Source organism: Mesocricetus auratus, unplaced genomic scaffold (assembly GCF_017639785.1).
Source record: "Mesocricetus auratus isolate SY011 unplaced genomic scaffold, BCM_Maur_2.0 Super-Scaffold_100009, whole genome shotgun sequence".
In the NCBI taxonomy this organism is placed as follows: domain Eukaryota; kingdom Metazoa; phylum Chordata; class Mammalia; order Rodentia; family Cricetidae; genus Mesocricetus; species Mesocricetus auratus.
Window position 1 is genome coordinate 43783049 of NW_024429193.1, and position 144179 is coordinate 43927227.

At 37.6% G+C, this 144179-nt stretch overlaps 2 protein-coding genes, 1 non-coding gene and 1 pseudogene across 13 annotated transcripts; all 4 read left to right on the forward strand.

Annotated features, from left to right (window-relative positions):
* Window positions 1-30322: 30322 nt before the first annotated feature.
* Window positions 30323-32240, forward strand: LOC110339252 (annotated as a pseudogene).
* Window positions 32241-32345: 105 nt separating this feature from the next.
* Window positions 32346-104272, forward strand: Rnpc3 (RNA binding region (RNP1, RRM) containing 3). 10 transcript variants are annotated; one of them, XR_005879346.1, is made up of 18 exons: window positions 32346-32705; window positions 34175-34222; window positions 37868-37986; window positions 39346-39426; window positions 39807-39918; window positions 40750-40818; window positions 41802-41944; window positions 45503-45628; window positions 46875-47023; window positions 50606-50767; window positions 52085-52179; window positions 52286-52344; window positions 54206-54338; window positions 54959-55030; window positions 56054-56111; window positions 56446-56466; window positions 57846-57920; window positions 104231-104272. XR_005879346.1 is itself a non-coding variant. In XM_021222844.2 (15 exons), exons 1-14 carry the CDS (start codon window positions 32514-32516, stop codon window positions 55013-55015), a joined length of 1545 nt encoding a protein of 514 aa, XP_021078503.1. In that variant the 5' UTR covers window positions 32347-32513; the 3' UTR covers window positions 55016-55030; window positions 56054-58024. The 10 variants fall into 10 exon arrangements, 2 of the variants coding, with proteins under 2 accessions (XP_021078503.1, XP_021078504.1); XR_002381368.2 differs by lacking the exon at window positions 104231-104272 and having other exon boundaries at window positions 57846-58024; XR_002381369.2 differs by lacking the exon at window positions 104231-104272 and having other exon boundaries at window positions 56054-56096; window positions 57846-58024.
* LOC121142487 lies at window positions 43745-43847 on the forward strand. The gene has a single exon (XR_005879537.1). It is a non-coding gene; the product is annotated as a U6 spliceosomal RNA (small nuclear RNA).
* On the forward strand, window positions 95203-111453 carry LOC101834678 (alpha-amylase 1). 2 transcript variants are annotated; one of them, XM_040752010.1, is made up of 11 exons: window positions 95203-95318; window positions 104231-104444; window positions 104776-104922; window positions 105574-105771; window positions 106249-106479; window positions 107114-107247; window positions 108071-108193; window positions 108288-108387; window positions 109621-109739; window positions 109848-109973; window positions 111234-111453. In XM_040752010.1, exons 2-11 carry the CDS (start codon window positions 104277-104279, stop codon window positions 111421-111423), a joined length of 1536 nt encoding a protein of 511 aa, XP_040607944.1. In that variant the 5' UTR covers window positions 95203-95318; window positions 104231-104276; the 3' UTR covers window positions 111424-111453. The 2 variants fall into 2 exon arrangements, with proteins under 2 accessions (XP_040607944.1, XP_012980516.2); XM_013125062.3 differs by lacking the exon at window positions 95203-95318 and adding an exon at window positions 100346-100535.
* The last annotated feature ends 32726 nt before the right edge of the window (window positions 111454-144179 follow it).

Consider the following 144179-nt stretch of genomic DNA (forward strand, 5'->3'; position numbering starts at 1 on the left):
TATAACTATTCTCTGACTTAGTAAACTGGAATAAAAATGTCTAACTAATAACTTACAAAGCCTTCTACATAAAAGTAGCTAAAATTTTAAAGGGTTATAAATAGAAGCATTAATGATCTTTAAACACATCTCATTTTTATGAAGTAGAGGAAACATTATCTTAATAGATGTGCTGCTAGTTTTATGTCAAGTTGACACAGATAGTCATCAAAAAGGAGGGAGGGGACCTCAATTGAGAAAAAAAAAAAAAAACCTCTATAACATCAGGCTGTAGGCAAGCCAACAGGGCATTTTTTTAAATTACTGATTGATGTGGGGATGCCCAGCCCATCATAAGTGGGGCCTCCCTTGGGCTGGTGGTCCTTGGTGCTATAAGAAAGCAAGCTGAGCAAGCCATATGGAGCAAGCCAGTGAGTGGCACCTGTCCATGGACTCTCTATCAGCTCCTGAATACAGGCTCCCATCCTTCATGAGCTCCTGCCCTTACTGCTTTTCACGATAACTGTTATATGGAATTGTGAGTGAAATAAACCTTTTTTTCTTCTAGTTTTTATCACGGCCATTATAACCCTAACAGAGACAGCAGGACTTCTGTTATGAATAAGCAATGCAAAGATTCCATTTGGAATGAACAATTTGAGAAAAGGGCTTACCCGGCTTTAATAAACGTATACATACTTTCTTTGCCATTTATTTACCTTACAAAAACATTAACTCACTCAGGTTTAAATAAACATGATGTCTCTGAAAGTGGTTGTGGAACTGTGGGATATATCTCCCTATATTATTTAGTTCCTGACAATACGTAAGTCAGGACAAGATTACACTCAGAGGTGGGTGAGAAACTTAAAACTGAAGTTATGATGGTAGAGAAAATTCAACACAAATCTGAGATTAGTAGATTGCTTAACTATAATTCCCTCACTATTATTTTTTAACCTTGAGAAGTTTATTAAGAAATAATTTTCTCTACTCCTGGTGGGTAATTCTGCCAAATATTTTCTAGTGAATATTTCCTGCATATTAAGAGTGCTACATGTCAAGATTCATCAAGCTATTTTCAACAGGAGTCACCCTTCCAGCTGTCAGTCAGCTTAGAAGAAGATGCAGGATGAAAATAACTGCTTATTAGAATTAAGGCATGAGAATTTAGAAATGAAATTTCAAGGACATATTCATTTTTAAGGAATATATGACCTCTGTAAAAGAAGTTGAACAGACATATATCTAAGAATCCTACCCGATAAGCATTATTCTCCTAATTCCAAGTTCCAACCATTTTTTTTAAAAAATGTATTGGTACATTCTATCTTAAGTACTAAATATAACTCTTACCACACGCTGAGACATGAAGTTGCCACATTCACCTAAGACGGGTACAGGTGGAAATGTGACAAAATAGTAAGGGAAGTGAGATAACTGAGATAGCCAGTAACTGGTGACCCACAGGCACTTGTAGAACATGTAAACATTTATGGGTTACTCAGGGTCACATAGAATAAAGAAAAAACTTCTGAATACATTTTTTAGATTGGGTACCTCCTTGTATTCTCAGTACGGCAAAGGTTTAAAAAGAAGTATTATGAGTTTGAGGTCAGCGTAGGTCACCTATGTTGAGACCTTGTCTCAAAAAAATCTAAAGAAGCCGGGTGGTGGTGGTGCACGCCTTTAATCCCAGTACTCGGGAGGCAGAGGCAGGCAGATTTCTGTGAGTTCGAGGCCGGGCTGGACCGACAGCCTCCAAAACAATACAGAGAAACCCTGTCTCGAAAAAAACAAACAAACAAACAAAAAATCTTAAAAAATAAACCTTTTAAATCATATAGAGTAAAACTGCAAATAATTTTCTGGAGAAACATTAGCCCAGGGAAGATATGATTATACAAAGTAACTAGGGATTCAGACAAATAGATGATTTATAGTATTAGAATTGTATAAAACATTTATTACATGGTTAATTAATATATTTTTAAAACAGCACATAAAAAGTTGTATATATTTTTGGAATACTATGATATATATCATATACATCAATGTTAAATCAGTTTAAGCATATTTCTGCTTATTATTTCTTTTCTTATACTTAATCATTCAAAATCCTTTGTACTAAGTATTTTCAAAGATATAGTGCGTTCCTGTTATACTTTGTACATAAAATGACACATCAAAATATGTTACTTTTTGCAACCATAATATGATGCACTACTTTGTCCCCTGGTGACCTTTTCCAGACTCCAATATTCACCATGCTACTTTCAGTTTCTATGAAATCTCATTTTAGCAGGCACAGATGGATGAGATTGCTGCGTATTGTGTAACAGTTTCTTCAACAGTGGATTGAAATATTCCACTCTTAAGGGACACTCCTTAACCAGGATTGTAAACTACCCAAAATAGCCTCAGGAAGTTCCTGAAACTGAGCAGATTTTCTAGGCTCCTCCCTCCCAGCATGAACAAGACAAGCTGCAAAGACTCTCAGATAAATAAAACTGCAGAGAAAACTTTGAGATCAGACCCAAAGAGGTTTTTTTTCTTCAGTATATGATGGGGGAAGTCCTGTATATAAGTCAATAAAGCACTGTTGGCCAATAGGGAACGAAGATAGGTGGGACTAGGAGTCCATGAGGACTCTGGGAAGGAGAAACACAGGAAGTCCAGATGTAACCACCATGGGGTAGGAAGCCCGGAAATTTCTCTGGGAAGAGAAATATTTAGATTAACAATTATGGGGTAAATACTTAAGTCAGAGCTAGCCAGTAAGAAACAAGCAAGGCCAACAGCTTCATAATTAATATAGCCTCCTGTGTGTTCATTTGGGACTGATGCGGCTCTGGAACCAGGCTGGCAGGAAGGCTTCCCTTTACATAATGGTGATCAGAAGTGGGATCATAAATTTCCAAGTAAAATAACAAAAGCTTTAAATGAATTTTAGAAACAAAAGAACAGAGAGAAGCATGGCTTTTTGGTAGCAGCATTTTCTCAGGTGGGCTCTGTTTTGCTGTCGACAAGCAGAGACTCATGGCTCGCTTAAGGGAGTCTTCCTGACTCAGCATAAGCAAAAAATAATAATAATAATAAGGGTCTTTTAAGAGGTTCTGCTAACGATTGAAAGGTGTGTATGTACAGCTGTAAGTGGCAGTGACCACATCTCCAAGCCGGCAGCTTTTGCTGGATGTCAGCATAGACTAAGACTGTGAGCTGGAATCACGCTTACGCCCGCCATCTTGGAAAAACTGCAGTTTAAGCAGCCACAGTTTTAACTGATAAAACACATGGCCAGAAAAACATAAAGATTTACAGTAAAGTCAGACTTGGATAAAGAAAAACCTCTAAAAGTTTACAGTGTGTTTAAAAATATACGTAAGATTTAGAGAGAAAAAGAAATGGTATAGTGGTAAATAGAGAAGCTGGATGTGGTGGCACATGCAGGTAGGAATTGCTCCAGAGGCAGAGGCAGGCAAATTTCAAAAGAGAAACCCTGACTCAGAGAAATAAAGAAATACAGTACTAATATAGATAAATAAATAAGCCATGTAAAGATGGAAAATACACAGAGAGTCTGGATACTGTATGCTATTGTGTTTTTCAGTTTTTTGATTGCTCAGGAAGGAACAACTACTAAAGTACACTTGATTATAAATGCTGCTGAATTAATTCAACTTACATCTTTGGAAAATGCCTTGACTTCAAATTTTAAGTATAAGGATATGTTACTTGGGAAAGGAGTTTTTGTTTATGTTTCTACAGAAAATGAAAAGCTAAGGATTCCTTCCAGGCTTCTGTGGTTTGATGAACCAAGACCCCCGGAAGCAGTGGGCCAGGTGTTCCAACAATTGAAACAGCTAAGATGATGCAGTCTTACAGACCCTGAAACTAAGGACTTATACAGGTTTCTGAGTTTTGTCATGAGCCCCATGGTATGAACAGTGCCCCCTTCCAGCATGAAGCAGTTTGGAATGAGCTACGTCCTAATTCCCATCTTGTTTATAAATCTTTGTTTGCATTTAAATGGGGTTGTTTATAATTAACTAGTGATCACAGCCAATCTCTTTTTAATGGTAAAAAGAGGAATTATGGTATGGGTATGTTTTTTCATTTATTAAGACAAATTCAAGGTCAATTTTGTGATGCGTATATTTCTCCTCTTGATTAAGTATTGTGCTCATACTGTTCTTTTAAATTGTAATGCATAATACAATACAGACTACAGATAGTTACTTATAATAGTCAGAACTTAGGTAAGTTAGGTTTTCTAGATAAACGGAGATATATTTGAGGTAGATAGTCTTCAAACCTTTCAAAGACCTTCAGAAAATGGTATTTAAAATGGTTTAGGTTTTTTGTTGACAGTGAGAAGTGTCTGCTCCTGGCAACACCTATTACGTCTGAGGGGAAGATGGGCATTGAAGAGACTCGTTATGGAGTTTGCTTTCAACGTGGCAAGATTAGCCATTTGGGCAAGAAACTGCTCTGGCCTGGACTGCTTGACTGTTGCTGTATAAACTGGGCATGCAGGACACACAGGAGAGTGACTACTCTACTGAACTCAAACAGTCCTTCGAGGTTCCTGATTCATGGAAGAGTCTACGAGACTTTTTGCAGGACACAGAAAAATGTCTGACAGACTGTTGATGCAGATGGACAGTTTAAAATTTCCTTCTTTGCTGAGAAGTCTTCCAGACACATTGTGGCCTTATGGGATGAATATGGATGCCCCAACGTTACAGAAGAACTCCAGGTGACTGTCCAGGAAGCGAGATATCTCTGTCAGTTCTAGTGTTTACATATTATCCTTCTGTGGTCTTTGATAGAGTTGAAGACAGATAATTATAATTATAGTTTTCCTTAGTTATGATAAAAGATAAGCTACATATAGGAATTTGGACTCACAAGGATGGGATTGATATTTTCTTTAAATCTTGCTAAATGTTGATAGACAAAATGTTGTTACTCTGTTCTTACTTGATAAATGTTCTGTTATATATAATTTGACTATGTTAAAATTAAGACCTTTCTTTTTGTTTAGACAGAAAAGAGGAGATGATGGGAGAAGTCCTGTGTTTATGTCAATAAAGCACTGTTGACCAATAGGGAACCAAGATAGGTGGGACTAGGAGTCCATGAGGACTCTGGGAAGGAGAAACACAGGAAGTCCAGATGTAACCGCCATGGGGTAGGAAGCCTGGAAATTTCTCCGGGAAAAGAAATACTTAGATTAACAATTATGGGGTAAATACTTAAGTCAGAACTAGCCAGTAAGAAACAAGCAAGGCCAACAGCTTCATAATTAATATAGCCTCCTGTGTGTTCATTTGGGACTGATGCGGCTCTGGAACCAGGCTGGCAGGAAGGCTTCCCTTTACAAGTATATATTTTATTTAAATTAGAAACATGCATGCTTCATGTGTCAGTCCCAGCTCCCTCTCTCACCCCTGTTCCCTTGTCCTTCCACCAGCCACCCAGCCCCCCACCCAACCCCCACATCATTCCCCAGGGAGGGTGAGGCCCTCCATGGGTGGGTCTCCAGAGTCTGTCATTTCATCCAGGGCAGGACCTAGGCCCTTCCCCATGTGTCCAGGCTGAGAGAGCTACCCTCCATGTGGAATGGGTTCCCAAAGTTCATTCGTACACCATGGTTTTGGCCAGAGTAACTTGAAAAGGACACTCTTTAGCCTGTAGAGCTGCTTGTAGACTGTGCAGTCTGCTCTAGGTTTTCTAAGTTGTCACCCCTTCTGAGATGGGATTTGATGATGCAGCTGTCTTTGAGTCTTTTCAGCACCTATAAATAACCCCTCATGCATATTTCTGTAAGTACCAAACTCATTGGTTCACCAAACTGGGCTTTGGTGGTATCCTTACTTTGGTCTGTCATGGGCTCCCTAACTGGGGTCAATATGAAATGGTTAAAGTAATTCCATCTTGTCCTGTTTCTTATTTTATGTCTGCTTAACTACTTTCCAACCTTTCTTACCCTCAATGGCCACACTTGCCTTGGCAATGCTTTTGGGATTGCCTGTGACCCTGACCACAGTCCAGATGTATTAACCAGAATAACTGATTCTGTGCAATATGAAACCAAAAACTAATTATGAGAAAGTGTAAATCAGAAATAATTGTGGTGTCTGAAAAATGTTAAGCACTGCATAACCACAGATGTTGGTTCAACTCCCCCCCCCAAAAAAACCCACCGATGTAATTATAATTTTGTCTTTTGAAATGCTGTACCCCTGTGCTTCAAGTCCACAAGAGTTGGAGGCATGAGCTTGCTTTTGGTTGCTGGAAAATAAAAGGATTTATGTAACTTTAATTGGCTTAATTTGTGTGATTGTCAATAATCATCTGACACTGATCATTTCAAGGAGAATGTGTGTTGTATCTCCTGAGGAAAAGTCTTGTCATACAACATAAAGCACTTGTCTTTCTGTGACTGACTTAATTATAATGATTACCAGTTTCTTCCATGTATTTTTATCAGTGATAGGTACTTGTCTCCATTCTTGACCATTGTAAATGCTGCTACAGCAAACATGGGAGTGCAGATATTATCTTAATACATCAATTTAATTTCTTTTGATTAGACATCCTCTAGTGGAATTACTGGATCATTGGTAGTTCTTCTTATAACTATTTGAAAAATCATCATAACATGTTTTTGATAGGACTCTTAAATGAAATTTAAAATACAGTTCTATAATAAAATTTTCTTTAGTTTAATTCACATTTACTTAAAATGTATCATTGTACTACATTTTAAATGACTATGCTGTTGTGTTTACATGCAAAGATGACTTCTCAGCTTGGCATAGTGACTCATACCTATAAGCCCAGCATCCAGCACTTAGGAGGCAGAGACTGAGATAGGATGGTTTTGATGAGTTAAAAACTTACTTGGGTTATATAAAGAGTTCCCAACCATCCTGGACTACAGAGAGAGACCTGGTCTATAAATAAATAAATAAATAAATAAATAAATAAATAAATAAAGCCTTTTCTTCCCTTTGGGAAAAAATGACTATGCTGTATTCAGGGCATATGTATCAAATGGATGTGAAAGATTGCTGTCAGCTCCTCTCTGTCCTGCGCTACCGTCTCGCCAGCAAGAACGACACGGCACACTCAGGATCCTTCTACAGTAAAGCTTTAATGCGTCTGAGAGGGAGAGCATAAGCTTACAGAGCGGAGACCCCAAACACATAAAACACCTTCCTTATATAGGTGAGCAACCTTCGCCTGGGACGTGTCACCCCCTGACTGGCTGTTGCTCATCGGCCCATGTGACGCCACGGGAGAGGCAGGGACCCAGGGATGGAAAATTACCCAGCACGTGCATATTCTGTTCATTTACCAACGGTACCTGCCAGATGCAGGTGCCATCTTGTAATGGAGAATGCAGGAGTGGCTCCCTACACCTCTCTAATAGCAACCCCTAACTTGCAGTAAGATGAGGAGGGGCAGGACTCAGAGTCATGTCCCCATCCAAAACAGAACACTGATGCAGCTAATTGTGCATATGTCTCCTTTAGCTGATAACAGTCCCTGCGAGTTCAAGAGAACAATGGCTATATCATGTCTGGAGGACAGCATTCCATAGCAAGGATTTTCTTCTAACTTTCTGCAAATGTTGTCTATATTCACCAGAATACCTGAGTTGAAGAACAAAATCACATAAAAGGATGTTCACTGAATATTGCTAAAAGTTAAAAAGCAATGTTAATGGTAATATTAATGTTTTTACAAATACATATAAATAAGTAACAGAGTAGAAGGAATTATATTCAGTTGTTAAAAACACTGTCAGTACTTGGTAACGTTATACACACATACACATTTCATTTTGTTGGGGCCTATAGGGTTTCACAGTGGTTACAAATTACTTTTAGGAGAATTGTAAAGTATATTTTCAAGTAATACTTAGTTTTAGAATGCAAGTATTTAGGGTGACTTAGTACAGGATATTTCTGGGACAGAAATGTAGCTAGAAAATGTGTTTGGATGATTCCTTCGCATGGTAGTAGCTCATCTCACAAAGCTTCATTCTGTGAACCCAAGCAATATGAAAGCCAGTATGGAGATAGGCTAAGATAGAGCAGTTGAATAGTGGAAATGCATGGAAAATCTCAAATTCATATTATAAGCTTTCACAAGAAATCCCTACCAGTGTTTCTTCACTCTAATCACTGAACTTGAGAAAGATTTTTCCCCATGGTGGTTTTCCTTGTCAACATTGGAAATGACAGCAACTTAGCTCTTTTAAGAAAACTTGAAGAAAAATCATAAGAAATAAACAAAAATTTTACAGACACTCTATAGAACTAAGCAATCATGCTTCCTTCTAAGGAGAGACTGTATAATTTCAGTGTTTCTGTCACCCAACAACTAACATGATATAACCCTAACTCCCAAGGAGATGTCATTAAAATAGCCTATTCACTGGTGACTGAGTCAAAAGTTTACTAGTACCCTCATAAAACATGTCCCAGAAGCTTCTCTGCCCTTCTTCCTCATGGTAAGAAGACACTTGGATTAATAAGTATCTTAACATTAGACTTTCCAGACTCCAGAATTATAAGAAATAAATGCCTCTCATTTATAAGATATTTAGCTCATGGTATTTTCCTACAGAAGCCAGAATGGCTAAGACAGGATGAAAAGACAGGAAAATAATTTATTTTAGCTCATAATTATGTCATATCCAGTCATAAAAAGCATTCTTTAAATTAGTTTTATAAGTTTACATAATTCAAAGAGAATCTTAAAAGTAAATGTAGATATAGCTTTAAATATTACTATAATTGAAGCTTTGACCATTATCTTACAGTATAATTGTTTATTTTTATATGCCCACAATTTTAATGCATTTGATAAATTTGATTTGTCAAAGTACATCCAATCTTCTGCAACTGATATGTAAATTGATAATTTAAAAATTTACCAGTTAAATTATCATGCTATTTGTAGACTACTTTATAGTCTAGGCTATGCATATTATATATTATTATCATTATTATTATTACATGTGAGATTAGACATGAGTTATAACTTTAGGTTATTTGTGTCCCAGTCAAAATGAAAATGTATTTTGGACAGCTAGTAAAGATTTCGAATTTGACAGTATCCAGAAATATTGAATGTTCTTTCAAAACTTTTTTTTAATTAGATATAGGTGTTAATATAGGAGCAATCAGAGGTTAGTAGAGATGATTTAAAAAAAAACACATCATTACGCAAAAGATGAACTTGTCAGGAAGATACAGGAAAAATGGAATGAATAGGAATAAGTCATAAGCAATTTCTTTTGCATGATTAAACTACCCCTTCCTATGATTTTAGCAGTCTAAACAGCACATGTTCAACATTTACACCTAATGGAAGCCATGCTTAATTTACGATGGCTAAAGCAGGAATTTGTGTTGCCTGGACAAGACTGCCATCTAGTGTCAAACAATGAAAATACAGAATATGTCATTTTAAAAACGTCCCGAGTAAAATAATCATTTTACCTGAAAGAGTACAAACTAGGATGAATACAAACTAGGACCGGAATGGAAAGTATTCATGCACACTAAAAACTCAGCAAAGTCGATGGGATAGGTACCACAGATGAAAAAGTCAGGAAGATGGGAGAAAAACTCAAGGAAGAGACAGATTTTCTTTTTGGGGGGTGGGGATACAGAAGTATGTCGTGAGTGAAAAACTCAATCAAGTAAAAACAACATTGGAAATTATCACCAATAGACCCAACAAAAATAAGAGTAACACTAAGGATGTAGCACAAGGTTATGAAATACAATATTCAAATATCAGCTTTGGAGAGTGCGATGGCCAACATCCAGGGACCTTAATATATAATCAAGACACTAAACCTAGGCATCTACAGTAAGGGTGACCTGATATAAAACTAAATGCACAGAGAAACTAGTGAGTGAATTAGAGTGAAAAATTACCCGATTCTAGGATAAGACATGGATATCCAGGTTTGAGGCATTTGCATTAGAAACAAGCATGGCCAGGGGTTTAGATAGTTTCCTTTTTAATGTGATAGAATACCCTGGCTTAGCTTAATGGGACCTGGAGAGATGTGTTAGCAGTTAAGAGAACTAACTACTCTTTAAGACAATAGGGTTCAGTTCCCGGCTCCCATACTGGGTGGCTCACAACCGACAGTAACTTCAGTTCTACGGTTTCAAACTCCATCTTCTAACCTCCAAACACCCACATATGGAAACAAATACGAACTTCAAAAATAATAAATAAGCCATTTCTGGGCCGGTTGCCTGTGCTTGGGGTCGGCCACTTTGGCTTCCATCCCAGCAGCAGGGGCCACCACACCCAATCATCCTAGTCTCCTGCTCCACCTACGGGACTAGGTAAACTGGGCCCATTTCTGGCCTGGCTGCCTGTGCTTGGGGTCTACCACTGCTGCTTCATTTCCAGCAGCGGGAACCAATGAGCCCCAGCATCCCAATCTCCTTCTCCACCCAAGGAAGTAGGTAAACCGGGTCCCATTTCTGGGCCAGCTGCCTGTGCCTGGGGTCTATCACTTAGGCTTCCATCCCTGTGGCAGGAACCAACGTACCCAAGCATCATAGTCTCCTGCTCTACCCACGAGACTAGAACCTCACACACTTATGATGGGAGACTTCAACAATCCACTTTCACCACTAGACAGGACTGCCAGACAGAAACTTAACAAGGAAACAAAAGAACTAATAAAAGTTATGACTCAATTGGGTCTAACAGAAATGTTAAAAGAAATAAAAAAAGAAATTAAAGACTTCCTAGAATTCAATGAGAATGAAGACACAACATACCCAAACTTATGGGACACTTTGAAAGCAGTGCTAAGAGGAAACTTCATAGCACTAAGTGCCCACATGAAGAAACTTGAGAATATTCACACGAGAGAATTAACAGCAAAACTGAAAGCTCTAGAACAAAAAGAAGCAAAGTTAACCCATAGGAGCAGACTCCAGGAAATACTTAAATTGAGGGCTGAAATCAATAAAGTAGAAACTAGGAAAACAATACAAAGAATCACAAAACTTAAGTCCAAATGGATCAAAAGATGCCCATTCATTGTCTCTTTCACTGTGTTCATAGCAGCATTATTTGTAACCAGATCCTGGAAGCAAACTGGATGCCCCACAGTGAATAGTGGATAGAGAAAATGTTGTACATTTACACAATGGAGTACTACTCAGAGGAAAAAAACAATGGAATCTTGGAATCTTAAAATTTGCAGGCAAATGGATGACACTGGAAGAAACCATCATGAATGAGGTAACCTAGTCACAAAAAGACAAACATGGTATGTACTCACTCATATATGGATTTTAGACATGAATCAGGGGAGTGCGAGCCTACAATCCCATTGCCAGTGAGTCTGGGAAACAGGGAGATTCCCAAGTGAAATATGCCTAAAACCCCAGAGAAGGAAAATGAGGCAAGATCTCCTGAGCAGATTGGGAGCATGGGGGGAGGGGAGAGGGAACCGGAAAAAGGAGAGGGGGAGAAGAGGAGGGGAGAGTAAGACACGAGGAGCAGGAAGGTTAAGTAGGGGGGGGGGAGAATAGACGAGAGCAGGATGAGAGATACCATAAGAGGTAGTCATTATAGGCTTGAGGAGAGATCTGACACTAGTGAGATTTCCAGAGATCTACAAGGATGACACCCACTGGCAAACTAAGCAATAGTTAAGAGACCACATTAATAGCCCCTCCCTGATAATGAGATTGAGGACTACTTTATATGATATCCTAGAACCTTCATCTAATGACTGATGGAAGCAGAGGTCGATACCCACAGCTAAACTCTGAACTGAACTCCTGGAACCCAGTGACAAAGAGGAAGGAGTGATGAGCCAAGGGGTCAAGACCATCCTGGTGAAACCCACAGAGACAGCAGACCTGACAAGGGGAAGCTCTTGGACCCCAGACTGATGGTTGAGAGACCAGCAGGGGATTGATTGAGACCCCCTGAATGTAGTGTCAGTGAGGAGGTCTCAGCAATCTCTGAGGCCTTGGGTAGTAGACCAGTGTGTACCATGGCATACCAATGAACTTTGGGAGTCCATTCCACATAGAGGGATGCTCTCTCAGCCTGGACACATGGAGTAGGGCCCAGGTCCTGCCCCAGATGAAATGACAGTTTCTGGACATTTCCCATGGAGGGCCTCACCCTCCCTAAGGAATGGTGTGGGGATTGGGTGGGGGGCTGGGAGGGTCTGGTAGAGGGGCAAGAGAGGAGGAGGTATGGGAGAGGGAGCTGGGATTGACATGTGAAGCAAGTATGTTTCTAATTTAAATAAAAAATATAATGGAAAAATACTAATAAAATGCTACTTAGTAAAGCATTTGTTTAGGCTCAGTTTAAAGTTATACGTCATGGTGGGGAAGTCATGGCAGCAGAACATGAGGAAGCTGCATCTGCAGTCAAGAAATAGACTGCAAGGAATATTTGTGCTCAGTTCAAATTATGAAACAGTCCAGCATCCCATATAGGGGATGGTGTTACCCATAGTGGGTGGTTTTTCCCAAGTGAACTAGTCTAATCAAGAAATGCCTACAGGGTTACCCAGAAGCTAATTTAACCAAGGTAATCTGTCACAGGTATACCCAGAGAATGCTGTTCTAGCTTGTCCAGATCCTGTCAAGTTGACAGTTAACACTACCACATCCAGAGAATACTCTATGACATATATTAGTGAAATGTTATAAATATGCAGGGATAATATTAAAATCTATAATAAAGCACAAAATTAGACATCAGGTCTCTCATCTGGAAATTACAAAGGTAAGAAAGCAATGAGACAATACATTTTAAGCCTTGGCAGTAAATAATTACCAATAAATACTGCTGTTTTTATCAGAGCTATTTTTTAAAACTTGTGGAAATATAAGGCCATTTCAAGACAAGCACAAGCTTAGGTAGTTCATAGCTGCTATGCTAGCACTTCACAAGATAATATAAAGGGATATTCTACACAGAGAAGGAAAACAGTATAAAACATAGGAAGAATAAATTTGAAGAGAGGAATAAATGATGAAAGTTGAACTAGGGATACCCAACAAAATTACATCAATTAGTGAACATCTTTCAATAACAGCATTAAATATAAATAGCCTCAGTTCACCAGTAGAGAGACCCAGATGGAAAGACAGGATTAAAAAACCAAATCCAAGAATCTGTTATCTCCAGGAAACATGGCCCAATGGTAAAGACACCCACAGACTTACAGTTCATGGCTGTAAAACAGTCTATTACTCAAATGCAAGTTATTCTGATGTATATGGTAGCTTTGAAACCAAACATTAGTCAGTTTGAAGGGATTTGGTGTCATCTAAAAGAGAAGCCTTGGGGCATTCCTGCTAGGGATTATTTAGATTAAGTTAACTGAGATAAGAAGATTTAACCTAACAGTCAGACATATGCAAATGAGAAAGGAAGTTGGCTTAGTCAAGGTTTCTATTGAGTGAATACACACCACAACCACAGCAACTCTTATAAAGGACATTTAATTGGGACTGACTTACATATCAGCATTTAGTCCATTATTGTCATAGTGAGAATCATGGCGGCACGGCAGACGTGGCACTGGATAGATAGCTGTTAAGTTTTACATCTGGATCTGAAGGTAGCAGGAGGAGACAGTGAGCCAATAGGCCTGACTTGGGCTTCTGAAACTTAAAGCCCACCCTGCAGTGGCATACTTCTTCCATGCCTGCTCCAATAATGCCACTCTCTGTGAGTCTGTGGGGGCCATTTTCATTCAGACCATCACAGGAGCCTGGTGCTAGCATTCATCATTCTTTGCTACTTGACTGTGGATGCAGTGTCACCAGCTGCTTCCATCGACTCCAACTACGACTTTCCTCACATGATAGACTATACCCTAAGCAGTAAGTGGCAAGGCACAAGAAAGATCTTGGAAGAACTTAATGAAATAGCAAATGGAACATACAGCATCAATCAAAAGGTTGCCTCTTTGAAAAAATGAGCAATATTGATAAATGTTCTATATACATATGCTTATTTACTCAGAGTTAAAACATTCTTATCTAGAGGATGGCCAGTTATGATTCAAAAAACCAAAACAAAACTTAGTAAGGTCTTACACTTACAAGATCATTTAGGACTTTCTCAAGGTTACATAAGCAGTGACAATTGCTCATGAGAGGAGACTCTTGACCAATGAAACTGCTGTACAAGTCACAAAGGGAGCTCTGCGTATGTAGTTTGTGGGTTGCTCTGTTGTGTCCAAGTCTCAAAGACCCCTGGAGACTACCAAGGAGACAGACTCACCAAACTGCAAATGCAAGGCTTTATTGTTTAATCCCACCGGTAGGAGCTCCATTGAGCAAGCTGATGTAGCAGCTTCCAGAGGGAGCAAAGTCTTTTGTCTATTGTCAGAATTTAAAGAAAAAAAAATCACAGAATTATGTCAGTAGGGATGGGTCAGATCCTGATTGGTTGACATTTGGGTGACAATTAGGGGAATTTCCCAGAGTCCGGGCTACTGGTTGGTTAGTATCTTTGATTGGCTGGCTACTTTCAGGTAGCCTGTCCTCATTGGTTGGTGCTGGGAGGGAACATTCTGTGGTTTCTATGTCTTTGTCTGTCTCTTGGAGGTGGTTTGTTGCTAAACACAATGTCCAGGTACTTAGTAAGTCTAAGTAAGAGGAAGGTTGTCTTAGAGTTTTGTTCACATCACAAGAACGAGAGGCTAACGAACTGGATTTGTTTTGAAGGATTTTCCTACAGCCTTTACATTCATATAGTTTCTCTCTAGTATGAATAATATGAGTTGAGTGGGAATTTAAGGCTTTGCCACATTTATACAATTTCTCCCCAGTGCGATTTATTATAAGTGAAGCCTTTGAGTTTAGTTTATTTCTTTCAGCTCGCTACCATACTGAGATGGGCTCTTCATTGAGACAGTAATCTTTAAGTCACCTATTCAGCTGTAGCAATCCTCAACCAAGAAGCTGTAAGTAATTGCGGGATCCTAGTACTGGCTTACAAGTGTAAGAAGAAACCAAACTGAAACCATTTTGAATAAAATTTCCAACTTGAAAAAACAGTGAAACGAAGTTTAAGTTCCCAAGATCCCCCAGACCTTCCTGGGTAAATGACACAACTGACATCCTTGCTGGCAAGGTGAGAAATAAATGCTGGGCAAGTAAACCAACCACAGTTGAGTAAACCAACCAATGAACACAAGAAAAGTGTACCACAAGGAAATGTTCTTAAGAAAATCCCTAATTGCCAGGCGGTGGTGGCGCACGCCTTTAATCCCAGCACTCGGGAGGCAGAGGCAGGTGGATCTCTGTGAGTTCGAGGCCAGGCTGGACCAACAGCCTGCAAAACAATACAGAGAAACCCTGTCTCGTAAAACCAAAAAAAAAAAAAAAAAAGAAAGAAAAAAAGAAAAAGAAAAAAAAAAGAAAGTCCCTAATCTTTGATCTTAATTGGTGGAAAATGTAACTGTAACTTGGGAGTTTGTGGGTTTTGTGCTTTAATACTTGCAGAAATGAATGTTCAGGGATGCAGTCAGCTCCTAAGCCTGTACTGTTATCCCTGACTGGTCAATTTTTGCAGCTCACTTCAGTAAAGTGAATTCTTGGGCCTGCTTGGGTTGCTTTGGACTGTGACACAACAAGTAGTCAGAAGAAAAGGTAATTTGTCTCCCACGTAGCTATGGCCCTATTCTAGTATTCTCTCATTCACAAGATAAAGAAGCCCCTGCTTCAACAGAAAAAAAAATTTTAAGGTGCACTTAAATAAAATGTAAAACTATAAAGTTTTGCTTAAGTAACTCAAAGAACAGTGCTGAAAATATTTTCTAAAGTCATGGACTATCAGAAACCTTATTTCTGAGATAATTTGGTAAGTGTGATGGCTATTATGGGTTGCCAACTTGACTATATCTGGAATGAAATCCCCAAATGGATGGCACACTTGTGGAGAGTTTCTGCTTAATTTGAAGTGGGAAGATCCACTTCTAATCCAGATCTTTGAGATAAGCAGACACACTTTTAACCCAGACCTTTTGAAATAGGAAAATTCACCTCTAATCTGGGCCATGCCTTCTGCTGGAAGCCTGAATATTCTACAGTAAATAATACAGCCTGTAAGGACATGGAAGAAGGAAACTTTTGCCCTTTCCTGCTTGTTCACATCTCACTAGAAAGTTCATTCCTTCTGACATCAGGACCTCCTTCTCTGGGATTTCATCATATTCTGAAGACCAGTGGAGATGTCCAGCCTAGTAGATTGAACAAAACTGGATTTTTGAACCTTCCTTTTATAGGCAGCCACTGTTGGGTTGCTGGACCACAGCCTATAAGTCATCTAATAAATTCCCTTTATATATACAAGTTCTGTTACTCTACTGATTCCTGAGTTGTAATGTGTAATTTTTCCCCACCAGCCACCTAGGCCCTCCTACAGTTTCAGCCCCCAAATAACACACAGCACACTATGTTATTTATGAAGCTGTTGCTGTTTGCTTGGTTTCTTTTCTTTTTTCTTTCTTTTTTGGTCTTTCGAGACAGGGTTTCTCTGTATTGTTTTGGAGGCTGTTCTGGAACTGTTTCTGTAGACCAGGCTGGCCTCAAACTCACAGAGATCCTCCTGTCTATGCCTCCCAAGTGCTGGAACTAAAGGCGTGTGCTACCAACACCAGGCTTGCTTGGTTTCTTATTGGCTAGCTCTGACTTAAATATTTAACCCATAGTTGTTATTCTAAATATTTCTCTTAACAGAGAAAAGGGGCGTGTCTGCTTCTGCCTCTCTTTCCCAGAATCCTCCTTGACTCCTAGTCCCTCCTATCTTGCTTCCCTATAAGCCAACAGTGCTTTATTCAACAACCAATAAGAGAGACAGATTTACAGAATGACATGTCCCATCACTAAGTAATACAGATTTTGGTACCAGGAGTGATTTTATAACAACAGAAGTATAAAGACAAATATTTTAAGTATCAGGAATACAGTTTTCCAATTTGTCCACACCCAAAGTTACCCAAGCCTCTCTAGGAGGAGAGGAAGCCTGTCCTGGGAGCTTGTGGAATACTTAAAGGTGTGAACTGTTTCCTGAACTTAAAGATATACATGCATTTGATTATCCTGATTCAACAATTGTGTGAGGCAACAGATTTGGTGACAGTTTGTTGTAGGATGACTTCTAATAGGTCTTAATAATAAAATTCCAGAGATAGATATTGGAGTTAAAGGTGAAGATCAGGAAGCAAAGTGGCAGTCACTAGAGAGTTCTTACCTCTAACAGTGCTCAGACCCAAGGGGCAATCCTGTCCTCAGACTGCACTCTCACACTGCATCTGTCTCCATCAAACCTCCGACTGCATCTCTCTCCCTTGTCTCGTCCCATCTCACATTCCTTTCTCCACCCAGCCATGTCACTCCTGTGTCCACCTCCTTAGTGCTGGCATTAAAGGCATGTGATCCCAAATGCTGGGATCACCTTCGTGTGAGTTCTGTTTTTCTTTTGACTGGATTAATTTTGTGTAGTCCAGGGTGGCATTGAACTCACAGAGATCTGTCTGCCTGTTTCCTGATTGCTGGGATTAAAGGTGTGTACCACAACTGCCTGGCCTCTATGGCTAACTTGTGTGGCTAGCTTGGCACTCTGATCTTCAGGAAAGCTTTATTTGTTAGATCATGAACAAAATATCACCACAGTTTGTGGAAAAATAAGGAAAATGATGATGCTGGCTGGTTACTCATAGCATCTCTGAATAAGTTAACAAAGGAAATGAATGAGCTCATGATAGAATTTATCAACTTCTAGTATCTTAGAATATGGTGAAGGACAACAATGAACTTAGTGATAAAACTGAACAGTTCCAGATGTGCACAGTCTAAAGGTTTCAAAGTATGCTCTGGAAGAGATTTTCTTTCCAGCAACCGCAGAGACCAAGTTGTGGAAAATCAAACTGAAGCTCTCATGAGAAGCTGTCTAAAATACAATGGAGAATTCAAGTCTTACCCTTGGAAGGTGTTATCAATTAAAATAAGGGCATTAATTGGTATAGACTGGGATCTTGTAACTTGGAATGGTGATGTGTGGGAGGACAGTATTGAAACTGGGAACTTTGAACCCTCCAATACTCAAGGGTTTATATCTCTTAGAATGTAATCTCTCTATCCTCGCAGCAGATGTACTCACAGAGCCACCCCCGAAATACCACTTTTGTCCCCTGTGACTGACAAAACTAATCCTTCATTCTCTGCTATACCAGCAATGACTTTCTCTGAAGGAAATGCAAGGCAACATACTACTGATGTCCCCCAGGGCCTCCCACTAGTTGCCTCTAGATGTGTAATCATACTTAAGGCAAAGTAGGTTCCTAGAGGTTAGGAAGAAAGTATAGTCCAAGAGGTGTGCTACACTACAAAAGAGCTAAATGAGTTTACCAATTCATTTAAGGAGAAGTCTAAGGAATACATGTGGGAATGGATTTTAAGAGTGTGTGATAATGGGAGAAGGAACACAAAACTGGGTGAGGCTGAATTTTCCTACAGTAAGGACTTTGATAGTGTACCTAAAAGCTTTACTGTTAGTCTTTCCCCAGTCTTTCTGCAGAGAAACCAAAGACCTTTTATTCAGGTACATTGGACAAAAGGAAAGAATCAAGCTTTCTGAGGTCTATTGGATATTGGTTGTGAATCCTGGGAGATCCCAAAAAAATTATGACCTTCAAGCTAAAGTAGGGGCTTATGGAGGGCAGGTGATTAATCTAGTTTTGGTTAATGTCTGACTCATAGTAGGTACAGTGGGTCCCTGAACTCATTCTGTGGTTATTTTCCCAGTCCCAGAATGTGTAATTAGGATAGATATACTTAGAAGTTGGAAGAATTCTCACATTGGTTCTCTATTATGTTTGGAAAGGCTAAATGGAAACCTTTATAGTTGCTTCTGACAAGGAAATCAGTGAGTCAGAAACACTATAGAATCCCTGGAGGATTTGCAGAAATTGATGCCACCAAGGGCTTGAAAAATGCAGGAGTGTTGGTTTCTAATACATCTCCCTTTAACTCTCCTATCTGGTCAATGTAGAAGACAGACATAGTGGAGAATGACAAAAATACACCCAGGTAGTGATCCCAACTGTAGCTGCTGTATCAGATGTGGTGTCCTTACTTGAGGAGATGAATACATCTCCTGCTACATGATACACATTTATTGGTCCAATCAAATGCCTTTATTTTAGTATCTGTCAATTAGGACTACCAGAAGCAATTTGTTGTCAGTTGGCAAGGCCTGCATGATACCATTACAGTTTTACCTCAGGCATGTATTAACTCTCCAACCCTGTATCATAACTTAGAAGGAATCTTGATCATCTGTTTCTTCAGCAAAATATCTCATTGATGCATTCTACTGATGACATTATGCCAGTTGGATCAAGTGAGCAGTAGATAGCAATCAGTTTGTACTTGTTGGTAACACATATGTACATCAGAAGATGGGAAATAAATTCAAGGGCCTTCTACCTCAGTGAAACGCTTAAGAGTCTAGCAATATGGGGCATATAAAAGATAATCCTCCTGAAGTGATGGATGAATTATGGCACCTGACTCTTCCTACCACCAAGATAGAAGCACAATGTTTAGTGGGTCTATGTAGAATCTGGAGAAAGAACATTCCTCACTTGAGTGTGTTACTCCAGTATATATACCAAATTATCTGCAAAGTCACTAGCTTTGTGTGGTATCTGGAACAGGAGAAGACTCTTCAACAGGTCTAGGTTGCTGTGCAGGCAGCTCTACCACTTGGGCCATATGATCCAGCAGATCTGATGGTACTTGAGGTGTCAGTGGCAAATAAGGATGCTGTTTGGCAGGCCCCTATAGATGAATCACAGAATTTTGGAACGAAACCAGTCTAACTTCATCTGCAGACATGTATTGTTTGAAAGACACCTTTTGGGCCTATCCAGTGGAGACTGAGTGTTTGATGATGGGCTACCAAGTAACCATGCTACCTGAGATACCCATCATGAGCTGGTGTTATCTGACCCACCAAGGCATAAAGTAGAATAAGCCCTGCAGCAATTTATTATCCAAGGGAAGTGACATGTATAGTATATACATGACCAGGCCCAAGCAGGTCCCAAAGGCACAAGCAAGTTACATGAAAAAGTTGCCCAAACGCCTAGTCCACTTTAGTTACTGTGGTATTTTGAACACAATTGATCCCCATAATTTCATAAGGGGTGACACTATTAGGAAGTATGGCTTTGTTGGAGTAGTTAGGGCCTTACTGGAGGAAGTGTGTCACTGTGTGGTGGGCTTTGAAATTTTCTATGCAAAAGATACTGCCCTCTGTCTCAGTCAACTTTCTGTTGCCTGTAAGTTGTAGGACTCTTCAGCTGCTTCTCCAGCACCATGTCTGTATGCACACTGCCATGCTTCCTGCCATGATGATAATGGGCTCAACTGCAAGCTCCTTAATTAAATGTTTTCCCTTATAAGAGTTCCGATGGTCATGGTGTCTCCTCACAGCAATATAAACCTTAAGACAGTTACAACATAGTTGGCTGTCAAGCATGTACCTATTAGCCTCATTGGGTGTGCCTATGATCAGTTGACTGAGGAAGAGAAGACTAGGGAATGGTTTACTGATGGTTCTGCACGTTATGCAGGCACCACTGAGAAAGACATCTCATGGAAAAAGTATGGGGATAGATTTCTCCAAATAGGTGAAGGATGTGAAGATATCTGTGTTCCATGTAAAAGTGACTTCACTGAGGAAAAGTTCAATAATCAAGTAAATAGGATATCCTATTCTGTTAGATTAAAAAAGAATTTCTAGATCAAAACAGCACATGTGCCGCAACCACTGTGCAGCCTGTATCTGAGAATGTGGCGAGGGTGTCAGGATTGATGACACAGAGACCCAAAGGCTCCTCAAGAAGGCTCTCCCTTATTCCTACTCTGGCTGGTTATTATATACCCTGACACCAGAGGTGGAGGTGGGTGGGTCTGAAGAGGCGGTTAGTCTTTGGAAAAGGTTGAGGACAGGGCGGTTCCGGTGGGCAAGCCCTTTTCAGGAACTTACTGCCCCAGGCATTGTATTGTTTTTAGTAAACATGTTTTTAGTAAACATGTTTTTAGTAAACATTGTCTTACAGCTGCCTACTCCCAGGCCGATGGGGAAGTGGGTCTCTGCTCAAGGTCTGGTGTCCCCACAATTCCCCCTTTTTATTTTCTAATGAGGCACTCCTGGCTTAGGTCAAGTAGGGTCACCCTGCCCGTCTTCGGGGGACCTTGAACCCCTGTCTTAGGTGGGAGGGGTCTTCCCCACAGGTTATCTGTCAACGGAATAACCTCATCCTTAAATCATCTGTAACCAACCTTCATGGCTATCGGATTGCCATGGGCTAAGCTAAGCAATACTTGGTTACGGATCGCTTGCCTCTGGAACAAAGCACTTTTGAGCTCAGCATAAAGCCAGAATGCCTACTGCCACTGCCACCAATTCCAGGACCCCCATTGACATAGCGCCTCTCCATCACCGTACCCATCACCAGATCTGGGCCATAACATTCTACCAGCCTTCCTCTGCTACAAGCGTAACCCACATGTGATTTACATTTACAATTTGATGGTCAAAACAGCGACAAAGTTTACAATCGTTCTAAGATCTGCTCAGGAAAGCATTTAGAAAGTGCACTTGCACAGATACATTAGGTACAATCATTGATTTTACACATGTAGCATCATAAAAAATATGAACAAGAGGCTTGTTGCAGTATCCACAGAGCACCAATTTGTTCCTGTGGTGATGCTGTTTGTTGACTTAACATCACTAGCCTCAGCTGAATATGCGACTTGAGCCAAAGGTCTCCTTTTTGTCGAATTAGGACAAGTTGCATTTCTCCAGAAAAATACACTGGCATAGGCGCGATTCCAGAAACAGGAACCACCAAGTCTGATATTTCAAGTGACCATGTCCTGTTCAAATACTGAAAAGAGGCTTTTGCCACTCATCGCAGTCCATACCAATGTCCAAATGTTTTATTTATTTTTTTTTGGCTTCAAAAGACTTTTTATTGAATGATAGGGAAGTAGCTGTAGACAGCCATTATATCTGAGACGCCATGGTCTTGATGCTGCTGACTAACATTGCTGCTACTGTTTTCAATAACCTGTCCCCTAGATGTCTTGACAGTGCCTGAGTTTTTTCCTTCCTAAAATCTATGTTTGCCTTTAACTACCATCTGGGCGGTAGCCCTATAGCTGAAAGGGGAGCCTCTCTTTCCTCTCTCTAAAAAACTACACTGTGATCCTTTGCCATTTTCATTGCTAGCAAGGGACCTCACCATGGTAGAGGGAAGAAGAAGGCTATTCCAACCAACTTCTTTTTTTTTTCTGTTTTTTTTTCTTTTTTTTTTAAATTTTATTTTCCAGTTTAAATTTAGATAAGAAACAAGGTTGCTTCACAAGTCAGTTCCAGGCCCCTCTCCCATTCCCTCCCTTCCTCCCGTGCCCCCCCCCCGTTATCCCCTCATTTCTCCAGGGAGGGTGAGGCCCTCCATGGGGGTGTGCATAGTGTGTCATTTCATATAGGGCAGGGCCTAGACCCTTCCCCAAGAGTTCAGGTTGAGAGTGCACCTCACATTGTTCTATGGGAGTCCAAAGTCCGTGTGTATACTTGGGATGGGTACTGATCTGCTGCCCAATGCTCAATAGATTCCCTAGGCCTCTTCACTGACACCCAGATTCAGGGGGTCTTGATCAGTCCCATGCTGGCTTCCCAGGCTAATGCCTGGGATTCAAGAGTTAACCTTTGTCTGGTCAGCTGTTTCTGGGGGTTAAACCAGCCCAGTCTTAATCCCTTTGATCATCAGTCCTCCCTCTCTGTTACTGGCTTTCTTGAGTTCAGTTCAGTACTTAACCAAGGGAGTCTGCCTCTTCTTCGATCAGCCACTAAATAAAGTTTCTGTTTCCCAGACTCTCTGGCCATAGGATTATAGGCTGGCACTCCCCAGATCTATGTCTAAAATCCATATATGAGAGAGTACATGCCATGTTTCTCTTTTTGTGACTGGGTTACCTCACTCAGGATTGTTTCTTCTAGTGTCATCCATTTGCCTGCGAATCTCATGATTCCATTATTTTTTTCTGCTGAATAGTACTCCATTGTGTAGATGTACCACATTTTCTCTATCCACTCTTCAGGTGAGGGACATCTAGGCTGCTTCCACGTTCTGGCAATTACAAATAAAGCTGCTATGAACATAGTGGAACAGACATCTTTGTTGTATGAATGGGCATCTTTTGGATATATGCCTAAGAGTGGAGTTGCTGGGTCTTGTGGTAGGTTTATTCCCATTTTTCTGAGGAATCTCCACACTGATTTCCAAAGTGGCTGAACCAGTTGGCACTCCCACCAGCAATGGAGGAGTGTCCCCCTTTCACCACATCCTCTCCAGCATAAATTGTCATTGGTGTTTTTGATTTTAGCCATTCTGACAGGGGTGAGATGGTATCTCAGAGTTGTTTTGATTTGCATTTCCCGGATGGCTAAGGATGTTGAGCACTTTCTCAAGTGCCTCTCAGCCATTTTAGACTCCTCTATTGAAAACTCTCTATTTAGTTCTGCAGCCCACTTTTTAATAGGGTCCTTTGGTGTTTTGGAGACTTGCTTCTTGAGTTCTTTGTAAATTTTGGAGATCAACCCTCTGTCAGATGTGGAATTAGTGAATATTTTTTCCCATTCTGTGGGCTGCCCTTTTGTCTTGCTGACTGTGTCCTTTGCCTTACAGAAGCTTCTCATGCCAGAATTTGTCTGAAGCAGATTGCTCACTGGCATTCACATTTTAAAATTTTTAAATGAGGAGTGTATTATTTGATGAGTCATCTGGGGACTGGGGACATTACTCCCCCTTTTTTATTTTCTAAATTTTGTTTGAACTGTTGAAGCTGGACCATAACAGTAGAAGGATTTGTCTACCCTCCTTAGTTAACTATCTAGGTGAATTGGGATCACTATCTAGATTATTAGTAGATGCTCTTTAAAAGGGACATATCCATTAAGTATTTCCCAAAAACTTCTGAAAATCACTCAAAGATTGTAACCTATACTGTGTCCCAAATAACTTTTGAATATTATTTGAAGTCTGTGAGCAGCCTTTCCCAATCTAACCTGTAGAGCTCTCACTAGCTGACAAGGCCTCATTTGCATTTTAACTTTTCTGTTAAAACATTAATAGACTGGCTAGATGTTCCTTTTGGCTATATCTAAAGCAATCTAGGTAGCTTTTTAACTATTTTTTAAGGGATTTAAGTATCCTTTTAATCATATAAGCAGTTCACACTCACACATTCACAATCACATTTCATATATACCGGTGTGGCCACACCATACATTCAGAACATACATGCATTTTTCGGTCATCCTTTTTCCCTAGGTCATTGTGGGGACACCAGACCTTGAGCAGAAACCCACTTCCCCTTCAGCCTGGGAGCAGGCAGCTGTGAGATAATGTTTACTGAAAACAATTCAGTGCTATAAAGCTCTTGATAGGGCTCAGATAAGGGCTCACTCATTGAAACACTTGAAGGACATGGGACTACAGTAAAGTCTAAAACCTTGGAAGGCTTTTTAAAATGGATTGAATGTGCCAGTCCATGGTTCATTACTGGGGGAGGCTTAAATGTCCCAGATTGGAAGGATGTTCGCTATGATCTTTAGAGTCGTGTGTTGGTGGCATATGCCTTTAATCCCAACACTCAAGAGACAGAGGTAGGTAGGATGGAGGCTATCCTTGTCTATAGGGCAAGTTCCAGGACACCCTCCAAAAGGATAGAGAGAAACCCAGTCAAAAAAAAAAGGAGGGTAATATAAGAAATAAAATAAAAAATCTCCAAGAAAAACTCAGAGATCTAAAAGGATAGCCAACAAGTAAGGCTATAAGTATGTATTAAAAAGGGGGTACCAAGCTAGGGGTACCAGATTAAATGTCTAGGACCTTGCCTGACAAAGGTCAGGAAAGAAAGGGAACCTAAGAGATCACCCTCAGTTGAAGGGTGGATTGGATTAAATGTCTAGGCCCTCACCTAACAAAGGTCAAAAAAAAAAATAAAAGGGAACCTAAGATAAGAAGTTGCCCTCAGTTGGAGGGTAGATTGGAGGATCATCCTCAATGGGAGGATAGATTAAAGATGGGTAAATTAAAAAAAAATTGGTAACAGTTAATAAATGAGGTATTAGTATTCAGTAAAGAAAAAGACAAAGGTATATAAAATAAAAATGTTTGGTTACATTTATATGGGGTAGGTTATTGATACAAATTTAAGGTCAATTTTGTGAGTCATCTCTAAAAACTTTTGGCAAAAGCCTGGCCTTTCCACTTTGCATCTACAGAATTACAAGGAGTGGGTATGGCTATAGCCCCTGAGTGTAGCTCAAAACTTCTCTAATGAAGAAATGATGAGGGACATACAGGACTTTTTCAACCTTTTGTCTTAATTCAAAGATTGACTGGAGTTGTTCTGTTAAAGAAGTTTCAGTTCAACAAACTAATCATAACCTAGGCAAAAGGAGAGATATGTATGCATGGTCTGTGTGTATGGACGTGGCCATGTCAGTATGTATGAAGTGTGAAATGTAAATGCATGAATGTTGACAAAAGCAACTGTTCTAATTGCCTTGGATATGATTAAAGGGATACTCAAATCCCTTCAAACAGTTAAAAACTACCTAAATCGATTTATATATAGCCAAAAGAAACATCCAGTCAGTCGGTTAATATTTTAACAAAAAATTCAAGTTAAACCCTCAGAGCCAGTTGAGAGAGAGAGAGAGAGAGAGAGAGAGAGAGAGAGAGAGAGAGAGAGAGAGAGAGAGAGAGAGGTTTTTTCAGGGAACTGCCCTGCCGCTTTGGCAGGCCCCACCCCCAAGGGTGTCTGTGTAGATGCAAATTAGGCCTTGTCAACTCAGATGCAAATGAGGCCTTGTCAGCTAGTGAGAGCTACAGGTTAGAAAAAAAAAAGGGACTATTTGGGACATAGTATAGTTTACAATCCTTAAATGATTCTCAAAGGTACTTAATGGTTATGTCCCTTTTAAAGGACATCTACTAATAATTTAGTGATCCCAATTCACCTAGATAGTTCACTAAGGAGGGTAGACAAATCCTTCTACTGTTATGTTCCAACTTCAACAGTTAATACAAAATTTAAAAATAAAAAAGGGGGAGTAATGTCCCCAGTCCCCAGATGACTCATCAAATAATACACTCCTCATTTTAAAATTTTTAAAATGTAAACGCCAGTGAGCAATCTGCTTCAGACAGATTCGGGCATATGAAACTTGAGCAACTATTGCTCAGGTCAAATGGAAACATCCATGCACTAGACAGTGGAGAAGACCCTAATTTGGGGTCGAGGGCATGTTTGTGTTTTCTTGTAGGAAAAGAATAAAGCTTCAGTAGCTGTCACAACATTTGGTGAGATGCATGGAGCAGAGAAAAACTGGACCTGAGACCACCATGGGAGCCTGCCCAAGCCAGTTGGAGATCTCCTAAATCAGTGTTCCTGACCCTTGATGTCATCGAATCTAGAGCCCAAGAAAGAAAGAAAACAGTCGGTTCGAGATTTCCAGTTTCTCAACAGACCTGCTGCATCAACCTTCCGGACCCATGAGTTTTCATCGTGAAGCCAACAGAGAAAAAAGGACCCATTTAAAACATTTGGACATTGGTATGGACTGCGATGAGTGGCAAAAGCCTCTTTTCAGTATTTGAACAGGACATGGTCACTTGAAATATCAGACTTGGTGGTTCCTGTTTCTGGAATCACACCTATGCCAGTGCGTTTTTCTGGAGAAATGTGGTTTGTCCTGGTGCGACAAAAAGACTTTGACTCGGGTTACATGTTCGGCTGATACTACTGACATTAAATCAACAGACTACATCACCACAGGAACAAATTGGTACTCTGTAAAAAGTGCAACAAGCCTCTTGTTCATATTTTTTATAATGCTACATGTGTAACATCAATGATTGTACCTAATGTATCTGTGCAAGTGTACTATCTAATGCTTTCCTAAGTGCGACCCCCGGGAAGGGACCCCCGACCCTCGGGGATGAGGTGATGAGGGTCGCTACTAATTTGGTGGGCCTTCACGAGCAGATCCGATCTGGAAAGTGAACTTCAAGAGGTTAAGGGAAGCAGGCTCAAGACAACTTTTGCTGATCAAGAGCCTTTATTATTTGGGGCGTGCTGGAACTTATAGAGGAAGAACCTCAGGGGGTGGTACAAGCATGTCAATCAAGTCTCAACTCAAATATACACCAAATACGGTAAAGACAAAGCTGTAATTTTCCATCGGTCATCAGTTGCATTCCACAAATGCTTGTCAGCGTAAGTCAGGTGCAGGAATTAGGGAGGGGTAGGAAGTATTCAATGGAACACTTTAATCTTTTGTTAACAGACAATTACTCTGTAAAGGTACTTCCCTCTGGCTAGGCGGGTGGGCTGCCCTGAGTAAATTTAACTTTTATGGTTAGCCTTTTCCTTTGTCTCAAGGGCATGTGTGCTCGCAGTCACGTAGTCAGAAGGCCAAGAAATGATTGACAGACTCCATTTTGTTCAAGGTTCTAGCAGTCCCCAACACCTAAGTAGATCTTAAAATGATTGTAAACTTTATCACTGTTTTAACCGTCAAATTGTAACTATAAATCACCATTGTAGCAAAGAAAGACTGGTGGTAAAATGCTATGGCCCAGATCGGGGGATGGGCAGGTGACAGAGAGGCGCTATGTCAGTGGGGGTCCTAGGAATGGTAACAGTGTCAGTAGGCATTCTGACTTCATGCTGAGTTCAAAGTGCCTTAGCCCATGGCAATCCCGATAGCCATAAAGCATTATTACAGATGATTCTAAGGTTGGGGCACTTTGTTGACGGGCAACCTGTGGGGCAGACCCCTCCCACCTAAGACAGGGGTTCAAGGTCCCCCGAGGACGGGTAAGGGAGGGTGACCCCACTTGACCTAAGCCAGGAGTGCCTCATTTAAAAATAAAAAGGGGTGAATTGTGGGGACACCAGACCTTGAGCAGAAACCCACTTCCCCTTCGGCCTGGGAGCAGGCATCTATGTAATGTTTACTGAAAACAATTCAGTGCTTTAAAGCTCTTGATAGGGCTCAGATAAGGGCTCGCTCATTGAAACGCCATGACTTTGACACCCCCTACGGCTAGATGCTTCTTCCTGTCCCCTCTGCTGTTTCTCCCCGATTCTGGGGCCAGAGATTAAACCACCAGCCAGGAGGGTGAGAAGTCTGGGAGAGTTGTTGGAGAATTGTATGTAGATGGATGGCAGAAGTCCTTAAAAAGGGAAGCGTTTTTTCTTGGAGGGACTTCTCTTCTCCTAAGCCGACTTGGGAAGCATAAAGTTTTCTTAAAGCAGCCGACTGGTCTCTCTGTCATCTATCCCGACCACCTCGCTACATTCTTGGATGCAGGCTGCACAGCAGGTGCGACATGTCATGATTCGTCTGCTGAAATGAAACTTCCTTAATTGAAATCTCTGTAACAGAACAACTCCAGCCAATCCTTGAACTAAAAAGGTTAAAAAGTCCTGTATGCCCCTCATCATTCCTCCATTGGAGCTACAGTCATGGGGTATAGCCTATCTACTCCTTGTAACTTTGTAAATGCAAGGTGGAGAGGCCAGGGTTTTGGCCAAAAGTTTTAGAGATGACTCACAAAATAAAACTTAAATGTAAACAAAATTTTCTTTTCCATATACCTTTGCTTTTTCTTTTTCTTTAATACCAGTACCTCATTTACTGTTACCAATTTTTTTTGATTCATCCATTTGTTTTTTGTTTTTTTTTTCGAGACAGGGTTTCTCTGTATTGTTTGGAGGCTGTCCTGGAACTTGCTCTCTAGACCAGGCTGGCAAGAGATCTGCCTGTCTGTGTCTCCCGAGTACTGGGATTAAAGGCGTGTGCCACCAACGCCCGGCTATTCACTCATTTTCAATCCATCCTCCAATCCAGGATGTTCCCTCAGCCAAAAAGCCTTAAGATTTACACAATCCACTCTCAAACTGAGGGTAATCTCTCAGGTTCACCTCTTTCCTGACCTTGGTGTCAGGCTGAGGCCTAGAGATTTAATGTAATCCACCCTCCAACTGAGGGCAACCTCTCAATTTTACTTTCTTACTGGAGATTTAATCCAACTGAGGGCGATCTCTCAGGGTCCCCTTACTTTCCTGACCTTTGTCAGGCAAAGGCCTGGAGATTTAATCCAATCCACCCTCCAACTGAGGGAGATCTCTCAGGGTCCCCTTACTTTCCTGACCTTTGTTAGGCGAAGGCCTGGAGATTTAATCCGGTATCCCTAGCTTGGTACCCCCTTTTAACACATCCGCATAGCCTTACTGGCCAGCTTTTTTAGATCTCTCAGTTCCCCTTTACTTTCCTGACCTCAGTGGATCAGGTGAAGAAAGACTGGAGATTTTTTATTTTATTTCATTTTTTACCTTTTTTTCTTTTTTCTTTTTTGAGACTGGGTTTCTCTCTATCCTTTGGAGGCTGTCCTGGAACTCTATAGACAAGGATGGCCTCGATCCTACCTACCTCTGCCTCCGGAGTGTTGGGATTAAAGGTGTGTGCCACCAACACCTGGCTCTCTGAAAATCATGGCGAACATCCTCCCAATCTGGGACATTTAAGCCTCCCCCAATAATGAACCATGGACTCGCACGTTCAATCCATTTTAGAAAGCCTTCCATGGTTGTAGTCCCATTTTTCAAGTAACTTTTTTATGTGATACTGTAAACTTCCAGGGACTATTTCCCATCGTTTTTTTCCCTATTTTCCCCCATCTGTCCCTGGCTGGCAAAAGGGACTACCCCGTCCACTTACCTCGCTTTCACATCTCGGTGGGACCTAAAATTGCCGCACCCGCTGCACAGCCTGTATCTGAGAATGTGGTGAGGGTGTCAGGATTGATGACACAGAGACCTAAAGGCTCCTCAAGAAGGTTCTCCTTTATTCCTACTCTGGCTGGTTATTATATACCCTGACACCAGAAGTGCAGAAGTGGAGGTGGGTTGGTCTGAAGAGGCGGTTAGTCTTTGGAAAAGGTTGAGGACAGGGCAGTTCCCATGGGCAAGCCCTTTTCAGGAACTTACTGCCCCGGGCATTGTATTGTTTTTAGTAAACATGTTTTTAGTAAACATTGTCTTACAGCTGCCTACTCCCAGGCCGATGGGGAAGTGGGTCTCTGCTCAAGGTCTGCTGTCCCCACACACATGCACATTTTAACTAGTTTTAAAAATTTAAGATGACTGCAGGAGACTCCAGTCTTCTTCTTCCACTTCCCCATCCCAATATCATGGTACCATATCGGGAGGTCTTTTGGAGCCCAGATTATGAGTTTCTCTTCCTCAAGGTGGTGTTTCTGAAAGTTGTCAAAAGTAAGGTCTGCTTTAAAAGATGCTGAGTGAGATTCAGGAAGGTGGGAGAGGATGAAACTGACTAATATATCCCAAAATGATTGGTGATCCAGGACAAAAAAGCACAACTCATCCAAATACAGGATGATAGTTTGTATAACAGAGATACCATGTGCCAGATTGTGTATGCCTGTAAAAGGCAATATGCTAGTCTATGCAGCATATGCACATGAACTGTCGAAGTACGGCGTGAAGATTGGCTTGACAAATTACGCTGCAGCCTATTGTACTGTCCCAAAGGCTTCTCAATAGTTTGGCAATGGGCAAGATCTATGCAGGGCCAAATTGAGATGAACGCAATGTGGAAAGCATTGATGATCAGCCTGGTGCCTTCACTGCAACTGGCAATAAAGTTTTTGGGGTCCTGAAGGGAGATGCGGATGAAGGCTTATCTATTCCCCTCCTGAAAGCAGGTTTCATGTGGACGTACACCAAAAGTACAGCATGAGTCAAAATGTTGCAAACATGAAGAAACAGGTTTCTCAGTACAGAAAGAGCACCATAACTCCAAACAGGATGGAGGTAAGAAGACCGAGTTGCTCAAAAGAAGGCAAGCTCTCTTAGAGCTCAGGAATGTGCTGCTGAGAGCTAAAGCAATTTTTATGAAGATTTTTTTCCATAAAGACAATAAACTTAACTATCAAGCAGCCAATAAAGAAAATAAATATTAAGATGTACATTGCTAAGAGCTTATGACTGAAACTTGCCCCATAAACATTGTATTTGTGGGGAGGTAATATAAAATGTTTTCTGGTCTGATATTTGGGAACTAACAATTTCTTGTGACATATAACTATCTTTCCTCTCTTATTAGCATTTCCACTTTCTTTCTTACATTCTTTTCACTTATTATTTTGAGACAGGGTCTCTCTATATAGCTTTGGTCTTCCCAGAATTATCTGTGTAGATCATGCTGGCCTACATGGTCTACTGGCCTGTCTTCCTGCCGGAATTAATGGGCTGTGTCACCATGCCAGGCCTCTGCTTTATTTTCCACAGTGGTATCAAAGAGAAAATTTCAAACTTAATCAAATTTAATCAATTTCTCGATTTCTAGTCATACGACCAAGGTTCCTAACAAACCACTAAGGTGCACATGGCCTATCAATATTATTGTAATTTTCCTCCTCAACCAATGCATTCTCAACGCACAGCTCTGTTTACTAATTGGCTCACACCCACCAAGCCAATTAAGAGAGAAGTAAAAGATACTCGGGTTCTACGGGCTGCACATATGCACTTCGGATTAATGTGGCAAGGGATATTATTTCTGATCCTCGTGGCGTAATCTCAATTACAAGGGTGTAGATCCCAAATTAGGTGCAAGGGACCAGCTGTCACCTATTGCCTATCGACGTGACAATCTTAGTCTGTACTCTCTGTCCTGAGCTGGCTAGACACGCCCTTACATACAAGTATTCCAGACATTTTAGTACGCTTTTTCCTGGAGGTCACCAGCGCTGGGTAATAAATCAAGGCAAGGGCTCCTGGCTCTCAGTCTGTATATGCCTACACATGACGGTGTCTTCTCCTGCCGACGCGGTGGGCTACTTTCGTGTTTCACCACTCCCAGATTCTCGAACACTCTCTGCATTTCCAGAGAGCCCCCCTCAGCCAGCCAGATTCACTCCTGAAAACCCGGATTAGGTTCCCAGAGAGCGACAGCCCCTCCACGGCGCCCTCAGTACTCGGTCCTTGGGGCTGCAGCCTCTTTCTTTCACGGGACTGAGGTTCCGCCTTCGATGAGGCTTCTGGCCCCTAACAACGGCGTCTCTCTCGCCCCCGTTTTACCTCGAAACCGCGCTGACCGCCAGCCGCGGCTCTAACGGGCCCGGGCACCGCTCGCCGTCGGGGAAGGGAAGCGAAGCGCTCCGGCGGCCCAGTCTCGCGCGGAGACCAACTCTCGCGTTGTTTCCCAGGTCCCAGCATCCTCTGCGCGAGGCGGACCATCACTTCCCTCCGCCTCGGTGGGCGCCCCCGGCGAGCGTCCGCCCGTCTCTGGCTGCTTCTGCGTGGAAGATGGCGGCGCCCGAGCCGCCGCTGCCGCTGCCGCGGGGAGGCCCAGGCCCCGCTTCGCTCTCGCCGCCCCGGGGAGAGCGCACCCTCCTCGTCAGGCACCTGCCTGCCGAGCTGACGGCCGAGGAGAAGGAGGACTTGCTGAAATACTTCGGGGCGCAGTCGGTGCGCGTCCTGTCGGATAAGGGGCGCCTGGTAAGCGCGCACACTTCCCGGGGGTCGGGGGCGGGGCACCGGGCGGGCCGGGAAGGGGCAGGCGCTCTGCGCGTGCGCGGCGTGCCCCGATCACCGCCTGCGGCAAAGGAGAAGCCGGGCGGCTGAGTGACTCAGTGCTGCGTTCTGCGACTTTTGGGCACCCACCCCGGGAATGCAGAACTCGCTAGACATGGAAATATTTCTGCTGGATTGTTACAGGCCTATGAAAAAAGAACTTTCGTAACTGCGTTATTTCAGAAAACTAGACATGTTTTTGACAGTCATAAAACTTTTTCCCTATGGAATCTTTCAGGGAACGGGTATTTTTAGTTGAAAGCCTTGCGGGATGCTCAGTTTTGTTTTTTGTTTTTTCTTTTGCGCGAATGTTTGATTTTTCTAACTTTGTACAGTCTGTGATGGAGCCAGATACCAATGGTTCCAAAGTTTCAGGGGACTCTAAATATATAGACAAAATTGAGAATTGCTGATTTAGAAGACCAGTTTGGAGCACTCACAGTGTTATGTACTTCAACAAATGGAAATAAAAGATATTCTCTTGCTCAATCTAAATATGCTAAGATCATCTTGGGTCAGATTGGACAGTTTTATACTTCTAATAAAGCATTTAAACTTACCAAACTATAACTTACCAGTAATATAATTCCTCTCACCTTTGCAGGGTGGCTTTAAAAATACTCCTAATTTTAGTTAAAAACTAGACTCATACTGTTGAAACAAATTCTAAAAATAAAGAAGAAAGAGAACATTCAGCTGGAGGGGTGCTTTCACTGTTAATGAATACTTTTACACTTTGTCTTGGAATGTACACAATGAAAATTAATTTTTTTGGGTGTGATTAAAAAGAGGGTATTCCATATGTTTAAATGATTTAAGATTGATCCCTTTTGAAAAGGTGACATGTTTTAAGCTCTTTTTTGCTTTTAATTGTGTGTGTGTGTGTGTGTGTGTGTGTCTGTCTGTCTGTCTGTCTGTCTGTGTGCATAGTGTAGTGTAGTGTACTTGTCCTTGGAGGCTAGAGTGCGGATTTTCTAGAACTAAAGTTACAGGTAGGTGGTTATGAAGCTGCCTGACATGGATATTGGGATACCAGCCTAGGTTGTTGGGTAGAACCCTATCCACTTTTACCACGGATCTACCTCTCTAGCCCCCAAATAGAGATAATTTTAAAGTTGTTGTCTGTTGAGCTGTTTGCTATTATAAAACATATTGTGTTTGTCCTTACCCATTTATGTTCAAAGGCTGAAGAGCTTTCAAGCCCAAGAAGTCTGACCCAAGAAAGATTCTGAACTACTAGACTGAAACTAGCATAATACATAAAACAGTTAAATAGTCTAAAATTTCCATCCTTTCCTATAATCTTACTAATATATTAAATTCTATTCAAATGTTACTTTTTATGAGAAATTTAAATCATACTGGAAATAATATGTACCTTAATTTTATTTCAGAAACATACAGCATTTGCTACTTTTCCTAATGAAAAGGCAGCAGTAAAGGTATGTCTTTTTCTTAATTTTAAAACTTTCAGAGATATCTTACAATAGAAGTGGAATGTAAGAGTAAACTGTCATTTTTCAAAGTAAAAATCATTTGTGTTCCAAGAGTTTCTCTAAAAGGTTACAGTTGACTTGGCAGATGTTTGAGCTTGTCCAATGCTTAGATACTGAAATATAAGAATCATAGATTATTAAGCAAGGTAAGAATAACATGTATAATTTTTTAAAGAAATTCTAAAGGATATTAGATAAGTATCTCTAGTGCTTATGGTATATTTTTTATATTAAAAGATATAAACCTAAGGAATAATTTATTAAAAACTATTACCTTTGGACTAGGCCTCAAATGAGTCATTTAATTTTGAGAAGAAAACAGAAGAATTTGTCCTTTTAGGCTTAGGAACCCACAACCTTGGGCCCAGACAATTATATGTCAGGCAGGAGCTAAAGGCAGTGTTAGAAATAGGACTCAAAAATTGAGCCTATATTTAAGTAGAAGAGAGGTATTGAATTTTGTATAGTAGGTACCTAAAAGAATTAATACTTTTGAGAAGGCTAAAAATAAGATTAGACCCATGAAAAATATCTGATAGGGCTGATACTTAAATATTGTATTGGATGTAGAGAAAAATTGGAGATAGGAAGACTATATGGGAAGCTATTTTAGAGGCAGAGGCAAGAGTGTAAATCTGAAGAGGACAACAAAAAAATAAAGGGAGAGAAGTACATGTATACTTTGGAGAGAAATTGTTTATGGGTCTTAAGTTATAGAAGTAATTCAATATAGTGTTACATAGAATACACAGGGTCCTGAGTTAGAATCCCAGTTCTACAGAAATAAAGTTTGTAGGTCTTAGTTATATGGGATTTGACAGCAAAAGAGTAGTTCGGGATCTTAAATTTTTTTTTTAATATTTTATTTTTTTATTATGTATGCAGTCTTCTGCCTGCGTGCCAGCAGAGGGCATCAGATCTCATTCAAGGTGGTTGTGAGCCATCATGTGGTTGCTTGGAATTGAACTCAGGACCTCTGGAAGAACAGTCAGTGCTCTTAACCTCTGAGCCATCTCTCCAGCCCCTTAAATGTTTTTGTATATTTTTAATTATTGTTATGTATTTGCATATTTGCCACTACACACATGTGGAGGTCAGAGGACAGGAGTTGGTTTCTCCTTCCACGGTGTGTGTCTTATTAGTCTTGGCAGCCTTAATCCCCATGAGCTATCTCTCCAGCCCATGTTCAAGATCTATGGACTGAACAGCTTATATGACAGAGGCATAGGGGGTCTTTGCACAGACATGTAATGAATTCTTATGTTATCTGTTAATTTTGAGGAGTCTTTGGAGTAATTCTGTGGAAATTGTGAGCACTGTAAAATATTTCTTTGAGCATAGCAAGGTTGAGAAAGTTTCTTCAAATATGCAAATAGCTATGGTGGTCCAAAGGAAGATTAGTGAAGTGATAAAAACAAAACAAAAAACCTAGAGAAGTGTATTTTAAAGGAAGGAAGATAAAGGAACTGCAAAACTAAAAAACATGCTATATTGATGCAGAAAAAAAAAATTGGGGAGAGACATACTAAAAAGTGAGCATAGTCTTACCGATCAGGGTTCATTAGGCATATTTTAGAAACAGAGTCTCACAATGTCATCTTGATTGGTCTAGAGCTCACTGTGTAGACCAGGCTGGCATCCAACTCAGAGATCTACCTTGCCATTGCCTCTGTGTTTCCATTCTGAGTTTTGGGGTTAGACCACACCCTGCCCATACTCTTCATAAAATAGGAAAAAAGTAGAAATAATGTTTACTTTTCATAAAATAGGGGAAAAATAGAAATACCCAAATCTTTATCAAGGAGGAATACTGTAATTTTAAAAATATGGATCATCATTAATGTTGAATGATCAAAAAACTTGAATGTTCTGATGTTTGACATGCTGTCTATCACAAGTGAAAAGTTTCATGCCATATCTCAGTTAACAGGCCACAGTCAAACTGCACACATAAAAAAATAATTGTATAAATTTCAGATAACGGGGGGGGCTGGGGGGAGGGCACGGGAGGAGGGGAGGGAATGGGAAAAAAAAAAGAACTTGTTTACCAGCTCTTCATTTACTACTTAAAAGATTGCTTCCTATAGCCAGATGGTGTTTAAATCTAATATACTTGGTAAAAATGGCAAAATTTCTCTACAAAAATAAATTCCAGACAATAAATCATTTACAAAAAATTTTCTTCAGTCTAAATGTGTCATGTATGACACAAGTGAATGCCATGTTTAGACTTATATGTTACCCCCATGATACAGGACTACAAGTATTTAAAACATGAAAGAACCCCAAAATCTGAATTCAGATCCCAGACATATCAGATAGGAGATATTAGACTTGTTTGCATCCATAGTTTGGACTATGAGTATCTGAATGAATTTATATGGTTATTATTAGGGAATACATAGTTCATGTACTTGAATGAAGATATAAGATATAAGGTAGATAACACTTCCATTGTATCAAGTGTTCTCTGTACTGCCAGCTCCTGAATAACAACCCAGAGACTTACTGTTAATTGTGAAAGTTGGGCCTTAGCACTTATAACTTAAAAACTGATTTATTTTAATCTATGTTCTGTTATGTGGCTTGTTACCCCATCTCTCTGTACTGCTTATGCTGCTTGCTCCCTGTCTGGCTTGCCACCCTCCTTTCTTCTTCTCTGAGTCCTCTCTGTCCCCAGAAGTTCATCTAACCTCTTCTTGCCTAGCTCTTGGCCATTCAGCTCTTTATTGATCCATTACAGTGAAACAGTGTGTAAAGGAATAGTCTGCAGCATTCCCTCACATCGAGAGGAGTGGTTCTCAGTCTGTGAATCGCAACCACTTTGAGGTCAGACATCAGATATTCTGCATATCAGATACATTTATTGCAATTCATAACAGTAGCAAGATTGCAGTAATGAAGTAATTTCATGGTTGGGGGGTCACCACAACATGAGGAAATATATTAGAGTCTCAGCATTAGGAAGGTTGAGAGCCCCTGGTCTAGAGTAGCTGAAGAAAGTCATGATATGATAGAGGATGGAATTTAGTCAGCAAGTATAACAGCTAGATTTAGAATATATGGGCATTTAATTTGTGATCCAGATGCATAGTGGATCATGAGGATGCAAATACTAGGGATAGGGATAGGATTGTCCACAGCTCTCATTTAGTCTCCTCATTTGTCTCAGAGTAGGAAGCAAGGCCTTATGCTAAGTGAATAGAGGAAGAAACTGAGGTTACATATCCAGGAAAACATACAAAATTTTCTCTTAGAGATTAGTGCAGTTTATACAAAGATTGTAATAAGAAATTGTCTGGTGTCAGTAAGGGTCACCTTGAGATTTTTATGGTTGGAATTTAGTGTGTGATATTAAGTGGCCTTTTTTTTATAGCTATATTCAATTTAGGTATAAGTAGTTAACAGAGTATTGGAGTCAGTTAGCTTTCATTTTACTAAAGAAGTACAGTAGTTTAAGAAGTAATAATAAAATAGCCTGAGAAGAGAATATGTACAATATTAGTAATAAAAAATAGAAATCTTGTTCAATTAAGGTGACTTAACAAGTGATTTGGTTTTTTATTACATTTTTTATTGCTCTACCTAAAGGCATTGACAAGACTCCATCAACTGAAACTTCTAGGTCATACTTTAGTTGTTGAATTTGCAAAAGAACAAGATCGAGTTCATTCCCCATGTCCCACCTCAAATACAGAGAAAAAGAAAAGGTATGTAGATGTTCAAGTTTTTCTACCATTTTGAAAAGTGCCTGTGTGTATGTTCAATCATTTCTATAGTTATTGCATTGTTGACAGACAAAGTAAGTTGAGATCATGATAAAATGTTGCTCTAGTAAATCTGAAAAGTGTTTCCGTTTCGAGTTGTGCTGAGGACTGAGCCTTGAAAGATAACAAATATGTAGTATGAATTCTCTTTGGTCTTAATAAAAAAATACTAGGAGTCAGCTTTCAGGGGGAAAGCTGAAGGATCAGAGAAGCAGAGCTGCCAGTCACTAGAATTCTTACCTCTACCAATGCTCAGACCAAAGGGGTGATCCTGTCCTCAGACTACCTCCTCACACTACATCCTCAGACTGCCTGCTTCCTCAGACTGCTTCAGCCTGACTGCTGCTCAGACTGCCTGCCTCAGAATACATTTCTCTCTTGTCTCCTCCCCCTCAGAGCTCAGGAAATCATGCAGAAGAGGTGATGGAAGATGGTAGGAGGCCAGGGAGAAATGAAGGAGAGCACAGCACCCATAATAAATTAAGCAGGGCTCATATAGACTCAATACATGTTATGGTTGTTAGCTTGCTGTTTTTTGTGAGACTCCTAACTGGGTGTGGCGATATCTCTGACTCTTTCATCTGCTCTTGGGACCTTTTTCCTACTACTGGGCTGCCATGTCCAACTTCTATATAATAGTTTTTCCTTCATCCTTATTATATTTTGTCATGTTTGGTCATTAACTCTTAAAGCCTATTCTTTTCTTTTCTAATGAAAAACAGAAAGGGAGCAGATACAGAGGGGAGAGGAAGTGGAGGAGCTAGGAGGAGTAGAAGGAAGGGAAACTAATTAGAATATATTGTATGAGAAAAAAAAAGCTATTTTCAATAAGAGAGAGAAAAAAATGAAAGAGCAATGTTTTAGTTCCAAGCCTAGCCTTTGCAAAGTTTATTACACTAGTTGACCCATCCCAGGTCTTTTAATGCAAGACTCAATCTTATTTAAATCAGAAATTTAACAGATGAAGGTGAAAGAGGTAAAGTCCTGCACAGGTTTGTAGTTTTGTGTGTAGATGAACATTAAAAAGTTTTCAGTTTCTCAATACCTGTGTAATATAACATGAATTTTAGTTTTTGAGGGATCATTTGGATTTGCCACACCGTGTTCATAAACTGGCTGTGAAATCTAAGTGGAGGGATTAAGTAGAGTTTCATTATGTTCTTCCTTTTCATTGGTGCTTGTTTGTGAAGTTCTTTCTAATGAAACTGATTTCATAATGACATATTTGAAAAGATTTTTCTTCTCTGTCTACAGTTTCTCACTTTCCAAAGATAATGTCACTCGTGATTCTGTCTGTTTTAGGTCGGATGATGTGGAAGATGATAAAGAGAAGAAAGAACCTGATATTTTAACAATAGAAAATGGAATTGCACCAAATCATGGGTTTGCATTTTTGTTATTTTTTTTTATTCTGCCTTTGTTGCTTTGTGTGTGTGTGTGTGTTACATATTTTAAGATAATTTTTAAAGTCAGCTTTTTAATATGTCATGTATAATTTAATATTTTGAATAAATGTTTGGAGTTATGAGTTCTTTTTCCACTGAATTTAATAAGTCTGCTGAAGTGTTCAGATCTGTAAGTGAACTCTGATAAGAAATACTTCCATTCTCTTTAAGGTAATAGAAATATTAAGGAATAAGACAAATACATGACTATTGTATCATTTTGGCAGTTTTGTGTTAATAGATAATCTAAAATAAGCTACTAATATGAAATTATTAAAATGTAATTAGCATATTCCTTAATTCATTTTGTTTTTGTAGGCTGACTTTTCCTCTAAATTCATGCCTCAAATATATGTACCCACCACCTTCAAGCACAATCCTTGCAAATATAGTAAATGCCCTGGCAAGCGTGCCTAAATTCTATGTACAGGTATGCAGATCAACTTAACTTTTGCTTATATTATGAGATTTATAACTTGGTACTTTAGATACTGTGCTGATGCTTGTAACATATTTATACCACAGGAAGCTTACTAATCCCAGACAGTGTTTTTTGTAGTTTTTTAAATGTGATGAATTATCACATGTTACTCTTAAGTAATAACTTCATAAATACTGTGAATGGATACTAATAGAGTGCTACATTGGAAGATGTAATTTGTTATAACTGTTACTTGAGTATAGCACTGACTTATAGAATTCTTAAAGAAAAGATACTGGTTCAGCACATGATTTAAAAACTTGAAGGTAATATGTTACTTCTCAGAATTATAGAATATAGATGGTGTATATTTTCTGTTGTCTTTATTTCACAGTCTCACAGTAAACAAGAACAATTATATGAGAACATTTTCAGTAGGATTTTACATTGCAAGACCATTATATTCTTAGTAATAGGAATTAAAAATCAATGTATTTGTAGAAATGACAAATAATGTAGGAGGATTAAGTTTCTGAGATGTACAGGTGCCTTGTTTTTTCTTGGTATAAGAACTATGAAGGCCAGAGAGTGACTTTGGTTTTCACTACAGTAATCAAGAGTATTTTTACATGCTAGGTGTAGTAGTAGTACAGACCTTAAATTACAGCTCTCAGAGGGCAGAGGCAGGAGGATCTCTGAGTGAAGGTCAGCCTGGTCTATGTAGTGAGACTTTATGTCAAAACAAAAATATTTTTCCAAAAAGTTTTTTATTATATAAAATATATGAGATTAACCATGACATCAATTCTATGTGACTTTTAAATATTTTGCAACTTTAAGGTGCTTCATCTTATGAATAAAATGAATTTGCCCACACCATTTGGACCTATTACTGCACGACCCCCAATGGTAAGAAGTTTTTAGAATTTTTAGGAGCCATAGTTTTCTTTTCCTAGGTAGTAAATTTTACCAGTTTGTGACAACTTTCGACATGTTAGTAATAAAGTTGAGAACTGAGAATGGAAGAAATTGAGAATTACTTTCATTTAATAAAACCAAAATTTCTTCCAGTTTTCTGTCCTTTGATTCCAAATATTATCCTGTAAATATAATTGTGTTCAATTGAATTTTCTAAAAATTCATTGTTGTGGTTTTTGATTCAGATACAGTTAGCTTCATTTGGAAAGGATAAGTAAGTTTGCTAGAAGTTGTTCAATAATTTACATAGTAGACTGTCAGCTCTTAAGGTTATTTCACTGTGGTATTCTATATTTATCAGTAATATTAATGCAAAATTATTTTGGTTTCTATCATACAGATAAAAGAGTTTCCTTTGGAGTTGGCTACTATTCTGTTGTATGAAAAAAAATTAGTTTTCTAACTGTTTATTGTAACACCACCATGTACTTGTTGCTTAGACATTTATTAAAGTAATATTAGATACTACTAATATGGAAAATTGTATTGCCATGGCTATTCCATTTCAAATAATAGGGAAGGAGGGATATTTTGAGTCATTCATAAGAACCAAGTTGTCATTATGTGTCTTTTCATGCTGATTAGGACACACTGTAGATCAAAAACAAAGGGAGGATTACATGTAGGCTTTTTATGCTTTTATTCCATGAGATAATTCGCATTGTGAAATACAAAGTATATTTCCAAGTTTTGTATAGTTAGATGGCTAGGGAATATAGAAAACAAAACTGTTATCATCTAGCAGTCTGCCATCGCAGATGTTCTATTAGTGTATAATGAATATATCAAAGAAGAGAAAGAGAATCAAGTCTTTATGTGGGATAGGATTCTGTTGATGAGAATCATTTATGCAAAATAGTTTGTTCCGTAAATATCATTAGTTTCTATAGTGTTTGTTTTGTTCTTTCAAATAGTATGAGGACTATATGCCACTGCATGCACCCCTTCCGCCTACATCACCTCAACCACCCGAGGAACCTCCCTTACCAGATGAGGATGAGGATTTATCTAGTAAAGAATCAGAGTATGAAAGCAGTGATGAAGAGGACCGACAGAGGTTTGTGATATGCCATACTTATTTTCTTCCTAAGAATAAGAATGTGAAAAGGACATGCTCTTCCTATATTTCACATATATTTATTCATTATTAGAGTGCATTAATAAATTGTATCCCAAACCTCCCCAAGATCTTGAGCGTATACAGTAGCTCAGTGGATAATAGGGTCTTTGGAAAATTTTTTGGATAAAGAATAATCTTTTAGATTGATTAAATTTAGTATTACAGAATATAATTGAGCCTCATTATTTATGGTTCCATATTTGTTAAAATTTTGTAGCTCCAAAATTACCTTTTTTCTTCTTTAAAAAGAAAAATCATTTTCCTAGCTCAGAATTTTTGTTTACAAGAGCTTGTATTTATAAAGTGTTCATAGATATGAGTATAAAAAATATGCTGAAAAATTTGAGTCAGTTGACACATAGAATCCCAAATGACAAATAAAGTAATCAGTTGTTAGTCAACATACCAACATTATACTGAAGTACCTGGAAATTAACTTCTAAAAACAAATTTTGGCTCCCAGTGTAGGAAGATAGAATCCATGACCAGCCATGTTCCCATTTCTCTGGTTAAACATTCATAGCAGATCACAAACAGCACAATAGTACTCATCTTAGAACCATAAAAACAAAAGAGAAATGAAGAAATTGTGGTTCCACAACCTCTTTGAGAGTATTACCCAAGAGTTCTCAGCAGGTTCTACCATCCTGTTCTCAAATAGGTCATTGGGAAATACTTCATATTCAAATTATAGCAGGTATTCCTACCTTCTTGTTTTAACTCTCATACTAGTCATGTGTCATGTTTTTAATGGTCTAATTACATGTTTTGTTTTTCACACTTTTGTTTTATTACTAATTAATATATTCATAATGATTTTCAGTTATAAAGTATAAGTGTGGTCTAGTGATGCTAAGCCTAAGAAAACTATACCTTACAGAGAAAATTGGGCCAAAGTTGTAATAGTACTGAATATAAGTTAAATCATTAATATTTGTTAAATAAGATGTCTCTTGCATAAAACATAGTTGTGTATTATCATTTGATCATACGCTATAAGCAGAATCTTTCATGAAGATAATACAAAGATAATTCTTTGGATGTAGTATTTTATTCATTAATTTAGTATTTGCCATGACTTCATAGAAAATAGCTTCTTAGGTAATAAGCATTTATTGAATTGATATTTTGAACAGATGATTGCCCTGTGCTCTGTTCTCTTCAGTGTGACTTCTAGAGGAATTTTGGAAGTTGTCTATGCATAACCATTCATGTTATTACTGGCATAGAATTTAAACCTACTGTGCTGCAAGAATTAGCCAAACATTGTCTTTGTAAGTTCAAAGAATAAATGCTTTTTTACTTTCTGAGTGAGGTGTGGTGTTGGTCACTTGACACAACTTAACTCAGTTCTACTCACATGGCAGGAAAGCAGCCGTATTTATACTGACTAGGTGTGCCTGTGTTCTAACAAAAGTTATATACGGAGCAGCTAGCTAGCTTGATCAACCCCTACCGTATGATAATTAATGGGAAATGATGGGAATCTTAATTATGTAAAAAGTCACATATGAAAGGAAGCATTCATATGCGTCAGGACCCAAACAGAGACTTGGAAAACATATAATCAGCAACAATTTTGCTAAGCCATTTCTCATCTAAGTAGTTACTTTCCTCTCCATGGAAAAATCAAATTGTAGGTGGGACTCAAATTACCAAGTAAGAATGTATTTGGAAGAGAGTTGTTTAGCAAAGCAGGTAGTTCTTCATGATAATCTATTTCACTACAAACTAGTAGTGATCTCTTCTGCAGCACATATACTAAAATTGGACTGATACAGAGAAAGTTAGCATAACCCCTGCTTAAGCTAAAGAGTACTATAAAATATTATATTTTGTTAGTTATCTCTTAAACAATTTAAAAATTTTTAGTAAGCTTGTAGTGCTATATAGAACTACTGTAAAAAGTAAAAGTAGTAATCCTAATTAGAAATGCTGTAATATTCTAGACCAAACCCATTTTAATTTTTGTAGCTTTCTATTTAGAAATGTAGCATGAAATTCTGCCCAAAATTCATCTTGAGTCTTAAAAGAGAACAAATCCAATTTCTAATGCATGTTTTTATTACCTTCTAGAAATAAAATAAAAATTTTAGAAATATATTTAGTTGTCAAATATTTATTAATTTCTTATTTTATGCCTGGTCTTGTTTTAGAAGGTTGCTATATTTTGGGTAGACGATTTTAATACAGGCATGTGGTTGAATAGTCAAATGTTTGTATTTTTAATAACATTTTTGTTGTGTTTGCTTTGGGGAATTCTAGAAACAGTCCCACTCTTTAGCCTAGCTGCCAGGAATTTGCTATATATACCAGGCCAACTTTGAAATCTTGCTTTCTCTGTTCCCTGGGTGCTGGTTTACAAGTGTGTGCTACCCTGATCAGCTTTTTAATACAAGTTTTTATGAGACTTGATTGTTGTGAAATTTCCTACTATGTAGTGTATGCTTATACTTCCACCTGTTTATTGGGGGGGGGAGCCTAACATTTTTAGCCACATCCTCCTGTCTATATAATGAAGCCCTCAAATATTTGTACCTAGTTGTTTTTAACTGCTCCTTTGTGACAGATACCAAAATATCCAAGCCCAGAGTCATAATGGAAGGAAGTTGTATATGAGATGCCATTTGTCAGTTTCTAACTGTTACTTGTAAGCAACTTTAGTATTTGGAAACTTTTTTTTTCTCAAATAAATGTGACAGAGAAATTAATAAACATGGTGATGCTGATGAGGTAATGAGAGAAATAATGATCAGAATAAAGAACTGTCTGGGCATCTAGGTATGCACAAGGAGTTTATGGAATACCATTGGGACACATAATTCAGATTCCATAGGAAAACAGGTGAATAAGACAGAATGCTTAAAAGTAGGAAGGGAAAATGTTCTGGATTTTTGTTTCATTGTTTTGTAAGGATACACCACAATAATAATAAAACCCAGGCTCTCTAGTGACTTTGTGTAAATATTTAAAATATGTTTTTATCAATTATATAAATATTACAAAAATAAAAAATTAGAAATATAAATCAATATATAGAAACATTCTTCAAGCATTAGTTTATTATTATTTAGTATTTAGAAGCTGTTCCTCAAGTAGTCACTTTGTTTATACAATGATTTATTAGTAATAAATATGTATAAAATACTTTTCAAAGAAATGCTTAGTTCTCTTTAGTAATTAAAATAAAGGCCAGAAATAATAGAATATATTTTTTTATATTTAGTTTTTTTATTTACTCAGTTTTATGCCATTTTATTTGGATATCTAATACTCATAATGAAAAGTTTTATATTGATAATATAAAATCAGGGAAATGTTTTAAAAATATGAAATAAAGGGTACAGGTCAATTTAGGATGTGAATTTTGGTCAAATTGATGATGCCTATTGGTGGCTTAAAGTTATCCTAATTAATTTTAAATATATTTTGTATTAAAGATATAAACCACATTTTTAGAATATCAACTCTTGTTTACCTCCCCTTTCTTAATAGAATGAACAAATTGATGGAACTAGCAAATCTTCAGCCCAAAAGACCCAAACCTACAAAGCCACGCCAAGTGAGAAAAAAGCGAAAAATAAAGGATATGTTGAATATACCTTCATCAGCTTCACATAGGTAGTTTTGTGTATATTTATGAAATGAAGCTTGTTTGTATGTGCTTTGTTTATTCACTTAACTCAGATTATTCTCCAGTCTGGCAGTTTGTCATTTGATTTGGTTGATTACTGGATTTCTGTTTGCCAAACTTAAAACGTTTTCCAAATTCTGATTGTTTACCAGCATTTGTTAAAACTCAGTATACATTTCACATTATCATCTTTTCTCTTATTAGGCATATTTGCTGCTTCTTACTAGTGATTGCAATTTTAACTTCATTTAACTTCTGCAAGTTAACTTAATAGAAATAATCTTAGGTATAAATTATGACACCTTAACCTCCTTCTGTTGTTGAAATGGCAGTACCATGCTTTTAATTCTTATAGCAGTGCTAAATAGTAAGCTACATTTTCTAGTAGTTGTACTACACAGTAAAAATGAGCAAATCAAGGCCAATAATGATACTTATTTAATTCATTATATTCAAAATACTATTTCATCATAAATGTATAAAATGTTATTGAGCAGTTAAGACATTTTTCTTTATAGAAATTCACCAGTTACATGTAGCTAGTGACTGTCAGTTGCATACCATAGCACTGATTGCAGTGTACAATATATATTGTATTAAAAACACTACCAGATGATGAAGTATATATCTGTAATCCTAGCACTTGGGAGAGGAAATGATTAGAATTTCCAAGTGATTCTCTGCTACATGTACCAAGCTTAAGCCTGTGTTAAATGGGCTGGCAAGGTGGTTTTAATAGTAAAGGTTCCTGTGGCCACTGGTAGTGATTAGAGTTTGATCCTAAATATCTATATGGTGGAAGGAAAGAATTGTCTACCACAGTTTGTCTTCTGACTAAAAATGTTCCCCACCACACATGCAAAATAAATGTCAAATAAATAAAAGATATTCTTTTATACTTGACTGAACAAATGCACACCTCCCTGTCCCTTGGAAATCTGCTGCTTGAAATGAATAGTAAGTCTTAACTTTTTCACTTACCAAATGGCTTTATTTAATCTTTGAATATCCTTTAACCTCAGTTTCCTTATCTGTAAATTAGGTGTTTAACAATACTATTACCAACTGTTGAACTTCATTGGACTACTAAATCTAGACACTTTGTGCAGTGCCTAAAATGGAGAGAATGTCTTACCATCATGAACTTTTTAAATTTAAAGAAAATTTGAAGTAATGTTTGTAGAATTTTATTTTAAATTATAATCTTATATTGTAATTGTTTATGCATACCAGTTTGCATCCTGTGCTGTTACCGTCAGATGTATTTGACCAACCACAACCTGTAGGCAATAAAAAAATTGAGTTCAATATATCTACCAACATGCCTGCAGCACTTAAGAAAGATTTGGAGAAGGAACAGAATAACGAGGAAAAAAATTCTGGTAAGAAAAATTTAGTTATTTCATACACTTAGCAACTTTTTTATGTTAAAAATCAAATTTTATAGTGGTGTTTGTCAGCTCTACTTAAAGTAGGTGGTTACAGACTGAGGCTGTAGATCACTTAGTAGAAAGTGTGAATGGAACTCTGGGTTTAGTCCCTAGTACTTCATAAACAGAGTGTGGTAATACAACTTTGTAATTCCAATGCTTGGGAAGCAGAGGCAGGAGAATCAGAAGTTCGGGGACATTTTTGGCTAATGGTTGGAGGACAGCCTGGAAAAAATGAGACTCTATCTGAAATAGAAAATTAGTGTAGATATAGTTAGGTGAATCTCAGTATCTCGATTTCAGCTCTTACCCAAATAAAATTTAGGCTACTGATAACATCTACATAAAATTTCAGGGTTTTACTGATTTTAGTGCAGATAATAATATATTTTTTTATATTAACAACCTTTCATTACCTGGCATATTTTGTTCTATGATTGTTTTTCCCCATTTTTTGCCATTTATATATTTTTAATTGAACATTTTATTGATTTATTTTAAATATCAGCCACAGTTTCTTTTCCCTCCTCCCATTCCCTCTTCCTACCTCTTTTCTTACCCCCCCCATCCACTTCTCCTCTGTCTCCCTTCAGAAGGGGTCTCAACAAAGCATCGCATATCAGTATTCAATGATTATTAACAGAAGTGTATAGTGTTTTAGGAAGCAAGCCATGCTACTATCCTGAAGTTGTAGATTTCTTACACACACACACACACATTTTACCTAAAAGTCACAGAGGATTAATACATTATAACGCTTTGTTTAAACTGTTAACTTGTTAGGAGCAGTAACATTTTTTTGTCTAAAAGAATCATTTTTATTTAGGTATGTGTGTGTATTTGTGAAGTCATATGGACACTTGACTGTGCAGCTGCCTGCCAAGGCCAGCATAGGGCACTGGAACTCCTGGAGTGGAGTTACAGGGTGTGAACCATCTGTGTGGTGTGTTGGGGAACTGAATTCTGTACCTCTGCAAGAGCAATATATGCTTTTAACCACTGAGCTATCTGTCAGGCTTCATGATGACATTCTTTAAATATATGATTCAGAAGTAATATAAGCTGTTAGAATTTTTTGAATCACAACAAAATTCATAAAGTAGAATTTTTTAAAAGTTTAATGTTATCAAATTTGTCCTTTTGCTTCTACAAGGGTGACTAATTTGTAATTGTCTTTGTGTATGTTATTCTATTCTCTGTGCTCTGAGCTTTGTGTTACTAACAGAATACCTCATATGACCTTGAAAAGGATACATTTATTTGCGTCACAGTTTTAGAAGGGCAGCCCTGTTACTTTGGGGCCTATGAAAAAGCATATGACAGAAAAAAAGCTATCTACTTCAAAGTATCCAGGAAGCAAAACGTGTATGAAGTATCAAGAGACTAGTATCCTAAAACTCAAGACTTTCAAGTATCCTTCAAGACCTTATGTGAAGACTTTCCACTGGACACATCTCGTAAAGTTTCAAATCATCTCACAATATTGCTATGTCAGAGATTAAGCCTTTAATACAAGGTCCTATAGGAGGCATTCCAGATTTAAAATGCTGCATCTTACAAAATATGTTTGTTTCTCTTGCTGGAATTACATAGTAAGCTTTAATCAACAACCTTTAGAATTTACAGAATAGCTTACTGGACTAGAATAAACAACATATAAAACCTTTATTGCTGAGTGATAGTTCATAGCATAATCATATTACTATTTAATTGTAGCTCTTACACTTTGGGATTTTTCTTATACTAAAGATGTGTATGTTACTTGTGTGTATGTGTACTTGTCAGTGTAAGTACATGCTCACTTGAGTGTGGTTACACGCAGTGCCAGAAAAGAACATCTGTCCTCTTCTATCTCTCAACCTGTCCTCTGAGTCAGGGTCTTCCCCCAAGCCTGAGGTTCTGGTCTTTGCTAAGCTGGAAAGAGCAGTGTCCTGCTGCTGTCACCCCCTATGAGCTGGGGTTACAAATGCCTGGTTTGTTACTTAGGTGCTAGAATCCAAGCACCTAGATGATTGATCTTCATAGTTTTAGGGCAAGCACTCTTACCCACTGAGCATTTCCTACCTCAATTCTTTGTAACTTGTTAGAGTAATTACTAGATTATATGTCTCGTTGCATGGTTGATTACTTTTGTAAATAAAGAATACTAGTAAGGATTACGTGTATGTAGTGAGTGCACTTTAATTCCTGTTCCTTTTCTTCTTTCCTTTTTTTGGGGCATAGTAGAAAATGATATATTTGAGTTTCCTTTATTTTTAATGTTTCTGTTTTTCATTGTTAATTTCTCATTTAATGGCTAGTCACCTTTTATTAATATTCTTTTACTATAATTGATAAATATAAATTAAACACATTTATGGGATACAGTTTTATGCTTGACTAAAACATTCTATGTTTATGAAGGGCAGGCAGTCCATCATCGCATTCTGTATCAGTGTCAAAGCTTGTAATGTCAGATAGTGGAAATATGACATCATCTTGCTGTTTATACTTTTAGACTGTAGATATTCTATCTGAATAATGGATTTTCTACATTAAGACTTTTATAATCTTAAATGTAACATGTTTTGTATCATTTCCCCATCTAACTTTTGAGTTTCCCCTGTTTACTTTTATTTATTTGAAGGAGTTCTGGTAGTACTTAACCCTATTCATTCAACATTTTTTGCCAGTTCTAGTCAGATACTGCTAATGCTAAAATTCATATTTTTAAATTTTAGTATGTTGCTATCTAAAGTAAATAGTTAACTTGAAAAATACTTAGCTAATTTAAGTGTGAAATACTTGTCTATGAAGGATGATCATTATTACCTCTTTTTCCTGGAGTCATAGGGCGGTTAATGGAATGTTTTTGTATCTCCAAATGGAATTTTGTTTTTTGTTTTCATTTCAGCCTAACATGTTGACCCAAATCTTTTATGATGAAAGGAGTAAATTGACTAACAATATTCTGATGCTGGAATATGAAATTCATTGTAGATTTTCTTGAATCACTGTATTTGGTTAGAATACTATTAGTTTTACAATTTAACTAATTACACATTTATTTTAAAATATAGTTATTACTGTTTCAGAGTTGGTAGGTTAAACAATCAATTGCTACATACCAATATACACACTCCTAACTAACATTGAGCATTTTTATCAGATTCCCATTTATACATTGAACTGAGTGTACTAAAGCTTAATTCCTTTTCTTCCCTCTTTGTCCCTTAACTACCACTTCAAAATAAGCATTTGTCTCTTTAGCTGTTAGCTGCCTTCATGCTACAATACAGAACTGAATTCTCAAAACCAGAGTCTTGTCTTGGCCCACAAAACCCTAAAATACTATTCTTTGGACATTTATAGGAAAGATTGGCCTGCTTTTGTTTTGAGATACCGAGAAACATTAAAAATTACCAAATGATACTTTTGTAATTTGTAAATAGAAAGGTAAAAGAAACTTAAAATATGTTTTGAACATGAGGTTTATTTTTTTGGGGGGGCTTTGTTTTACTTTGTTTTTTCTTATGACTTATGTTGAACTCTTAGATTCACCAGATACTGGACTTGATGATTCAAATACAGGATTTGGAAAAATCTTCCCCAAACCTAATTTGAATATCACAGAAGAGATTAAAGATGATTCTGATGAAATGCCTTCACAATGTATTTCCAGAAGGGAGTTGGAAAAGGGTCGAATTTCTAGAGAAGGTAAATATAATGAGATAAGTCAACTCATAGTCCATTTTATATTTTTTGTTCTACTTCTATTTTTCATGTTTTATTGAAATTAGAACTCCCTATGGGTCATTTACATTAAGATAGACACTTTAGTGTCTCTATAATTAGTTTATTGATACTTCTTTCTTCTTTTAAAAACTCATCTCCTACTTGAAAAGTTCCATACCATGCAGTGTTTGCAGTAAACATTTGCAATAATCAATAAGTTCAGCAAGTCTGACGCTATGTATTCTGTATATAAAAGAGTTCACAAATCATTATCATACAATATCTAAAGTAGATACAAGGTGATTATTAAAATGTTGGTGATTAGAAATCTGAATTTAGGATTTTATATCCCAACATTATTCTTTAGCTTAATTTTTTTCATATATTTTAATCATTTTCTATTTGACAAAATTCTAGGACCAAGGCAACTTACACAAGAAGCATTTAATTGGGTTCATGTTTTAGAGCATTAGAGTCCATAATGGCAGAACAAAGACATCATGGTAGGAACAGTTGAATGTTCGTGTTGTGATCCTCAAGCTGTAGGAAGAAAGAGCATGCTAGGAATGGTACTTGTCCTTAGAAATCTCAGAGCCTGCTCCCAGTGACCTCCTCCTCCAAGGTCATACCTCCTAATCCTTCCCAAACAATTCTACTAATGGGGATCAAGTATTCAAACACAGGAGCACTTATGCCCCATTCATATTCAGACCACCACACGCTAAAGGATTTTTTATTGTTTTAGCATTTACTTTTTAATTTAATGATTTGTCATTGTTGTTACTAACACATTTCTCCACAATAATGAGGAATCAGCCTCCAGTTAAAATCTAGTTTCCCAAAACATAACCGGCAGTAAATATGAGGAACTGTAAAGGGTTTTGGAGACCGATGTCTGAAATTCCTGCCTGTTAATTTTTTAATGTATTATTGCTGCATTTGAGTATGACAGTGACTAGTGATTTGGCAAATACATTTTAAGCAGAATAGTTACATAAATGGTTCTAAAATCATATATTTAGCATTTTTAATAAAGTGGCTCCTCTTAAAGCACCCTTAACCTGATTTGGGGACAAATCTTAATTCTATATAATTGGGACCTTTGAAGCAAAAGTTCATTTTTTATATAATTCTTTTAGATTTTAATGAATATTTCTATTTGAGTAATATTGTTACTGTTATCTTTCATAAAGCTTATTTTTGCCTTCTTAGAATTTATAATTGAATGGTATAATTTTATTTCAAAAATTGCTAATGGTTTTTTATTGTATATCTTTGTTTTGCTTTGTTCTTAAAAAGAAATGGAAACCCTTTCAGTTTTCAGAAGTTATGAACCTGGTGAACCAAACTGCCGAATTTATGTAAAGAATTTAGCTAGACATGTTCAAGAAAAGGTAAGTTGAAATTTGCAATTTGATTTTGTTATTTTACTTTTTTCCCTGGTTTTCTTATTTGTCTACTTTTCTTACCTTTTTTTTCTTTATTAATTTCAAATTCTAGGATCTTAAATTTATATTTGGAAGATATGTTGACTTTTCTTCAGAAACACAGCGGATAATGTAAGTGGCAACCATAATCTCAAGTTATGTTTTATCTGTTACAAATTGACCATGTTTTGTTATGCTTGATTTTTTTTTCTTTATTGCTAAAAACCACATGAATCATTTGTTCTCTTACTTAAGTGTCTTTTTAGACATCTACACCAGGAATAGATGAATTTCTATATAAATGAGCAAATACCATTTTTAATGTTTTAAATCAGATCATATTTATTGCAACTGCTCAATTTTTCCCATTATGGAAACTTACATAAGCTGTATATAAAGAAATGTTTATTGTTATATTCTATTAAATATTTATATATACATGTCTTCTAATAAGTTTTATCTGAAACCCTTTGACACTAAAGTATTGTTACTCAACTTTTTTTCTTTTTTTTTAAACATTACCTGAGAACTACCTGGAAAGCTTGGTTCTATAGTTTTGTTAACCCATCTCTAAAGATAGGTTTTCTAGTTGGATCAGAGCTCATGAATTTGCATTTCTAAAAATGATATTAACTATTTAATTTTATCTTATTGCTAAGTGAAACCAATACTTTTAAAATCTTACCTGTCCATTGTGTCTTTGGATATATTTTATGTTCATATTTGCAAAATGTATATTGTTAAGATTATATTTTCAGTTAATGAAGTTTAAAAAATTTTCACTGCAAAAAAATTTGCAGTGCATTCTCACTGTGTACGTGTGTGTTCACAAATATACGTAGGTGGGTGGTTATACCTGCTTATGTGTGTTTGCACCTCTGTGTCCATCACATACCTTTTTTTTTTTTTTTTTTTTTTTTTTGCCTGAATTAAGTGTCTTTATTGGTCTAATACTCTTAAGTTGTGAAGGTGGCTAGTCTGGCTGTGCAGTAAATCAGGTGCAATCTGTTTCTATCTCCCTACTTGTGCATGCATTACCATGCCCTGTTAGTTAGTTTGGTTTGTTTGTTTTCATGAGAGTTTATGGGACTGAATGCGGGTTCTTTGGTTTTTCGAGACAGGGTTTCTCTGTGGTTTTAGGAAGCTGTCCTGGAACTAGCTCTTGCAGACCAGGCTGGATTGAACACACAGAGATTCACCTGCCTCTGCCCCCTGAGTGCTGGGATTAAAGGTGTGTGCACCTACCACCCGGCTTGAAATTGGGTTCTTTTGCAAGCAAATTATGCACGTTTCCAGCTGTGCTGTTACTGGCCCTATCAGTTGATACTGTATGTTTTGGAGGTTTAAAATACTAGATCATATTTTCATTGTAACTTGCAATCTATTTTTATAAATAGATTTTAAAACCAGCTTTCTCTAAAAGATGTTTATATGATTTTAATGTACAATAATAAGATATTGTAGAAGTAGACTGGGAATAATGTGTGGCTTTAATCCCTATGCATGCACGAATCATTCTGTGTCACATACCACTAATAAAATGTGTATCTGCCATTAAAGTCTGTAAATACTTATTAATGTAAAATCAACAGTGCAAACCAATTACTTGTTTTCTCCTAGCCTTCTTTTTTTTAAATCATTTGAATATATAATATTGAACTCACTGCAAGATGTGAGAAAAAAAATAATTAAAAAATTTTAGTCTGCTTTGTTGATAGTATAACTCTAATAGAATCCTGGATCATAGGACAATAACAAACTAAGAGTTCGCTTTTATCCTTGCTAGTGATACAACTTAAAGTTATGATCATAGCATAATTGTTGCTTGTTAAGAACAATACATAATAGAATTTTAGGATATCTTAATTCCCAGAATTTTCTAATAGTTCTGTTGTTACTTTGAAATGGAAAAATTTTGGATTAAGACCTTTGACTTACTGTTAATGTTCTTTAAGTCATAAATTACTTTTTTATTATTATTATTTACTTCTAGGTTTGATATTCGCTTGATGAAAGAAGGACGCATGAAAGGACAAGCTTTTGTTGGACTTCCAAATGAGAAAGCAGCAGCTAAAGCCTTAAAAGAAGCTAATGGCTATGTTCTTTTTGGAAAACCCATGGTGGTTGTATCCTTTAAACTAATCCATTGTAACAACACCTTGTTGTTTTTAGCAGTGGGGTATATATATAAATAATTTCAAGTTATTTATAATACCAACAATTGTTATTCAGAGTTGTTACTTAGCTCAATCAGATGACAGCTTTTCTTAGTCATTTATTGGAAAATTATATAACTTCAGCAATGTAAGGGAAAGTTCAGACAACTTTATACATTTATTCAGCTCTAAATTATTTCTTCATGTTAAGGTCAAGACATACTATCTAGAAATACACTTGGAGTCACTGAAAGGGATTCCACTGTAGTTTTATTGTAATTCACATTTCTGCTTTTGTATTTCAGTGGCCAGAATATATTATTGCATAACTGTCTTGTATTAAACAAGTTTTAAATTAGATATTAGTGAGGGTACAGATAAGAAAAGTGACAGTTATAAAGAAGGGCAGATATTTTTTTCATTTTCTTTCAATTTGTGAATATTATGCAAGAGTTAGGAAAGATAATTTTAGTGCTATTTTCTATTCTGTACTAGATAATAGGACTGCATAGTTTTTATTTTTATATGGTAGATCTTAATGACAAATCATGTTTGCATTCATGATGGAAGCCTTAATTTTAATGCATTAGCAGTTTGCTCGATCTGCTAGACCAAAACAAGACTCTAAAGAAGGAAAACGGAAGTGATAGGAATGGAGAAAGGTAAGTGTGGAGAAAATGGTAAAAGATAAGAGTAAAAATAAGGAAGCATAAAAGTCTTTGGGGGTGCTATTTCAGAAATATTTTATGAGTTTTTAAGAAAATTTCTGTGGATGGAGTTCATTAACTTCAAAATTATAACAAGAATAAAACCAGTTTGTGTGTAATAATTTTAGAGAATTTCATATAGTTTATAGAGGGAAATGTATTGGTTGTTAACTTTGTATGTTTCCTTCATGATGATGTCTTTAATTCTTAATCTGTGTTGTAATCACTTGGAGAGCTTGCTAAAAACAGGTTGCTGGTCCTTTCCTCCAAGAGTTTCTGTGCCAGTAGTTCTGAGGTGGGTGACAGGTAGTCCCATTTATCCTGTGATTAAAGAATTTCTCAGCATGCAGTAATTGCAATGCTGAAAGGGACAGTATCTGAAAAGCCAGAAGCAGTTGGGTATTCTTACTGCCATTGGACCAATTGCACAATCATTGAGTTCATAGATGACAGTGAGTGTTTAGTCTAGGGACCACACTGAAAACTGAAGGAAAATAGTTACTGAAATTCTACAGTGCTATGTATTTAGAATGATTAGCATTCTTTGTAAACATAGGGATTATGGCATAATTTATTTGGAACACATTCATAACCTACCTAAGTGAATAAATGATTTCAAATGGTTGAGTTAAAGATTTTAAATTAAATTATGATACTTTGAGAAATGAGTAGATGTTTTTTTGGGATGTGAGTTAGAGAAATTTTAGTTTCAGTTTTTCTACTCTTAGAACTTGGAAGAACATGAAAATAATTGGTCAAAATTGCTATTTAGGTGGGAAAAAATCCATCAAATTAGAGAGATCTGATTCCTATTTAATATGAGTTTTTGGGAGTATTTAAGCTTGTTTTCAAGACAGATGTCTCATAAATACTGTACAGGAAAAATGAAGTATTTCAGTCTCTATTTTAGTAGATCATTTATAAATTTATTGCTACCAATTAGAAAAAAATAAACTACATTCTGCTGTTCTTCCTTAGAAGCATTCCTGCGTAAATACTGCTGTAATACTGTCATACAAGTGTATCCTTTCTTGTCGTATCCTTTTGGGGGCAGTGGTTTTGCTTTGTCTTTTTTTTTTTGTTTGTTTGTTTTTTAGAAATGCTGTCTACCCTCTATCATTTATCCAGATTAAGCAATAATTTTTATATTTATATTTTATTCAAAAGAAATATTTCTCAGATTAGTTTATAGCCTGAACAAATATTTTACATGTACTTTATATTCACTGTTTAATTTTCTATGCTATCATATAACTAAGGAGTTTTTTTCAGGGAAAGTTAGTGAATCAGGTCACTTAATGTATACATATGCTTTACTACAGAGTATGGTAGTATATCTTCTACACGTGAATTTCCTCAACATCTTTCAGGAACATGCTTTCTGCTTCATGGTATATCCCATCTAAGTGTCTTCTAGTTTAATTTTTGTTGCTGTGACAAATACTTTGACAAAAAGCAACTTGGGGAAGAAAGGGATTATTTGTTTCATAATTCCAAGTTACAGTTTATTGTTGTGGGGAAGTTAAGACAGGAATTTAAAGTATAGTATCCACAGTTGAGCAGAGAGAGATTAAATCCATAGAACCTTGCCTGCTTAGTCTGAGCTAGCTTTTTCCTATTAAACTGTTCAGGGTCCCCTTTCCTATAGAATGGGGCTAACCAAAATTGGCTGTATAAGACACAGCCAAGATCATATTATGCCCACAGACCAACATACTCTGGATAATGCTTAACTGTTCTCCCAGGTGATTCAGTGTAGTGTTAAGTTGTCAATTAAAGCTATTCAGCACAGTTGTTCTATATAACATGTTCTAAAATTTGACTGGGAAAAGATCTTTTTTCCTTTAGTAGTAAGTATATTGAAAACTAGTAAGAGTTATATAAAAATCTCACAATAGAGTAAAAGATAGCACTTTGAAAGTGTAACTGAAATGTCTTGACCAGTGGAAGAATTTCCTTTACCGTTGGTCTTTTCAAAACAAAAATAAAAATTCAATAATTAAATTTAAATATATATATATATAATTTGGATACAAATATATATAAGTTTAAAAAGAGTAACATATAAGACATGTTACACTTCAGATAGCTTAGTAAATTAACTTCTAAAAATAAGCACAATGATTCCAGGCTGTATAATGACTAGAATCTCTCAGAACTGTCAGTCAGTCTCAAATTTTTCTGTACATTTAGATCTTAGAAGTCTAAAATATATAATAACGAATTACCCATTTTCTGTCTTAGAGTTTGATTCTAGTGTATTATTAATATAGAAGAACTACCAAGGAAGAGTTTCTATGTATAACTGTTTCTTGACTCTTATATTAGAGCTAATAAATAAATCAAAATAACTAGGAATAACACCAGTAATATAGTTTGAAAGGTTCCCTTAGTAATAGAAAGGACCCCTGACAAGTTTAGATGCTACTTTGTTAAAGTGATTGGCCTTTATGTATCAACTTAGTTATACAAATTTTTTAGTAGTAAAATAAAAATACTCAACATTTTGTGGGAAAAGTGCTTATATAAAAGATATAAAACTACTCAAAACTCTTATGTGTTACTTTAATAGAAGCTTGCCAAAATTGAGATTATATTCTCTTAATATACACAATTAAAATAGTTTAGATTTAAGCATTATAAGTAAAAATTATCAACATATATTTTGTTGTGCTGACATGATTCACTAATTTTCTGCATATAAATATTTGGGGTTCTTAAAGTTAGTGAATTGGATTATTTTTTTTAATGGACTTTTGTGATGTTTTAGGTTCCTTTTGAATTCTCTGTCTTTCAAATACTATGGACTGTGAGAGAAGACATTGGCCATCTGGACTGTGGAACTGTGCGTAACAACTTTGAAATCATTCAAAACTCACATCTTCACATTAGTGCTTGGACATATTTTATAATAGTTTGTTGCATATATAATAAATTATTTTCTTCTCAGCAGTGTCCATAATTTTTCATTACTTGTTTTATATATCTATGGAAGTGTAACTTAGCAATGAATATGAACTATCAAAATTTTTTAGTACTAGGTATACATTTTCTTTTATGATTCTTTTTATATATATTTTTTATTTTTAAATTTAAATTAGAAACAAGGTTGCTTCACATGTCAATTCCAGGTCCCTCTCCGTTTCCCTCCCCTCCTCCTGTGCCCTCCCACCAACCCCTCCAATATATCCTCATTTCCCCTCCAAGGGGGTGTCCAGCGCAGGGCATGGGCTCCCCCCCAAAAGTTCAGGATGAGAGTGCATCTCTCATTGTTGGATGGGAGTCCATAGTCCATTTGTATACCCGGGATAAATACTGATCTACTACCCAAGGCTCAATAGATTACCTAGGTCTCCTCACTGACACCCACATTCAGGGGGTTTTGATCAGTCCCATGATGGATTCCCAGGCATCAGTCTGGGATGCAAGAGCCAACCCTTGTCAGGTCAGCTGTTTCTGGGGATTAAACCAGCCCAGTCTTAACTACTTTGGTCATCAGTCCTCCCTCTCTGTCACTGGATTTCTTGAGTTCAACTCAGTGCTTAGCCGTGGGAGTCTGCCTCTGCTTCCATCATCCGCTGAATGAAGGTTCTGCTTCCCAGCCTCTCTGGCCATGGGATTGTAGGCTGGCACTCCCCAGATCTATGCCTAAAATCCATATATGAGAGAGTACATGCCATGTTTCTCTTTTTGTGACTGGGTTACCTCGCTCAGGATGGTTTCTTGTAGTATCATCCATTTGCCTGCAAATCTCAGGATTCCATTGTTTTTTTCTGCTGCATTGTACTCCATTGTGTAAATGTACCACATTTTCTCTATCAACTGTTCAGTTGAGGGGCATATAGGTTGCTTCCAAATTCTGGCTATTACAAATAATGCTGCTATGAACATAGTGGGACAGATGTCCTTGTTGTATAAATGGGCATCTTTTGGATATATGCCTAAGAGTGGAGTTGCTGGGTCTTATGGTAGATTTATTCCCATTTTTCTGAGGAATCTCCATACTGATTTCCAAAGTGGCTGTACAAGTTGGCACTCCCACCAGCAATGGAGGAGTGTTCCCCTTTCACCACATCCTCTCCAGCATAAATTGTCGTTGGTGTTTTTGATTTTAGCCATTCTGACAGGAGTGATATGGTATCTCAGAGTTGTTTAGATTTGCATTTCCCGGATGGCTAAAGATGTTGAGAACTTTCTCAAGTGCCTCTCAGCCATTTTATACTTTTCTATTGAAAATTCTCTATTTAGTTCTGTATTCCACTTTTAAATTGGATCCTTTGGTGTTTGGAGACTTGCTTCTTGAGTTCTTTGTAAATTTTGGAGATCAGCCCTCTGTCAGATGTGGGTTTAGTGAATATCTTTTCCCATTCTGTGGGCTGCCTTTTTGTCTTGCTGACTGTGTCCTTTGCCTTACAGAAGCTTCTCAGTTTCAGGAGGTCCCATTTATTAATTGTCAATCTCACTGTCTGTGATACTTGTGTTATGTTCAGGAAGCTGTCTCCTGTACCAATTCGTTCAAGGGTACCACCCACTTTCTCTTCTAAGAGGTTCACTGTGGCTGGATTTATGTTGAGGTCTTTGATCCATTTGGACTTAAGTTTTATGCATGACAATAGACATGGATCGATCCACATTCTTCTACATGCCAGCCTTCAGTTATGCCAGCACCATTTGTTAAAGATGCTTTCTTTTTTCCATTGTATATTTTTAGCTTCTTTGTCAAAGATCAGATGTTCATACATGTGTGGGTTAAAATCAGGGTTATCAATTCAATTCCATTGGTCTACCTGTCTATTTTTCTGCCAATACCAAGCTGTTTTCAGGACTATAGCTCTATGATAGAGCTTGAAGTCAGTGATGGTATGACCTGATGATTCTCTGAATTTCCTCAGAGTCTGTTGTTATGTCCCCCTTTTCATTTCTGGTTTTGTTAATTTGCATGTTCGTGCTCTGCTGTTTGGCAAGTTTGGACAAAGGTTTGTCTATCTTGTTGATTTTCTCAAAGAAACAACTCTTTATTGCATTGATTCTTTGTATTGTTTTCCTAGTTTCTACTTTATTGATTTCAGTCCTCAATTTGATTATTTCCTGGTGTCTCTCCTCCTGGGGGAGTTTGCTTCTTTGTGTTCTATAGCTTTCAGCTGTGCTGTTAATTCTCTAATATAAGTATTCTCCAGTTTCTTTATGTGAGCACATAGTGCTATAAACTTAACCCCGTAGCACTGCTTTCAAACTGTCCCATAGGTTTGGGTATGTTGTGTCTTCATTCTCATTGAATTCTAGGAAATCTTTAATTTCTTTTTTTATTTCTTCTTTCACCCAGGAATGGTACAGTTGTGCATTATTCAATTTCCATGAGTTTGTAGGATTTCTGCAATTTGTGTTGTTGTTGAATTCTAATTTTAATGCATGGTTGTCTGATAAGATGCATGGGCTATTCCAATTTTTTTGTAGCTGCTGAGGTTTGATATGTTGCCAAGTATGTGTTCGATTTTTGAGAAGATTCCATATGGTCTTGAGAAGAAGGTATGGTTTTTTTTTTCATGTGGATGAAATGTTCTATAGATGCCTGTTAATCCCAGTAGGGTCATTACTTCTATTAGACCCTTTATTTGTTGAGTTTCTATCTGGTATTCCTGTCTAGTGGTTAGAGTGGGGTGTTGAAGTCTCCCACCATAAGTGTGTGGGGCTTTATATGTGATTTAAGTTTTAGTAATGTTTCTTTTACGAACGTGGATGCCTTTGTATTTGGGGCATAGATGTTCAGGATAGAAACTTCATCTTGGTAGATTTCTTCTGTGATGAGTATGTAATGACTTCCTTCCCTTTTGATTGATTTTACTTTAAAGTCTAGTTTGTTAGATCTTAGAATTGCTACCCCTGCTTTTTTTTGGGGGGGGGGTTTTATTTGATTGGAAAATCTTTTCCCAACCTTTAACATCAGGTAATGTCTGTCTTTGAGGGTGAGGTGTATTTCTTGTATGCAGCAGAAGGATTGGTTCTGTCTTTGAATCCATTCTGTTAGCCTGTGTCTTTTTATGGGTGAGTTAAGGCCATTAATGTTGAGGGATATTAATGACCATTGATTACTCATTCTTCGTTGATTTGGAATGGTTGTTGTTGTTGGAATTATGTGTGGGATTCCACCCCTTTGTTCTTTTGGCTGTTTTAGAGTGGGATTCTCTAATGCCTATGTTTTTCTGGTTGTAGTTAACTTCCTTGGGTTGGAGTTGTCCTTCTAAAACTTTCTATAGGGCTCGGTTAGTGGATACATATTGCTTGAATCTAGTTTTGTCATGGAATATCTTATTTTCTCCATCTATAGTGATTGAGAGCTTTGCCAGGTATAGTAGTCTGGGCTGGCATCCATGGTCTCTTAGTGTTGGTAGAATATCTATCCAGGACCTTCTGGCTTTCAGAGTTTCCATGGAGAATTCAGGTGTAATTCTGATAGGTTTACCTTTATATGTTACCTGACCCTTTTCCTTAGCTGCTCTTAATATTCTTTTTGTAGTCTGTATATTTGGGGTCTAGATTATTACGTGGTGAGGGGAATTTTTTTTGTGGTCCACTCTATTTGTTGTTCTGTAAGCTTCTCGTACCTTCATTGGCATGTCTTTCTTTAGTTTGGGAAAGTTTTCTTCTATGATTTTGTTGAATATGTTTTCTGCCACTTTGAGGTGGTTTTCTTCACCTTCTTCTATACCTATTATTTTTAGGTTTGGTCTTTTCATGCTGTCCCATATTTCCTGGATGTTTTGTGTTAAGGATTTGTTGGACTTAAGATTTTCTTTGGTTGATAAATCCATTTCTCCTAGTGTAAGCAATGGGGCTGATAAAAGAAGGAAACATTGTAGAAAGGAGAGAAATATTTTGGAATTGTACATCTTGCATATAAGTAGAATGGATAGTTTAAAAAAGCAACACAAGTAGCTCATTAATCATAATCATGTGAAAGACAAATTGTCAGTCTAGAAATTTTTAGTTTGGTAGACCATATTACATTTTATTGGCATTAAGTATGTTAATTTTTGATGTTTACATGGCAAATACCTGAAAATATCATCCTAAAGGAGGAAAGATTTATTTTGTCTTATCCATACTTGCTGACTCCCATTATTTTTGGACCTATGGTGAGATAATTCAAAAATGGTTGAAGGATATTTAGAACAGAATTGCTACATCTAAGCAGACAGAAATCTTAAAGAGCCAAACTTGAAAGGGCCATGAGTAGATACGGTTGCTAAGAACAACGCACAGCGACCAGTGTTTTCCAGATAGGTCCCCTCTAAAATTTACAGTACTTCTCAAAGTAGTGCATTAAATGTTTAAGTTCTGCCAAAGTGTTATTATCATTGAATATGGGTTCAAGGTGTGAATCTAATTAAAGATAAGATTTTCCTAAATGAATATAGCAAAAGTGAAAAAAGAACAAGGATCTTGTACCTAAGAAGGATAATCCAGGGAAAGAAGTGAAAAAGAGACAGGTTGGAGGCAGACGCAGGTGGATCTGAGTTCTAGAACACTAGTGTACAAATTGATTTCCAGTACAGCCAGAGCTACACAGATAAACCCTGTCTCAACAAGCAAAAAACAAAAAAAGAGATTGAGACTATAGAAAATGATACGAATATATATAGAGATTATAATGGTACAGCTGAAGATGTGTTAGCTTTCTCTCCTAGAAATAGGAGTTGGAAATAAAGGAGGTACAAGTAGTAGGAATAGAGTAAAAATAAAAATTGGAAATATTGGAGTAATGTACATAGTAGGATGTTCAGATGAAAGTACAGTTTAGGATAATGTCAAGGTGGATTCAGGAATTATACAAAAAGAAGCAGCTAAATGGGTAAGTTATTATACTATGTAAATATTAAATATGCAGGAGGTAGTAGTTCTTAAACTAATCTTAAAAATTTTGTGTTCATGTCCTACCATGGTAATAGGAAATTCAGTTTTCAATAATACAAACATATAATGGTATTTGGTTTTGTGATTTTTTTCTCAATATTTGTTTTTATTTAAATTAGAAACGTGAATGTTTCGCATGTCAGTCCCAGCTCCCTCTCCTACCCCTCCTCCCTTGTCCATCCACCAGTCCCCCAGCGCCCCCCACTCAATCCCCACATCAAGGTTTTACAATAGATCCCAGGCTTGTTTTACGGTTATAGCCCTTTATCTCAGCCTCTAATGTGAAGATCTCAGGCATATGCTTTGTATTTAAATACTACATTATAGCCTAAATTATAACATGAAGAAAATTATTTTATTTTTTTCTATTTGCACAGAGATATTAGTGTCTATAGTGTTAGTATCATAAGTTAGTATAATGTGTAAACATAAAATGGTAAGGTTTAAGTAAGAAATGTTAGTTATGCTTATCAACTTATTAATCTGTTCTCCATAGCTATAAGGAATTATCTGAGATTGAATAAAGTTTCTTTAGCTTGTATCTCTGAAGGTCCAAGACTGGCTTTGACTTCCCTGGGTTCTGATGGGGTTTCCATGTTAAATGGCATCACATCATTGGAATGCATGTTTAGAGGGACACATTGTAATAGTGAGGCAGGAGTGCAGAGAATGGGTTTTGAAAAAGAGATCTTGCTTTTTTATAGCAATTACTTTGGGGCAAATGACTGGGGTTCTCTGAGAAATATTCGATCCTTTCTAAGAGACCCAACCACATGGCATGATGGTCCATCTTACAGAGATTCTATCACTTTCCCATTACTGCACCAGCAAAGGAGCCACTAATGTGAAAGCTCTACAGGAAGAGCTGAAACCATAGCAAAATCGGTATCAAACTAACTCAGTTGTAAATTGGGTAAAGGTCATAGTGTTCCAAAAATAATTAGTCATCCTTCCAATTTAATTATCTCTGGGATGCGTTATGTTTCTTTCACCTTCCTTTCCTCATCTAGAGCTTTAGGCTATTTAACAAATTTAAGAAAGCACATGTGTATGTCTTAGTGTTTCCATTGCTGTGAAGAGACACCATAACCACAGTAGCATTTATGAAGAAAACCACTTAATTGGGGCTGGCTTATCAGTTCAGAGGTTTAGTCCTCTGAAGCATGGTGGTGTGCAGACAGACATGCTGCTGGAGAAGGAGCTGAGACTTCTACATTTGAATTCCCTGGCACTAGAAAAGGAGTGAGCCACTGGGCCTGGCTTGAGCATTTGGAACCTTAATGCCATTTCCTATGAGCCCATGGGGCTGTTTTCATTCAAACAACTACACAGTCTAAGAGAAATAATAAAATTTGAACCTGTGCTCACATCTCTTGAACATGCAGTCCAAGTGTCCAAGCTATAAAATTTCCTAGATTATTCCACAGACTTTTTTTCTCTTGAATAGAACCAACTTAAAAGTTGCCTTCCATTATACTATCCGTCATCTTGAAGACAGTTCATTGTCATTTTTTATGAACTGAAACCAAAGTTAACACACAAGTCCTGATAATGTAATTTGAATCTGTAGAAGAAGCCCTATCAGCTAATTGAACACTCTTGTTACTTTAAACAAGTCCCTTACTATTTAGTGGAAGAATTGGGCTAAATGGAGGTCAAATAATGACACCACAGAGGGGCAGTGTTCTCTTAAATACATGTAATGGGAATTTGTTCTACAAAGGGAAAGTATAGCACTAAGAAGTCAACATAAAAATATGTAAGAGGTGGCTGAAAGCATGATTTATCTTGGTGTTCAATATATAAAGATCAATTGAATGTCCTTTTCCAGGTAGCCAGACTGCTGTGTGGAAATCTGGTCAGGATTAAAGGTTAAGGGGGCAGTCACTCCCACAAGAATATAAATTCACCATCTCTAGCAGAATTGCATAATCCTAATTAGGTATATCCTCACACAGATTAGGCTGGAAGTTGCTGTTTCTTGGACGGTCTTATAATGGAAACATTTGATCAAAAGATATTAATGCATCTGAAAAAAAGAGACAGTTTTTGTATCTAGTATTTTTGAAAATCTAAAGGGTAGAAGAAACTTTAAGCACTTGCATGTGATGTTCTAGATGTTTGAAAAAGATTGCTATGCTAGATGCTACCTTACATTGCTCACATATGACATGTGGAATGATTACACCAACTTTGTAAGAGATAGTCTTTTAAATTTTAGATTGCATTTAGGATGCGAGAGAGTGGTGTGTGTTTATCTGTGTGGTTATGTGGGTGCACACATCTCTTTCCCACCATGTTGGTACCAGAGGTCAAATTCAGCTCTTTGTGTTTGGAAGAAAGCACTCTTACTGAGTCATCTCTCTGGTTTCCTAGTGGAAAGTTTGAGGTTCAGCGAGCAATTCTGTGCATATTTTATTTTTTCCTTAAGAAAAGAAATGTGAAACTAAAATTGGTAACAGTATGCGCCCTCTTCTCTTAGTACTCTAGACACAGAGGCAAGAGTATCTTGAAGTCCTGACCAACCTTAGCTAAATTTTACTCTTACTAATTTGATACACTGTATGTATGTTTCTGTACTGTGCACACACTGCCCTTGCACAGATTTTTCTCCCTCTACACTCTAGAACAAAGCTATTTGGGGAAAACTAAACGAGTTTACAACCTAAAAAGATCGTGCAGCATATGTTCTTTTATAATAGCTGAATTAAACTTGATTTCAACAACATAAAAATTTGAAAATTAAAATTCTTGAATATTAACAGATTGTTCAACATGGGTGAAAGCAGGATTCTCTGAGCAAACCAAATGTTTTAATAGATTGGAAATGAGACACTTATTTAAGAGATATAATTAAAGGAGTCTTATAAATGTTACTGATTTTAGAAGGGAAGGCTAAATGTAAATTTGTAGCTTTGTACTTTCAGAAGCTAGATAGAGCAAGCAGGTAGGAAGAAGTAATAAAACTTAAAAATGAACTCATGAACAAACAGTAGATGAAAAAGTAAACAAACCTGGTTCTGCTAAAAGGTTAATACAACTGAGAAAGTTCTGGTCTAGCCACACTGCTGAGAAAGAAGACCAGTAACCAACATAGTATTTCACCAAGTTCTGAAAAGATAACATTTTGAACATCACTATAAATTTAGTGAAGACACATGAATAACTTAACAGGCATGCATTATGTAATGATAGTAATAAAAAATGACTGTCAGTTTTAGAGCGGGAGGGGGACATTGGAGGGGTTCCAGTGAGGATAGCTGGATTGGATTGCGGTCGGTGATGTAACTGTGTCTCAATTAATAACATTAAGAAATACAGCAGAGGACCAGTTCTTGAAAGCTAGAATCTATCTCTATAGTTAAGATCTGGTAGACAATCTAATGTGGAATCTGTTTACGAAATTTACTTTATAACTTTTCATACAGTGTCCATACAGATTCATTCATAAATTCTGCAAACATGAAAGGAAAGACATTCAATTCTCTAGGTTCCATATTCATTTGCAGTGAATGTGTATTCAATACCATGTTTAAGGAAGCCACAGCTCACTCTTCGTCATGAACACACAATAAGGAATCTTTAAAATGTTAGTAAGTTTGTCAACTGTGTAAAAATGTCTATCAGTTCTGCCATGTGGTTTTTATCTTGGGGCATGCAAGACTTGCTCATCTTTTGAAAATTAGTACTACTGATCATAACAACATAAAATGATAGAAACAGGAAGAAAAAACTTGACAGTATTCATTTCTAGTAAATGCTTAGGAAACCAAGTTAGGAAGAGGCATTCCTAACAGTGGTGTTTACTAACTTTAATTTTTCTTAATGCTGAAGAACTTAGTGTCTTAATCGGAAATTAAGAACAAGGAAAGATGCACAAACTCACCATTCCTATTCAAGTCTTACTGACATAGCTAGTATAGTAATGATAATAATACAGCCATGCGTATTAGGTATGAGGAAATGAAACTGTTCACATTGAGTGTTGCCATCATAATTGACAGAAAGCTGACGAATTAGCAAAGTGGCTTTCACAGAGTATTAAGCAAAGTTCCTAGATTTGAAAATAAACATGCAAATTACAAGTTTGTATGAACAAGCTTTAAAAAATTGAGTTTTATTTTAAATTATCATTTCAAGTACTATCAAATACAATAAATAATTAGGAGTAAGTCACCAAAATGTGCTTGACCTAAATGCTGCAAACTTAACATTTTTTATTGATACAGAGAAAACCTTTATAAACATTTATGACAGTTGTATCTAAAACAGAGTAATGAAAATAGGAAAGAATGGAAAACACACAAGTAGAGAGCAAACTTAAATAAACACTTAATCTAAGGCTAATGGGTACAAGTTAGCAGCCAAATGCTTTTTAACTTCACACGCAATTGGAAAATGTAAAGAAAACGAGCTTAAAACTTACTGTGACAGCGTTTTCAAAGAATGATGTGAAGACAGACTGTAGAGTGCATGGGGCCCAACTGGTGAGAGTACAAATGTAGGTGAACAAGTTCAGTACAAAGTGATGAGAGTGCGGGACGCCATAGCTTTACCCTGTGTGTGGTTCTCTTTCTAAAGGTACTTAGTGAAAGCTGTAGACTATACATCTGACAACAGATGGCATTGTATGTGAAATTTATATAATAAAGTTTACTTGTCCTGTTTATGCCCTTTGTGATTTGTGTACATGCTTGTGATAAGTAGTATAGAATTTCTCATCATAAGCTTTGACTCTTCTTTATCATGAGATACCAAGCTATTACCAGACTTAAACATAATTTTATCCCTTATTTAAAGTAATTTCCTGTTGCATGTCTTTAATTCCAGTCCTCAGGAGTCAGAGGCAGGTGAATATTTGTGAGTTCGAGGCCACCCTGGTCTACAAATCTACCCAGAGAAACCCTGTCTCCAAAAACCAAAAGGGGGAAAAAAAAATGAAAAAATGCCTTTCAGGGATTTTTCTAAATCTGTAATCTATTTTGTGTATGAGGTGTCTTCAGTTTGGGGGGGGAAGGCAAACTAATCATGACTTTATTTCTGTAAGCCCATTTGAGGATATTCATTGTTGCTATTGCTGTTAATAGGAGCATTTTGCCTATAAGTGCAGATGTTAATGCAATTTTTGGTCTTAATTCTTGCCTTTAAAATTTTTTTTATTTTAATTTTAAATAGCTTGTTTTACATGTCAATCCCAGTTCCCTTTCCCTCCCCTCCTCCGGCACCCCCCATACCCCCCAGCCTCCCACCCTATTGCCAGTTCCTTCCACATAGGGGATATCTAGAGTCTGTCATTTCACTCTGGATAGGGTCCAGGCACTCCCCTAAGAGTCCAGGCTGAGAGACCATCCCTCTCTGTGTTATGGACACATGATGTCTGTTTGTATGCCAAGGATAAACACTGATCCACTGCTCAGGGCCCCATAGGTTGCCCAGGCCTCCTCACTGACACTCACATTCGGGGGTCCGGATCAGTCCCATGCTGGCCTCCCCACTGTTGGTCTGGGGTCCAAGAGCTCTCCCTTGTCAGATCAGCTGTCTCTGCTGGTTTTGCCAGCCCATTGTTTGCCAAATTGCTCATAGTTCCTCTCTCTCTGTCACTGGGTTCCTTGGGTTCAGTTCAGTGTTTAACTGTGGGTGTTTGCCTCTGCTTCCATCAGTCACTGGATGAAGGCTCCAGGATGGTTATAGACATCAATTATCAGGAATGGGCATTCGAGGTGGTCTCTCCACTATTGCTTAGCTTGCCAATTGGTGTCCTCCCTTTAGATCACTAGAGGTCACACTGGTGCCTGATCTGTCTTCTAACCTATGAATTCCCTCTTCCCCCTATTTTACCCCCCCACTCAACCTTCCTGTTCTCCCATGACCTACTCTCTCTTCTTCTCCCCCTCTCTTCTTCCCAGCTCCCAATTCCCCCCACCCCTCATCGTGTTCCCCATCTGTTCAGAGGATCTTGCCTCATTCCTCTTCTCTTGGGTACCATGCATATCTTTTAGTTTCTTTCCTGTTTCCCAGACTCTCTATCAGTGGAAGTGCAGACTGGCACTATCCTGATCCATGTCTAAAATGCATATATGAGTGAGTACATACCATGTTTGTCTTTTTGCGACTGGGTTACCTCACTCAGGATGGTTTCTTCCAGTGCTATCCATTTACCTGCGAATTTCAAGATTCCATTGTTTTTTTCTGCTGAGTAATAAATACTCCATTGTGTAAATGTACCACATTTTCTCTATCCACTGTTCAGTTGAGGGGCATCTAGGTTGCTTTCAGGTTCTGGCTATTACATATAATGCTGCTATGAACATAGTGCAGCAAATGCCCTTGTTGTATGAATTTGCCTCCTTTGGATATATGCCTAAGGGTGGAATTGCTGGGTCTTGTGGTAGATTGATTCCCATTTTCCTGAGGAAACATACTGCTTTTCAAAGTGGCTGTACGAGTTGGCACTCCCACCAGTAGTGGAGGAGTGTTCCTCTCTCTCCACATCCTCTCCAGCATAAATTGTCTTCTGTGTTTTTGATTTTAGCCATTCTGACAGGAGTAAGATGGTATCTCAGAGTTGTTTTGATTTGCATTTCCAAATTAATAATGTTTGTATAACACCTAGCAGAACTGTTCACGTAAATTTATAAAATATGTTACTACTACTCCTACTCATAGTCCCTTCTTAATATTTTTAAGTTTCTATATAAGAGTGCTACATCTGCATGCATGACTTTATGCTAGAAAAGGGCATCAGATCCCACTATAGATGGTTGTGACCATGCCACAATGTGGGTGCTGGGAATTGAACCCAGGACCTCTGGAAGAGCAGCCAGTTCTCTTAACCATTGAGCCATCTCTCCAGCCCCCCTGCTACTTATTACATAATATATATTGTATCTGCATGCTTCTCTGCTTGACAAAATTTCCAAAGTATTTTCTTATGTATTATAGAAAATATTTCATTTTGGGGAGATTGATAGCAATGTCCTACTTTAAATTCAGGAAAAATAAGCAATTGCATAACACAAAGGAGTTTACCAAAAATAATCACACTTAATATTACTGCACTAATGTTCCCCAACTACTAAGCTTCAGAGAGAGGATTTTGTACTAACTGAAAATTCATAAGGAATGGCAACACAATCCAACTGTCTTCTTTCTACAAGAGGTACAGTTTTAGAGATAGGCACCACTTTAAAGAATGGATAAAAGTAATCAAATGGGACTAGGAAGCAAATAGGTGTTGCTATCCTAATATCTGACAATAATGATTTCAAAGTAAAACTAATCAGAAAAGACAATGACGCTTCATTCTAATTAAGGGGATAGTTAATCAAAAAGATACTTTTGTATCTATACCACCCTTCCAATCCATACCATATAGCATGTAAACAAAGAAGTCCTCACTTCCTGTTTTCTCCACACGGAGGAAAATGAGTAGGACATAGCCAACTAAGTTTTTGAAAATGACTTCTCTCAAAATTCAAAGAAGTTACTTCTGTCTTGCCTGTATCTAAATACTAATAGCAACCACCTGCCAGATTAGGAGTTTTGTCAGAAAAACGAATCACACAGTTTCGTGTTGTTAAAGGCAGTACAGTGGTATGTCTTAAGTACTGAAAGGAGGGCTCCAGAGGACAATAAAAATAAGTAAGTGGTAACACCAGTATCTTCATTTAAGGCACCGTTTGTGAGCCTGCAATATAATGGGCAGCATGTCTAATTCCTGAGTACAAGCAATATTTCAAGTGGAAAAAGGCATACAATTACCCAGAAATGTGCATGCCTATGAAACGCATAACATGTCTTCAAAAACTAGCTAGAAGGAATAGGAAATCTTGTTTAAAATTAAGTTACAAAGGACAGATTTGGCTAATTCTTAAGATGCCAAAATACGAGACAAGAAACAGGCAACCGTGGCACATATTATAAAATCGAAGTACTGTATTATGCCGTACATAATAAAACAATAATAAAATGAAGACATAGAAAGCCAGTTAAAATTACCATGATAAGAATGTGCAATGAAGCTGGGCTTTGTTGGCGCACGCCTTTAATCCCAGCTCTCGTGAGGCAGAGGCAGGTAGATCTCTAAGTTCGAGGCCTGCCTGGTCTATAGACCGAGTTCTAGGACAGCCTCCAAAACAATACAGAGAAATCCTGTCTCGAAAAACCGAAAAACAAACAAACAAACACAAAAAAAGCAATGATTTTAAAAACAAAACAAAGCAGGGTATTAAATATAAAGAAAATAGTGCATCGAAAAATAATATAAAAAGTATTAAAAGAAGCTTATTTCTAATTTAAATTTAAAAAGTGAAAAAAAATCTTAGAAAATGAGTTATTACATTGATAAATTTTCTACTGAGATTCAGCTGCAGACCCAACCAGGCAAGGGATGTGTCCTAAAGCACTTATAGTGAATTATAATAACGAAGCAATGTTCTCATTATAAAATTTCCAGGGCAGGGAAATAGAGTGACAGCATATTTGAAGTAATAATGACTGAAACTTTACTAAACCTAAGGAAGGAACTGGACAGTCCAATTCAGGAAACTTAAAGAGTCCAGTGAACTTAAATATAACAAACTTACACCGAGGCATGTTGCAATTAATCTATTAAAATTAGCATCAGGTAAATTATTTGTGTCAAAGTGAACTATTTATAGGTTACTAGTGAATTTTTCAGCAAGAAACTTTTGTGTTGTTGAAGGCAGTACAGTGGTATGTCTTAAGTACTGAAGGGGGCTCCAGAGGACAATAAAACAATTGCTGCTCTCGCCTCCACCAACTTGCATGGACATCTCATGCTCAAGTGCATACCAGTCAGAAGAACAGGGTAGGGCACCCACACATAGAACTCTTCCACTCCCTCGGGTCAGTTTCCACAGAACCAGTCAGCTGTCATTCCTTACCTCCCCACCCCTCAGTTGCTATGTAACAATCCGAAACTCAGGCAGACAACCCCCGCTCAAGTGCAGGCCACACCAGCCAGAACAGATAGACAAATTCAAGCCAAGACTCACTTCAATTCTTGCTGTCATAGAACCCAGGGACTTTGGTTTAATGGGATGTTGGTGGAGGCCATCTACCGTTCCTCAAAACTGCCATCTGTCCTTATCACCCAGGTTTTCCAACATGGCTGCTTCCTTTGTCAGGCCTGCAAGGAGAATTTCTAGAGAGAAATAGACGAAGCTCTACTCAACCTGTATAATGAGGCATCTCCTCCCCATTTCAAGATTTTATGAGAAGCAAGTCTGAGGCATTGCCTACATTCAAAGATGGGGGTTATTATACAAAGCCATGAACACCAGGAGGTGAAGATCATGGGGGCCCTTACAACTCCCTGCAGAAGATGTGATTATGTCCCTGCATTTCTGCAGACGTAAAAGTCACTGACAATAAACCAAATGCAGTATTCTGTTCATCCTAGCAGAACACAGGAAGAGTGTTCATTCCTAGCTATATCTTAAGGAAGCTTCATGGGCGATCCATTTGAGCTACTCAAGTATGGGAATTGTAGGACTGTAGTTACCGAGGGCTTTTCCTGACAGCTAGGGTCCATATGACACTTGGCTGAACATCCCTCACATCTGACTTTCCTGGATGATTGATGACATCCGTGACACTTAGGGACACAGACACATCCAAGATGCACACTGGCAAATACAGATTTCCATATCTCATACAGCACCTCAGACCATACAGTGCATTCTACAGTGTAGTCTGGTTTGAAGAAGTGGGTCAAAGGCCTCTTTCATTGTCAGAGCCAGATCTGACCTTTCTTGTTGAGGTTGCTGGAACTGAGTTGACATAGCCCAGCCCAATCCAGCCAGTCCTATCAGAAGATCCTATGCTACACAGTCAAGAACACAAATGGAAAGCTTTGCAGAACCAAGTAGAGAACCTGCTAGGGCTATAGAAGGAGATAGCCAGACCAGCTTTTCTCTCCACAAGTGGTGCAGGGTACAGTCAAGGCAGAAGTGTTCCTGGGGACCCCCAGGCCTGTGAAGAGTGTTACACTTCTACAATGGTCACAGCTGGACTTTGTCAGGTGCCACTCACATACATCAGCTCACACATGTCTGCACATGGAGCCCCTGCTCTGTGCACACTCAGAGGTGACAAGTTTGCTCCTGGATGCCTGGTTTGGCTTGGCTCATTGTTCTTGTGCTCTGGGCTGGGGTTGGGTGGCTGTCAGTATATAGCAGGAGAATGGCCAGAGGACAGGCTGCCCTCGATCCTGCTGCCAAGCCAGCTGTCACTCACTGAGGTGGCTAAGGTGGAAACGGTTGCCAAACCCAGGTCCTGGTGCCCTCTGGAGTAGATGGGCTTCTGTGCTGGTTATCTCCCACTCTGGCTCCCTTCCTTTCTTGGGTCCCCTTCCTTTCTTCGGTCCTTTCTGTTTTCCTTGTTGGATCTATTCTCTACTCCATACACATCCTGTTGTTCCCTCTGACACCATTTAAAGCCAGTTGGACTGCTGGATGGATGTCTGGGAGCTTTCTCTAGCTCTTTGTGTTTCTCACATCTCTTCCCACTCACCCCTGCTTCTCTTCCCTTTCACCCCTTTGAGTCTGTAGTAGTTGTCTTTCTGTTAAATACTGGCAGCCAGGCATAGCAGTGCATGCCTGTAATCCCAACACTTGGGAGGTTGATATAAGAGGATTGCTGAGTGCGAGGCTAGAATGAGCTACAGGAGGCGAGTAATGTCTTGAGACGTGTCTTTGAGACCTTGTCTCAAAACAAGGGCAACAACAAAATCAAAATAAAATAAGCATCAGTAGCAACAGTTCTCGCTGTCTGAGCTCTCTTGCCCTAGACTTATTTATTAGGCTGACAAGGACAGGGATCTAGAACCTACTATTTTTGAATATGTCCCAACCCTCTACTTCCACCTGCTTATGCAATTGTAATTCATAGGTATACAGACCCAGCCTGGTACTGGGGGCCATGAAAAATAGTTTCTTTTCATACATGCATGTATCTGTTCGTTAAAACATCCCCATCTCCAGACATGACACACACACATACACACACAAAGGGCACTGACACCTACATATACAAGGTCTTCACAGCTTTGTGGCAAGATGAGCAAGCAGACAGAGAAGTGAGAGTCCAGACACTATCAGTGCACCTGCATAGAGGGATCCAGATCAAGCGGCTCTCCAGCAGATCAGCCAGCAGTTTCCATGATGGTCCCCACACTATGCCCTGCTGGCCTTGGGAACCTGCATTCTCTCGATTCAATTCCTGACTCACTTCCTATGGGTTGTTTGGCTTTAATAGGCTTTAGGGTTGTAAATCCCAGTCTGTAACCTGAGAAGTCAGCAGGAAGCCCCGCCCCTGGATGACTCCTACCTGCCCTCCATTCCCTTGACAGTATTTTCTGAGTGATTTAAGGACTCCCAGGATGCCTTTAGTGGCTGTCACTGCTTTCAAAGATGGAGGATAAATTTGAGGTAACCACTGTAGGCTGTCTGATTGTAAACCTGCCCCAGCCCATTGCAGCAGAGGCATGTCTGCATGAGACTGGCTGGTTTACCTTCTCAGCCAGCCACCTGAGCCTAGGATATTATTTGTGAGCATCTCAAGCTTCAGCCCCTCCGGAGGTCAAGGTGCTGGCCCTTAGAGCTCCCCTCTGGGCCTTTCCTCTCATCTAGACCACCTCAGGCTAGCAGTGCTGCTGAAAATAGAACTGTAATACATTGGGAAAAGCCTCAGCCCTCCTGGCTTCCTCCGAGTCATCTTCTGCTCTATTTCTTTTTCCAATTCAAGGTGTATCACCTTTCATGCATGCACACAAGTACAGGGACTCTAGGACGCTTGGACGGTGGGGTTGTTGGGCCAGGACTCTAGATGGGCAGCTGCAGTCAGTCTGGCTCATCAAACCCTTGGACTTGGTCTCAGCAGACCTGTGGCTGACTTCAGTGGGCAGGAGACTTCGAGATAGTATGCTCATCTTAATCTGAGTTGGAGGATTTCTCCATACTCGGCTTCTCTCTATAGTGCCTGAGTTTCTGGAGCCATCTTGGTCCCCTGCCTTCTCTTTATGCACAAGATGGGAGCCCATGGGGCAATGAAGGTCAGTGGTGTCAGAGAAAAAATCTGGTCTTTAGAATTCTCTGAGTTCATGTGGAATCCAGGACCTGAAGACTTATGGATATGTCTTGAGATGCTTTCTGTTTGTGAGACTTTGGTCATCTGCTCACATGGACTCAACATCTGTTTGATAAAGACAATACCACTCTTGTGGGGTAGTCAATGGAGTCCATAAAGATGAAATGTGTCAGCAGGCTATACTAACCAGAATAGGTAGGCCACATATGCAGCCCTGTGCCAGGCCCCAACGTGGGTAGATATACCCTGCTCAAGTGCAGGCTATGCCAGCTAGGAAAACTTGTAAGACACCCATCCTCAGAACTTCCCATTCTCATGATTCCAACATACACAATCCTCTACCACCACTCCACACCCCACTTTGCCATGTCTCCATACAGAACAGAGAGGTGAACTCAAGTAGAGACCCCTAACTTGACCAAAGGCCATGACAACTTCCAGAAGTTTAGTAGACTTGCTTGCCCATGAACCTCTTCCACTCTCTTGGCATGCTCCCATCCACTACTCCCAAGTGACTGGATACAAGATTAACTCAAAATAATCAGTAGCCCTCCTATATACAAATCACAAATGGCCTGAAAAAGAAATAAGGGCAGCAATATCCTTCACAATAGCCACAAATAACATAAAATTCTTGGAGTAATTCTAAACAAGCAAGTGAAAAACTTATGACAAATCTTCAAGCCTTTGAAGAAATCGGAGATGATAATAGAAGATGTAAAGATCTCCCATGCTTATGGATTATTAGGATTAACAGAAGAAATGGCCATTTTAATTCAATTAATCTACAGATCAAAATTCTAACACAATTCTTTACAGAGCTTTAGAGGAGAATTCTCAACATCATTTGGGAAAACAAAAACCCCAGGATAGGAAAAACAATCCTGAAGAATAAGAGAACTTCCAGAGATATTACCATCCCTGATTTCAAGTTGTACTACAGAGCTATAGTAATAAAAAACTGCATGGTATTGGCATAAAAAGAGACATATTGATCGTGGTATTGAATCAAAGACCCAGACATAAGTTCACATACCTATTGACACCTGATTTTTGATTTAAAAAAAACCAGATACACACAATGGAAGAAAAAAAAAAGCTTCTCCAGCAAATAGTGCTAGCTTAACTGGCTGTGTATATGTAGAAAAATACAAATAGATCCATATCTATCATTCAGCACAAAGCTCTAGTGCAATTCACTCAAAGAAATCAACATAAAACAAGATACTCTGAACCTGATATAGGATGTCATGAAACTGAAAAGCTCTTGTAAGGTAAAGACCACCATCAAAGGCCATAACTGCACCCTACAGGATGGGGCAAGATTATCACCAACTCCACATCTGACAGATATAGCTATTGAAATCAATGTGGAAGTTCCTCAGAAAATTGGCAATCGATCTTCCACAAGACCCAGCTATATCATTCTAGGGCATATACCCAAAGAACACTTATACAATCACAAGAACACTTGCTCAACTATGTTCATAGAAGCTATATTCATAATAGACAGAAATTCGAAACAACCTAGATGTCTCTCAACTGAAGATGATGTCATTGTTTCTTTACAGCTGAGTAATACTCCACTGTGTAAATGTACCACATTTTCTTCATTCATTCTCCAGTTGGGTACCTAGGCTGTTTCCAGGTTCTGGCTATTATAAATAGTGCTGCTATAAACACAATTGAGAAAATGTCCTTGGGGTATGATTGTGCATCAGGTATTGAGGTAGATTGATTCCCAATTTTCTGAGAAACCACCATAGTGATGTTCAAAGTGGCTGTACAAGTTTGCACTTCCACAAGGAATGGAGGAGTGTTCCCCTTACTCCACATCCTCTCCAATGTAAGCTATCATCAGTGTTTTTTTTTTTAATTTTTAGCCATTCTTACTGGTATACGATGGTATCTGAATCATTTTGATATGCATTTCTCTGATGACTAAGGTTGTTGAAAAGTTCTTTAAATGTCTTTCAGCTATTTGAAATTCTTCTGTTGAGAATTCTCTGTTTAGACCTGTACCCCATTTTTAATGGGGTTATTTAGTATTTTGATGTCTAGTTTCTTGAGTTCAGCCCTCCATGTTTTAGAGATCAGTTCTCTGTCAGACATGGGGTTTGTGAAGATCTTTTCCCATTCTGTAGGCTAACATTTTGTCTTATTGACGATGTCCTTTGCCTTACAGAAGCTTTTCAGTTTCAAGTGGTTCAGTTTATTGATTGTTGCTCTCAGTGTCTGTGCTACTGGTGTTATGTTTAGGAACTGGTCTCCTGTTGCAATGCATTCAAGATTACTTCCCACTTTCTTTTCTATCAGCTTCAGTGTAACTGGATTGTAGACTGACAGCTGGGGAGCCTGCATGGAATCTAACTAGGTCCTATGCATGAGGACAACATTTGTGTAGCTTGGTCTGTTTGAGGGGCCATTAGCAGTGGGACCAAGATCTATCCCTGGTGTATGAGCTGGCTTTTTGGAGTCTATTCCCTATGGTGGGATGCTTTGCTCACTTTTGATGCAGGGGAGGGGCTTGGTCCTACTTAATGTGCCAGGCTTTGTTGACTCCCCAAGGAAGGCCTTACACTTTCTGAGCAGTGGATGGGCTATGGTTTGGGGAAAGGTATGAGGAAAAAGAGGAGGGAGGAGGAACTGTAGTATATAAAATAAATAAAAATTGTTTAAATAAAAAACAATGACATCAGGAAGTTTGCAGGCAAATGGATAGAACTAGAAAAGAACCATTCCAGACCCAGAAAGACAAACATGGCATGTACTCACATATAAGTGGATATTAGCTGTTAAGTAAAGGATAATCCTCTGGATATCACCTATGTAGAAGGGAGTAGTGATAGGCTGGGAGGTTGGGGGGATGGTGGTGGGATGTGGGAGGAGGGGAGGGAGAGGGAGCTGGGACTGACATGTGAAGCAAGCTCTTTTCTAATAAATGTAATAAAAATAAAGAAAAAAAGTAAAGGATAATCATGCTACAATCCACAGACAAAGAAGGCTCAAGGGGTGATGCATGGATCTCTCTGAGAAGGGAAATGGAATATATTTTTCATGTGTATTGAGAGTGGGTATGGATAGGAACAGGAGGGATCAGACAGATCAGACAGTTGGAGGGAGAGAATATGGGGAAAGAGAGCACGAATTGGGAGTAGTTGGGGGGGGGGGCTCTGGAAATATAGTGCAGTGGAAATTCCCTGGAATCTACAAGGGTGACCTCAGGGGAGACTTCTAGTAATGAGGTATATGGAGCCTGAACTGGCCATCATCGGTGATCAGGCAAGACTTCCAGCTGTGGCACTGGGACACCAACCAAACCACAAAACCTCGACCTACAAGTTTTCTTGCCTGCAAGATGCACTAGAGCAATGGTGGCCCAGATTGTGGGGGTGACCAAGGAATTACTGGTTCAATTTGACACCTATGCCAGGAGAGGAAGCCGATGTCCAACCAGCCACGAATAAAGGCTGATAGCCCAGAGACCCGGGATAGAACCAAATACAACTGGCAAAAAAAAAAAAAGTCAATGTAATGATCCCTAATGATATTCTACTACACTCGGAGATCATTGCCTAGCCTAGTCATCATCAGAGGGGTCTCATTCAGTCACTTATGGGAGCAGGTGCAGAGACCCACAGACAAAAGTTAGGTGAGTTCAGAAATTATTGGAAGAGGAGGGGAGGAAGAATTTTAGGAACCAGAGGGGTCGGCGACACTAGGAGAACACAACACTTAGAATCAAGTAAGCAGGGCTCCTAGGGGCTCCTGGAGACTGAATTGAGTTTGCATGGTCTGTGTTAGTTCCTTTGCATATATGTTATGATTGTATAGCTTGATGGTCTTGTGGGACCCCTAACCGTGGGAGTGGGTAATGTGTCTCTGACTTTTTTGAGTGATCCTGGACCATTTTTATCCTGCTGGATTGCCTCATAATAGCCCTGACATGAGCTGTAACTTGTTATGCCGTGTTTGGTTGATATCGCTGGGAGGTCTGCTCTTTTCTCAAAGGAAATGGAAAAGAGGGGGAACAGGGGAAGTAGTAGAGGGAGGGGAAACTGTGGCCAGCAGCATTGCATGAGAGAAGAATAAATTAAAAATTTTTTAAAAAAGAACGAATTTGTGCCCTTACACCATTCACAAAAATTAATTCAAAATATATTTAAGGACCTGAATATACAAGATAAAATTAGCAAAATCTAAGATGAAGCACAATGAAAGAAACCTTGAGCACATTAAATTTCAAATTTTTCTTCCTGGGAATACTGTAAAGTCAATGTGGTAACATGACACTAAGTTTTAAAAAAAATAATGTGTTGAATGAAATAACATAAAAAGAACAGGAGGTAAGAGAAAACAACTCCAAACAATATGCTGGTAAGTAATTCACACACAGACTATAGAAAGGACCTCTATAACTCTTTATCAGTTACAAATCCAATTATCTGATTTAAGGTATAAGACAAATATATAATATAATCCTCATGTACATGAGTGTAAAAATCCTCAAGGTAACATAAGCAAATCATATATCAATATGAAAAATACAGTAAGCCAGTGCCACAAGGAACTCATTCCAGTAATAGAAAACATTGATTTAACAGGCAAAATCATGTAACCTTGGTCAGGCTTGATTACTTTAGAAAAGGCCCATCTCCATATAAGGTTACATTCTCAGGTACTGACATTAGTCCTTCAACTTTTCCCTTTAGTTTTAGTTTATTTTAATTTTTGCAAGGTGAGGTAAACAATTCAGTTCTTTGCAGTTTGCTTTTTGAAATCAAGTGCTAGGTAAAGACATATTTAATAATTTGTTGAAAGTTTTAGCAAATGAAAATAGTCAATATAAAGAAATAAAAGGCTATAATCATCTATTGAACATCCTAAACAAGGCCACAAAAGCAGTTGGAACCAATGAATTTGCAAATGACATAACAAAATTTTTGTATTTATATCTTATAAATTAGAAGGTGACTTTAAATATGTCTTTCATGGTAGTATTAGAAATACAAAATAATCAACAAGAAATGTATTAAATAGACCCATACAGTGGGAAGTATTAAACATTTCAGAAACAAGTTATCCAAGTTCATTTGTCATCTAAATAAAACCAAGGCCTTAATAAGATACAGTAGAATGATATTTCAAAATTCAAAAGACTGGCAGTGACAAATGTTATGAATAACATGCAGAAGCTCCATTGTTGTTCGATGGCTTGGAGTATTAAATGTTATTCTCACTTGGGGCAAACATTTGAAAACTGGTCAAGCATTTGTAATGTCTATGCATAAACAATATCTCCAATCCTTTTTGATATTAAAATACATGATATAAAAACTTTATATGGAAAACAGAATTCATATTTTTTCATAACAGCTTTGTTCAAAATGAAAACAACTTAAATGTCTACCAACATGTGATTAGATAAGCAGATGATGGTACATTAATATAATAGACTGTCACATAGCCATTTAAAGCATAAGACTGTCATAAGGTACTTTTCATGAATGTCATCTTGATCTAGCTTTTAGGGCCTGACCAGTCCCCCTACCAGGTAATTCAGTCAAAACACCTAGTCACCTCTTTATAGAATTGGTACAGTCTTGTAACTTTATGCCTATCCTAACTGTCTATGTTTAGATACCAATCAGAGACAACCACAATTGCCTAAAGGTCATTGAAGCTATTCAAAACAGCCAAATTTATTTCTCTCCTAACTTTTTCCTTCATTTATGAAGCTAAGACAAAACAAAACAAAAAAAACACTTGATCTTGATTTATTTCTCTATGTGTCTCATGATTTATTTCTCTATGTGTCTCACCTCCTAGTAAGGTGGATGTGAGGGAATGGGAGTTGTAGAGGAAAGAGAGGAGTGCCACATAATTCAGATGTTTTATATTTCTGTATGAAATTTTATAAAAATGTCAAAGTAACTGAGCAAATACATTTCAACCTATAGATAGTTACAAAATAATGCTAATTAAAACAATTAAAATCTAAAGTTAGCATTTCTGGTATATAAGAAAACAGCTTAATAATTCGCTATATTTACCTAGTTGTTTAAGGGTTTTACTTTTCCTTCTTTATCACCTTAAAATATTTTCTAACTGATAAATCTTTCTTGCAGTACTAGCCTGGTCTTTCCTTTTAAGGGAGCTGCAAAAGAGAACAACAACAACAAAAACAAAAAGACAAATTTTGAAAATCAATCCTAGCTCTTGGGGTCCCATTATAATTCCCTTCTTTTCTTTATTTTTCTCTAAAATTGAGACATGTCAGACATTTAGTTATCTAGTTGGCCATCTGTTACTGAATTCTTGTATGGCTGAGGGTACCTGCAGCACATCAGTAATAGATTCCCAGGCTTTTGTCTGAAAGGACTATAGAAGGAGCCAATGGAAGATAATGGCTAAGTGTGCCAGCCATTAGAAGGATACATGAGATGAACCAGACATTTTATCCTGTCTGTTTTCAATGCAGCTTTTTGGTGAGGCAATTTCAATCTTTGAAAACTTTTTGTCTGAAAACATCACTAATCATTCTGTGCTTTGTTTTCTCTGGGGAATATATGTGATTTGTTGTCTGCTTTTATATGGGTGAATGACAATGGGGAGAAAAATACCCTCCCACCTAATCTGAGGTAAAAAAGAAGTTTGGAAAGAGTGACCCTTACGTTGAATTTACCTAAAGTCCATTATTAAAGTGAAGTAGAAGTGGTATTCCTGAAAATAGTTCAAAGGTCACAGTTGGAAGCATAAAACCAATGTTATCTATAAAAGTAACTTAAACAACTAAAAAACAAGGAAATGACCATTTGGATAGAAACATTTTATATTCAACATAAAAATATTAGAAAAGTATGCTTTAAATACTATTTCAGCAGTGCTAAGTTAGCTATTGATCAAAATGCAATTTCACAGAATATAAATAACTTTGCTTTGGAAGTCAAACATTTTTATTTATAGTGACATCTTTAGAACTCCTTAGGCACTTTGCACAGATATGCAAAGACACTGGATGCAGTCTCTAGGAAATAATGCTTACTTACCAGTGATGAACATACATATTTATAGAAATAATCACATCATAATTATATCCCCAGTGTATTTTAATTTTCAGATGTTTAGAAATATGTAGACTGAAGTTTCTGCTCTGCCTGGTGCCACTGCCATTTAGTCCCAAATAAACACATTGAGGCTTATATTAATTATAAACTGTTTGTCTTCTTATTGGCTACTCTCCCTTAATTGTTAACCCATTTCTATTAAACTATGTATTGCCACGGGGCTGTGGCTTGTTCATAATGCTCTGGCATGTTACTCCTTAGGCAGCTACAATGGCGTCTCTCTTGAGACTCACATTCTGCATTCCTCTACCCAGCATTCTCTTGATCTCTTGTCTGCTGAGATGCTAGGGAGAAGGTGTGGCAAGGGTTTGCTCCTTCTCTCTGATCTCTCAGCATTTTCCTCTATATCTGTCTCTGGGTTTTTATTACTTAGACCAATTAAGAACTCCATTTACAGAAATAGTATGAGAAAACTTCAATAACAGCCAACCATACAGATGTTATATTCACATCTCATTTTTTGTAACACTTTTTATTATATATTTAAATTACAACCAAACTTGCTTCCCATGTCAGTCCCAGCTTCCTCTCCCTTCCCTCCATGCTTGCTCCCTCCTAACCCCCCCCAGCCCCCCCCCAATCCCCACTCCATTCCCCAGGGAGGGTAAGGCCCTCCATGGGGGATCTCTAGAGTATGTCATTTCGTTCTGGGGAGGGCCTAGGACCTCCACAAAGTATCCAGATTAAGAAAACATCCCTCATTGTGGGATTGGCACCCAAAATCCATTTGTGTGCCAGGAATAAATAATGATCTATACCCCAAAACCACATAGATTGCCTGAGTCTCCTCACTGATACCCACATTCAGGAGGTCTGGATCAGTCCCATGCTGGCCTCTCAGCCATCAGTCTGGGGTCCAAGATCTCCCCCCTTCCTTGTTCAGGTCAGCTGTTTCTTTGGATTTCACCAGCCCAGTCTTGACTCCTTTGCTCATCACTCCTCCCTCTCTGTCACTGGGTTCCAGGAATTCAGTTCAGTGTTTAGCTGTGGGTGTTTGCCTCTGCTTCTGTCTGTCACTGGATGGAAGTTCTAGAATGATATATTAGATAGTCGTCAAAATCATTATTGGGGAGGGGTATTTAAGGTAGTCTCTCCACTATTGCTTAGTTTGCCAGTTGGTGTCATCCTTGTAGATCTCTGGAAATCTTACTAGTGTCAGATCTCCCCTCAAACCTAGAATGAATCCCTCTATTATGGTATCTCTCATCCTCTCTCCTCTATTCTTCCCCCAACTCAACCTTCCTCCTCTCCTCTCCTCTTCTCCCCCTCTCTTTTTCCTGGCTCTCTCTTCCCTCCCCACAATGCTCCCAATCTGCTCAGGAGATCTTGCCTCATTCCACCTTCTCTGGGGTACCATGCATATGTCTCTTAGGGTCCTTCCTGTCTCCCAGACTCTCTGGAAGTTGGATTGTATGCTGGCACTCCCATGATTCATGTCTAAAATCCATATATGAATGAGTACATTCCATGTTTGTCATTTTGTGACTGAGTTCCCTCACCCAGGATGGTTTCTTGTAGTGCCATTCATTTGTCTGCAAATGTCAAGATTCCATTGTTTTTTTTTCTGCTGAATAGTACTCCATTGTGTAAATGTACCACATTTTCTCTATTCACTCTTCAGTTGAGGGGCATCTAGGTTGCTTCCAGGTTCTGGCTATTACAAATAGTGCTGCTGTGAACATAGTAGAACAGATGTCCTTGTTGTATGAAGGTGCATCTTTTGGGTATATGCCTAAGAGTCTTGTGGTAGACTGATTCCCATTTTCCTGAGGAATCTTCATACTGATTTCCATAGTGGCTGTACGAGTTGGCACTCCCATCAGTAGTGGAGGAGTGTTCCCCTCTCTCGACATCCTCTCCAGCATAAATTGTCTTCAGTGTTTTTGATTTTAGCCATTCTGACAGGAGTAAGATGGTATCTCAGAGTTGTTTTGATTTGCATTTCCATGATTGCTAGGGATATTGAACAAGTCTACATAGCCAAGGTCATCTCAAGTAATAATTAACCTACTGGAGAGATTACCTTACCTGGCTTGGAGCCATACTTTAATAATAAAAGTATTATTATTAAATAATAATAAAAGCAGCATGACACTGTCATAAAGATAGACACATAGATCAATGGAATAGAATAGGCACCCAGATACAAACCTACACATCTACAGCCTTTTGACTTTTCACAGACTCCAAAAAGTAAACAGAGAAAAGACAGATTTTTTAAAAAAGATACTAAAAAATGAGAAGTCTATATGTAGAAGTATATATATATACTTTTCTCAAATTGCACAAAAATCAACTCCAAATGAATCAAGGATTTTAACATAAAACCCAAAGCTCTGAAACTGCTAGAAGAAAAAGTAGAGAGTACATTACAAGATACAGGAATAGGTAAGGACTTTAAAAATAAGAGTTCACTTGCTCAAGAAATAAGGACAGCAATTGGCAAATGAAATTTTGTGAAGTTATAGAATTTCAGTATCACAATGTAAACTATCATGTGAATTAACAGCCTACAGAATGAAAAAAAATCATGCCAGCTAAATATCTGATAGATGAAAAAAATCTAGAAAATTCAAAGATCTTGAGTAATTAAATATCAAGAAAGAAAACAACCCAATCAAAAATTGTTTCATGGAATTAAACAGAGAATTCTGTAGACATGACATTGTCATTGCTACCATAAACATTGAGCATCTAAGGATATGTGCACAAGAATGGACCTTCTAACTTTCCATCACATGTAGAGGAGGTTTCTATGAGTTGGTATCCTTTATTAAAAAGCTAACGTCTTGCAATGGCTATTGGAGAAGGGAGTGTTACTTTGTTCTAATGGTGTAGTTACTGGGGGAATAGTAGGAAGAATAAGGAATATGAAAGGAAGGAAAATGAATGCAAAGGGGTAATAGGGGAATGAATACACTCAAAATACACCTTATGTATATGAGAAGTGATCAAAAATTAAAGCATAAACACATGCAAAAATGAGAATTAATAAAGCAATATGTCCCTTATCAACCACACACAGACAGCTCATGTTATCTAAAATAACACTTACAATGAATGTTCAAGATGATAGCAGTTTAGCAATCCAATTTAGGTATTTTTGAAGCATGTTAAAACAACATTCATCGTAAAATTATATTAGGAACACCAGACTTTAAAAAAACTTGAGAACTTTTGTGAAACATGGGATCTTACATAACCAGAGTTATAAATCAAATTTAATTAAAAGATATTCAAATAAGTACTTAATAAGATTTATGAAAGAAGTTTAAAACTAGTGTTTTGTCTTGTAACCTGATAATTCCTTTTGTATTCTCTTTTTAAACATTTTGGTTACTTGAGGTAATTAAATTTCAAGAAAAATATTTGGATATTTCATGTTATGCAACATAAACAAGTTTTATTTTTGACTAATGAAGCTATAGTTAGAAACTACTAAAAATAGTCTTTGTGGGGCTGAAGAGATGACTCAGCCATTACAGGCTAGGGTCATAACCAAAAATAGTCTTTGTGTTGCTTGAAATAGTACCTATGGCCTTATGCAAGGCAACCAGCAACAACTCCCCTAACTGAGCTATATTCCCAATTCTGGTATACCTCATCCTTCTGGATCTTCTTATTCTTTAGCTTGATACATGTTCATAGGAACATGGGTGAGGGATTGTATCTTTTCTTTAAAACAATGGAGAATCTCATGCAGGATTTTTGTATTTATGACATTTCTACACATTGGCCTCCTTCCATGCCCCACCTATGTTGTTCTCAAATTTATGGTCCTTTATTTATTGTTACACACACACACTCACACACAAACACATACACTGTTCATATGAATATGTTCTTAGAAATGATCAATTGGGATTGGATAAACTACTAGGAGGCTTGTTACAGGAGAAGACCTGTTTTCCCTCTCTCAGTAGCCATTAGTTACTCTTCATCTAAGGGCAAGGCCTCATGAAAATTCTCCCATCCATGCTGAGCTTTTGGAGTAAAACAAAAAGATGTTTTTCTAAACTGAGTACTATCGAAAATAGATGATGACCATTTACTTCTCCACTATCAAGTGAGTTATTCATTTAAAGTATAGATTCTAGAGTATTTTAATTTGATGGACAAATAGGACTCTCAAATATATCATAACTTTCTTGCTTAAAGTTTGTTTCATTTAAATTATTTTCAGATACTTATTGTCTTGTGGTTGTCCCTGGTTATCAGGGTCCTAGAGTAGTATAACATTAAATGATATGTTATTGCTGAAGCTGGAGGTCTCCTAAAGATCTCTGGAACTTGAGGAGTAACAAAATTGATCTACTATTGGTTGTTGAGCTGGCATGAAGGAAGAATCATTGTTTCATCAAATTCTCCAACCAGATCCAAGGCTTTAAAGAACTGTGGGCTTATGCTGTAGGTATGACTGCCAATCACTTTCACCAAGGACATCTGCTTTGCCTATTGAATGACAAATCTGAGTTTCCCCCTACCCACACTACAACCGTTTGAGGAGTTCAGGCTTGATGGACTGATGTATTGATTTGCACTTTGTGCTGAAGTAGCCTACTGTTTCTCTGCACTTTTCTGGTATCTTATCATCCCATCTTTGATTTCTGATGCTCTTTCAAACTGTCTGGTTAGAATACAGTATCTATTTGCAATTATTGATATTCATTCACCATATGCAGGAGATCCTAATCTGCCATCTCCCTCCATTCTAATATTGATTGTTAAAATCAGTAACAGTTGACACATTTTATTTCACTTGAAAATATGATATGCTAGTTACAAAACATCCAAAAATGCTTGAGGTTATAGCGTATGAAGGGTTAATATTGAAAGAAAAATACAAGGTAGATATTTGTGCAGAAAGATGATGCCCATGACATTAAGGAACACAGACACAGAGCTGCCAAGGGCTAGAACTATCAGGCACAGATATACCTGGCAGGCAGAATTGAGTGTCATCTTGGAGTATCATCTTGAAGTGGACCATGGATCCTGTGCAGGAGAAACTATGCTTGACCTGAGATGCACAGACAGTCAGAAGGTAATCCTCAGGTGATCTTCCTCAAAGAGTTCCATAACAAATGACTGATAAGTCACATGCTAGGAAACATGTTGGTGACCAGTTTTTCTTTTAGAGTCCTAAGTGAGGGGATTATACTGGGTATTGTTCAGTTCACAGTATGGCATTTTAGAGATGGCTTGAAATATTCAGAGGCAGAATTTTATTGACATGATTGAATGACTCTTGTGGTATAATGGCAGAATACCATTATACTTTTTATACAAAATGCACTAGAACCAACAGGTGGGACAAGAGATTTAAAAAAGTATGTACAGCAAATAAAACAAAACAAGGAAAAAACCTGCCAACAGATTTTAAAAAGCTCACAGAATGGGAGAAAATCTTTATCAGTTATACTTCAGACAGCGGTCTGATACTCAGAATTTATAAGTAACATCAATAAACAAAATGAACAAATGGGCTAATAAAACAGACAGTTCTTACAGGAAGAAACACAAATGGCCAATGACTATTTTAAAAAGTGTTCAGTTTTCAAGCAAATTAAACTTACTGTGAAATAACATCTTGCCCTAGCCAGAATGGCTATCATTAAGAAATCTGTCAACAAATAAAGCAGAACATAAAGGGAAAGAATTCTTATTTACTGCTGGTAGGATTGCAACTCACAAGTAGATACTAGATACAAAGCAAAGGATAACCAGGCTACAGTCCACAGCCCAGAGAAGCTAGGTAACAACGAGGGCCCTAAGAGAGATGCATAGATCACCCTAGGAAGGGGAAATAGATGAGATCTCCTGGGTAAACTGGGGCCATGGGGGTAGAGGGGAGGGGATGAGGAATGATAAAATGAGGGAACAGAATGGTCTAGTTGGGAGATGGATGGAGTGGTAGAGCAATGAAAGAGATATTTTGGTAGGGGGGGCATTAAGGGGTTAGGAAGAAACCTGGTTCTAGGAAAAATCCAAGGAATCCACAAGAGTGACCCCAAGTAAGACTCCTAGCAATAGTGGAGCAGCTGCCTAAACTGCCCTTCTCCGGTAATCAGACTGGTGACTACCCTAATTGTCATCATAGGTCTTCCATCCAGATTGAAGCAGACGCAGTGATCCATATCCAAGTCCTGGGCTGAGCTCTGGGAGTCCAGTTGAAGAGAGGGAGGAGGAGGAATTACATGAGCAAGGGGGAGTCCAGGTGATGACATGGAAACCCACAGAGACAGCTGACCTGAGTTTGTGGCACCTCATGGACTCTGGACTGACAGCTGGGTAGCCTGCATGGGACTGAAATAGCCCCTCTGCATGTTACTGACAGTTGTGTGGCTTGGTCTGTTTGTGGGGTCCTGGACAATGGAACCAGGAGTTATCTCTGGTGTATGAGCTGGCTTTTTGGAGCCAATTCCCTATGATGGCATACTTTGTTCAGCCTTGATGTGGTGGTGGTGGTGGCGGGGTGTCTTGGTTTTGCCTCAACTTGGTATACCACACTTTTTTGACTCCTAGTGGGAGGCCTTACCCATTCTGGGTAGTGGATGGGGGTGGGGTGAGGAGGAGATGGGGGAAGTGAGAGGAAGGGAGTGAGGGAGAATTGTGGTTGGTATGTAAAATGAATAAAAACAGTCAAGTAAAAGGAGAAAAAAGTGTTCAGTTTTCAAACTAATTAAACTTACTACAAAATACCATCTCACCTTAGTCAGAATGACTATCATTAAGAAACCTTTCAACAAATATAGAAAAGTATAAAGGGAAAGAATTCCTATTCACTGCTGGTAGGATTTCATATTATTATAGTTATTGTGGAAATTGGAAATTCTTCAAAAAAGAAAAATAGAACTAGTATAGGATACACCCAAGCCACTCATGGGCATGGAGTCTAATAGCCACATATTTTACCACAGAGGTAGTTGCACATCCATGTTTATCACTGCTTCACTTACAACATCAAGGGAATGGCCTAGATGCCAATCAAAAACTGAATGTGCTGGGGGTTAGTGGCACACGCTTTTAATCCCAGCACTTGGAAAGCAGAGACAGGTAGATCTCTGTGAGTCTGAGACCAGCCTGGTCTACAAGAGTTAGTTCCAGGACAGCCTCCAAAGCCACAGAGAAACCCTGTCTCGAACCCCCCCCCAAAAAGCAAAAAAAAAAAGCTGAATGGATAATAAAAAACGGGGTACAAATACATTATAGAATATTATTCAAGTATAAAGAAAAATGAAATAATGAAAAAGCAGGAAAATGTGTGGGCAAAGAAAGCATAATGTTAAGAGAGGTAATCCAAGCAAAGAACGAAAGAAGAAAGGAAGAAAGAAAGAAAGCATGAGTCAGAATGTTCTCTGTCATATTCTGCTCCTAGCCTATGATGTAAACATATACATATGTGTGTGTGCGTGTTTGTGTGTGTCTGAAAATTTAGAAAGGAGGCCTAGATAGCATAATATTAGGTGACGAGAAAAGCAAAAGGACACAAGAATCACAAAAGCATATGTAATGTATTTCCCCTAATATCAGCCCCATTGTAGTCACCATACCATGATGGGTGTGTAATTTCAACTTTCTGTGTAATGAAGAAGTAAAACTATTTTCATATTCTCAAGAATCCAACATGTATTATTCTTTTAAGTAAATGATCTTGAAAGTTCTGTTTTTTTTAATTCCACTGGTCATTAAAGCAACAGGTATTAGACACATTAGTTACTGAGTATATTTGTCACATTGACCCATTTAGAACAAGCTATTTTAAAAAATGTTCCATGGTGAGGGTTTTTAAAAAATTTCCCATTTTTCTTTTGTTCAAAACCATATCAAGTCATTCTATTACTGTGGTTTTTAATATGTAAGTTGTATTGCTATACATAAACTATAGTTAAAAGTTTCAAGAAATATTTTAACATGTCTCATTTTATGTTCTTTATTGTATTCAAGATGTACACAAAGAAACTTCTGGTTTATGCAGTATAATGAAACAAGGCAACAAACAAACTGAAAGCCTCTATTCTGTTCAACAGAGAGTAGTTCAATGTGTGGTAGTGTACACTGTCACTCTTGATAGCAGGAGACAAATAGTTCCTCATGAGAAAAAAAATCACACATTATTCTTTTTAAGTGATGCAATGCAGAATTTGTTGGCACATGTTTTAAGGATACAGAATCCAAATAAAATTTCCGGTAATAAATTGCATTAGTCATTTTTCATCACTGTGACAAAAATACCAGGGAAAATGGGAGGAAGGGTTTACTTTGTTTCACAGTTTGAGAGATTTCATTGCACATCAGCTTCCTTCATTACCTGTAAACTGTGGTAAAGCAGAACTTCATGATAGGGATCATGAGTTGGGACAAAGCTTTTCTTCTCATGTTCATGAAGTGGAGAGACAGGCGGGAGCCCGGAACAAAACATTCCTTCAAAGGTATGTTCTCAGTGACTTTCTTAATCAACAATGCAATCCCATCTGCTATCTCAGTCAGTAATGACTCATGAATAGATTAATTCATTGATTCAGGAAGCACCCTAATTATCCTATTACTTTTATTATGTTCATAATTTGGTGATAAAACTTTCACTATGTACGTGTTTTTGGAATATGGTATATGCTCAAATGTAACGGTCCACTTTGACCCCCACAGATTTATGGATATATCAAAATTCAAAGTACATCTAGCCAGACATCGAGAACTCCAAAAGTCTCATTCATCCTCTGTTTCTTAAAACTCAAGTCCTGAACCTCCCTTGACACTGAAGAAAACGTGTCATCTGTGAAACTCTGTAGAAAATTTTAAAGTAAGCTGTATGCTTTAAGTGTAAAGTGCCATGGGCTGAAAGGTTCATTTGCAAGAAAAGGAACAGAAAATAGTGAAAGTCAAACCAAGGAAAGAACAATACCCAATTGATACCCGCCAAATTTTGTGTCTTCACACCCAGCACCCTGACCACATTGCATTGTGATGTGAGCTTCCAAATCTTGGGAATTCCCATCTCCGTCTCCTTGCCAGCTGTAGCAGACATGATCTACATCTTATCCTGGTTCTATCATGGCCTATACTTTCCTCAATAGATATTTCACATCCATAATATCTGTAATTCTTAGGTAACATCTTAGCATTAGCTTCATTTTCAGTGTTTCACGAATCTTACTTTGGAGGGCTACATGCGTGAATTTTGATCCACTTAGCCTTCCCCAACATCTTCCTGTAAAAGTATGGTTGAAGCTTGCATGATTCCACAACTCTCCATCTCTACATCAGAAAACCACCATTATCATATTGATAACATGAATACTAATAACATGAGCAACATCTACTCCTTCTTCAATCATTGCTGCTGTAGTCACTGGGAAGCAGGATAGTCAAATGTGGTAATGTGTAGTTGTTTGAGACAGGCACTCTGGAGATAGATTTTTAAAAATATCAGTGTCTTTCCAATGATTATACATCGTTTTATGGTTTACCTTGCTGTAGATATCGTCTGGTCAATTCCTGAGATACATTCATTGCATTTTTGCTACAGCTTCAAGGTGAATTTCTTTATTTTTTCTCACAGTGCTAATTTCTTCAGCCACTAGTTTTATAAACCCTGACTTTAAGCTGGTTTCTTACCTCACCAAACTGGATGTTACTGACTCCTGCTCTGCCTTTTGTTCCTTATTCTCATTGTATATTTCTGTCTGGCTAGCAGTCACAAAGACCTATGGTACTACTTTAGTGCTGAGCTCTATTGGAAATTTTACTGTCATGTTAATTATTATTGTCTTTAAATTCAGCCTTCCATAAATTTTCATATGTAACCTCATATGTAAAATGGGACTCCTGAAGTATATGAATGTGATGTTCAATTTTTTTGAATTTCTATTGCTAATTGTATGTATGTTTTATTACCCAAAGATTTTATGATGCTATTTTTGCTCAGGTCTCCTTCCAGATTATGAGAAAAAAATGTTTCTTTTTGTCTGCTTTCTTGAATTTCTTGGAGGGAATGTGTTCTTTGAAAACTTTCTCTGTTATTATTTTTTTTTGATACAGGTTTTCTTTGTATAACAGCGCTAGCTGTCCTGGAACTAGCTCTGTAGACCAAGCTGGCCTCGAACTCAAAGGGATATACCTGTCTCTGTCTTCTGAGTGATGGGATTAAAGGTGTGTGCCACCACCACCAACAGTCAACTTTCTCTGTTCTATTGCTTGCATTTATTTAACTACTTAACTGTCCAATATTTTCCTATGACTATTGTGTGCATCACTTACTTATTGTGATATAGATTTTGTGGGCTTTCTGTTATAGTCTATAATTTTGGATCGTTATGGAGTTCATTAGTGATGTGTTGGTTAGTTGAGTATTCTAGGGCTATTTTTTTCTGGCTGTGGGAGGTCCTAATTTGAAAGTTATCTTGTTATTAATGTTGTTTTATTTGATTGGGACATAATGATGGTTGTTCTAATGGTGGCAGTATATTAAGTCTGTTCTGTAAAGAATTGCATTCATGAATGAGAATTTTAGATATTCTTGTGTTGTCTTAGTAGAATATTCATTATCTCTTTTGTTGCTTTTTGCATAGTCTAGTTTTGACACTAATTCAAATAATTGCTTAGTATATCATAACTTTATAGTCTAGCTTACACTGATACTATATTAGACCTGATATTTTATTTCATTACTTATGTCAGCATTGTATATTTCTTTTACTGGGTCCTTTTTCTTGAGACTGAGACTCTCTGCTGCGTAGGCATGAAAGATAGTGTGTGCCTTCCAGGATCTCTTAAAATTCAGTTATTGGTCTCCATGTCAGAGGTGTGCTGCCTCCCATTACAGAAAGCTGGTATAACTGTAAGTTGGATAGTCTTGCACTGTAGTGTAAGTACATTTTTTTACATCACTGAGTTGGTTAACTTACTTGTGATCAAGTCATATAAATTCAAAATTATACTGGTGGTTACTTTATTTATTCTATTTCTTCTTTAAGGAATTGAATCCTACAAACTCTACCAATTGCCAGGAGGGAATTTATTAACTTAAATGAATGTGTTTGCATAACTGTATCATCAGTTATTGAATAAAAGCTCTTCCTATCTCTGCTTCAGCAATTTTAGTGTTCCAGAATAATTGAGTTGCTTCATGATGAGTACAACGGCAATCATAACTTCTGTGTCATTCAGATTTAATCACTAAAGTCAGTAGCACTCAGATTTCACATTATACTTTGCATAAATGCATAAATCACCTACATCATCTGTGTATAGCATATATTTTTTAATTATTATTATTTTTTATTTAGGTTAGAAACAATCTTGTTTCACATGTCAATCCCAGCTCTCTTTCCCTCCTCTCCTCCCCCTCCCTCCCCACCAGGGTCCCCAGTCCCCCACCCAATCTCCACTCCAATCCCCAGGGAGGATGAGGCCCTCCATGGTAGATCTCCAGCATATATGTTATAGAACAGTTAAGAACTTGTTTGAAGAAGGCAAGGAATACAGAGGTGGTACTGAAGTCACATGTAGAGAGCAGTTGCTGGAGCAGAAGGTTGATGATCATCAGAGGTAAGAGATTAAATTCAGCCACAAAGATGCTAAGGTACAAAGCAATCAGCCACAAGTTCATGTGATAGGTAGTGTTGAGTGTCAGTTTAGAGTGGCAACCAAAGCAGACCATGTACCATAGATATGAAGAACCATGCTTGAGCTGAAGCCTAGAGAAAGCAAGAAGTTCTTTCTCAGATGTTTTTCCCAGAAAGTCCCCTGAGAAGTGTCAGAGTGATGAATTGAATGCTACAGCCACAGCATCTAGTATTGCTACTTCCTTTATAATCTCATGGAGGAAAGTTATATTGATCAGTACATGTATCTGGTTTTGCTGATATAATTTCGAATAGCCACAAATAGAATTTTAAGTCACCATAAGTAAATAACCAGTTAGTCTTGATGTGCTGGTACAAACATGGTGGAGATTACTTGATTACTTTTTTTTCTTTCCTTAGGTGTGCTTCACCCTTATCTTTATATTTAAATTAGAAACCAGCTTGTTTTATATGTCAATTCCAGTTCCCTCTCCCTCACCTCCTCCACTGCCCACCAATGACCTCCAATCCCATTCCCTTTCTGCTCCCTAGGGAGGGTGAGGCCTTCCATGGGGGATCATCAAAGTCTGTCATAGCATTTGTAGCAGGGCCTAGGACTCCTCCATGTGTCTAGACTGAGAGAGTATCCCTCTATGTGGAATGCACTGTCAAAGTCCATTCATACACTAGGGATAAATACTGATCCACTACTAGAGACCCCAGCCTACAATCCATACCACCAGAGAAGTTACAAAACAAGGAGGACCCTAAGAGAGACATACATGGTACCCCACAGAAGGGGAAAGGGACAAGATCTCCTGAGCAAATTGGGAGCATGGAGAGAGGGGAGAGGGAGCTAGAAGAGAGAGAAGGGAAGAAGAGGAGGGAAGAGGAGGACATGAGGGAGTTGGAAGTTTGAGTTGGGAGAAGAATAGAGGAGAGCAAGGTAAGAGATACCATAATAGAGGGAGCAATTATAGGCTTAAAGAGAAATCTGGCACTAGGGAAATATCCAGTGATCTGCAAGGTTGACCCCAATTAACAATCTAAGCAATAGTGGAGAGGCTACTTTAAATGCCCTTCCCTAATAAGGAGGCTTATTACTTGTTTAAACATGATACTGAGTTGTTCTACTTTGACCATTGCCCTCGAAATGGAGTAACTCATGAAAAACCACTGCCCCATGAATTAGAAAATTTAGGATAGTACACAACTATTCTGAAAGCTGCTATTCTATTCAGCATTGAACAATTCAGATCAAAGCACACGCTGTTCTGTAGATTTCCTCCATGACTCTGACAGCAGAAGTGCAATGACTCTATGGCCAGAGGAAATACACATTGTTCTTTCTACATGATGCATTACAGAGATTACCGGTCAAAGTTTTATGGAAGCAGAATCCAAACAGAACAGCCAAAAATAAGAACGTTGTTTGTACTAGATGACAATAAATTGTGCTGTTCATGTTAGAGCAGTCATTCTCAATCCAAATCAGAAGATTACAACTGCACTGGAAGGCTGCACATGGTATGTGTTCTTTGAAGGACATGCCGCTTTGCTTGAGTATGAATTTTGTGTTAGTGTCTTCACGTTATTTTTGTCAGTGCAACTGAATTTGTATTTCATGTCCTGGCTGCATGTTTACTGGAATTCATAGACTTGTTTGCTTATTACTACTGGAAAGCATTGTGTGCTATTTTGAGTGGAATTAAATGATATTCAATAATTATTTGGCTAGACATGAAAATACCTAAACATACGCTCATATCTGGGTATCCCTGTCATTTCACCAAGTAATTAGTTAATGAAAATGTAATATGAACAGTCACATAATATGTAAAATTAAATTTAAAAATCCTCTCTCAACAATCTACATATGTGTTCCCAATAAATCAGAAACCTTCAATATGATTAAAACTGTGTCACAGGGGCTGCAGAGATGGCTCAGCAGTTAAGAGCACTGGCTGCTCTTCCATAGGACCTGGGTTGAATTCCCAGCACCCACATGGCAGCTCACAACTGTCTGTAACTCCAGTCCCAGGGGATCAGACACCCTCACACAGACATACATGCAGGCAAACACCAATGTACATCGAATAAATAAATAAACAAATCTTTAAAAAAGCCACAAATTAATTAAAACAGACACAGGAACTTTCATTAAAATATATTAGGTGAATGATCTGATGTTTGCTTCTCTTCTTTATAATGCATCGTGTATTTCCTTTATTAGCCAGTTACTCATGAAAATAAGACCCTTCTCTTTGTCAGTGGTTTACTTCCAATCTCATTAAGCATGACTTTTTGATCTGTGTTGTTTGCAGTTGTGCCTCTTTCCAACGCTGTGGTCAGGTATGAGAAAGAAGGATGCCATATTACAATACCATACAAGGCAGACATTGGCTTAACAGAGTTAATTTTTAGTTTCTGGTCACAAATTTTCATGAGGATGTGTTTGTATCACCAATGGTTTAATTTGCTTGGAAAACCATATTCCTTCAAATATTTTGCAGTAGTGATTTTATTTGTTGAATTGCAGTGAAATCATGATGACTACTACAATTCTTACTAGGAAAATATGCCAGAAGTGTAATAATATTTATTTGACCTTATAGTTATGTCAAAATTTGCAAATTATTTCTTTCATAAGCTTTATGCCACAAAAGTACTTTTGAGTTAACATATCAAGCATGACTATGACAATCATAGTTTTATATTTCATACAAATTTTGGTTGCTAAATTAATAACATGCAATACATTATACTTTGCACAATATCATATGGATTACAGACCAGCAAGTAAATGTATGAAGAGGCCATGAGACATAAAGAGTCAGTACTGAAAGCAAACTCAGAGAGAAAATACTGGTATAGAAGGTTGATACTGGTGGCTGAATCAATGATTAAGAAACTCATCCCAGCACTGCCAAGACACAGAGAAATTATGCATTGGTCCACAAGGTAGGCAGCTTTTACTGTTGTTTTGATGGATCATCCTGAAGTGGACCACATGGAATTGAAAGGAGAAACCATGCTTAAACTGAAATATGAGGACAGCTGGAAATTCTCTTGTTGATCCACCCCAGTAATTCCCTGACAAATGACTGAGTGATAGGTAGGCAGTTGTTTCATTCATTATCTTGGAGTGCCTTTGTTTATAGTCTTTACTTATGGGAGGTTGAACTGGTATAATAGATGGATCTCATGTGTCTGATAGTTCTTTTATTTTTGAAGTATCCATGGGAGGACAATTTTATTGGCACTAATAAATTATTTACCAGTTGTGGCCTGTGGTGTGCTGGCAGGAAGGTATTTACTTGTACAAACAGGGCATTCTACTTTGGCACTTAACCACTCAAAATGCAATACCTCATGGCCAACTTCTGTTTACAAAATCAATCCACTCAGGCAAATCATAGTTTGAATGTTACTATTCTGTACAACAGAGTAGACCCCAGAGCAAGGCACAGGATTTTTCTCCATATATATTTAAAGAGAGTCTACAAAACCTAGCTTTGTTAGTAAAAAATAAAAAGTGGACCACATAGAAGTAGGATTAACAGAAGTTTTAGTATTAATGATAACTTTTATATACTTCCTTTAAGTTACAAAAAAGTGGAGGGAGAAACCAGCCAAAAAATCACTAAGAAGTCAAAAATAGTTTAACATTGCAACTTTTATGGCTTACATTTCTGACTTAGTGCACTGTACACTAAAGGAATAAACAAAATTTTAAAATCATTTATTTTTATGTATGAGTGTATGCCTGAGTGTATGTGTGTGCATTATGTGTGTGCTGGAGTCCATGATGTTAAGAAAATGGCTTTGGATCCCCTGGAATTGAGTTTTAGGCAAATGTGAACTGTCATGTAGGTGCTGGAAACTGAACCCGTGTCCTCTGCAATAGTAGTAAACACTTGTATGCTATCGCTCCAGCTCCAAGAAACATACAAATAAAAATTCATGCATTTGACACTGTAAAGGCATCTGGTCATAAACACAAAATATTTTAAAGTAGTAACTGCTGAAAATATTTTTACACAGAATGCTTATAAAGTACAACCGATGTCTTCAAAGAGCTGAAAGAAAATTATTTTATAATGCTAATTATGTTATAATTTTAGCAATAAAAATAAAAGAGTCAGTTTTAAACCACTATGTAACATTTTTGTTACCAAATTATAACAAAGGAAGTATTTTAGAGGGTCAGAGTAATCCTTGATAGGATTCCTGAGCTATTAGATACATAAGTAGAAGGTAAGATGGCAAGCATATGGGATCATCTACACTATTTTCCCCTATTTCAAAGATAATGTCTTCCAGGATTAAGTGTGAGGTTGATTTAAAAGTGGACACAGGGACTTTAAACTTAGAAGGAATGCTTTTCCATCATAAAATCACTTTATTTTATCTGGCAAACAGCTTTGATGTTCCTTTGAACTCTGAAAATCTGCATAATATAATTTTCAGTAACAGAATAGAAACAGAGTGCATAATTTCTACTGCTTTAAAAGGGAAATTATCTTATAAAACAATGTTTAAGTATGCATTAAAAAGAAAAATTAACAATTCAGTAAGGATGTGTATTCAAATGCAACAATATACTGGTTAGTAGTTTAACCCAAAATAAGAAAACTGTTTATGTTAAATCACGAGCATTTTCAGGTATGATTTTAAAAACTGATAAAAGTAGTTGATAAAATAAAAGGCTATTAACAAAAATTACCCCAGCAAACTGTGACAACAAAACGAAACAAAACATACAGACAAACAACAACAAAGCAGTGAATATAACTATGCAAGTTTTGCACAGATAAATTAGATGCTAAATTAATGGCCAATGTAAATCTTTTATATATGAAAATATTTTACTCTGACTAGAAACTCATCAATTTCAAAATCTTTGTACCAATTTTGTGTTTTAAAAAAAAAAAGATCAAGGACAAGAGGGGATTAGAAATATTAAGAAATACACAATAATCTGGGAGACATTTAACGTACTAATACAAGTAATTACTAAAGACCAAATGGACATGCCCATAAATTTGCATGTTATTTGCACAGCTGTCTACCTGTTAGGTCAGAAAGGGAGTCTTCCAATGAATTTGAACAGGACAGTATTCTATTGTCAATAGAACTAAGGTCATGTAGGAAACATTTGTTCTTTTATTTAGCCAGTCTCTTATATATTGGATATTTATTATTTAAGACTTTGCTATTATAAGAAAGGTCCTAATGAACATGCATGTATGTTTCTCTGCATGCATGGGTGAGCCATTTCCAGCACAGATCAATATAAGTAGAATTTACACTGTATTTGGAATTATAATGTACAGAATTTCCTATGGTTGGATACCTTGCTCAGCCTTGATACAGGAGGGAGGATCTTGGTCTTGTCTCAACTTGGTGCAACTTGTTGACTCCCTAAGGAAGGCCTTATCCTCTATGAGGAATAGGTGAGGTGGGAAGGGGTAGAAGTGAGGGGGGAGGAAGTAGGAAATTACATTAGCACGTAAAATTAAATAAAAAAAGAAAAGTCTCTGTTATGAAAAGAAAGAAAGAAATGAAGAAAGTTTGTTTTGACATGTGCAAAATTGGGAGGCCATTAAGAAAACTTTTTTGCACAATTAATTGTCAACATCACATATTCATTCTCAGCAGTGTATATAGTAATATAAACAGAAAAGCATCAAATCCTTTCTTAATAATATATTTTCTTTGTGTAAGATTAAAGAATAATATGACAGAAACAAATAATCTCATTTTCAGTGAATATTTATAAAACAAAAATACCAAGCATGATGCTCGCTTTTATTACCTTAATTTTTTCTGTATTCCAAGATATTTTCCATAACAACAACTATTTGATTTTACTATAGCAATTAATAAGTAACAAGGTAGGAAGAGGGAACTCCATGTGGAACTACATTTCTTGGCTTAGAATTATGACTGCAATATTTCCTGTTATATGATTTTGAACCAACCTCACCAACTACTTGATCCATACTATCTTTTCTTATTCTAAATGTAAATATGATTACAATTCTATCTTTCAGGTATTTGATGAAACGTATCACACAACATTAAGAGTTTAGTCTTAGTAGTTTTGTCTTTTTTAAAATCACAGCAAATAATTTTATTATTTGATCAATGGTCACATCATGAATTCTATGAATTTAATATTTTGTTTAAGCATCACTTTGTGGGTGACAAATTCAGCCCTAACAATAGACATTTGTTTCAGTATGTTTGTTCCCATTATGTTTTCATTTATTTTATTGATTCAGTTTGGCTCATTGACAAACTAATGTGATATTTAAAATTATTTTACAAGACCTTTATGCTTTTAGCTTATGTGAATGATTCAGAGGAAAAGTTGGAAGTGGAAGGAAATGTTGTATTATTGAGAGAGCAAACTGATGAGCTATGTTGTAATAGAAGAGGCGGCAAAGCAGCAGCTGGGGGAGGGCCTTGGCCTGTTGAGGACACCAGGGGGGTGGTGCCGAGTCCATCGTCAGTCACCGTGGAGATCAGATTACAATGCTGAAAGAAATCATATCTGGAGAATTATAGAAGGTTTTCAAGAGTGAATAGTGAAAGGATGAAAATTGTAAATTTCTAAATCTGGCCTTCTTTTCAACTGAAGAGAAATTGAAACCAAAACAGTGAGATTCCTGTTGTTTTATAATTGACAAACATTTAACTGTAGGCTTGGATGATTGCTGTTTTACACAAGTTACTGTGGTAAGTTATCCTTTAAAAAACCATGCATTTTTTTTTTACTTTCCCCCTTTTTGTACTTAAATAAGAGGGTTTTTTTTTATTTCATGCTCCTTTTTATGTGTAAGGGTTTCACGGTCTCTTTTGGGTTTGTTGACAGATTGTGTTTGCTTGTCTAGCAGCACAGAATGTGCTGTTTGTGTTGGCAACACTACTGAGCCTTGGCTCAAAACTTATCTTCAATTTCAGAGACCTGCTAGGCAAACTTGATAAACTTTGTCTTCTTCTCTAGCCTTCATATGTAACTTATGCTAAGTGTAAGTTTATGTTTTTTTCGGGAGATGGTATTGGTAGGTAAATGCTTACTGATTGGAGACAGAATGCTAGGTACAATTAGAGGAATTATGCATTATTTTAAGTAAAGCAACCATAACTTAATACTTTTATTTAATGTATCTTCCTAACACTTTAGAATGCTAAAACCTGGAAAAATAAAACATGGACACTTAGAGACAGCATAAATAGAGATATAGATGATAAGATTGCATGTGAAGGTTAAAGAAACTATTTTAATGATACTTCTATGAAATTGTTCACTATAAAGTTACTTATATATGAGTCCTCTAGGCTCCCAGTATTAATGGCAAAAGTAGGTAAGCTGCCTCTTACTGGTAATTATTAATTCATTTTATAATGTCAGGGTGTGCCATCAATTTCAGGAAGCATCCAGTAAAAATAATTTCGTAAATAATTGGTCTTTACACATACAAACAGGGCTATATAGAGATGCAAATACAAATTAGAGAGTTTACTACTTTTCTCTTAATATTTAGATCATTTCTTGAAATTGTATATACATACATATATATATAGTGTCCACAAGTAGAGTTTAAGATAATGCCTAAATTTATGATAAGTGATGCAATAAGAGGAATCTTGAATTTATAATAGAGTCTTACGTATTTAGCATTCATGCTGAAATAAGATTCCCATTTTAAAACATTGATTAAAAATGCTTTTGATAATATGTTTAATTTCTAGATAGATATCTTAATGTTAGTTAAGATTTTAATTTTTCTTCTTAAATATTTTAATTTGTACTATGTGTATTTATGGATATTATATGTCAACTCAATAGTTATTCTAACAATAACTAAATTCATTTACACCTCAAAGTTTTTTATAAACCTGTAATTGCTATCCACAATACATAGGTGATTATATTTTACAATAGTCTATCCAATACCTTGTGAGCCACTACAGGGAAGGAGATGATGAAGACTCCACAAAAAGTTATGATGAGGACCAAGAAACATAAGATGATCTGTTTCCTAAATATGCACTGTGTAATATTGTAATACAACGAAGTAGCCATAAATATTGTATTTTGCTTTATTGAAAATTCAAGTGTCTGTTCTACTTGAGAGGAACAGTTTTATTCTTTAGATGGTAGCAAATGTTCTAATGTATATTATCAAAGATGTGATATATATATATATATATATTTGAATTCAAAGCCACATAAATGCTAGGCACACATTTAGTCAATGACTATGTCCTTAGCTCTATTTGGCATTATTATTATTTAAGATTTCTTACTTGCATACAAGATATTGTGGTCATATTCCCTTCCCTTTTACCTTCTCTTAGTCCTATACCCACATTTTTGATGTGTCTCCTAACTACTCTAACTTCTATTTTTATGCCTTTTTAAAACTTTTCTGTGTAAGTCTTATGCACAAGATCATATTGGCTATATGTTTCCATAGTGGTTGTACAAGTTTGCACTCTCACCAGAAATGGAGTTTTCCTTTTGCTCCACATCCTTGCCAGCATGAGGTGTCATTTGTGTTATTGATCTTATCCAGGTGTAAGATGATTGTGTTTCCTTAATGGCTAAGAATTTTGAACATTTCTAATTCTATTCTTCTAATTGAAAATTGATTCTTCTCTCTTACAATATATGCTGACCACTGTATCCCCTCCCTTCACTCCTCCCAGATTCCCTCTACTTCCCTTTCACCCAGACACACGTTCCTTCTCTTTCCTCTTTAAAAAACAGCAGGCCTCCAAAACATAATTGCCAAGCAAAACAAGATACAGTAAGGCAAGACAAAGGTCCTCATATCAAGGCTGAACAAGGAAAATCCATAAGAGGAAAAGAAACCCAGTAGCATGCCAGTGGGCCAAAGATACTCTTTCTCCCACTGTTAGGAGTCCCACAAAACAACAAGCTAAGAGACATTTCATATAAGCAGAGAGCCTGGTGCAAACTCATTTGCTTGCCCCTTCTGCCTTTGTGAACCCATGTGAAAACTGTTTAGTTGATTTGGTACCAAGAACATTTCATCAAGTTTGTCTCAGGCATTTGAGATTCTGTTGAAAATCTCTGTTTTATATATATGCCATTGTTAAACTGCATCATCTTGTTTTGAGGTATCTAGTTTGCTAAGTTCTTTATATATTTTGGCTATTAGATAGAAGACTTTCTATTGGATGTGGAACTGGTAAAATCTTTTCCTATTTTCTAAGCTACGACTTTGTCAGTGTCCTTTCTTTCAGAGGCTTTTCAGTTTCATGAGTTGATCTTAGTGCCTATTCTATTAGTTTCAGTCCAGAAAATCATCTTCTGTTCCAATGATTTCAAGACTATTCCTCATTGTCTCTGAGATCTTTAATCCATTTAGACTTGAATTTTGTTCAGGGTGATAGATATAGATCTTTTTGCATCCTTCTGCGTACTGACATCCAGGTTGACCAGCGCCATTTGCTGAAGATACTATCTTTGTATTACAGGGTGTATTTCTGGCTTCTTTATAAAAAAGTAGTGTCTGTCCATGTGTGTTTGGGTTTATGCCTGTGTGTTCAATTGATTCCATTGATCAGCATGTTTCCTTTTATTGCAAGGCTGATTGTGTTTTATTGCTATAACCCTGTAGCACAAAGTCATATCAGAGATAGTGATAGCTCATATTGTAAAGTACAACTTCAGAAATTTTGGTGAAATAAAGAATACACTGATTTTTAGTTAAATATATTATCAAATTCTGCCATTGTCAATCATTATATGTGTGCCTAATTGACTTAGTTTCCCTGGTCCTGCGTGTATGCTTTTGTATATATTGCAAGGCTTAGAATTGACTATAATATACATTTTCTCAAATATTGTTCACTTACTGAAAATGAAGACATAATTCATGTCAATATCATGCACAATACCTGGAAATTAGTATATGTCTGCTAGAGCCGTTTAATGAGAACATTAGAGACTTTACTGAACACATGCTATGACTAGGAAAATTAGATATGAATTACATTTTAAATAAAGTTTGGTTCAGAAAGGTGAATGTGTAAATATTAATATACTTATAATATGAATGAAACAATTCAATAGCATAATCTCAAAAGATATCACACATAAAACATTTACTAATTTTACCTGAGTAAATGTAGACTAAAACATAACTATTCTTTCAGTTGAATATGTAACATGTATCTATGGATGGTGGGTCATGGGGAGAACATGGAACATCATGGAAGCATAGAATTGCCAGTGAACTATGAAAGGGTCTCATTTTGTTAAAGATAGTGTTCATACAGTTTGCTGGTTAAGGAGAGCATAGGAAATCATCATAATTGACAGAGGAATAGTTAATATCTGTATCAGTCTTGACAAACCTCAGATCTGATACTTTCTCATTTTTGTTTCTATTTTTCAGGAATAAAGTGGTTGTTAGAAAAAACCACTAGCAACATAATAGCAAAATGAAGTTCTTCCTGCTGCTTTCCTTCATTGGGTTCTGCTGGGCTCAGTATGACCCACACACTGAATATGGACGGACTGCTATTGTCCACCTCTTTGAGTGGCGCTGGGTTGATATTGCCAAGGAATGTGAGAGATACTTAGCTCCTAATGGGTTTGGAGGGGTGCAGGTAAGATTTGTTCACAATTTAAATACAGAGTTTGCTGTGCTTATATAAAATTGTTTTCTAATATTTTTAAGTATTCTGAAGCAACATATTCATGTAACAAATATCTTTCTTGAGGAAGAAAAAAGTTTGGTAGGGATGACAACATTATATCTTCTTTTATGACACCAGGAGGCCCTCTCCATTGTGCTCCAAATGTTTTCAGTAGTTCTAAAGCAATATACCTACAAGAACACAGATTAAGAATTGTAGGATCATTGACAGTTTTGCTTTTTACAGAATTTATTATGTAAAGTAAAGCATAATCTGACAGTCTTAATTGTTTTATTTGTAGGTCTCTCCACCCAATGAAAATATTGTAGTTAACAATCCTTTCAGACCTTGGTGGGAAAGATATCAACCAATTAGCTACAAAATATGCTCAAGGTCTGGAAACGAAGATGAATTCAAGGACATGGTGACAAGGTGTAACAATGTTGGTGTAAGTGAAGTCATATTTCCGATGAAGTCATTATATGAAAAACCAATTTCTGCCTTATATTTTTATTCTTCTTGAGCAAAATATTCACATTTTGATTATTTTTACAAATTAGCTATAACTCAAAATTAACTACTGCTTTATCGTCAACTTTGAAAAATTCTTTAATATGAACCATTTAAAGAATACTTATAAAGCAAATCTTTGACTATTAATCCTTATAACCACACTCATTTTCTACTAACCCTTTTCTAGTTAGAAAATAGAAATTTCAGTTGCAATACCTACTGCCATTTTATGATAAATAGCTATTTTCCTTTTAATAAGATTAACTACTTTCAAAATCAATAATGTACAGTTTTTTTAAACTATTTTTTTTAAATAGCACTTTTCATTTGATTTCAGCAATACTTTTCTGGTTTTCCATTTATCAGTTCTGTAACTTCTCAACCAAATATTAGGACTGTTCATGATCTTTATTTCACATTGGTTTTCTTTCACACTTGACCTATTGTCTTGTTTAAGATTAAATTATAAAATTATCTATCTATAATCCACCCATCCATCTAATTAGTTTTGCTAGAATGCTGTGGAATTTATTTATATCAATTTTAGCTCTCTGCATTGAACCGAAGCACACACTTTTCTCTTCAGGTCCGTATTTATGTGGATGCTGTCATTAACCACATGTGTGGAGAAGGGGCCGAAGCAGGAACAAGCAGTACATGTGGAAGTTATTTCAACCCAAAAAACAGGGACTTCCCTGCGGTTCCATACTCTGGTTGGGATTTTAATGATGGCAAATGTAAGAGTGGAAGTGGAGGCATTGAGAGCTACAATGATGCTGCTCAGGTGAGGAAAATGATGAGAATAAAAAACAATCTGGCCTCATTATCCACATAGATATTTTGAAATACCATTAGTCATGTGGTTTAGATTCTTTAGCGGATATATTGAAAAGAGTGAGAAATGCGAGGAGTCAGTCTTTAGAAATCTCCTAGTTATTTAATGCTCAGGGTTTCATTCTTGTACCACATTAAGAGAGAGAAATAAGAAAGGAAAAGAGAGAGGAAGAAAAAGGGTGTTTCCTCAATCAACAAATAATATTATCTACTTTATTTCTTCATAGTTCAGTCTTCATACTGGAAAGTATTCCCAGGGTGTATATACAGTAGAATATGAATGGTCCCAGTGTTCCATGAAAAGATTTTATGAAGCTTCCTACAGAGCAATAGGTGAATAAGTAAATAGCCAAGGGGATTCTTAAGTGACAGGTGACATTTATAAATCAATCACCACTTTGTTTTGTTTGTTTATTTGTCTCAACAGGTCAGAGATTGTCGTCTGACTGGACTTCTGGATCTTGCACTTGAGAAAGATTATGTTCGTACCACACTGGCTAATTATATGAACCGTCTCATTGACATGGGTGTAGCAGGGTTCAGACTTGATGCTTCTAAGCACATGTGGCCTGGAGACATAAAGGCGGTTTTGGACAAACTGCATAACCTAAATACAAGATGGTTCTCTCAAGGAAGCAGACCTTTCATTTATCAAGAGGTAAAGTAATACACATATGTGCATATAAAGGGCATCATTTTTGTTAACCAAAAGATAGGTTAAAATCTGAGTGCCTTATTAAATGTGTATTTTCTTTAACTCCCTTTTATTTGGATATAACAGACTTAATTATTTTCCAGAGTAAGGATCTAAGGGAGTGTAGAGGATTTGTGTAGCCTGCAGCATTTTTGTGCCATTTAGTGTATACTCAGGGATCATTATGTAAGAAAATTTTAGTGCTGACTCAAGCCCGTCTTTCTAAATTGAAGTATGGGGTATTATTAAGTGTGTAAATTTTGGGTAAGTTGATAAATATTTCTGTGCACATTTTTTTCATGTGACAAGGTTAGTACTGTTTTGAATTTGGTTTCTTTAGCGAACTAAATGAATTTGTATGTGCTCAAATTGTTTATCTTACAGTACTTTGTTAGCATGAATTTCTGAATTTTCATTGATTTGTTATTGAACAAGAAATGGCATTGTCATTAAGTTTGTTTCAACAGTGAGGCATATACTTTATAAGGGAATAAAGAAAGTCAGTTTGAGAATCAACAGCATATAGGATATTACTTTTACATTAAAAATTTTAATATTACTTTATTCATATGAGAGTTTCTCCCTATGTCTTTACTAGGTAATTGATTTGGGTGGTGAGACGATAAAAAGTAGTGAGTATTTTGGAAATGGCCGTGTGACAGAATTCAAGTATGGAGCAAAACTCGGCACAGTTATCCGCAAGTGGAATGGAGAGAAGATGGCCTATTTAAAGTAAATACATCACATGTTCTCATTTTGACTGTCACATATCTGTTGACATATTATCCCAGGACATGATCATCTTAGAATATCCTAATTTAGTAAATATTTATCAAGAAGCTAGTTATCAAGAAGGTTCATTGTTCTCTAAGTCACAATGAATCATCTACTATTAATAATTTTCAGGTTAAATGTCAATAACAAGGAGACATTTTAGAAACACAAAACATCACCTAGAGATTTTTTTCTGACTCTGATTTGAGTCAACTAGATTTTGGCAATTATAATCTGCTGAAGTCAGATATTACTTTAAAAACCTTACTACTCCCAAATAAAACTATAATGTAGCCATACTTCTGCACCTTTATATTACAATAAATTAGTTTGAAATGTTTAACTGTTCATAACACACAGTGAAATATTCAGTCCTCATTTTATTTGTTTTTCGTTGTGTATAATGTGATATGGATATTTATTCTTCTTGAGTTCATCTACATTATAATCTTACAGGAGCAATGTGAATGAAACACAAATAAATTTACCATGCATAGAATAGTGGAAGACATTAGACAAACATATATGTGTATATGAACATACTTGGAAGAAATTCTTTCTGTGGAATAATCATTTAGTTAAAGTATCAGTAGTTAAGTAAAAATAGATTATAGAAAGAGATACAGATTTGAACACACTTGGAAGAAATTCTTTCTGTGGAATAATCATTTAGTTAAAGAATCAGTAGTTAAGTGAAAATAGATTCTGGAAAGAGATACAGATTTAGGGTAATCCAAATATATTGTAAAAGAATAATATGTGCATATTTTTTACAAAATAGGAACTGGGGAGAAGGCTGGGGTTTCATGCCTTCTGACAGAGCCCTTGTATTTGTGGACAACCACGACAATCAGCGAGGACACGGGGCTGGAGGATCATCCATCCTCACATTCTGGGATGCTAGGTAGGTAAAACCATTCTTCACTGTTTCGTTATTTGCCCTTTAGTGATGGAAAGTTTTCTATTCTTCTATTGTAATATTATTTTGTAATTTCCAGGCTGTATAAAATGGCAGTTGGATTTATGTTGGCTCATCCTTATGGATTCACACGAGTAATGTCAAGTTACCATTGGCCAAGATATTTTCAGAATGGAGATGTAAGTTTGAATATATTTTTCCCAATTAAAGAAAAGCAGTCCTGTTTTACTTTCACATAAAACTTGTTGCATAAAATACATGGCATCAAATATTTATTTACGGTAACTTTAGTGATGTAAGGATATTGCAGAAGTATCACTGCTTTATCACTATGAAGAAAACTTGAAAACTAGAGGGACAAGGTACACAAAGCAAAACATATGAGTCTAATAGTACCTACCTTGTCAATTTGATACGGCGATTGTGCACAGTAACACCTGTAGAGAAGGTAAACCCTTTGTTTAATGCCCTGCTGGAGTACTGCTTCATCCCGGGGTGGGGTATTGGCGGTGGGGTGCAACACCTGGCCAGGGCTGAAAGAGGATTCCAAATACTATGGGAAAGGACACTGGGAGACTGTGCTGTTTATTAGGATGAACATCTCATTTATTAGGAATTAGCAGGGATTGGTTATACTCCAGGAAGAATAGCCGGTTGGATTCATGAGGTGTATAAAATTGGGGCTAAGGGAAGGAACTTATAAGGTCATATAGAAAAGAAAGGAAGTCTAGTCCTGGATGTTTTAGTAGTCAGATAAACAGCAGCCAGTTCTCACAGCCTTGGAGATGCATGAGCATATCAGTTGCTACAAGCACCAGGGCAAATCAGCTATCCCAGGACGTCTATCTGCTGTGGTCGCTTGGCACCTGAGCAAGGCGAGGAATGGGATGGGGGAGAATTTATTACAGAATATCAGGATGTATTTATTATTACCAAAACTGATATTAATTAGGAAATTAGTTATATGCTAAAGAATTTTCATAGACATTGATATTTTTCATAGCAACAAAACAATATTTTTATCTTGTAAGTGGTGAAATTCAGGCATAGCAAACTTATGTAACTTGAATGATTTTTTTAAAGCCATTGGTACTAGAGCCTGTTTTTTTTAAATCCTAATTTTTCTGATACTAATGTTCTTACCACTTTAGTGACATTAAAGAAGTTAGAGAGATATTAAGAAGTTGTTGCATGAAAAGTCACTGGGGAATAAAAATGTGTAATTCTTTGAAATAAGATTCTAGAACGGTGGTATATGCACTTAAATAGTAAAGACTCAACAAAAGTCTGTGTAAATACTGAAGAAGTTAGATACTATTTATATATTATAAAAACCCAAGAACTTTTTGAGTTTAGTAGAATGGAAATGAAATATGCATGTTAAAATCCTGAAAATTTCTCCTTTAATTAAGGATATCAATAATTGGGTTGGACCACCAAATGACAATGGAGTAACCAAAGAAGTGACAATTAATGCAGACACAACTTGTGGCAATGACTGGGTCTGTGAACATCGATGGCGTCAAATAAGGTTGGGAGTGTTCCCTACAGATAGATCTTGACTAACAAGAAAGTTGCTTACTCTTTTAATTGTTGAAGTTTAAGTTTACCAGCATTTCACATGATATTGTGTTTTTAGGAACATGGTCGCCTTCAGAAACGTAGTCAATGGTCAACCTTTCTCAAACTGGTGGGATAATGGCAGCAACCAAGTAGCTTTTGGCAGAGGAAACAGAGGATTCATTGTCTTTAACAATGATGACTGGTATGTGGGTATCCATTAAAATGGGATTGTATACTCTTGTGTTTTTAGACTCTTCTTTTTGTTTCCTGCTCCTTTGTACCTGAAAATCTCTTCATTAATGGATTTAAGAAAGTATAGTCATCTGAAAACTGTAGAAAAAATGGTGCTTGCTCTTAATTTGTTTCTCCATTTTTATAGACTTTGTTTTAAGTAGTTTTTTTGTTACTGTTGTTTTTGTGTCTTCTTACACTGTCAGGTGCATATATTCTCATACTCATGTGACATCTGCACAAAGCAAATAAACATTCAATTACAATCTTAAAGAATCAGTGTAAGTTTGAATATTATTAGATTCAAAGTATTCCCTCTATCCCCTAGCAATGTATCTCAACTGTTCATTTTTCTATTCCTTTGATATCTTTGTGTGATGAATAGTTTCAATGCATTGGTATACTTAGCTATTCCTGATGATTTTCCTCAGGAAGCAGTTGAGGTTTGGTTCTAGAGTTTCCAATGACTGGTCTTCCCTTTCTGATGCATGCAACTTTTTCTTCTTCTTTAACAATTTCTTCATATACACAACTATACTTAATGAATTTCTATGCAAATAGTTGACCATCTCAGTTGATAGTTGCCTTTTGCTCATTTAGATTATTGTATTAGTTTCTTTTTTGATGTTGTAATTAAACATCATAACCAAGGTAACTTAGAGAAGAATTTCTTTGGATTTGCAATTCCATAGGGTTATACTCTATGAAAGCAAGCAACATATGAGGGCAGGATCAGGAAGCTAATGGCTCACACTTTGAACAACAGGACAAGACAGAAAGAGTTGACTAGAGAAGATGGGAGTCTTTTTCTCTTAAAGCCTGCCTTCAGAGACACAATTCCTCCAACAAGTCTATATTATGTGACTTCCCCAAACTATGACACCACATGGGGACCAAGTTTTTGATTTACTAAGTACTCTTTTGATCTATATTTGTATATCTGTCTGTCTATCTGTCTATCATCTATCTACTTATCATCTATGTATCTATTTATATATCTATCATCTATCTATTCACCTATCAATCTACCTATAATTTATTATCTATCATCTATCTATCTACCTACCATTTATCTATCATCTCTGTCTGTCTGTCTCTGTGTGTATCTCTCTGTCTGTCTGCAGGCCTTTCTCATTTACTTGGTTTCTGGCCAGTACATTATTCTGGCCAGTTAATTGCACAAAGTTTAGGCAATTATTAATGGACTTCCGTTTACTTTTTACTTTTTTAGGTCATTGTCAACAACTTTACAGACTGGTCTTCCTGCTGGCACCTACTGTGATGTCATTTCTGGAGACAAGATTGATGGCTATTGCACTGGAATTAAAGTCTATGTTTCTGATGATGGTACTGCTCAATTTTCTATTAGTAACTCTGCTGAAGACCCATTTATTGCAATCCATGCTGAATCAAAAATATAAAATTTAAAATAAATCATATTGAGAGCATCAGTTACTTGTATTTATTTTTTGCAGAATTTTGTTTTTTCACATCTTGTAAAATCTATTGCAGCAATGAACCTGAATTGGTTAAAAAAGCTCATTTAAATCATGGAAAATTATGAAAAAATTACACACAGGGTTTTAATATGTTTTAGAAGATTATCTTTAAAATATTTGTGGAAGGCAATTTGGAGGTGGAGTTTTCTTGTCCTTATTGTCAGTTCCCAAATAATAAACACGGAGGCTTAATACTGATTGTAAATGCTCAGCCAATAGTTTAGGTTTGTTACTAGCTAACTCTTACATTTAAATTAACCCATATTTCTTATTTACCCTCTGCCATGTGGTCATGGCTTGTTACTTCATTTTCTACATGTCATGCTTCTTGGTTGTCTGGCTAGCATCTCTTTTACTCTGCTCTTATTTATTTTCAGTTTGGCTTTCCTACCTAACTTTATCCTGTTAAGTTACCATTCAGTCAGCTTGTTTATTAAAACAATGGTAGTGACATATTTCACACATTGTACAAAAGGATTAGTCCACAACAGCAGCAACTCTCAGATCTAAGAAGACATCCTGACTAATATATTGTTTTATCACAAGTACCATTTATTTCATAGTGCCTTATATTCTTTTCTTTTTTAATATATTTTTCTTGATTTCATATACATATATATGATTACTTTGATCTTATTCACTCCCTTATCTTACATTATTTCCTCCCATTTTTCACCATATTCCTTCTTCTTCCCAACAAACCTCTCCCTCCCCCAGTTTTAATGTCTTTTTTTTTCACTTAAGTGGGATTGCCTGCATAAACATGGGTAGAAAGAACAGAAGCAACACAGCAGTGTATAAACATTGAGGGATATAATCTACCCCACTGTAGCAACTGTTAATTGCCTATATTTCCTTAGGAAGGGATGGGGCCACTCATGGTGGAATCTTTATGCACCTAATTTCAAACAGCACTTGTGTAGCTAATCACTGCTGTGCAAGTTTATGAATGCACCAGCCATGTCATGTACCCAAAACAGCATCTCCAGACTCTTCTCCAATCCTCGGATTTTGCCTTCTTCCCACTACCTCTTGTATGACATTCCCTGACCTTTGAATGGGGTTTTACAGATGTCCCTTTTTGGGAGAGTATTCAGCTATCACTTATTTTTTAGCACGTTGACCAGTATGAGATTCTGCTTTTTCTGTCACATACATTAGTAACGTATGAGGAATACCTCACTTCACATAACCTTTTACTTTGTAATTATGGTCTTTTAAAATTAGTTTAAAAACAATAGGTTTCCAAATGACTTTTTCATCCATTCTTATGTTTATGTTCTTTTTTGAGGGCATGGGGTGGGGGATATGTCACCTCTTTAGGTAATCCTGGCTGTTCTAGGATTCGTTATGTAGACTGGGCTTGAACTCACAGAGATCAACCTACTTCTGCTGAGATCAAAGGCTTGGCCACCTGGCCTGATTACAGTTTTAATTTTGGTAAATCTCCCAACTCTTCTCAACCAAAAAAATTTTAAAAATTCATATCATATTCTCCCCTCTTCTACAGTCATACCATCTCTCCTAGTTTCTACTCCTTTGCCTCCTCTTATCTGGAGCTGTGTAGTGGCCCATTTTTAGCTCCCTGGCTGCCATAGGAACTCCATGTTAAAGAAACAAATCTAAGATTTGAAACTAGGAACCTTCTATGGGAGATCATATGCAACATCGTTCTTTCTGGTCATGTCTTGGCTTACTATAGTATTTTCTAATTCATATCATCTTATTGCAAATTTCCTATTTTCATTTTAGTTGAATAGAATTTATCACAGTTTCATCATCCGTTTGTTAGTTGATGAACATCTAGGTTGATTCTGTTTCTTCACTGTTATGCACAGAAAAATATTGAGCTTGGATGTATGAGTATCTCTGTAAAAAGGTACAGAGTCCTTTGTTGATATATTATGTGTAGCACAGCTGGGTCACATGGAAGCTTTATTTTTGATACACATCCTCACTAATTTATATCCTGGCAATGCCAGTTTAAGTTCTCCTTAAACATGAGTAAGTGTCCTCCTTTCCCCAGCCTCCCCAGCCTCCCCAGCTTGCTGTAATTTGTTTTCTTCATGATAGGCTTTCTAATTGGAGTGAAGCAAAATGTTCAAATTACTTTTAATTTGCATTTGCATGATGACTATGGATGATGAACACTTGTAAGATATATTCATTTGCTATTTTTTTAATCTCATCTTTTGAGATGTTTAATCCCATTTTCATATTTACTTGTTTCTTTGATACCTATTTATTTTAGTTCTTTATATATTTTAGGTGTCAATCCTCTGTCAGATCCATAGCAAACAATGATTTTTCTGTCATTCTCCAGGTGGTCTCTGTACTCAGTTGGCTTTTTCTTTTGCTTTACAGAGCTTTTTGGTATAATGAGATACCAATTGTCTAGTTAGACTTATTTCTTGAATGACAAGAAGCCAAGTCAGAAAGTTTTACCTATGCCTTTATCTTGAACTATGTGCTACTCTGTCAGTTTCAACCAAGATATTTGATTTCTTCCTGATAAGAGACTGTTTTTGATTTCTCTAGAATTAATGATTCCTATAGAACATTCCTGATTTTCTTTTTCTAATTTTTATTTAAATTAAAAGCAATCTTATTTTACATACCTATCATAGTTCCCTTTCCCTCCCGTCCTCCCATCCCTGCCCCGAATCCCTCATCCCACACCCCATCCACCCCGTAGGGAGGGTGAAGTGTCCCATGGGGGATCATCAAATCTGTCACACCATTTGGGGTAGGACTTCTGCCCTCCCCCATGTATCTAGGCTGAGAGAGTATCCCTCCACAGGTAATGGGCTCCCAAAGCCCATTTGTGCACTAGGGATAAATAATAATTCTACTGTCAGAGAACAATAGGTTGTCCAAGCCCTCCAACTGACACCCACGTTAAAGGGGCCTGATTTGGTCTTATGTGTAGGAACTTGTCTTTGTGGGGCTGCAGTTAGAGCCAGCCAACTTGCCCTGTGTGTACCTGAGAGGGGGAGTGTGGATTGAGAAAGGGCAGATAAAGATTTTGAGAGAAACACAGAGACACAAGTGTCAGGAAGACAATCCAGTGAATACTGAAAGCCTGAAGTTTATTCTTTAACATTCTTAAGTACCCCACCCGAACCTGACAGAAGACTTCCATTATGTACAAGGAGCAAGGAGCAAACAGACTTTCTTTCTTCCCTTAATCCTCCAAGTGTTTGGTAACTACACTTGTTATGTGGCCTTGAGGGTCTAGAGTAAACACACCTGAGCTCAAGTCTGTTGTTATTTAGATAAGACATCTACTAACAAGGCTGAAACATCTTGCAGTAGCCAAGCCTTAGAACATTAGGTCATTTGACTTATTAAGGATAGTTTTAAAACTCTGACCTTGAAGCAAAATGAAGAGCAGTCATCTTTATGGGCTCTGACACTTATGCTGGTTCCCCAGCTATCAGTCTGGGGTCCATGGGCTCCCACTTGCTCAGGTCAGCTGTTTCTGTGTGTTTTTCCAGCCCAGTCTTTACCCCTTTGCTCATCACTCCTCCTTCTCTATAACAGAAGTTCAGTTCAGTGCTTACCTGAGATTCTTTGCTTCTGCTTTATCATTTATTAAAAGAAGGCTCCTCCTTCATCCTGTGACTGATGGAAGCAGAGGCAAACACACAATTAATCACTGAACTGAACCCAAGGAACCCAGTGACAGAGAGAGGGGAGTGATGAGCAAATTGGCAAAGAATGGGCTGGCAAAACCAGCAGAGACAGCTGATCTGAACAGGGGAGAGCTCTTGGACCCCAGACTGACAGTGGGGAGGCCAGCATGGGACTGATCTGGACCCCCCAAATGTGAGTGTCAGCGAGAAGGCCTGGGCAACCTATGGGGCCCTGAGCTGTGGATCAGTGTCTATCCCTGATATACAAACAGTTTTCGTGTGCCTATAGCACAAAGAGGGATGCTCTCTCAGCCTGGACTCTTAGGGGAGTGCCTGGACCCTACCCAGAGTAAAATGACAAACTCTGATATCCCCTATGTGGAAGGATTTGGCAATAGGGTGGGGGGGGGGGAAGGGGAGTGCGGGAGGAGGGGAGGGAGAGGGAACTGGGATTGACATGTAAAACAAGCTATTTAAAATAAAAAAATGATAAAAAAGAAGGCTCCTTGCTGGGGGGAATGCAAACTTGTACAGCCACTTTGGAAATCAGTATGGCAGTTTCTCCAGAAAATAGGAATCAGTCTACCTCAAGATCCAGCAATTCCACTCTTAGACATATTCCTAAAGGGTGCACAATTATACCACAAGTACATATGTTCAACTGTGTCTGTAGTAGCATTGTGTTTAATAGTCAGAACCTGGAAGCAACCTAGATGCTCATCAACCAAAGAACAGATACAGGGACAAGACCTCTTGAGTATATTGGGAGCATGGGAGAGGAGGAAGGGAGGGAGAAGGAATAGGAGGGGAGAAGGGGATGAGGAGGAAAATGTGAGGGATCAGGAATGTCGAGTTGGGGGAAGAATAGAGAAAGAGAGCAAGGAAAGAGATACAATATATAGGGAGCCATTATGGGCTTAACAAGAAATCTGGCATTAGGGAAAGCTCCAGGGATTCACAAGGATGACTCCAACTAAGAATGTAAGGGTACTTTAAATGCCCTTCCCCTACAATGAGATTGACCACTACCTTAAATGCCATCACAGAGCCTTCCTCTGGTTTTATTTTTCTGTGTTTCAGTTTCTTCACATGCATGTGGTGATATATTGTTTATTATCTGATAAAGCTTGCCTGGGCATCAGAACGCAAGGCTTGCCACTGCCATAAAGGCCAGACAGTGGTGGTACACACCTTTAATCCCAGGATTCAGGAGAGAGAGGCAGATGGATTTCTGCAAGTTCAAGGCTACATGAGAGTGACTCGGTCTAAAAGAAAACCAGAGCTCATGCCTTTAATTCTATCACTAGAGAGGTATATAAGACAGTAGCCGGGTCTCAGAGATGGCATTCAGTCTTGGGTGCTTTGTCTCCAGCCATGTTTAGTACACGATTGCCCCAGCCTTGGTAGAGGTAGGAGCTCTCTGGTTGTTTCGCTGCTTTGTTTCTCTGACTTTCAGCATGAACCCAACATCTGTCCATGGGTTTATATTATTCATGCCATACATGCATAAATCCTTTCAGCCATAATTGTCATCTATTCTGACAATCAAAGATGCTTAGAGGATTTTTGTCTCAATAGTGTTTTTTAACATAATAAAATATTATAATATAAAACAAAGCCATCACCATCTTGACTCCTTTGCTCATCCCTCATCCTTCTCTGCAACTGGATTCCAGGAGTATGGCTCAGTGTTTAGTTGTGGGTGCATGTTTCTGCTTAGATCAGCTACTGGATGAAGGCTCTAGGAATGAAGGTAATTATCAATCTCATTATAGGGGAAGGGCATCAAAGGCAGCCTCTCTACCACTGCCTGACCTAATGAGAACGCAGAGACCCTAGTCATAAAGCTGGGGAACCAACATTGGACCTAACCAAGCCCTCTGAAGGCTGGTGCCAGCTAGGAGGCCAGGGAAATCTATGTGGGGAGCACGGGAGGACAGGAGGGTGAGGGAATGGGGGTATGGATATGTAAATAAGGATGACTCTAAAAAAATAAATAAAAAGAAAAAAGGAAATTAAGGATGATTAGAAAAGTGAAAACAAACAAACAAACAAACAAAAAACCAACAAAAAACAAAAACAAAACCATCACATCAAAGTTGGGTAAGGCAAACCACCAGAAGAAAAATAACATTAAAGGTCCAAGAATCAAAGCCCCACTCATTTAAACATTCAGGAGTACCATAAAAGTACTAAACTGGTTACTAATGTACAAGTTTTCTAGTGTTTCCCAGTAGTCTCTGCATTCTAATCCATTTAACACAATTCAAAAGTATAAAATATCAAATGTAACAAAGAGATTCTTAAGTCTCTCAGAAAACTTTGTGCTTCCTTCCCCCTGACTTTCAGCATATCCAATCCACCTTTCTACTTTGGCACTCTTAAGCTCCCCGCACCTACTGTGTCTATAAAGTATGCATTTTACTCCTTACCAAAGCTTACTTCACTCCTACGCCTTAGTTGACACAGGTGGCTCTTTCTCTGCCATTGAGTGGACTGTAAGTCAGAGCCAAGATTACTTCATCAGAGAGTGGTTTCCTGACCATAATGTATGGGAGACCCCAATGTTGAAGCCAATCTTTTGTCACTTTCATCTCACTCATTGTTATTCTGCATGCATTATTCATCAACATTTTATGATTATAGCTATATTTATTGACATATTTATATTTTCTCCTCTTTCATCCAAAAGGAACTTCCAAAGTGGGAACCTGTCTGACTAGTTCATCATCATATTCTAATACCCTCAGTAGTCTGGCAACATGAGGACATTCATTCAACACTTGTTGAGTGGATGTGGAAGCGTGTTTTCTCACCTTTAGAGTCACTCTCTCTGAGGATTTCGCTAAGAGTGAGTAAGAAAGGGAATTTTAATTATTTTATTAGATGTAAAAGATATTTGGGTTGTGAAAACCTACCACCATCATCCTGCTACTATAGATAGTGATGAAGGCCAGGGGTTTATGACTCCTGTTTCTATTATATTAGTACAATTATTAAAATAATTAAAACAGGAGTAAAAGAAGGAAAACCAAGATAAATTGAGAATCCTGTTTTGGCTTTAATTTGGATTTCCTTATGTTATGAGATGACATCAGAAATAAGCTCTAGGAAGCATTGAAATAATACATGTTCTCAAAGGGGCCTCTCCTTTACTTTCCTGTGAGACTGTCTGAGTGTACTTCACCTGTTAACATTATTATCGGCAATCATTCTCACTACGAATGATCATTTTGTACTCTAAATATTAATTTATTTGCACTATGCTTGTTCAATGTATGATTCATTGCTAGAACAGATGCTGGCAACTTCAGTGCAAAATAAAGATTTTTCAGCTCTTGGGTACTACCAGGTTCAGCATGACATAGGAGGAGCTTTATCAGGGACACACTGCCATTGTCCATATGTTTGAGTGGCACTGGGTTGATATTGCCAGGGAATGTGAACAATACTTAGCTCTCAAAGGATTTGGAGGGGATGGGTACAAGAAATTGGTTTTCAAACTCTGCAAACATGCAGAGTTTATGTACATATGTAAAAATCTTACTTTTTTAATTTCAAATTTAAGTCATTTTAAAAAATCATTTTTCTCTTTATTGAAAATAGATTATTTCTTCACACATTATTTCCTGACTACAGTTGTCATCCCTGAACTACTTCCAGGCTTCTCCTACCTCCCCTCCCATTGGGATTTAATCTTTTTCTGCCTCACATTAGAAAAGAATAAGCTGGCACCATTAGGATCAGGTGGGAGAAGGATACCCACATATTGCCTGGGGCCACATAGCCTGGGCAAGTAGAAGAAATCATGGGGTATCTGTTGCAATTAGAACTGGCAGTGAAGGACTCCCACTCCTTAGTCTGCGGCCTCTTGACCTGGGCAATTAGAAGAAACCTATGACCCACCTGACACCTTGTGGAGCCATCAGGAGCCATTCTGGTGAGTAGATACATGTTGGGGTATGGGAGAGAGAGGAAGAATGGTTCATGTCCTGTGGAGAGAGGCAGATCTGAAGAAGTGAAAGTAGAGAAGACAGACTGATGTGAGTGGCCTGCTTGCCACCTGGGGCCATGAAGATGAACATATAGAACAATTAACTATAAAATATGAGTAAGCTTTGAAAGTAAAAAAATGAATTCAAAGATGGAAAAGAGAGTATTATATATATTAAATTATTTAAAATATAACAACAAGCCCTTCTCTGCCCCAGTGAAACACATAGATGCTATATTAGATATGAATACTTTTCCATTGGCTATGACTTCTTATTGGCTAGCTTTGTCTAAATTATTAACCCATTTCTAGTAATATAAGTATTTCCACATGGTCTTCTCTTACCAGAGAAAGGGTCTAGATCTGCTGCTCCTCTTGCTTCCTATATGGTGACTGATGAATCCCTACATAGCAGTAATGTTTCCCTTCTTCATCCGATCATCTGTGGTATCATAGTGCTAAAGTGCTTAGTAAGTTTTTCTCTCTTATTTTAATTCAGTTCTTGTTTCTTTTCTTTTTTTTTTCAAGATAGTTTTTCTGTGGCTTTAGAGCTTTCCTGGAACTAGCTTTTGTAGACCATGTGAGTCTGGAACTCATAGAGTTCTGCCTGTCTCTGCCTCCCAAGTGCTTGGATCAAAGACTTGCACCACCAATGCCTGTCGCAGTTCTTGTTTCTACGCTTCATTTTTTCTGTTAGCTTGGGCAGTTATGTAATGCTATGCACTATACAACTTATTTGCTTGACTAAAATATCCTTATTATCTAAGTTTATTCAAAATTATTTTTAAACCTAAAACATTAACATTAATAACGATAACTATTATTGCATGCATGGCAATTTCACACTAAGTCAGAAAGTTTGCATATAGCAAACTTTGTGTGACGAATATTACATATGAATCCTGGCTTATAGCAACATAGTCATACAAACATAAACATGAACAAAAGAACTGTTAAAATTCTGAACATGATTGATACTTCTGCAAACTTTCAAATATTTCAAAAATTTGTTTTAAAACCTTAGCAACATACCAATTATCAGAGAAATAGGAGACTACATTTAGTCATAAACCATTAGATATTATAAAATGGTTTTACTTACCCTAATTATTTTCCAATTACATTTTAAAACATGTTTAAATACTATAATTTTTGGTTATGCAATAGATCTCAATTGCCTTTCATTAATATATTTTAACATAAACACTTTTGTAAACAAAATATGGAGGGCCTCACCCTTCCTGGGGAAATGAGGGGATTTTGAGGGGGTTGTTGGGAGGGCACATGAGGAGGGGAGTGAAATGGAGAGGGACATGGAATTGACATGTGAAGCAACTTTTTTTCTAATTTAAATTATATATATACATATATATGGAGAAGAAACCCAGTTCAATGATGCAGAAAGTATATTCAAAAAATCATAGTAGAAAACTGTGTAGATGTTTTACAAATACTAAGCGACCCCAGATTCTAGTCCAGAATACTATTCCCAGAAAAGCTCTCAATTACTATAGATGGAGAAAACAAGATATTCCATGACAAAACCATATTTGCACAATACATTTCCACAAATTCAGGCCTATAGAAATCTCTAGAAGGAAAACTCCATCTAAAGGATGATAACTACACTAAAAATAACATGGGCAATTGATTATCTTACTTTATTAGAAGTCAGAAATAAGGTAAAAACTTATACACAAAACCACCAACAAAAACAGATGCAAAGCAAACAAGAATCACCAATTGATGGCCAATAATATCCCTGAATATCAATTGTCTTAACTCACCTATAAAAAGACACAGGCTAACAGAATAGATCTGAAGACAGAATGCATCCTTCTGCTACATACAAGAAACACACCTCAATTTCAAAGACAGACGTTACCTCAAGGTTAAGGGTTGAGAAAAGTTTTTCCAATCAAATGGTCTCAAGAAGCAAGCAGGTGTAAATATCCTAATATCTAACAAAATAGATTACAAACTAAAATTATTCAAAAGAGACGAGGAAGGTCATTTCACATTCATCACAGGAAAAATCCATCAGGATGAAGTCTCAATTCTGAACATCTATCCCCCAAATACAAAGGCACCCACATTCATAAAAGAAACATTGCTAGAACTCAAATAATACATTAAATCCCACACACTTGTAGTGGGAAACTTCAATACTCCACTTTCACCACTGGACATGTCCAACAGACAGAAACTTAACAAAGAAAAAATGGAACTAACAGAAGTTATGACCCAACTGGGTTTAACAGATATGTATAGAGCATTCCATCCAAACAAAAAAGAATATACCTTCTCAGCATCACATGGAATCTTCTCTAAAATCAACCATATACTTGGCAGTAATGCAAACTACAACAGATACAAAAAAAAATGGAATGACTCATGTATCTTGTTGGACCACCATGGTTTACAATTAGAATTCAACATCAACACAAATTGCAGAAACCCCATAAACTCATGGAAATTGAGCAAAACTCAATTACATCACCCCTGGGTAAAGGAATAAATGAGGAAAAACTTAAAGACTTCCTAGAATTCGATGAAAATGAAGACACAACATACCCAAAGCTATGGGATACTCTGAAAGCAGTTCTAAGAAGAAAATTCATAGCACTAATTGCCCACATGAAGAAGCTGGAGAATTGCCACACTAGAGAATTAACAAAACACCTGAAATTGCTAGAACAAAAAGAAGCAAACTCACCCAGGAGGAGTAGATGCCAAGAAATTATCAAATTGAGAGCCAAAATCAATAAAGTAGAAACAAAGAAACAATACAAAGTATCAATGAAACAAAGAGTTGGTTCTTTGAGAAAATCAACAAGATAGGCAAACCTTTATCTAACCTAACCCAAAGACAGAGAGAGAATATGCTGATTAACAAACTCAGAAATGAAAAGGGGGATGTAACAAAAGACACTGGGAAAACCCAAATAATCATCAGGTCATACTTTGGAAACTTGTACTCCACTAAATTGGAAAATTTAAAGGAAATGGATGATTTTCTGGATAGATATCACTTACCAAAATTAAATCAAGAACAGATAAACAATTTAAACAGATCTATAACCCCTAAAGAAATAGAAGCAGCCATAAAAAACTTCCAACCAAAAAAACAAGTCCAGGGCCAGATGGCTTCATTGCAGAATTCACCTAAAATTCAAGGAAGAGCTAATACCAGTACTCTTCAAATTGTTCCACACAATAGAAGCAGAAGGATCACTGCCAAATTCTTTTTACAAGGCTACAATTACATTAGTACCCAAACCACACTAAGACACAACCAAGATAGGGAATTACAGATCAATATCCCTCATAAACATTGATGTGAAAATACTCAATAAAATACTCATAAATCAAATCTACGAACACATCAGAAAAATAATTCATCATGATCAAATAGGCTTCATCCCAGGGATGCAGGAATGATTCAGCATACAAAAATCTATCAATGTAATCCACCATATAAAAAATCTGAAAAAGAAAAACCACAGGATCATCTCACTAGATGCTGAAAAAAAAACCTTTGACAAAATTCAAAACCCCTTCATGATAAAGGTCTTGGAGATATAAGGGATAACAGGAACATACCTAAACATAATAAAAGTAATATACAGCAAAAGAAACAGCCAACATCAATCTATATGGAGAGAAACTCAATGCTATTCCTCTAAAATCAGGAACAAGACAAGCATGTCCACTCTCTCCATATCTCTTCAATATTGTACTTGAAGTCCTTGCTAGATCAATAAGACAACAAAAGGAGATTAAGGGGATGCAAATAGGAAAGGAAGAAGTCAAACCTTCACTATTTGCAGATGATATGATAGTCTATGTAAGTGACCTAAAGAATTCTACCAGGGAACTCTTACAGCTGATAAACACCTTCAGCAAAGTGGTAGGATACAAAATTAACAAAAAACAAAAACAAAACAAAACAAAAAATAGTAGCCCTATTTATTATAAAGGGGATAAGAATGAAATCAGAGAAACATCACCCCATTATGCTTTACAATAGCCACAAATAACATAAAATATCTTGGGGGTAACTCTAACCAAACATGTGAAAGAACTGTATAGCAAGAAATTTGAATCTTTAAAGAAAGAAATTAAAGAAGACACCAGAAAATGGAAAGAACTCCCATGCTCTTGGATAGGTGGGATCAACATAATCAAAATGGCAATCTTACCAAAAGCAATCTACAGATTCAATACAATCCCTATCAAAATACCAGCACAATTTTTCACAGACCTCAAAAGGACAATCCTCAACTTTATACAGAAAAACAAAAGGCCCAGGATAGCCAAAACAACCCTGAACAATAACGGAACTTCAGGAGGCACCACCATCCCTGACTTCATGCTCTACTATAGAGCTATAGTCCTGAAAACAGCTTTGTACTGGCACAAAAACAGACAGGTAGATCAATGGAATAGAATCAAAGACTCTGATACCAACCCACACACCTTTGAACACCTGATCTTTGACAAAGAAGCTGAAATTACACAATGGTAAAAAGAAAGCATCTTCAACAAATGGTACTGGAGTAACTGGTTGCTGGCATGTAAAAGACAGCAGATAGATTCATATCTATCACCATTCACAAAATCTAAGTCCAAATGGATAAAAGACCTCAACATCAATCCAGCTACACTGAACCTCTTAGAAGAGAAAGTTGGTAGTACCCTTGAACAAATTGGTACAGGAGACTGCTTCTTGATCATAACACCAGTACCACAGACGGTGAGATTGACATTTAATAAATGGGACCCCCTGAAACTGAGCAGCTTCTGTAAGGCAAAGGACACAGTCAACAAGACAAAACGACAGCCCACAGAATGGGAAAAGATATTCACCAACCCCACATCTAAGAAGCAAGTTTCCAAAACACCAAAGGATCCAATTAAATAGTGGGGTACAGAACTGAACAGAGAATTCTCAATTGAGGAGTCTAAAATGGCTGAGAGACACTTGAGAAAGTGCTCAACATCCTTAGCCATTAGGAAAATGCAAATCAAAACAACTCTGAGATATCATTTCACTCCCTTCAGAATGGCTAAAATCAAAACCACTAATGACAATTTATTCTGGAAAGGATGTGGAGAAAGGGGAACACTACTCTACTGCTGGTGGGAATGTCAACTTGTGCAGCCACTGTGGAGGTCAGTATGGAGATTCCTCAGGAAGATGGAAATCACCCTACACAAGATCTGACAATTACACTCTTAGGCATATACCCAAAAGATGTACACTTGTACAATAAGGACATCTACTCAATTGTTTTCATAGCAGCATAATTTGTAATAGCCAGAACCTGGAAGCAACCTAAATGCTCGTCAATTGAAGAGTGGATAGAGAAAATGTGGTACATCTACACAATGGAGTACTACGCAGCAGAAAAAAATGAAATCTTGAAATTTGCTGGCAAATGAATGGCGCTAGAAGAAACCATCCTGAGTGAACTAACCCAGCTACAAAAAGACAAGCATGGTATGTACTCACACATATATGGATTTTAGTCATGGACCCGGGGATTGCCAGCCTTTAATCCCACTGCCAGAGAGTCTGGGAAGCAGGGAGGGCCCTAACAGAGATATCCTGGAAAAGGGTTATGGGAGGAGATCTCCTAATTAGATTGGGATCAGGGGTGGGGGAGGGGAAAGGGAGGTTGTAGAAAGAGAGGGGTAAAAGAAGTGGGAGAGGAGGATACAGGAAAGCAGGAAGGTTGAGCCAGGGCAATAACAGAGGAGAGAAGGATGAGAGATATCATAATAGAGGGAGCCATTATAAGTTGGAGGAGAGATCTGGCACTAGTGAGATCTTCACAGATCTACAAAAATGACACCAACTGCCATTAAGGCTATCTTAAATGCCCTCCTCTGATAACAAGATTGATGACTAACTTATATGCCATCCTAGAACCCTCATCCAGTGTCTGACAGAAGCAGAGTCAGACACAAATAAAAACCAAACTGAACTCCTGGAATCCAGTTGCAAAGAGGAGTGATGAACAAAGGAATCAAGACCAGGCTAGAGAAACCCACAGAGGCAGTTGACTTAAACAAGGGTTAACACATGGACCCCAGACTGATGGCTGAGAGACCAGCATGGGACTGATCCAGACACCCCCCCACTCCTGAACCTGGTTGTCAGAGAAGAGGCCTCAGCAATTAATGGGACCTTGGTGAATAGATCAATATTTATTCCTGGCATACAAATGGACTCTGGGAACCCATATCATGTGGAAGGATGCTCTCTCAGCCTGGACACATGGGGGAGGACCTAGGCCCTGCTTGGGATTATATGACAGTCTCTAAAAATCCTTCACGGAAGGCCTTACCCTCCCTGGGGAGGGGAAGGTATTGGGATGGGGGGGGTTGGGAGTAATGGGGGTTGGCGGAGGAGGGGAGGGAAAGGGAACTGAGAGTAACATGTATAAAAAGTTAAATAAAATATAAAAAATAAAGTACATTTTACTACTACATAATTAGTTTTTTGAGTTGCACTTTAGAGCAAAATGTTGCAAACTCATACTTAACTATTTCTTTGTGAGTTTAAAAAATATTAACATGATATTTCTGCTGAACATAGAACCTGGGTTGGTGGTTGTGATCCTGTAGTCAGTCATTGGAGGACATCTTTCCAGTTTTGTAGTCTTTCACAGTTTCTGTTGATAGACTAGTTGTCATTCTGAATGAATTGTCTTTATTTGTGAATTGATTTGCCTCTTGAATCTTAATACACTTCCCTTGTTCTATATATACAATATTTTACCTTTAAGACAACATGGGGAGTGTTTCTGATCTGCCACATATTTTAAAACCTTATGTGTCTCTTTTATTTGGATATATGTCTCCTTGATTTGGGGAATTAAGACGAGTTAAAACCTAGATTAGTCTATGGCCACTTGTCCTTTTTCTGTATTGCTAAAAAATGAATTGTGCTTCATTCTAGTAAGTACGTTGGTTCTACATGTATGAATGATGCTGATGAATATTTATCTTTTACCATTTTTCCTTTAATATCTTATTTTCTCTCTGTCTCTCTCTCTCTGTGTGTGTGTGTTGCTGAGTGTGGAACTAATGTCATATAAATACTAAACAGAAATTCTTTTGTTTCTTTTGGTTTTATGAGACAGGGTTTCTCTGTATTGTTTTGGAGGCTGTCAGTCCAGCCTGGCCTTGAACTCACAGAGATCCGCCTGCCTCTGCCTCCCGAGTGCTGGGATTAAAGGCGTGCACCACCACCGCCTGGCCTAAACAGAAATTCTACAGTGAACTAAATCTGTATTTCTTTTTCATATTTTGAAGGAATCACAAGTTATTTCATATTATAGTATCAATAATCCTTTAGAATAAAAGAAATTTTTCTTCTTAAAATGAAAGAAGACCAGGCTGGCTTTAAACTCAGAGATCTGCTGGCTTCTGCCTCCTGAATGCTGGGATTAAAGATATGCTCCACCACAACCTGTTAAGAAGATAGAAACACATTCCATCTTATCTAACATTTAAGCTGTGAGACAGTGAGGCATGCAGTTGTTAGATTGCCTTTTATAGGCAGAAATTAAGAAGAAACAAAAATATATATGAAAATACAAGGCAGTTACTATAGTATTATTTGTTTTTATACCTTCACTTATCCCTGGGTGGTAATGCACTTCTCTAAGTAATTCCTGAAAGCTATACTTTGTTTTAATTAAAATTCCAAATGTGTGGCTGAAATACTCATTTTTTTGTTAAACACATATTTCGTTTGTGTTTATGGTATTACATGTCACAATGAAAAAAGGAAAATACCTATAAATGCTGAAAAATGATTTTGGATCACTGTTTTCTTGTCTTATGTTTCATTTTAATAATGATTTTAAGATTATAATGCAATTACATTCTTTTCTTTATCTTCCCTTTCCTCCTTCCAAATCTTTCCATTCACCTGTCCTTGCTCTATTCCAAATCCATAGCCTCTTTATTCATTAATTGTTGTTACATATATATATACATATATATATGTATATATATGTGATAGTGCTCTCTCCAAGAGCCAAAGACCATCTAACAGAAACCCCACACCAGGCATGAGAAGCCAGTTTTGATTTGTTGATCTGGATTATAAAAGAGATTCTTAGAATATATAGGCTGTTTCTATTGCTGTTGTTTGTCCAGTAGATATAGAAGGTAAGTTCCTATTGGTGAAGACACCATGCACTTTAGAAAAGGAGTCAGGAGGCTTGCCCTTGAAATGGAACTTATCTGCATTCCCTTCTGATGGGGGATGTCCTTGGATATAATCTGAATAAATGTTTCTCTTATTGGTTGATGAATAAATCTGTTTCGTCCAATGAACAGGCAGGATTTAGGCATGCAGGAAACCCACAAAAGGATAGAGGGAGGTGGTAGGCCAAGTCAAGGAGATACCATATAGATACAGAGAAGGTAGGATTCCCAGGTATTCTCTGGTAAACCAAGACCATGTGGAGACACATAGGTTAAAAGAAATGGGTCAATAATTAAGAGAGAGTAAGGAAATAAGAAGCCTGCACCATTGGCCAAACAGTTTATAATTAACATAAACCTCCATGTGTTTATCTGGGACTAAATGACTTTGGGGCCAGACAAAAGGGAAAACATGCCAGGTGCTAGAAACAGGCAATGACACAGGCTTAGTAAAGTCATGACTCTAGGAGAAACGTCTACAACTACCACTTACTAAAACAACATAATCCCAACTACACTCAGAATACTTGTCCTAATACCTGTAGGTAAGTGTCGTCCTTATCCCTAACCAAGAAAACTTTTTATTGCAATAGATAGAGATGCAGACTTGTAGAGCACATTCCTAAATTATATCTCTACAGAACGTCACCTTAACTTTAGAAACATTGCAGAAGAGGGTGTGGGAAGATTTTAAGAATCAGAGGATCAAATACTTTTCTGTGAGACTGTATTTCCTAGTAATTTCATAAGCTACACCCATAAAATGTGACCAATATGATTGACTAAACATGAGCCAAACTAGTTACCAACCATACACATGACAAAATAGATTGGGGAAAGACCACAAGGCTTCAAGCCTACAAAAAGAGATACAGGCAATAAAGAATGTTGACAGAAGGTGAAATAGTCTTACCCATAGATACATATGCCAGTTGTTTACTTAATATCAAGTGGTCAGCTCTGAAAACATATATAGGCTGGGTGGCACATGTCTTTATCCCAGCACTTGGGAGGCTGATGCAGGCGGATTTCTGTGAGTTCGAGGTAAGCCTGGTCTACAAAGATACACAGAGAAACTCTGTGTCAAAAATATAGAGAATTAACATTATGCAGACTGAGCAGGTTGTGTATGGGAATATACATATATATGTGTGTGTGTATGTGTTTTTACATACATATATTTATGTAACACGATTAATAAAATACTTGAAAGTGAGCAAGCAGGGGTATATAGGAAACTGGAGGATGGAAAGAAGAGGAGATTATGCAATTATATTATAATTTCAGAAATTAAAGAATTTTTGTTACACTCATAGAAGCTATTTTCTGTCATAGAATTTAGTCTTTGAGGTATTTCCAGGATTCTCGTTGATGGGTAGTACAATGTTTGAAAGCGTAGCTTGGTCTAATATATTGTCAATGTAGTATTTCAGTTTAGTATGTGTAAACTTGGAATCAACTGTGAAGTTCTAATGATGCTTTATTCTGTAACTCTCTAAGACCTTTATAACATCAGCACCAATTTCACCATCTTTTCTTCTGATTTGAATCCTCCAGTAGATCCAGTTAGTCTCATGTACTTACATATATTTCTCCCTACTTAGTGGAGTATGACTCTATTTTTATGGCTCTCTTTTAATGATTTATTTCTCTACATTTAGAGCACCTCCTTTCCATCTCTTTACTATTCTATCTCCATTGATATAAACTCTTGGACATCTTCAGCTGCATGACTTTATGTAACATGAATAATCACAGAGACAGATATTGGAGTTTAAGCTTAAGTTCACAAAGGCAAAGTAGCCAGCCACTAGCTCTAACCTCTACCTCAGACCAAACTGGATGATCCTGTTTACATGAATCCTCAGAGTGTAATGCTCACTTCCAAACCTCAGGCTGCAATCCTCTCCTCATCATGGCTGGAGACTAATTGCCCAAGACTGACTTTGCTTTTTTCTTATATACCTCTCTAGTGCTGGCATTAAAAGTATGTAATCCCAAGTACTGAGATCACCTTTGTGTACACAGCAAATGCCCTGGGAGTGTATCTGTTTTTCTCAGTGTCTCTCCTTTTTCAGTAGCTAAAAATTTTGTCATATTAAAAATTCAATGTTTTGTTTTTAAACACTAACGCCATCTGATTCTTTCATCATACCTTTTTTGTTTGTTTTTGGTGCTCCACGGAAGTGTTTTGTGGGTGTATATGCATCTGACTGTGTGCTTGTATTGAGGGCAGAGAAACAAGTCAGTGTTCAGATCAATCATTGTACAATCTGTTCACTTTAGGGTCTTTCATCTATCCTATTTTGTACATGCTGGCAAACCGAGGAATTCCTAGAAATTGATGGCCTCTGTACTGTGGTTCTGAGCTTAGGAGGAATGTGTGGCTGGGCTGGCAATTCCACAGGTGCTTGGAATTCAAGTTTACGCACTCACCCTTATGTAGTATGCAGTTTTTCTCACAGATCTATTTCTCCAGCTCTTCAAATGTACTTTATTTTTTAAATAAATAGTTTTTAAACTTCATTTAGATTTAAATTTGGTTCCTCAAACTTAAGGTATCCTATAATAGATCCTCTGTTTTCACTACTAAGTATTCTTCTAGATGCTAGAAAATATAAGAGATAACCTATTTACCAAAATTTTAAGTCACAGACAACTATTTGATTTTTTCCTAACAGTTTCCTTGCATATAATTAGCTACCTATTGTATAGGCAGTCTCCACTAAGTGTCATTTCTTTACTCCTTTGCATTCTTCTTCTTACCTCTTTTTCATTACCCTATGCTTTCATGCTTTCTTCTCCTTCTCCCTTTCTCTTCCTTTCTCCTCACTTCCCTCCCCTTTTATGTAGGTCAGGGTTATCTAGAGGAATATAATCAGTAGAATGAATAGATACTAAAGGAGGTTTCTTTGACTAGCTAACATGATGCATCTTTGATGGTATATCAGTGCCTGTGTTAGCACTAGAAAGGCTGGGAATAGTTAGCTGCTTAGTCCACAGATTCATAGTGCCAATAGTTCCAATCTGGAAGTATAGGTAGTAAGGAATTTTCCAGAGTCATTGGTCTTCAGCTCTTGTTGGAAGGCTGAAGAATCTCAGTTTGTTTGAGACAGTGTTTCACTATGTAGCCCTGGCTGGACTTAAACTAATAGAGATTTGTTTACCTCTGGCTCCCAAGTACTTAGATTAAAGGCATGATCATGCCCCGAGAATGTAGGTTTTTGGTATCAGCACAGAATGGCAGTAATAACATGAGCAGTAGTGGAAGTTGCAACTCATTAAATGAACTCATCAGAAAAAACATAAAAAATAAACATGACAAAAAAAACCAAAAACCAAAACAATACTAAACAAATAACATAAAAACCCAAATAAGCAAAAATCCCAAGTAGGTGAAAAGCAAAACATTCTCCTTGGACTTCCTCATATGTCACTGAAGACACTGCCCATATTTAGGGTGAATCTTTCTATTTCAATTATTGTTCTAATTATGGAAATTCCCCACCATTATGTAACCCCCGCATTCCAGACTCTCAAGATGACAATCAATTTTAAGTTTCAAGACTTTTCTCTCCTCCACTCACCTTTCTCCTTTCCACATAATTGGTTCTTGTGAGCTCATATATTAATTACATTTTTAAGTAGCAAAAGCCTCGCTAGAAAAAAATGTAAGGAAATAAAGGTCTACTTTTTTCCAGTTTAAGCACATACAATAGTTTTTCATTATTTCAGGGATCCCTCCTCTTTTTCCTTCTGAAATAAGTGGCTTCTGTCATATTATATGGCTTTATTAAGGATTTCTTTCTTACTATTTTTATTTTTAGGTTTATTGACAGAATATGTTAACATGCCCAGGAGCACAGAATGTACTATTTACATTGGGAACACTACTGACTCTTGGCTCAAAATGTGTCAATATTGTCAGAGATCTTGTTGGCAGACTCTAGAAACTTTTTCTTTGATGTTTCATTCTAACCTTCACATAACATTTATGTGAAACCAATGTTCATATAATTTTTGGGGTATTCCTCACTGTCAAGTGAACAATTGTGTATAATAAAATGTTAATCTAGAAAAATCATGTGTTGCTTACAATAAGAGCAACCATTAACAGGACTAACTTCTACATACTATTTTAATCTAAAGCTTTAAAATACTGAGAAATGCAAATCAAAACAACTCTGAGAAACCATCTCACTCCTGTCAGAATGGCTAAAATCAAAAACACTGAAGACAATTTATGCTGGAGAGGATGTGGAGAGAGGGGAACACTACTCCACTGCTGATGGGAGTGCCAACTCGTACAGCCTCTTTGGAAATCAGTATGGAGTTTCCTCAGCAAAATGGGAATTAATCTACCACAAGACCCAGCAATTCCACTCTTAGGCATATATCCTAATGAGGCAAATTCATACAACAAGGGCATCTGCTCCACTATGTTCATAGCAGCATTATTTGTAATAGCCAGAACCTGGAAGCAACCTAGATGCCCCTCAACTGAAGAGTGGATAGAGAAAATGTGGTACATTTACACAATGGAGTATTACTCAGCAGAAAAAAAAACAATGGAATCTTGAAATTCACAGGTAAATGGATAGCACTGGAAGAAACCATCCTGAGTGAGGTAACCCAGTCACAAAAAGACAAACATGGTATGTACTCACTCATATATAGATTTTAGACATGGATCAGGAGAGTGCCAGTCTGCACTTCCACTGATAGAGAGTCTGGGAAACGGGAAAGAACATAAAAGACATTCATATATGCATAGTACCCAAGAGAAGAGGATTGAGACAAAATCCTCTGAATGGATGAGGAACACGGCGAGGGGTGGGGGGGGAGTGGGAGCTGGGAAGAAGAGAGGGGGAGAAGAGGAAGAGAGAGTAGGTCATGGGGGAACAGAAAGTTGAGTGGGTGGGGGTAGAATAGGGGGAAGAGGGAATCATAGGTTAGAAAACAGATCAGGCACCAGTGTGACCTCTAGTGATCTAAAGGGAGGACACCAATTGGCAAGCTAAGCAATAGTGGAGAGACCACCTCGAATGCCCATTCCTGATAATTAACTTGATGTCTATAATCATCCGGGAGCCTTCATCCAGTGACTGATGGAAGCAGAGGCAAACACCCACAGTTAGACACTGAACTGAACCCAAGGAACCCAGTGACAGAGAGAGAGGAGCTATGAGCAATTTGGCAAAGAATGGGCTGGCAAAACCAGTAGACAGCTGATCTGACAAGAGAGAGCTCTTGGACCCCAGACTGACAGAGGGGAGGCCAGCATGGGACTGATCCGGACCCCCGAATGTGAGTGTCAGTGAGGAGGCCTGGGCAACCTATGGGGCCTGGAGCAGTGGATCAGTGTTTATCCTTGGCATACAAACAAACATCGTGTGTCCATAGCACAAAGAGGGATGCTCTCTCAGCCTGAACTCTTAGGGGAGTGCCTGGACCCTACCCTGAGTGAAATGACAGGCTTTAGATATCCCCTATGTGGAAGGAATTGGCAATAGGGTGGGAGGCTGGGAGGTATGGGGGGTGCGGGAGGAGGGGAGGGAGAGGGAACTGGGATTGACATGTAAAACAAGCTATTTAAAATTAAAATAAAAAATGATAAAAGAAAAAATACTGAGAAATGAAAAAAATTGAGAAAATAAAAGGATTCAACACTTAGATATAAGCATAAATAATAAAATTATGTGAAAACATGTGATAATTTTCTAAAATATTAATAAGATGTACATTTTATTATAACTATAATTAATTGTGAGCATAGGTCAATAAACCCAATGAGAAGAACATATAATTTGTCTCCTATTGATCATTTTTAATTAATTCATTTGCATTTGTAAGACATTAGTATACAATAAAAGAAAGGCTACATCTCATTAAGGGAAGAATTTTGTAAGTAATTCATATATATATACAAACAAGAAGCTAAAAAATACAAGCAGTTTTAGAAGTTCTACTTTTCATTTATATTTACATAGATTTTCAAATTATATAAATTTTTGTGACTTAACTATGAGTTAAAATGATTAAATCATGGTACTTGATACGTTCAGAGAAATCCCAAATTTATGGTTGAGTCATTCCTCTATAATATTGCTTTTGTGGGCATTAAGTAAATATGTAGAAACCTTTTATGTAATATTGGTTGGAAAATTACTTTTGGGAATGCTGTGCTTAATTTTGAGTTTGAATCTTCTTCTAACACTAGACATGATTTTTTTTTTGGTTTTTATGAGACAGGGTTTTGGAGGCTGTCGGTCTATCCTGGCCTCGAACTCACAGAGATCCACCTGCCTCTGCCTCCGGAGTGCTGGGATTAAAGGCGTGCGCCACCACCACCTGGCTTAGACATGATTTTGAATTTTCACCATTTTATATACTTTTACTTTAATTATACACATTTATGGTCTGGAATAATTCAATAATTATATAATATATAAACACCACATCAAGGTAATTAGCATCCCCATTAAAATTATAAATGTGTAATTAGTTAGTATTTTCTATCAATATTTATGAATTACTACATAAAGGGAGATTAAAGGCTCCAATCATATGCTTATGAAACAAACTAACAAACATCAAATAATCATCTATGCAGATATTTATTTTATATCTACTGTCATATGACAGTAGTCACAAATATTGAATATGCATATATATGTATACATATATCTGAAGAGAATTATTTTTCAGATAATAGCTTGTCAAATGTGTGTATGTGTGTGTGTGAGTGTGTGTGTTGTGTGTTGCTAATAATTGAATCCAAAGCACAAATGTTAAGCAGACATTTTTAACACTTAATGACATTCCTGGTGCTATTTTAAATTTTAAAAATTTTGACCAGTACTATATACAATATGTTGTGTATCATATTTCCCTCCCCAATTTCCTTCTTTTATTTTTCTCCTTACACTTGTTGACTCCCTTCTTCCTTCCTGAGTAGTCAAACTTTCACTTTTTTCTCTTTACTTCTTGTGTACAAGGCTTTGAAGATAGTCTCAGTGACTGTGTATTCATGTTTGTAAAGACATGTTGCTTCTTCCCATCTGCCAGCTGTCACATTATTGCCATTCTCTTCTACTGTGTTCCAAAGAGCCTTCTTGTGGGATTTATATATATATATATATATATATATATATATATATATATATATATATCCTAACTAGGGATGAACACTCAGTAGTCTCCTATTCTCAGAAAATTAATGACTTATGCGTCTGATTTAATTGCCACCCACTATTACATGAGGCTTCGCTAACTAAAACTAAGAGTTTCTTCAGTCTATGAGTGTAAACACATATATTTAAAAGGCACACTAACTGCACCTCCATTTAGGAAAATATTGGTAGCAGATTCTATTCTGTGACCTTGAAAGTCATAGGGTTCTGAAAAGTTTACAGTGAGAAATGCACAATGCTTCCCATGGAGCAAATCTCATATCCAATTATAAAGTGGCTTCTTGATTCTTGAACTGTAATGCCACTATTGTACTTACAGATACATCATAGCTAGCCGATCTTAATTGTAGCACACGAAGATCAAAATTGGATTAGGTCACTGCTAACTTTTTAGAACTTACATTTGGTACCTTATAAATTGTCAAGACCCAAGATTGAAAGCCTGATAAGACAGCCAATGTTCATTGGCCTGTGCCTGGTAAATGCCAAAGGATGACACCATGATAAATTAATACTACCAAATTTATATGCAATTTCTTCTGACCCCTGTGTCCCTTTCACTTTCCTTACACATTGCCCCAAATGTATAGTGTCCCTAGTGTACCACCGCTCATCCTGAAATAATCAGCATTCTAGAGCAACAAAGTCAATGAAGTAAATATATTTTAAATGAATGGATCTTTAGTAGCTTGCTCTTCATGATTCACTCTGGGTAATGGTACAATGGCTACTTTCATGCTGGAGAATCGGCTGCTTCTCAGCATGCATGGGGATGTCTGAACAGTCCCAAATGAACACTGAGTTTCTGGAGAGTCATTGTTCTTCAATCTACAATGGATGCAAATGAATTTAGGTTTTGATGCTTACAATAACAGCAACCACATTGGCAGCAGCAGGGACAGTACAGAAATAGGGAAAATAAAATCTTAGGCAGGACGTAAAGGTCAGTGGGCAAGGATTCACCTCTGAAAGGTTCTACCTTCTAAAAGATACCATCAGCTTGGGACCAAGTGTTCAAACACATGAGTTTATTTAAGAGATACTTTATCAACCACATTTAGAACAAAACACCTTACCTCCTCATTCTATTCTAACCATGATCTAACTTTCTTTCAATTCTCTGCACACTATTTAGATTTTGATGAATAAAAAATGATATATTGTAAAACTATGGGTGGAATAGGCTGTAGTTCTACTGAAATAGCCTGAACATGCCATACAACTGTAGGTAACTGGTCAGCTAACACAAATCTTCAATATGAAGAGGCGCATAGTATAATAGTCTCACAGATTCCTTAGAAAAATTCTCACGGAAGATCTATTTCTTTTCTTTTTTTTTTTGTTTTTTTTGTGTTTTCTTTTTTTTTATTCTTTTTTTAAAATTTAGATAAGAAACAAGGTTGCTTCACAAGTCAGTTCCAGGTCCCTCTCCCTTTCCCTCCCCTCCTCCCGTGCCCTCCCCCCATCCCCCCCCTTTATCCCCTTGTTCCCCCAGGGAGGGTGAGGCCCTCCATAGGGGTGTCCATAGTCTGTCATTTCATATAGGGCAGGGCCTAGACCCTGCCCCAAGAGTTCAGGGTGAGAGTGCACCTCACATTGTTCTATGGGAGTCCAAAGTCCATGTGTATACTTGGGATGAATACTGATCTACTGCCCAAGGCTCAATAGATTACCTAGGCCTCCTCACGGACACCCAGATTCAGGGGATCTTGATCAGTCCCATGCTGGATTCCCAGGCTGATGCCTGGGATTCAAGAGTTAACCTTTGTCTGGTCAGCTGTTTCTGGGGGTTACACCAGCCCAGTCTTAATCCCTTTGATCATCAGTCCTCCCTCTCTGATACTGGCTTTCTTGAGTTCAGCTCAGTACTTAACCAGCCACTAAATGTAGTTTCTGTTTCCCAGACTGTCTGGCCATAGGATTGTAGGCTGGCACTCCCCAGATCTATGTCTAAAATCCATATATGAGAGAGTACATGCCATGTTTCTCTTTTTGTGACTGGGTTACCTCACTCAGGATGGTTTCTTCTAGTGTCATCCATTTGCCTGCGAATCTCATGATTCCATTATTTTTTTCTGCTGAATAGTACTCCATTGTGTAGATGTACCACATTTTCTCTATCCACTCTTCGGGTGAGGGACATCTAGGTTGCTTCCAAGTTCTGGCTATTACAAATAAAGCTGCTATGAACATAGTGGAACAGACATCTTTGTTGCATGAATGGGCATCTTTTGGGTATATGCCTAAGAGGGGAGTTGCTGGGTCTTGTGGTAGGTTTATTCCCATTTTTCTGAGGTATCTCCATACTGCTTTCCAAAGTGGCTGAACCAGTTGGCACTCCCACCAGCAATGGAGGAGTGTCCCCCTTTCACCACATCCTCTCCAGCATAAATTGTCATTGGTGTTTTTGATTTTAGCCATTCTGACAGGAGTGAGATGGTATCTCAGAGTTGTTTTGATTTGCATTTCCCGGATGGCTAAGGATGTTGAGCACTTTCTCAAGTGCCTCTCAGCCATTTTAGACTCCTCTATTGAAAACTCTCTATTTAGTTCTGCAGCCCACTTTTTAATTGGGTCCTTTGGTGTTTTGGAGACTTGCTTCTTGAGTTCTTTGTAAATTTTGGAGATCAACCCTCTGCCAGATGTGGGATTAGTGAATATTTTTTCCCATTCTGTGGGCTGCCTTTTTGTCTTGCTGACTGTGTCCTTTGCCTTACAGAAGCTTCTCAGTTTCAGTAGGTCCCATTTATTAATTGTTGATCTCACTGTCTGTGCTACTGGTGTTATGTTCAGGAAGCTGTCTCCTGTACCAATTCGTTCAAGGGTACCACCCACTTTCTCTTCTATGAGGTTCAGTGTGGCTGGAGTTATGTTGAGGTCTTTGATCCATTTGGACTTAAGTTTTGTGCATGGCGATAAACATGGATCGATCCGCATTCTTCTACATGCCAGTCTCCAGTTATGCCAGCACCATTTGTTAAAGATGCTTTCTTTATTCCATTGTATATTTTTAGCTTCTTTGTCAAAGATCAGATGTTCGTACGTGTGTGGGTTAATACCCGGATTTTCAATTCGATTCCATTGGTCTACCTGTCTATTTTTGTGCCAATACCAAGCTGTTTTCAGGATTATAGCTCTATAATAGAGCTTGAGGTCAGGGATGGTGATGCCTCCAGACGTTGCCTTGTTGAACAGGGTTGTTTTGGCTATCCTGGGTCTTTTGTTTTTCCATACAAAATTGATTATTGTTCTTTCAAGGTCTGTGAAGAATTGTGCTGGGATTTTAATGGGGATAGCATTGAATCTGTAGATTGCTTTTGGCAGGATTGCCATTTTTACTACATTGATCCTACCTATCCAAGAGCATGGGAGATCTTTCCATTTACTGAGGGCTTCTTTAATTTCTTTCTTTAGAGATTCAAAGTTCTTACGATACAGGTCTTTCACTTGTTTGGTTAGCGTTACCCCAAGGTATTTTATGTTGTTTGTGGCAATTGTAAAGGGTGATGTTTCTCTGATTTCTCTTTCAGCCCTTTTATCATCTGTATATAATAGGGCTACTGACTTTCTTGAGTTGATTTTGTAGCCTGCCACTTTGCTGAAGGTGTTAATCAGCTGTAAGAGTTCCCTGGTAGAGTTCTTTGGGTCATTGATGTAAACTATCATATCGTCTGCAAACAGTGAAAGTTTGACCTCTTCCTTCCCAATTTGTATCCTCTTGATCCCCCTTTGTTGTCATATGGCAATAGCTAGAACTTCAAGTACCATGTTGAAAAGGTATGGAGAGAGTGGACAGCCTTGTTTTGTTCCTGATTTTAGAGGAATTGCGTTGAGTTTCTGTCCATTTAGTTTGATGTTGGCTGTTGGTTTACTGTATATGGCTTTTATTATGTTTAAGTATGTCCCTGTTATCCCAGATCTCTCCAAGACCTTTATCATGAAGGGGTGTTGGATTTTGTCAAAGGCTTTTTCAGCATCTAGTGAGATGATCATGTGATTTTTGTTTTTCAGCTTGTTTATATGGTGGATTACGTTGATGGATTTTCGTATGTTGAACCATCCCTGCATCCCTGGGATGAAACCTACTTGATCGTGGTGAATGATTGTTTTGATGTGTTCTTGGATCCGATTTGCCAGTATTTTATTGAGTATTTTTGCATCAATGTTCATGAGGGATATTGGTCTGAAGTTCTCTTTCTTGGTTGTATCTTTGTGTGGCTTGGGGATCAAGGTTATTGAAGCCTCATAAAAGAGTTTGGCAAAGAACCTTCTGCTTCTTTGAGAAGAATTGGTATAAGCTGTTCTTTGAATTTGTGGTAGAATTCTGCACTGAGGCCATCTGGACCTGGAATTTTTTTGGTTGGGAGACTTTTGATGACAGCTTCTATTTCCATAGGGGTTATAGATCTATTTAAGTTGCTTATCTGTTCTTGATTTAGTTTTGGCAAATGATAGCTGTCCAGGAAGTCATCCATTTCCTTTAAATTTTCCAATTTTGTGGAGTACAGGTTTTCAAAGTATGACCTAATGATTCTCTGGATTTCCTCAGAGTCTGTTGTTATGTCCCCCTTTTCATTTCTGATTTTGTTAATTTGCATGTTCACTCTCTGCTGTTTGGTAAGTTTGGACAAAGGTTTGTCTATCTTGTTGATTTTCTCAACGAACCAACTCTTCGTTGCATTGATTCTTTGTATTGTATTCCTGTTTTTTCTTTGTTGATTTCAGCCCTCAATTTGATTATTTCCTGGCGTCTACTCCTCCTGGGGGAGTTTGCTTCTTTGTGTTCTAGAGCTTTTAGCTGTGATGTTAATTCTCTGGTATAACTGTTTTCCTGTTTCTTCATGTGAGCACTTAGTGCTATGAACTTCCCCCGTTGCACTGCTTTCAAAGTGTCCCATAGGTTTGTGTATGTTGTGTCTTCATTCTCATTGAATTCGAGGAAGTCTTTAATTTCTTTTTTTATTTCCTCTTTGACCCAGGGATGGTGCAGTTGAGCATTATTCAATTTCCATGAGTTTGTAGGTTTTCTGCAGTTTGTGTTGTTATTGAATTCTAATTTTAAGGCATGGTGGTCTGATAAGATGCATGGAGTTATTCCAATTTTTTTGTAGCTGCTGAGGTTTGATATGTTGCCAAGTATGTGGTCGATTTTTGAGAAGGTTCCATGTGGTGGTGAGAAGAAGGTATATTCTTTTTTATGTGGATGAAATGTTCTATAGATATCTGTTAATCCCAGTTGGGTCATTACTTCTATTAGACCCTTTGCTTCTTTGTTGAGTTTCTGTCTGGTATTCTTGTCTAGTGGTGAGAGTGGTGTGTTGAAATCTCCCACTATAACTGTGTGGGGCTTTAGATAAGATTTAAGTTCTAATAATGTTTCTTTAACGAATGTGGATGCCTTTGTATTGGGGGCATAGATGTTCAGGATAGACACTTCATCCTGGTGGGTTTCACCTGTGATGAGTATGTAATGACCTCCTTTATCTCTTTTGATTGATTTTATTTTAAAGTCTAGTTTATTAGATATTAGGATTGCTACCCCTGCTTGTTTCTTGGGTCCATTCGATTGAAAAATTTTTCCCAACCTTTAACTCTCAGGTAATTTCTGTCTTTGAGGGTGAGGTGTGTTTCTTGTATGCTGCAGAAGAAAGGGTTCTGTCTTCGAATCCATTCTGCTAGTCTGTGTCTTTTTATGGGTGAGTTAAGGCCGTTAATATTGAGGGATATTAATGACCATTGATTGCTCATCCTTCTTCGATTTGCGATGGTTGTTGTTGGTGGAATTATGGGTGGAATTTCACCCGTTTGTTCTTTTGGCTGTTGGTAGAGAGGGATTCTCTAATGCTTATGTTTTTCTGGTTGTAGTTAGCTTCCTTGGGTTGGAGTTTTCCTTCCAAAATTTTCTGTAGGGCTGGGGTAGTGGACACATATTGCTTGAATCTAGTTTTGTCATGGAATATCTTGTTTTCTCCGTCTATAGTGATTGAGAGCTTTGCTGGGTATAGTAGTCTGGGCTGGCACCCATGGTCTCTTAGTGTAGGTAGAATATCTATCCAGGACCTTCTGGCTTTCAGAGTTTCCATGGAGAAATCAGGTGTAATTCTGATTGGTCTGCCTTTATATGTTACTTGACCTTTTTCCTTAGCTGCTCTTAATATTCTTTCTTTATTCTGTATGTTTGGGGTCTTGATTATTATGTGGCGAGGGGATTTTTTTTGTGGTCCACTCTATTTGGTGTTCTGTAGGCTTCTTGTACCTTCATTGGCATGTCTTTCTTAAGGTTGGGAAAGTTTTCTTCTATGATTTTGTTGAATATGCCTTCTGCCCCTTTGAGGTGGATTTCTTCTCCTTCTTCTATACCTATTATTCTTAGGTTTGGTCTTTTCATGGTGTCCCATAATTCCTGGATGTTTTGTGCTAAGGATTTGTTGGATTTAAGGTTTTCTTTGGTTGATAAATCCATTTCTCCTAGTGTATCTTCAACACTTGAGATTCTCTCTTCCATCTCTTCTATTCTGCTGGTAATGCTTGTATTGGTAGTGCCTGACTGTTTGTCCAGCTTTTGTATTTTCTGCCTTTCTTCAGATTGTGTTTTTTTAAATGTCTCTATTTCAGTTTTCAACCCTTGCAGCGTTTGCATTGCTTCTTGCAATTTTCTGTTTATCTGTTCGTCTGTTTGTTGCCTTTTATGAATTTTTTGGTTTGTTCTTTCTTCCATTTCTTGCATTTTTTGGTTTGCTTTATGTTCCATTTCTTGGATTTTGTGCTTTGTTTCTTCTTCCATTTCCTGCCTTTTTTGGTTTGTTTCTTCTTCCATTTTTTTCATTTTTTGCTTTGTTTTTTCTACCATTTCTTGCATTTTTTGCTTTGTTTCTTCTTCCATTTCCTGCCTTTTTTGGTATGTTTCTTCTTCTAATTCTTGCATTTTTTGCTTTGTTTTTTCTTCCATTTCTTGCATTTTTCGCTTCATTTCTTCTTCCATTTCGTGCCTTTTTTGGTTTGTTTTTTCTTCCAATACTTGCATTTTTTGGTTTGTTTTTTCTTCCATTTCTTGCATTTTTTGGTTTGTTTTTTCTTCCATTTCTTTGAGGGATTTTCCAATATCCTCTTTTAGGGCCTCTATCATTTTCATGAAAGTGCTTTTAAGGTCGTTCTTTTCTGCTTCCTTCCCATTGGAATGTTGGGGTCTTGCTGGTGTGGAGTCTCTAGAATCTGGTGGTGTCATATTTGTTTTTCTGTTGCTGACTGTGTTTTTGTATTGTCTCTTTCCCATCTCTTCTTCTAGTGGGTGCAGAAAGAGCCCCTTACTGGTCTGGGGACCAGAGTTCCCTTTTGGTGGGTGCTAGCAAGTCCAATAATCTGTTGGTTCTTCTATACTTTGTCCAAATGGTGGTCCGTGGGTGGAGAAGAAGAACAGGAATCTGGGGCGCTTAGCCTCCTACCTGGTCCCCTGGACCCTATGCTTGGTCCTGTTGTACCTGATCCGGAACAGCTACTCCCCTGGTCTCCCTGGCTCCTCTAGTTTCCTGGTCTTGTTGGTGGGAGAGAAGATCTGGAGTCTGGGGTGCTTGGCTCCCGCCGGGATTGGGAGCTCTGTGCAGTTCCCAGGCGATCTGCAGGCTCTGGAACACAGGCCGGGAAGCCGGCCTGTTTACCTGATGCTGCCGGAGGGACAGCTCGATCTATTTATTTTCTATTGGCTGAAATTGTATTGGGCAGGAAAAGTTACAGGCTAATCCAATAGAGTCTATGGAAAGAAATACCATGTAGGTCTAGGCACTGGGACACATCATTTTTTTGGTCGTCTTCATTTTAAGACTCTTCTGTACTCTCATAATTCCTATCCTTACTGTAGATCTTCGTTACTGCTTGCTTTACTACTATGCAAGTTTACTAATGTTTCTTGCTGCATTTTCTCTGCCTTCAAAGCAATCAGAAGCACTTCTAAAATGATCAAATTAGCATCTTGTAGGAATCTCATAATAACTCACCTGTAGGTGAGCAACCACATTTAAGGAATGCCTGCTAAGAAAGGGAGAATCAAGTTATGCCCTGTATAAACTCTCTGATAAATTATTAAATGCTAAGTGGTCATCCTTAAATACACACACACACATATATATATATATATATATATATATGCACATCACTGAACAGACTCAAGAGGTTGTATTTCTTTTCTTTCTTTTTTTCTCCCCCACACTCCCCCATCATCCCCCCCATCATCCCACCCTATTGCCAATTCCTTCCACATAAAGGATATCTAGAGTCTGTCATTTCACTTAGGGTAGGGTGCAGGCACTCCCCTAAGAGTCCAGGTTGAGAGAGCTTCCCTCTTTGTGTTATGGACACATGATGGTCTGTTAGTATTCCAGGGATAAACACTGATCCACTGCTCAGGGCCCCATAGGTTGCCCAGGCCTCCTCACTGACTCTCACATTCAGGGCAGCTAGATCAGTCCCATGCTGGCCTCCCAGCTGTTGGCCTGGGGTCCAAGAGCTCTCCCCTGTTTGGATCAGCTGTCTCTGCTGGATTTGCCAGCCCATACTTTGCCAATTATCGCTCCTCTCTCTCTGTCACTGGGTTCCTTGGGTTCAGTTCAATGTTTAACTGTGGATGTTTGCCTCTGCTTCCATCAGTCACTGGATGAAGGCTCCAGGATGGTTATAGACATCAAGTTCATTATCAGGAATGGGCATTCAAGGTGGTCTCTACACTATTGATTAGCTTGCCAATTGGTGTTATCCCTTTAGATCACTAGAGGTCACAATAGTGCCTGATCTGTCTTCTAACCTGTGATTCCCTCTTCTCCCGATCCTACCCCCCCAGTAAACCTTCCTGTTCCCCCATGACCTACTCTATCTTCCTCTTCTCCCCTTCTCTATTGATCAGCTACCCCCGCCTTGCCGTGATCTTGCCTCATTTCTCTTCTCTTGGGTACCATGCATATCTTTTATGTTCTTTCCTGTTTCCCAGACTCTCTGTCAGTGGAAGTACAGACTGGCACTCTCCTGATCCAGGTCTAAAATCCATATATGAGTGAGTACATACCATGTTTGTCTTTTTGTGACTGGGTTACCTCACTCAGGATGGTTTCTTCCAGTGCTATCCATTTACCTGCGAATTTCAAGATTCCATTGTTTTTTTCCTGTTGAGTAAATTGTGTAAATGTATCACATTTTCTCTATCCACTGTTCAGTTGAGGGGCATCTAGGTTGCTTCCAGATTCTGGCTATTACAAATAATGCTGCTATGAACATAGTGGAGCAGATGCCCTTGTTGTATGAATTTGCCTCATTAGGATATATGCCTAAGAGTGGAATTTCTGGGTCTTGTGGTAGATTGATTCCCATTTTCCTGAGGAATCTCCATACTGCGTTCCAAAGTGGCTGTATGAGTTGGCACTCCCACCAGCAGTGGAGTAGTGTTCCCCTCTCTCCACATCCTCTCCAGCATAAATTATCTTCGTGTTTTTTATTTTAGCCATTCTGACAGGAGTAAGAAGGTATCTCAAAGTTGTTTTGATTTGCATTTCCCTGATGGTTAAGGATGTTGAGCACTTTCTTAAGTGTCTCTTGGCCATTTTAACCTCCTCCATTGAGAATTCTCTGTTTAGTTCTGTACCCCAC

What these genes read in the sequence shown, in the direction of transcription:
- Rnpc3 (XM_021222844.2), top strand. Translation starts at nt 32,514, where the DNA reads ATGGCGGCGCCCGAGCCGCCGCTGCCGCTGCCGCGGGGAGGCCCAGGC. An exon ending in ATGAAAAGGCAGCAGTAAAG is followed by an intron (nt 34,223 to 37,867) that starts GTATGTCTTTTT and finishes CTCTACCTAAAG; the next exon opens with GCATTGACAAGACTCCATCA. An exon ending in GGGTCGAATTTCTAGAGAAG is followed by an intron (nt 50,768 to 52,084) that starts GTAAATATAATG and finishes GTTCTTAAAAAG; the next exon opens with AAATGGAAACCCTTTCAGTT.
- LOC101834678 (XM_040752010.1), top strand. Translation starts at nt 104,277, where the DNA reads ATGAAGTTCTTCCTGCTGCTTTCCTTCATTGGGTTCTGCTGGGCTCAG. An exon ending in GATATTTTCAGAATGGAGAT is followed by an intron (nt 108,388 to 109,620) that starts GTAAGTTTGAAT and finishes CCTTTAATTAAG; the next exon opens with GATATCAATAATTGGGTTGG. An exon ending in GTCTTTAACAATGATGACTG is followed by an intron (nt 109,974 to 111,233) that starts GTATGTGGGTAT and finishes TTACTTTTTTAG; the next exon opens with GTCATTGTCAACAACTTTAC.